The 105,352-nt window shown below is 49.8% G+C and overlaps 5 protein-coding genes across 7 annotated transcripts; 3 read left to right on the forward strand and 2 right to left on the reverse strand.

Annotated features, from left to right (window-relative positions):
- Window positions 1-12,618: 12,618 nt before the first annotated feature.
- Window positions 12,619-39,226, reverse strand: PLEKHO2 (pleckstrin homology domain containing O2). Its single transcript, XM_063412386.1, has 6 exons — window positions 38,968-39,226; window positions 34,354-34,506; window positions 28,042-28,158; window positions 21,118-21,222; window positions 19,127-19,225; window positions 12,619-16,844 (listed from the first exon to the last, which is right to left on the reverse strand). The coding sequence occupies exons 1-6, from the start codon at window positions 38,974-38,976 to the stop codon at window positions 15,624-15,626; spliced, it is 1,704 nt and encodes a 567-aa protein (XP_063268456.1). The 5' UTR covers window positions 38,977-39,226; the 3' UTR covers window positions 12,619-15,623.
- A 7,717-nt stretch (window positions 39,227-46,943) lies between these two features.
- Window positions 46,944-56,520, reverse strand: LOC134558461 (basic proline-rich protein-like). Of its 3 annotated transcripts, XR_010082357.1 has the most exons (4): window positions 55,696-56,294; window positions 51,064-51,165; window positions 50,621-50,885; window positions 46,944-48,780 (listed from the first exon to the last, which is right to left on the reverse strand). XR_010082357.1 is itself a non-coding variant. In XM_063412338.1 (2 exons), exons 1-2 carry the CDS (start codon window positions 56,404-56,406, stop codon window positions 48,772-48,774), a joined length of 720 nt encoding a protein of 239 aa, XP_063268408.1. In that variant the 5' UTR covers window positions 56,407-56,520; the 3' UTR covers window positions 46,944-48,771. The 3 variants fall into 3 exon arrangements, 1 of the variants encoding a protein (XP_063268408.1); XR_010082358.1 differs by having other exon boundaries at window positions 50,621-51,162; window positions 55,696-56,296; XM_063412338.1 differs by lacking the exons at window positions 50,621-50,885; window positions 51,064-51,165 and having other exon boundaries at window positions 55,696-56,520.
- On the forward strand, window positions 55,229-89,491 carry PCSK6 (proprotein convertase subtilisin/kexin type 6). Its single transcript, XM_063412337.1, has 21 exons — window positions 55,229-55,480; window positions 60,484-60,588; window positions 65,222-65,332; window positions 65,941-66,084; window positions 66,636-66,712; window positions 67,356-67,444; window positions 70,542-70,714; window positions 74,377-74,589; window positions 75,861-75,961; window positions 77,565-77,668; window positions 78,145-78,262; window positions 79,085-79,273; window positions 79,500-79,636; window positions 81,558-81,737; window positions 82,314-82,416; window positions 82,975-83,171; window positions 83,607-83,694; window positions 84,806-84,897; window positions 86,173-86,302; window positions 87,258-87,370; window positions 87,810-89,491. The coding sequence occupies exons 1-21, from the start codon at window positions 55,262-55,264 to the stop codon at window positions 87,905-87,907; spliced, it is 2,781 nt and encodes a 926-aa protein (XP_063268407.1). The 5' UTR covers window positions 55,229-55,261; the 3' UTR covers window positions 87,908-89,491.
- Window positions 89,492-92,704: 3,213 nt separating this feature from the next.
- SNRPA1 (small nuclear ribonucleoprotein polypeptide A') lies at window positions 92,705-98,449 on the forward strand. The gene is made up of 9 exons (XM_063412340.1): window positions 92,705-92,947; window positions 93,630-93,777; window positions 94,282-94,360; window positions 94,712-94,758; window positions 95,457-95,559; window positions 96,096-96,175; window positions 97,280-97,355; window positions 97,703-97,796; window positions 98,278-98,449. The coding sequence occupies exons 1-9, from the start codon at window positions 92,866-92,868 to the stop codon at window positions 98,334-98,336; spliced, it is 768 nt and encodes a 255-aa protein (XP_063268410.1). The 5' UTR covers window positions 92,705-92,865; the 3' UTR covers window positions 98,337-98,449.
- Window positions 98,450-98,688: 239 nt separating this feature from the next.
- Window positions 98,689-104,544, forward strand: SELENOS (selenoprotein S). The gene is made up of 6 exons (XM_063412341.1): window positions 98,689-98,848; window positions 98,979-99,113; window positions 100,576-100,682; window positions 101,513-101,602; window positions 101,693-101,768; window positions 103,731-104,544. The coding sequence occupies exons 1-6, from the start codon at window positions 98,767-98,769 to the stop codon at window positions 103,808-103,810; spliced, it is 570 nt and encodes a 189-aa protein (XP_063268411.1). The 5' UTR covers window positions 98,689-98,766; the 3' UTR covers window positions 103,811-104,544.
- Window positions 104,545-105,352: the final 808 nt, after the last annotated feature.

A 105,352-nucleotide genomic window follows, 5' to 3' on the forward strand; every position in this document is an offset into this window, starting at 1 on the left:
CCTGGAATGAGGTGCGCTTGTTACCACACGTCTCTCAGCAGGTGCAGGATGGGGCAAAAGGGCTTTTCCCTCAGAGTTTTAGTGAATTCTCCAGTTTCAGCGTCTGGGCTGGTTTTATCTTTTATTTTGTTTTCCATTTTGATAGTCTGATAAGGAAGAAACTAGGGTGAGCTGAGGTCGGGGGGCTAATCAGATCTGTTTCTGTGGGTCCCCCACAGTACTCCTCCCCTGTAATATTGCTTCCATCTCTGAGGGTCCCCAACATAAGAAGGACATGGAGCAGCTGGAGTGAGCCCAGAGGAGGCCACAGAAATTCTCCAAGGGTTGGAGCACCTCTGCTCTGGAGCCATACTGGGAGAGCTGGGGGTGTTCACCCTGGAGAAGAGACAGCTCCAGGGAGACTTTATATGAAGCCCCATCCCTGGAAGCATCCAAGGCCAGGTTGGATGGGGGTTGGAGCACCCTGGGGTAATGGAAGGTGTCCCTGCCCATGGAAGGTGGTGGAACTGGATGATCCTTAAGGCCCCTTCCAGCCCAGACCATTCAGCAATTCCTTGCTGCTGGTCTCAGGATAGGAGAGTGACATCAGGTTTGTATCCCCTAGACCATGCTGGCCCACAGATGTGGTCCTTGTCAGGACTCCCTGGAGAAGTCCCCTGGAGAAGTGTCTCTGTACCGCTGATTTTGGCTGAGAGCTCTCTCTGATGCCTGCCACCACATGAGGGTGCCAGTGCTGTTCACCTGCCGCGACTTCCTGCTCTAGCAATAAAGTCCAGGGTGCAGATGGGGCTGTTCCGTGGGCTTGGGACATTTTTGGGATACATCCTGATCTCGGGGACCCTTGTGTGGGGCCGTGCTGCTCCTGTGAGAGAGCGTGGGGCGTTTGGTGTGTTGGGAGATGGGGGGAGACGGGTGATGTCCTGGGGGTATGCAGATAAGAAGAGACCCTCTGCTTCTCCAAACATGACCCTCTGTGCACACAGCTACACCAGAACTATGTTCAGGGCAGGGAGGTGGTGGTTTCCATTTCATTGAAACCCATCACTGTGGGATTCAGTAGCCAAGTGCTTGCTGATGCAGTTGGACTACTGCAGCTTGGCCTGCCCAGCTGTAAAATGGGGAGGTGGACCCTAAGCTCTTGAGCAAATACAGAATGCGTGGGGCTTTATGGATAGTTGCTGCTCTCAGAGATCTGGATTTCTGTTTTGTTTGTCTTTTATTCAAATTTAAGTAAAAAGAAAAAAAGAAAAAAACTCACCACTCTCTCTGGTAAGAAAAGTGAACATAAGGTCTGTCTGGACAAAGGGGAAGCCCTTCTTTTGTACAAAAGCTTAGCGGGTAGAGCATCCTCCCCGAGGGAAGGTGAAAGCTGGGCTTGATCCTTGTTTCTGCCGGAGGGGAGATGCAAACCTCGGGCCACACAAGACCCCAGAGAGCACCGTAAACAACAGGCTACAAGCATGTCTAGTGCAGAGAATTTTTCTTGCTCTTTCCTGTTATTTTAAATAATTAATGATTTGATGGAGCGGGGAGTGGAGAAGGCAGGTGTCCCGTCTCCCTGGAGAGCAGTCTGTGCACCCGGCAAAACGGAGTCTTGCTCTTTCTCGATGAATATTTAAGTGTCTTCAGACAAACTGGAACGGCGCCAGCAGGAATGACTGAGAAGGGCTGAGCCCTTCCCACTGGGTATCCCAGTGCCTGGGGGCTGGGGAAACAGCCCTGAATAGGGCAGGCAATAATCCCCGCTTGCACGGACTGTGGAGGTACTGTGCATCCCAGCCTTAGGTGGGACCTCTGGCTCTTGCTAGCCTTTTATTATGCTGTAAGAGATCCTTGGATGGAAAGCTGTCTGGATTTAACCTGCCACTGTTAATGTCATTGTCTTCCAGAGCTTGAATCAGCCAGGACTCATCACCCACGCCTCTCCTGCGGGTTGATGCTGATCTCGGAGGAGGAATAGCGCAGATGCACTGAGAGTTCGCATCTGTTTGTGAGCTCGGATATTTCCAGCAGGCAGAAAAAAAGGCAATGTAGGCAGTTCCTTCTGTCCTTCCCAAAGTGGTATGTGTTCAGGGGTGGAAGGGACCAAGACTTTCTGCTGATACTAAATACAGAATGCTGCGACGATTTATTAACGACACTGAACATTTGCCTAGAGATCCATTTATTAGTTAACCTAAAAGAGCTCTCGGATTTTTCCACTAATGTTGTAGCATAAAGAATGACAGGGGGAGGTGGTAATTTGAGCCCTTTTTGCAATATATTCCAGACATTGACCCCATCTTCAAAATGGTGTTAAAATCTTTGACTTTATTTCACTTGAAGAATAATTTTAGCTGAGCCAGCTTTGTGCTCTTTCTCACTTAGAAGTGAAGCTCTCTGTCAGAGAGCTCTTTTTGTGCTCTTATTTTGCATTCACAATTTTTATGTACTGCTTTAGAATAATCATTATTTTTGATCACATTCAAAAGTCATGATCCAGGCTGCTTAAATCCATGTAATTTTAAAATGTGCCTGTTAGCTGCCTGGTTTAGTTGTATACACTGTGATTTTCAAGCCAGTCAGATTTGCAGTTAGCCATGTAATACAGCCCACAAACCAGTATGTGTTTATGCAGAAACAGTTGCTTACCTAGAGGTTTAGCAAATTGGGCTTTAATTTATAATCTTCCTTTGGAAGCAAAACTGGAAGGTGACTCCTCCTGCCTGCAGCTGCGTGTAGTTTGGGAAGCCAAGCTTCTGCTTCTCTGGAGCTGCCCACAGCAGGGGAGCCTGGCTTGAGGAACCACCCTTGGAGGATTGTCTTTTCTGGTATATGCTGCCACAGACAGGAAATTGAGTATTGCATGGGAGAGGGGATGACCACGTTCCTCTTTCAGTGTCGATGGACTGTTGTTACGTGACAGGGTGTCAAACAGCCCAGTGTGCTGAGACATTAACCATGGGCTCTGCCTGGCAGCGCCTGAACCAGGTCTTTGGGCACTGTGGTACACAGCTGCCATTGATCAGGAACTGTATGTTTGGGCTTCTTTATGTCCCTGCTGTGGGTATTCAAAAAGGTCCAACCATGCCAGTTCTGTGCTCTTTCAGATATGTCCCATTAGAATGGGATACACGTTACAGCTCTGGCTACATGGCTTCATGTGTGGCTCCAGCTTATTTATTTTTTGTCTGGGTTTGGCTTTTAGTTGTTCTGTAGACTAGGTTATTTTTGGTGCTTTCTTTGATAACTCTGTTCCTGTGACATGCTGCGGAGCCAGAACTCCTCTGGGAACATCCCAGAAATGCACACAAACATCAGCCCTGTAGCTTCTAACACTCAACATATGGAGCTTTCAGAAGGCCTGGACACCTAACGGGACTCCACAAACCCACTCTGGAGCCTGAGAAGGGTTCCAGCAGTTTCCTCAAAGGCTGTATTCATTTCCTTGCAAGGCTTCCACAGAGAAACAGCTTGTTAGAGGGACCTGTGGAGCTTGGAAGCTTTGCCAATAATAATTCAGGCCCAATTCTGAAGTCAAATATTTAGCTAAACAGAGACCGTCTGATGACTGGATTAAACACAGACTGCATCTGAGTGAGCTCAACATTTCAGGTTTTTGTCAGTGTCCATTTCACGAGCCTATAATTCCATTTTTCCTGTCTTCCCAGACTCGGCTCACGCTGTGTAGTGTTTCAGGCAGCACAGAATGGGGTATTTCAGCAGAGCTGCTGCTCCTAGAGCAGCTCAGGGAGCAGCCTGAATCACAAAGTGATGTTCTTTGCTTAAGGCTTAGGAATAATCCAATATTATGGGATTGGGAGAAAAGCATGTTAGAGACACTGAAGGGTTTGTTTGTTTGTTTGTTGGTAAGAAAAAGAGAAAGGCAGAGATGTCAGAGAGGCTTGGTGAGTGAGCCTTGCCAGTGTGCTGCATGGTGCTGACACAGATAGCTCAGTCTGTATTACAGCAACTGGAAGTTTGAGCTGGTGATTTGGCACTTCCCTCTCCTGTCACTCTCACTTCCCAAAGCTGATAGGCCTTTAAATCCCTTGTAAAGATAAATGATCTTAAGCTTGTGTGTAGTTTGAAAGTGAAGCTTACATGTAATTAGCACTGTGGCTGGGGTTGTTCCTGACAGTCAGGCCACTCCTATTGATCCCTGACCTCCACATGGAGCTTGCTGACATGAGTCCACTACATCTTCCAACTCAATATATTCTCCTTCCAGCTGTGGAGAATTTGGCTCACATCTCTCCTGCAGGAATATGTGAGAGGCAACACAATACCTCTCTGATATCTTTTGCATCTGCATGATGCCTTAGAAGTTGCTGTAGGAGAAAAAAATCGTTATTTCTGGGATGATTGGCTGAGGGGGGTCTATGTGAGCCCATTGTGTTCAGACTTTCTTAGTGCCTGAGTACCAGGTTTGATCAGTAGCTGGGAGATTACTGGTTTGACAATCCCTATCTCATGGTGGTGATCAGGTCGCAGTGGTCATTCTGTCTGTGCTTTGAACTGTTTGCCTTACTGGAATCATGGAACCTGGTCTTTCAAAGCCAGGAATGTCACAGTAGTATGGTTTTAAAACATATACTATTGTGACCAAAATAAAATGTAGCAGGAAAGGATCTAAAGGCAGAATACTCCTTCTTGAATTTAAGAAGAAAAATGGTGTGAGAGAGCTGGAGTCACTGCCCTCCCTCGTCTGAATGTGATGGGTAACTGAGCAAGTGTTTGGTTATGGGAGGTGGGAACGGCTGCCGCTTATAAACCGAGCAATAATCGGGACACTGAATCCTAATCCCCTCACTGACATGCCTGCAGGCAATGTTTTTATTCTCACTTTAGTGGATGTGTAAAAAGAGGGAGGATCCTCTGCTTCCTCGGCCTCTGAGGATTGTCTGGCTCCTAAGGCAATCTCTCCCTGTTCTTTTCAAGACAAAAGTGCATCTGAAATGTAGGATCTTTTAACCATAAACCCAAAGTGCTGAAACCTACTACCAGAGGCAGAGCCCTGAGCTGCTCTTATGCCACACTGAAGGACTCAGTACAAAACTTGAAGTGAAACAGAAAATTGTGTTTGAGGATTTAATAAAAGCTAAGTGGAAGCAAAGGGTTGCTCAGTGATGCCATTGCTTCCTTTTAATCTGACCCCGTGGAAAACCATGGAGTCCAACAGGAGCAGGCAAGCGCAGTGCAGCTTTGGAAGTGTTTCATTTCTGTCTCTCAGCAATTTTCTTCCAGAGCCCAGAACATCTGTCTCTGCCTCCAGCCACATGCAAGTGCACCGAGAGCGTTTTGTTCCAAGCCTAATGAGTAATTTTATGGTCTTGGAATTGGAGGCAGGGGGAGGGGGCTGGGACAGCAGCTGGAGTCATGTGTTCTACAAGGAGCTCTGCTGATGTCAAATTGTAGCCTGATGATTTTTACTTTACTGCAGCCCACCAGGCTTCCCTTTAAAGTCCTCTGCTGGAGTTGCTGGTGATCAGTGCAGGAACAGCTCTGACATGGGCTTCTGCATTCCCAGGGCTTCTTCACTGCTGGGCTCAACGAGCAACATGGAAAATAATGACATCAGTGGAGAGAAGGTGGGGGAGCTCAGCTGGGCGTCAGCTCCACTCTGTGTGTGGAGAGAGCACACGTGAATGCAGAAAGCACACTTTGCCTATCCTGCCTCTGGCTTCAGTGCTCAGGAGGGATGAGGGAACAAACAACCCCAGGCAGATGGGTAATCACATCACTCAGGTGTCGAGCAGATGGTGCTGAGATGTGGTGATACACGTGGTCTGAGAAGAGGTACAGAATGAATTGATTCATACTGTCACTGGTCTCAGCAGCATTTTTAAACCACAATCCCAGGTTTCTCTTTGAGAAGTGCAGGGTTATCTGCAGAGAGATAATCTGTACATAGCACAGGAAACGGAAGGCAGATGTTGTCATATGTTTATCATATATTTCCACCATGGGGTTTTCCTTTGGGGCAGGCTTGCAGATCCTAAGCCCCAGAGCAGGACTTGCACATGGAGGGACCAGGCTGTGTTTATCCAGAGCACATTATACAGAGCTCTTCCTCCACCTGCCCAAGTTCTCTTGGTTTGAAAAGCAAGTTTATATTCACTCACTGTGACTCAGGCATACAGTCTGACTCATTTTCTTGCTGTTACTCATAGAAAGGAAAAACCAAATGGTAACCAGTCTGTGCCTGTAGCCACCTGCAATTCTCCAGCTTTCTGCTGTTATTCTCTGGATTAATTTCTGTTTATTAACACTAAAACACTTACCTTGCTGAAGCTTTTAATACTTAATACAGAGGAAGACTGATTAGAAAATAAAATTTTCTACCCCTAAAGTGAAGAAGAAGTGTGCTGAATGAAGAAGAAGTTCCTGAAATGGAAGTATTTCAAGTGGACACTTCAAAAAGGTAGCAACAGGATGAGACCAGATGGATCAACCACCAGGCAAAACTGAGAGCAGCTGCAGAATTGCTGCAGCTCCTGAGCTGACCTCTGTGGTCTGGAGGAGGTTGCTGGTGGTCTGTCTCTTAAAGGTGCTTAGTGCTAGCAGATCCTGCTTCCAGCAGCGGTGATGTGTTAGTCACCAGAAATGTGTCTCACCCACTGCTGGGCTGGACTCCCTACTGCAGTAGAAGGACTTGAGCTGCTTGGGGTTCTGTGGGCTGCCAGTTCTCAAAGAAAGGGGTGGTGTTTTACTCTGTGTAAGCCTCTGTTGCACTGCCAGCTCAGGAGTCTCTGCTCATTTCAGACCTGGCTGTTACTCACTTGCACATATTTTGTTCTCTCATCAGGGTGCAGGGAAGCACCAGGCCCCGGTTCCTTCTCTTGCAGTGTGATGGGTGGTGTATTCTGTGCTAGAAACTACAGGAGCATGAGTCAGAGTTGGAAACCTCACCCAGGAGAAGCTTTAGCTGTGAGGTGGGAATTGGTGCCTGCCACTACACCTGGGCAAAACCCAGCCTTTCCCATTTCAGCTTCATTCCATGTAAAAACTGCACAGGAGAGCACAGTGCAAAGCTCCAGGTGGGTGGGCTGTCCAGAGGACAAGGAGGTATCCTGGGTATGGAGCAGGCTGTGTTAGAGCTAAGGCAGTTTCCTCTTGGTTATGGGAAGCTGAGGTTCAAGTGAATAGGTGAAGTCTTCCAGAGGGGAATTGGCCTTAAACCTCGCTCTCCTTTCTCAGCAGCCTGCTTCTGGGTGGGAGGCCACCACAGGGTTCTGCTCTTTTATCATTCTCCTGGATCCCATCTTAAGAGTTTTGATAAGAATTGTTCCACAAGCTCTCAAACAAAAAGCTGGAATTTTGGTTATTTTCTGGTGGAAAAGTATTTAATTGGAAATATTCCTTGGCGTGCTTTCAGCAGGCACACTGCCTGCCCCCTCTGAAAATATTGCTCATTTTGAGTGCAAATGCTTCTTGTGAGGGTTTTTTTCTGATTGCAAGCCCGCACTTGGGTTTCTTTTTGCAGATGATGGGAATTGGCCTCTTGCTACATGGCACTGAGGTGACGTCCTGGGGCTGCCTGCATGTCTTACTGCCCTTCCTGGCAGAGGATGGCTGAGGGAGGCTGGAGCAGTTGAGTGGCAAGTAGGGAGCAGGCACTGCCCTGCTGCTCCTGGCTGTCTGCTCCTAACACCCGCCACCGCCCCCAGCTCTGGCAGCCGTGTTTGCAAAAAGCTCTGCGGGCAGTGGAAGTGAGCTGGTTTCTTCATGACAATGTAGTTATCCTTTTAAGGGAAAATTCCCTCTGGGAGCCAACCCTCAATTACCTCCTGCTCCAGTGCCTTCTTGCTGGAGATGGCTTGTAACACAGCTGACTTACAGCCACAGGAACTCAGCTGAGTGCCCAACTGCTTGGAGAAAAAAAATAATAATTAAACTGTTGGCCTCTGTTGTTTGCTGAATCTAGAAATTGGGGTCAGAACCCAATAGCTGGCTCTCCTCATCAGTGCATTTGTGCAGAACCAATCTGTGGATGCTACATCTTCAAACCCAGGTGCTATCTATTCCCACAGTATTTCTGGCATGTGCAGACCCTTGCGTGCTTGTTCTTCCCTAAAGCAGTTTGTTGCAATGTTTGGGAGCTCTAGGTAGGACAGCACTGGTGATAATTAGCCAATGCAAGTATCTGCTAAATGCCAGGGAACTGGGGTAGGCAGTGGGTGCATTTCAATTTGCTGTTATTCACTGTGGTGAATGGGAAGGGTCCTCCAAGGTCCTAATTTGGGGGCTGAAAAATTCCTTCTATTCTGCTGACATGTCTCACAGTCCACAGGAAGGATGTCTAACCACGATGGGACTGCTGTGGATGTTGCCCTCTGTCTCAATGAGCAGAACAGGAGGTGTAGAGAACAGCCTGTGCTCTTTCTATTCTATAGGAGTGGTGGCCTTGGCTGCAAGTCTCCAAATTTACATCTCTTGTGTTTAGTGCTGAAAATACTTTAATTCCAAACAAGCAGCTTACTAGAAGAACATGACATTGTTGAATGCAAACTTGTCACAGTAATGAGACCAGACTCCTTACAGACGTTCTAGGGATTCCTTTTGATGTCTGCAAATTTACTGGGATTTTCTCTCTTTTGAAAAACTAACCACCTGTCCAGCTACTGTTGTCTTGAGACAAAATAAATGGACCACAGCTCATGGCCTGACTGGATCATCTGAGAAAGAAACAATGCCCCTTGGAAGGAGCAGAGGAGCCAGGCTGGAACCTTGTGCCTAATTTTGAATGAAATGGACAGGAATCCTACTTTGTCTGGATCAAACTGAAGAAGATTTCACATCTTCTCAGCTTTCCCAAGGGCTTAGATTTTTTTCCCTTTATATAGAGCAAGGAAAAACATTTTAAAAAAATTAAAACTTTTGTGAGAAAACAAGAAGCAATCACATGTGCTCCATCAAAATATGTAATTTCATATTTTAAAAAATGCTTGGGATAGTTACTTAAGAAATTGTAAACCAAAGTGTTGAAATCATATTTTTGAACTGCAGAGCAAAATTGTCACCTTTTGAAATGTCAACTTCTCAAATTTATTTTTTGTGCAGTTTTTGAAACCAGCACACCTTTCCATATCTGCACTCCTCTGATAACAGCCTTGCATTGCTGTTTTGACCTGAAAATGTTTTGCCAGAAAATTTCTCGGCAGGAACTCCCACGAGGCCCTGATTCCACCCTTGAAGGTGGGTTGGTTTTGAACCCACCTGGATGGAAGAGCAGAAGTGTGGTTGTGAGCAGTCCTGCCCTTTGAATACCTGACTATTGTTTGCATTGCTGACCTTTCACAAGTTCATTAGCTCTTGGCCATGGAAAACAAGTGGAATATATTTGCCACGCTCAGGAAATTCAACCTATGCTGTTGAAAATTCAGTGTTGCTTCAGAGAAAGAGCCCATCAAAACCTCTGTGGCTGGACAGAAATTTCACCCATGGGCTGGGATATCTCCTGTGATCTCCCATATGACATCTGGCCGTGTTTTTTCCTTTGAGCTTCCCCTCACCACTGTCTCTTGCAAAGCTGCACAATACATGAAGAACTGGGCAATGCTTTGCTGTCATGGTGATGTGGTCTAAACAAACCCAGAAGACTTTGCCAGCATTTCAAAACTCACTTCTTGTTGCAAATGAAATAGCTGAGGAACTTGCAGTTTTGTTTGCACGGATCCTTGCCCAGTTAGTCATGCTGGCTTGCATGTCTGCTGAACTTCTTGAGATCTCATTTTTATCAGTTTCAGTGATAAACATCCCAGTGTGGCTTGTGTGCTAGATAACTTGTATCTAAAACAGATTATATTTGTCCTCTAAGAAACATTTCTTTCTGTGCAAGGCACTTTTCTCTGGAAGAAATATCTTTCCTCCAAAACTAGAGTTTTTGTGGAAAGGAAAAGGAAAAATATTAATATAGTTAAGAATTTCACAAGCGTCTGAAACTATTTAGAGACCAAGAGGGAATTAAATGTTTCAATAAAGGGTAAAGGAAAGTCAGTTATCAGCATTCAAATATCCTAATTTCTGGATATGCCCTGCTGTGTGGTTCTGTCGGAAGGAGATTTTGAATCTGTTTGCATTGCATAAATGTCATATCCTTACCCATGAATGACAACTAGTACTTGGCATTGCATTCCCATGTCTTGCCCTCTTTCTGCCTCTGACCTCTTCTCCTCATAGTTTCTGCTCCACATGACTTTTTCTTTTCACTCAGAACATCTCCAAAATATTTCAAGTTCTCATTTCTTGTTTTAAATGAACAATAGCTGAGATACAATAGATATATACAGTATTTTCATAGTATGTCTTATCCACTCATGGGCTGGGAATACAAGTTCTTTAACTGTCATATTGTCCAAAACAAGCAGGATTTGGAGGTCCATCCCACTCCATGCTAAAGATTAGAAAAGCCATCAAAGGACAAGTTCTCAGAATTGGCTTTGTTTGTTTGTTTGCTTTTTTCTGTTTTTAGAGGGACTTCATGTGGTCATCTGATATTCTGGTTACTCAGTGTTTATTGCAAAATGTCATTAGTTCACCAACTAAAAATAAAAGTATCTGCTGCAGCAGAATGGGTTTGGAGCCCACCTCTTCAATGCTCTATGCCTTTGCCTTCATTCTGCAGGGTGAGAAGCTCTGTCATCTCTCCTGGGTGCACCACAAGGCAAAATTAATTCAGGGATACAAAACACCTTTAGGTCTTTGTACCAGAAGACACTATAAAAGAACCACCAAGAGAGGCAGTTCTAGCTTTGAACATTTTGATGCCTGTAATTAATTTATTTCGAGCTAACAATTTTAAAATTCTCTTCAAGAATGCCCATGTTCTGAAGTACAAACGTCCTTCATGGCCATAGGGTGGAAATAGGAAATGTAAAAATGGGGATTGTAGATGCAGGGGATGTAGAAACTGGATTGTGAATGTGATGATGGTGGGAGTAAGGATTTTCTTGGCAGCAGCACAACTAAAACTTTTGGAAAGTTTCTGTCAACAAAGTTTTGAGCTTTCTAGAGTGCAGTTATTCTGGCAGAAAAGGGGCATGAGATGAAAAAGTAGGGAAAGATGAGAACTGAAATGTGGAGCAGAAGAAGAGGATTCATTTTGGGAGAGCAGTCCAGGCTGTGGAGGTGTGAGCAGGGTCTGCATCACCTCACAGCTCCTCAGTGAGAGGGAAGCCAGGGTTAAAGACCTGAATAGGCTGTGAGGTTTATCATTCCCTGAGTCTGTTAATGTTTTGTAACATCACCTACCAGTGGTTATCACGGGAATATGGTGGCTTGTAGCTGTGAGGTAAGGCTCTGAAACACAGTGACTAAGTTTCCTGGAATAAATTAACCACTGGATTTTTGAAGTGTGTGAATTTTCACAGTACAACAAAACAGGGATCTCCATTCTCTAAACACTGTGGGTACCTGTCATGTCTATGAATCTTCTGACTCTTAAACTGGAAAGGGGAAATGTTGGAGAGCTTCACTTGTGATGACTCATGGTTAAGCTAAAACACGCATTTTTTAATAGCAAGAATAATTAGTCATCAGTGTAGGCTAGCTCAGGCTGTAGTAAATCTTTTGGCCCCCTGGGACTGGAAGAGATCTTTCTGCTCCTTTTCAGTTGCAAATTATTGAGTTCTGTAGGATCACAGTAAGGAATTTAGGACCTGCATTGTGTATTTCAGAGTCTATTGCACAAGACGATCTCAAACCAGTAAACCATAACTATCCACTCAATTAAGAGCAAGTCAGACAAATTATTCATATGCCAATGCTACGCATATTTTCTTTTGCATTTTTTTACATTTTTTATTGTTTCACATAGTGCTAGATATTTCCCTTCCTTATCAACACAAATTTCAGGCCAAAATGTGATGAGTTGTGTGTTTTCTTAATGAGAGAAGAGAGTGCTTTTCTCTACAGAGTATCTGTAGAGATCACCCTGTGTTTTGGAGGTTCCTTTGAGGAAAAGCCCCCTTCCCAACAAGGGGTTTGAGGGTTTGCTAACCACATTTTTTTAGCCAAATGAATGTTCTTATTGTGCAACAGGATGGCATGTACACTTGCACTTTTCTCCCTGTTTCCTCGTAATGTTTGAACCTACTTCCTACCTACTTTTGACCAATTTCTGACCTGTTACTGCAGAAGGGAAGCTGTCACTGTGATACCAGCCCCTTCTCGTGCTGCAGCTTCCTGGCATCTGGGCAGAGGAACAAGGCTCTGGTGTGGTTCACCACCAAGGGAACGAGCACTGAGTGTGCTCCCCATTCTGTAGACACCAACGAGTCCACATGAAGGTGTTAAGAGCAGCCCAGCCAGCTCTGCTGGAGACTGCACTTGGTGAGGTGATGCTCCCCACTGCTTTCCAGAAGGGAATCCTGGCCTCAGCCATGCTTTCTGGCCAGGGCAGCCAAGCTGGCAGGCAGGGATGAGCCAGGAACTGCCCTGTGTACAGCAGCAGCTCCAGCTCTGTGCCAGCTACAGACCGAGTGTTTCTCCTTCTTCCTGTGGTTAGCACAGCACCAAGCTCACCTCAGCCTGACCACAGCCTGTGCAGCGTTCCCTTCTCCAGAGCAAAGCCTTAATGTGCTGCTTCTGGTGGCACTTCCTTGCTCCACTTTAGGACAAAACGACTCTCAAGCAGCAGATTTTTAAAAGGGGGTTTTATTGCCAAATCTCAAAGCTCTTTACAAGAAGAAGACAAAGTGCTGCCTTTCCACGGGCTGCAGCAGCTGCTTTTCAGATCGTCATCCACACTTGCTCACTTGCAAACTCACTTCCTTCCTGTCACAGACATGTAAACTGGTGGCACAGCCCAAAACACAGACTCACACTCCAGAACTCCAAGCCCAGAGGGTTTTCAGGCACAAAACTCCCAAGCCTTAGTGCAGCCAGGAATTAGATGCAAGTTTAAATGCATATTGAAAAGATTAAAAAAAAAAAGTGCATGGTGGCAGGATGTACGCTGAAGATGGGAGTTGCCATAGGAGGCTGGATGTTTTACGATGAAACTGCTAAACCTATTAGAAAAAATAGTTAAAACCAACAATCTCTAACATAGCATTTGCAGCAGTAAAGTTACTGGGTGATACAGGAATTCCACTTAAGTTATACCTATGTACAAGCCAATACAAATGACAAATCTTGTAAGATCTGTTAGTACAGCATATACAGTAATTGTATTACTGTAGGTTGTAAAATTATTTAATTTGCCCACTTCCTAACAGGTAGAGGGTATTTATCTTATTTATTTATGTTAGGATTCCTACTGATGGCTATTCAGTAAAATGTCAGATGTTTATTCATTAGAATATTGAGTATAATATAAAAATATACGGTAAAATATAAGCACATACTGTAGGTTTGGCTGTAACACCAGCATCACCAGATGAGTATCCACAGAACACACTGCCACAAGAAAACACTGGGGAGAGCAAAAGCATTTGTATATAAATTAGAGGACTAAGCTACCCCATAAGCTGTTGTCATTCTCCTGGATTTCAGTGCCAGGCTTTGATTTGCCTGTCCTGAAGTTTAGGATTGGCTTCAGTTTTGGGATATGAACCTGTACCCAGAGTTTGCCCAGGTTTGTGTATACTCCTGTTAGTGTGAACTGGGTTTTCCCCCATCTATCGTTATAGAATTGCACCTTGCAAAAGCCTGCCTGCTCTCTGGAGCTGATGTCCCTCGACTTCCAGTGCACACCAGGTTCTGACAGCTCACATTCATACCACACAGTGTTCGGTAAACAAAAGTGCACATGCAGAAAAATACATTTAGATAGCAGAGATAGGCACTGAATATTGTCTGTGTTCTTAGCCCTTGTCCTAAATGTGTCTGGAAAGGTGAATATGACCCATAGTTTACATTGAACCCACAGCAGCAAATTGCACAGGTCCAGTTTGCTTCAGGCTGTGTGCCTTGGGCTTAGGACGTTGGAAACTCCTTGTCTCAAAGCAAAGCTTTTCAGCACCTGAGTGTTTGACCATGTAGAACTTCGCATGTGACAGAACGACAAGTGAACTCTCATACAACATCTATGGCTTTCTTGAGAGGGGGACTCATTACCAAAACCAAGTCTACTTTAATCAGAAGAGGCAGAAGCATCAGTTATTACCTGTCTTGCTGGTTCCAGGTGGTAGAAACCAGGGTACTTGGAAGCCCAAAGCCAATCTTTCTGTGCTCAGACCTGAAGTACCTATGCCTAGCCTAAGAGGAGGCTCAGATGAAACTTCACTGCTGCTGTGGGTGGTGTTTGCAGCCCCCTGCAGACTTGCAGGACTTGGGAAATTAGGAGAAAAAGAAATGGATGAGCTAAGAACAAAGTGCTGGCAAATGAGAGAAAAGAGTTTAGGTAGCGTGTCACTTCTTAAAACCGGACTGGAGAGATTGCCGTTTTCCATGTTTCTAGAGCTTGGCTGAAGCAAAGGAGCCTCTGGGATGTCACACAACCTCCACAAAGCAACTATAGAGAATAGAAGAGCTCGGGTGTGGAGCTATACAGCCATTGGGACCAGCCCCAAAGTTTTGTGTGCAAAATGCCTTTCCCTCCATGTGTGTCAATTAGAGAGATCTGGGCCAGGCTTTCAGGCTGGCCACGACACAGCAGGTAGAGACGTGTTGAGTGGGAAGGGGGATCTCATCCAGACCCACTGCCTGATGTGCATGCTCCTGTCAGTTACATCCCAAGACAACACTAAGGGAACACACATCCCCAAAACTTCATTGTGACAGCTCTCCTAGGAAGCTCCTGGACACAAGTTCTCCAAATGCTTGGCTATTTGTTCCTAACAACGCTGAGCGGATTCAGAGTTGTCAGATGAGTATGATCCTCAATAATCAATGTGTTGTTCTGGTAGAAGACACTTTCACGGGCCAACTGTAATCTCAATTTCCCTATTAATGAAAGAGGAACAATCAATACTTGCCTGGCAATGATGCTTTGAGACTTGTGTCCACTCACACAGTGCTTAGCACACCTAAAGTGCTGCAGAGCCAGCCTCAAATTGCCTTCATACAGCTGCTCCACATCAGGGACACTACTTGGAGTCAGGAATTGGCCAGTTTGGTTTGCCTCTGTGTGAGGTCACTTTTAAACTCTGGATGTGGTTTTATGAGTATCTTTGGAGAAGATTAAATTGTTTATCTTTACATTCCTAGATGTCACTGGGCCAGGTGGTCTGGGAAACTGTGCCAGCAAGTGAACAAACACTGACTACATTTATCCTTAAATGCTTTAACTGGGAAAACCAGATAGGTGCCAGTGTAATCTGGTATTTGCTTGTCTGTAAATACAGAGAGACATAGGGGCTTTTGCTAGAATAGCCATTCTGCTCCTTTCAAAAAATCTGGCTTGGTCTGATTCCCAGTAATTTTTAAGGCCTAATCCATTGAAAGGACTTTGGACAGAATCACATTTTTGAAACTGTTCACTGTCCTGTAACCTTCTATTCTGCTAAGAGGATTAGAAACAAGACTGGTATGTACAACATGAAGAAAGAAAGATGCTATAACTGAAAGCTCAATTCTGTCCCACAAACATGATGTGTGCACAGCAAAACTCCATCTTTAAATACTGGCCTAGCAATGGTACAAATCATAAATGCAAATGTTTAGCTTTGACTTTGGGAAAGAAGTCTCTGCAGAGTGTGTCAGGGAGCACTTCTCCTATAAAGAGTCACTAGATCCTTTTGCTTTTCTTTCTGTTTCTGTGTTCCTTCTTTTTTCAGTTCTCCAAGACCTTTAATTTCTTGCAAAACTTGTGAAGCTTGCCGAAGCTGTTCTACTGCCTCATTGAGCAATGTCTCTGCCTTCACTGGGGGTCCATTCCCCTCCTGAGCCTGTTCCAACCCTTCACGTAAAACCTTCTGCAGAAGCTTTTCTGCTTTTTCCCTTTCATTAGCGACCTTCTCTTCCATTTTAGCTAAGCATTGATGGGAATCCTTTGGGAAACCTTGACCTGCAAGTGCTCTCTGTTTGTTTTTGGAATCGGAGAGCAAGTCTCCCACAGAAGAACAGCGAAGTTTGATACCTGAAGTGTTTTCTGTAGAATCTTTCTTCTCAACAGTTGCTTTTACACTCTCATGGTCTGTTTCTGTAGCTAAGGAAGTCTCTGTCTCTTCTGCTGAAGTTTGCTGTTCCTTCTCGGCTGCGATCCTCCCATTTCCTTCTTCTGTTTCAGCTGTCGGGGATGTGAACTCTGCTACCTCACTGGCTGTGATCCCATTCACTGGGGGCTTGGAGCTGCCAGACTCCTGCTCCTGGTCACCACAGCTGGAGTTCACTGGGGCAGGCATTTTCTCTGGCAAAACCTTAGGAGGAACAGGAGGCTTTGAAACATCTGCAGCAGCAATCTCAGCCAGGTTGTCTTTGCCATCATGTCCTGATGATTCCAAGTCTTCTGTCTTTATAGGTTCAATGGTTGGTTGATCCCAAGCTACTTTCAGCTTGTCTGGCACACTCTTAGGAAGTGGAATTGGAGCTTTTGATATAACTCTGTTGCTGACCTCATTGAGGTTCTCCTTGTTCTCCTCACTTGGTGCTTGGGATTCCTCCACATTCTCCTCTGGACTTAGAGAGTCTCCTTCCTTGGCATTTACACTGTCCTTTGACGTGATGCTTTCCTTAAGCTTCTTATCTGGAGGCAGTGGAGGAGACAGAGGTTTTTTATGTTCCTGGTCAGGAACATCGTTCTCTGCCTCCTGGTTTTCTTTTGTGCCAGTGGGTTTTGTAGGTGGCATAGGGGGCTTTGGAGTTTCTTTCTGAGGTGGTTCATTGTCATTTTCACTGATAGTGGAATCAATGGTTGGTGGTCCATTGTCTACTATATCCAGATCTAGTCGCAGGATACCATCTGATGTACGCTTGGCAGCCTGAAAAACAAGAGAGGAAGTTTTCAATATCTATCATTGATCCTGTGTTTCATCCTTTAACTTCAAGTTAAAGTGCAAAACTCTCACAACCAACATAGAAAGTGAGGGGTTGCTGCTTCAAGCTGAGAGAGCAGGGGCTGTTCAGCCAGGAGAAGAGAAGGCTTCAGGGAGACCTTAAAGCCCCATCCAGTGCTTAAAGGGGGCTTCCAAGAGAGCTGGAGAGGGATTTTTCACAAGGCCATGGAGTGACAGGACAAGGGAGAATGGCCTTAGGTTGAAAGAGGACAGGTTTAGGTTAGATATTCAGAAGAAATTCTTCACTATAAGGGTGGTGAGGCCCTGGCACAGGTAACCCAGAGAGACTGTGGACTCCCCATCCCTGGAGTGTTCAAGGCCAGGCTGGAAGGGGCTGAGTAACCTGGTCTGGTGAAAGGTTCTTTGCCCTCACAGATTATTTTTAAGGTCCCTTCCAACCCAGAGCAGCACTTGATTCTAAGAAAAGCACAGAACCTATTTTACTACTTCCTTTGGAAAGAACATCTTAAAGCCTGTTCCACAATAACCTAATTTCTTGGTTTTCCTGTGGGTGCTAGTGTTAAGCTCTGCCTTTTTATTCTTTGTCCTGTGGTAGTGGGATCCCTCTACTCTCTTCCTTTACAATGTGCAACCCCAAAGGCTCACTTTTCTGCTTTTGAGCTTGTTGATCTTTAGATCGTTGGCCAGGGATTGTAATCCTGTTGCCTTCTCCTTGCTTCCTCTAACCTGATGTCATCCCGGCCTGACCAGGGCCAAGCTTCAGCTGGTTAAACCTCCTTCACACCACAGGCTGTGTGCAAATCTCACTGATAGGGAGGTTTTCCTAAAAGGGGTGGACTTAACAAAGACATTGCAGTGTGTAAGCTCAGTGCCCCACAGGGAGAACTGCGCTGACAGTTCCTGTGTGAGAGAACCCAAAACCACACGAAGGCATAGCTGCAGCCAGGCACAGGCTCCTGTAGTGCAGAGAATTTAGTTAAAGCCTCTCTTTGCCTTTCCAGCCCATCAGAGAGACGGAGGCAAGCTCCATCCTGGCAGCTTGGCCCTAACCCATCCTCACATGGCCTGCTTTTAACTGAAAATCTATGTTCATGCCATTTCCTTCATGAATCTGCAGCCAGCAGCCATGATACACATCTTTCTGCAGGCTCTATCCCCTCATTCCTGCTGCTAGATTTGTAAGGCAGTTTCCCTTGATTTTGACTGAGAGTGAGAAGTCTCAGAGGTATTAACCTTGGAGGTATCTTGTGAAAATAGTGATCTGAGCAGGGAAGAGAGATGTTTTTAGTGCCTAGGGAAAGGCTCCCCACCTTACTGAACCCGTATTAGGCAACAGAATCCGCACTTCATTGTTGCTGTGACTTTTGTCATGTTTTCTTCTGCGGTTCTCTGGAGGATGGGAATCTATGATTCATTCTCATGCATTTCTCTGGGAGAGACGCTCTCCCTCCATTTCTATGCAAAGCAGAAAGTCTCAAGGTATCTCATTTTCTGCACAAGGGTCATCTGAGTATTGTGCAGGCACATAAGTCAGAGTCTTGGAAGTCTGAAGAAAGAAGGTTTGATTTAAAAACCTTCCTTGCTTGGGATTAATGCTCTGCTAAAATATCAATCTATCTGTAGAAACTTCTTCATAAATCACAGGAATCAAACATTAGTGAGAACCTCTCCCCTGGAAATGAAATGCAGATTTGTGGGGGTTTTTTTTTGGGTTTTTTTTTTCAGTGACAGACCCAGAAAATCAGTTAAAATAGACAGGTTAGTCTATAAAACTGCCTAGCAGAATAATGTATTCTGTTTCACACTTAGGGAAGGGCTTGTGAGCTTGAAAGCTCATCTGCTTTCTCCAGTTAGCTTAATAAAAATACAGCTTCTCCCTGTGGACCATGCAGTTCTTCTACCTTTAGACCACTGTGGCTACAAAATTATCACATCTTTGAAAATAAATATAGGAGCTTTGGTCTCTTCTTCTGATGAAAATAAAACTCTAATGGCTCTGAGATCCCAGATGTTGAAGCAGCTTATGAGTTATGAAAAGCTAAATATATGGTAATGTTCTGCAGCAGATAAAGATCTATGGGAACCTGGAGCTTCATTAGAGAGGTGCTGGCACAGTCTTTCCTGCAGGAAGTTGTTTCCCTTGTCAGCTTTCTCTGGGCTGTCCTGGGGTTTGGTACCTGAATGGAAGGAGTAGCTCTCAGTGATCCCAGCTGGTGGGGTGGCTCACTCCAACAGGGTGCACTTACCTCCTTCAGGTGACTCCTCGTGGGTGGCCGACGTCCGTGGGACACCTTCACCCTGTCCCGAGTCACATGGTCCAAGGAAAGGCTCTCATCTACTTTCACCTTTAACACAGGGAAGAGGAGGGAAACAAAAAAGGAAGATGGTCATTAGTTTCTCAAGATATGTCAATAAAGTTGTCACTGTCACACAGGAAATGTTGAAGCATTTGGAGAATATTTCACCTCTAATCTTTACCTCAGAGCTCAGTTGCAGCCTGCCTGCAAAGCCCTGCCATGTATGTGATGGATATTTAAGGTCTCAGAGGTTTGCAATGGCTAAACTTCTCTCCACCTAAGAGGCAGGGAAAAAAAGACACAAGGAGCTTTGTCCTCACTGCACCCTGTGCTTGTACCAGCTCCTGCATGTGGCAGAACACAGCACCAGAACTGCTGTTTTCATCTTAGAGGTGAAAGCTCATTAATAACTGTGACCTGACTGTGAACTGTATCAGCAGCACTTTGTTACAGCCCTTCCCTTCCTCAGCTCTAATGACCGCAGGATGCTGAGGAGAAGGTGTGAGCAGTGACCTGGATTAATTGCAGCTCCAGCTGAATTAACAAATTTATTCCCTGGGATCAGACAAGAAATCCACTGCCTCACACTCCTAAGGAGGGAGGTCCCAGTGCCCTGACAGGCATTTCTCTGTGCTGGCTGTATGACCATCCACCCACACATGATGGTCAAGGGCTGGAGTCTGCTCCCCATGGAGGGGCAGCACCAGTGACCAAGGACACTGAAACATCTGTGTGCCCTTGGTACCACAAGTTTGTACAATAGGAAAACTGGCGAGGTTGAAATAGGGATTTAAAGATAAAAATGGCCGGTATGGCAGAGTGGTTTTTACAGCTCCTTCAGGGGAGAACAGATAATCCAAGCCAGCTGAGGGCTTGACCTATTGGTCTGTGCCTGGCCTGTGTGGAAACACTTTAAATCTAAGGTTTGATCCTTACTGGAATGAATGAGAATTAGAGGCTGGCTCCTTCTTGTAAGGAGGATAACCCCACATCACAGGACAGGGAGGTGATCTGAGATCCCACCTTGCTGTGCTGCTGAAGGGTGTGCAGAGTTCTCTGCGCACTGTACCCAAATGCTTTTGGCCTCTGCTGAATAAGAAAAAGAAGCAAAGTCCAGCCTCTCAGAGTTTACACTGTATCTGCACCAGTTAGCCCTTTTCTCAAAACTTTTACTCGTTGCTTTGGTTTCCTTTGCTAAACAGAACTTGCTGATTGCTTTGTCCCTCCTTACCTTGCTCGTTTTTTCTTGTGTCATTCCCATGGTCGTGGTTTTGTTCATTTCCTTTCAGTTACTGAAGGAACTGCAGAAGAGATGCTGGCTCCTTTGGTTTAGCTCAGGGTTGATTTACAAACTAAGAGGGAGCAGGGCAAGGTTAAACAGGCTCTAGGTTGTGCAATTTTCATCCTTCACTCTGTGCAGCAGGATGGGAGGAGAATTTGAAAGTGCAGGTGTGCTGGGGCCAGCTGAGAGGCAGGCAGGTCTGGCCAGGGCCACGGAGTAACTTTCCACCAGACTTCTCTCCAGACTGCAGGTGGAATAGCTGGTGGACTGAGTCACTTCAGACTTTCCCAGTCCTGAAGACTGGGCTATATCCTAACCAAGTACCTCCACTTCCCTGCTGCTTGGTGCTGAGGATCATGGCAGCGTGGGGAAGATGAGTCCCTCCATCCTAGCTCTACACAACTCAGCGTTGCAGCTGCTTCTCAGCACCAGTCACTTCCACTGGGAAAGGGGAACTCCCAGAAATCCTCTGATCCCAAGCTCTGAAGGGAGGGAACCTGCCCTACCTTGCACACCATCTTTCTCTTTCCTTGCACAATGGCTGGCATGCAGGAGGGATGGGGAGAACAAGAGTTCAGGCAAGTTCTGCTTTTAGCTACAGGAGCTATGGATGAGAACAGACACAGAAACACAGGAGTTTGAAAACTGTTTCTCTTACCTCATCAAATACTTTATTTTTGCCTCTATTGATCCCTTCATTAAGAGCTTTTATCCACGATTCCTTTTCTTCCAAAGTTGGAGCTTGAAATTTGATATCATGAACCTGCAAGAGCAGAGAGAGAATTTTTGCCTGAGCATTCCTTGTCAGGACCAGAGGTATCCCTGAATCACTTCAGTTTCTATACAACATCCACTTCTAGCCTGTGTTTAAACTACAGATTCCTTTGTGCTTTGGCATAGCTCCCATGAACAGGATTTTGTTATGCTGGATAGCTTTTTGTTGTAGTTTTATTTTGGTAACTACTAAAGTAGCAAAATAGTAAGTTTATTCTTTCTGAAAAACACTTGGAATAGCTCTTGGAGCATCAGTGAATTGTATAGCAAATGGTCACACTGCATAGAGTCAGAATGAAAGTCCAAGTCACACTGGCTGCTTCAGATGGAGTAAAATACCTTCTCTCCCACTTCCCCCAGAATACAAGGAACAGGAAGGCTGCCTGCAGCAGGCTCTGCCTGCTTCCCTGTTCCTGTGGCTCTGCAGAACAGAACTGATACAGGAATGTGGGGCACTGACACTGGCTGCTCTAACCCTGACCCAGCTGGGAACAGAGATGATGAGCCATAAGACCAATGTAAGCTCAAAAATTCACTGTATCTTTATGTTTGCAAATTAAGTCCAGGAGAGAATGCTGCAGACAGACTCTCTCAGGCCTGAAGAGCTGCCCCAAGAAGAAGAGAAGAGCTGGCCATACAAGAGGGAACTGGCAAGAAGTATGGGTCACAAATGAGGAGGGAGGATGGGTGATTGCACAGCCTGTCCTCCAGCCAGCCAGCTCTTCTCTTCCTCCAGGACAGCCCCATGGTGTTGCTCAGTGTTTCCAATCTCTTGTCCACAGCAAGGGTGTTATTTAATTCACTGCTGTTTTCTCTGAGCACCTCACCAGTATTATGTAGCTTTGCCCAAGAGCACACTTCAGGTGAGAGAAATATCATCTTCACTTTACAGCTAGCTCCATGGCAGACCAGCTGGGGTCCAAACAGCTCCATGTGGTGCCCTAATCCACACTGCACAGGAATGCTCCTGTGCTAAAGGACATCAGCAACATTACAAAATGAAGCACTTAAAAGTTAGACACTCCCAGTGTTTCTGGGCTGTAGGGATGTCATCCTGCTGTGTGTGTTCCTCCTAGCACTGTTCCTAACAACAGGGTGGCACTTCTTACTGAGTTATTCCATCATATGTTTTATCCTCCTGGTCAATATGTCTTATTGATTTCATTCTGCTCTAGCCCTGCCCTGAAAACATAATTACTGATTCCCCTGACAGTCTTTTTTCTTTCCTGCTTATCACTACAATATCTGGGGGGCTTCACAAATTCCTTTTCAGAGCAACTGATATTATCCACCTCTTACAGGTGGAGAAGTGAGCTACAGAGAGGCTTGTTCAAAACACAGCCTCTGGGGGTTTTGCCTGGAACAGTTTTTTGGGGGCATTTAATATCCTATAGGTACTCTCCACTTTCCCATTGCCTTCAAGAGCAGTTGTAGCCTCAGCCTTTTTGTAAATGAGTCCCTACATTCCAAAATCACAGCACTGTCTATATAAAACAGGGAGTATATTAAATGAGGGGGACAAAGCTAATGGTGACTGACAGTCGAGTGCTCTTAGCAGCTCCCTGTTCATGGCACAACAAAGCAGCAACTGTTCTGGGTCTCAGCAACTTCTGAAGGGACCATCAGAAATTCTGCAGAACTAAAGCCTGATCTCCTTACACCCAATCTTGCTGTTAGAAACCAACTGTTCTTCCTTTCTGTATTTATTTCTCGTGTCAATGCCATGGATTTACGTCACAGCTGCCAAGTGCCAGACACTCACAACCAGTATGGCAAGCAGGGAGTTAAGGAGTAATTTGGGGAAGATTCTTTATTCGATTAGTTTGCATGTAAGGTGACAGGACCACTGCCTTCCTGAGAGCTCAGAGGGGAGGTTAGGGCCTGACCCACAGCCCTCTGGAAAAAGAGCCCTTTGTCTGGGATGCAGAAGGGCCACTCTAACCAGGGAATGTAAGGGAAGGCAAGGCTCCAAAGCAGAGCGACGGCCAGATTTTGTTTTAGTCCGAGCTGGCCTGGTTTTGCGTGTGCTTAAAAACTTTTTTTGTTTGGAAACGATTTTGCCCCAAAGCTTTGTGATTATAAAAGCTTATGAGAAAGCTCTACTTGTGAGCAGCTGAGCTGCTGCACTGCCTGGCAAAGACCTGGCAGCCTGCACCAAGGTTTAGAAATCTCCGTACATGTTGTTCAGGGGAAGGATTCCTGCCTCACTTCAAGCTTCCTCCTCCAATGCCACTTTCTGTGCCTCATTCCAAATAAAGTCTCCCAGACTGTGACTAAGCACTGGTGTCAGCAACTCTGTGGCAGAGCAGAGCGAACCTCAGGGGGATGGTTACTCGTTAATGAGAAGCTGAGATGTCCCTCTGGCATGCAACCCTTTGCCATCAAATACAGATCCAGTGGATGCTGAGAGAAAGGGACTCATGGTGGCAGCAGAAGGGAGCTGGGTGAGGAAGGATGAGCAGCACAGCGGGACCCATGGGACAGTGTGGGCAGTGCCAGCCTCGTGTTGCTGCAGCCCTGCTCCCTGCTTGCACAGCTCCCTGGGGCTGTGACACAGAGGGGCAGGTTCCTCCCAGTGCCCAGGTATCTTAGAAATTTTTTCTCTCTGTTTATAACACCCACAGGCACCAAGGCAGAGTCAGGCTGCTGAGGCTCCAAGGCTCGTGTGCAGGCTGCTGCCAGCCACAGCTTCTTTGCTGTCTTGCAGTCCCTGGTCTGTCTGCATCCATCTGTGGCTCCTGTGCTCGGCCAAAGCACTGGGGAGAGGAAGCTCACTCAAACTGGGATAGGAACTCTGTAAAGCAGGAAGCAGCAGAGGAGAGGCAGGAAGAAGCTGGTCTCAGTCCTGCCTGTCACTGGGACTCTGCACAGTACTCTGAGACTCCCAGGCTCTCAACAAACAAGGAACAAGTGAGTTTCTCTTGTCTGTATCTTTACTCATTTGGATATTTATAGATACCAGATGCATCTATAGATGGGTAGTTCCTACAAAACATTTAGCAGGGTCTGCTCTCCAGCAGGAGTTTCAGGCAGAGAGTGAGTGACACCAAAGTGAGAGGGCAGCGGGCAGGGTAACACATTTGCACTCCTTCTTGCTAAGCCAGCTGAGACTGAGTCATGCCATAAACAACAGGCTGGTGTGCCAGGAAAAGCTGTCATGGCCAAACCTAGTGACCATTGTAAGCCATGAATGCAGGCTACGCAATTTACTGACAGTTACTCAGAGCACAGCACAGGCGGTCAGCTCCTGCTGAATCACTGCTGAGATGTCAGGCAACGAGAGCTCCCACACGGATCACTGTCCGTGACAGCAGCGGGCACTGGCTCCCTCATTGCTCCTTGTCCTCCCTGAGACATCAGTCTTCTCCAGCACTGACAGTCTGATGGCAATGCTGAGCCTGCTTTCCAGGAAAGAGAAATCTTCCTGGGGTCAGCCTGCTGTCCCTGTGCTAAGTGATTTAACAGAAAAGTTCTGTGGAGAGCTGTGTAGCTGCAGTTTAAGACTGTTACCAACAGATCTTTGCCAAGCAGTTCTGCAGATCTGCTGCAGAGGTAGTGACGCAAACCTATCTTTATCTGTTTCTATCTGTTTCAGTGCAAAGCCTGGTGGGGCTGGGCTAAACTGGACTGTGAATTGCCTGTGAACTGCTGGGGATGTGTTCCCTTCTGCTGACTTTTGGTACAGGGTGGTCACCTCCAGCAGAAGCTGGAGCAGAGCTGAGTCAGTAACATCTTCAACTACCATGAGTGCAGCAGAGTCTATCCGCCAGATGGGAGGTCATTTCCTGCCTTGACTTCCCATGACTTTGTCAGGTTATATCATGAAGGGGAAAGGAGAAGAGAAGGAACTCCCTGCTTATGACAGGGAGGTTGTAACTAAGTGATCTTCAAGGTCTCTTTCAACTCAACCCATTCCGTGTTTCTATGAGATGATTGTCAGAGGATTCTGGTGGTTTTCTGTAGCTAAACCGGGAGCTACATCATCCCTGAGAACAATTCAGCGTCTCTGCCAGACTGGCAGACCCCAGGAGCAGACTCCCCCAGGCCTCACTGCATTCTGCTGCAGCTTCCAGGCTGGGGCCCTGGTGAACGCAGTTCCAGGTACCTCAGAAATTGATGGAGGGAAAAATAAGCAATGGAAGTTCCCATCCCTGACCACAGGTGCGAGGATCTGTGGGGAGCTGCAGGACTTCCTGGTAGACTCCTTACTTACTACCACCCTTTTCTCAATATTCATACTTTACTGAAGCTTTTCAGATCCACTGAACACCAGACTTGTGCCAATCTCGGTAATTTTCAGAGTTTACACCAAGCATCATTTACACTGCTTTTTTGCATTGTGAGTAGTACATTTTAAAGTCTCCGGGCCAAGGCTGCTGCCCTTTCTTAGAAGTCCAGCTCTCTGTATCCAAAAGTTTTCATTTAATTGCTGTGGATGGAATGAAGCATTTGAGATTTCTAAGCAGAACGGGGCTTTTGCACACTGCCAGCTTCCTTCACTGAAGAATTGAAGCTCTGCTTTCTTTCAGTTCCATACCAGTGCAGGCGTGTGACATGCTCGTATTGTCACAGCTTAACAAAAATGGCATCCTTGTGAACAGGCCAAGCAGAATCTGGGGTACATTCATCAACAACCAGTATTTAGCAGGACAACTTATTTATTCAGGTGCAACTTCAGCTGCAGAATAGTTTTAACTGACTGATTAATCTCTGCTCAAAAATATCCCATCCAAGATTTAAATTGGCATTCCCCTACAACTAAACTGGACTCCCTATATTCAAGATTTGTGCACTGAAACAGAAATGGCCTTTCCTAGCTTGTTCCTAAGTCCCTCAAACTCATTCCCCAGAATTATGCTCAGGAGAGAAAGTGAAAAAAAAAACCAAACCCTAGCAAGATGTGGCAGGGCTTGGCAAGCTGGCTCACAAGGCGATTTTTAACTGGGGATGGCAGCAAGCCTCTCAAATGGAAAATGTTTAACTGATATACATCGCCACAGCTGCAATTTCAAAACAGAAGAAGGACAGTTGTGTATGTTGGCCTCCTAATTGAAGCCTGTGCTAACATCTGCCAAAGTATGTTGTGTGTCAACACCCTCACCAGATTCCCAGCCAAAAGAAGGGCGGGAGGGGAGCTACAAACAGGGAACTTTTCATTTATAAAAGCCCTTCCTTTCATCAAAAGAGCCTTATAAAAAGTAGCCTCTATCTAGGTCTCCACTGAATCAGTGGCATGAAAAACAGGGTTAGCTGTAAACTTGCCAGCATGCCAAAAAGATGAAGTTACCCTTTTGGGCACAGTTTGGGCATATTTTTCTCATAGCAAGAAATGAAAGGTTTAGGAACAGGTCTCACACCCTGTATTGATTCATGGAGCAGTGCAGAGACATATGCAGCTATTACACAATTCTCTCTCAGTAACATACTTGCAGAGAATGCCTTTTTCTTCTGTGCTGCCCATCTCTGAGCACACAGGGTATTATTGGCCTCCCTGGGAATAGGTGTACACTTAGAATCACAGAATCCTAGAATCATGTGGGTTGCAAGAGACATCAAAAAACATCCAGCCCTCCTGCCATGGGCAGGGACACCTTCCACTATCCTGGGTTGCTCCAAGCCCTGTCCAGCCTGGCCTTGGACACTTCCAGGGATGGGGTAGCCACAGCTTCTCTGGGCACCCTGTGCCAGGGCCTCACCATCCTTGCAAGGAAGATTTCCTTTCCTAATGTGTTCTGGGCTCCAATGGTCTGCTGGAGGTCACTAGCCCAGAGTTTTGGGGCAGGAAAATCCTTATTCTGTTGTTTTGAATGAAGTTTAGCACCATGGTGCTCTGAACTCTACTGGGGTCTTATTATATGACTAAACACTAAGTGACTGGAGTGAAACAAGGACTAAACAATCTCCATCTATTTAAACAAAATGGAGATGGGGGAATGCAGCACGTTGGTATTTTTGCCTGTTCATGTTCTTATGGAAATTAATATGGTTTGTCCCTCACAACTTCTCAGATTTGCATGGGGAGATTTAGTAAAAACTCTGAGGCCAAAAAAATCATATTGAAATTAAAAGGCAAAGTATGATACCCCAAAGCAACAATGAAGTTTTCTAGCCCATTAAGATGCTGAAATGGACAGCATGCAAGTAGGAGCTAAGGAGAAAGTCCAAAGATGTGTAGTGATGATGAATATAAACAGGAAGTAAAGCGGGATGCCCTTGCATACACCAAGTGCTCAGATGGATGTAGTCTCTTTGCAATGCCAGCCTGGTTTTTAGCTTCTGGATCTAACCAGAGGCTATGCAGGAAGCTACAGATGTAAGGTTTCATGAATTCTGCAAAATAAATCTTTTCTCTTAGGAACTGTTTGGCTGCAAGTATCTTTGCACTGGAGGTTCTCAGATCAATGGTTCGAACTCTAGGAACTGTCTGAGTACATGGATTGGAATTATTGATTTCCCTGGAACCTGGGCAAAGCTGCAGTATCTAGAGGTGCTCAGAGGACATGGAGGAACCACAGGGAATGATCATTCTCCACTTCTTTTCTTTCTCCAAGAAAGAAAATGCTAAGGGAGGAAAAAAAAATCAAGAGGAGAAAGTCGAGCCTCTGGAAGACCCATTCCCCACAACAAGAAAGAAATCTACATGACAGTGGCTTTCCTTCTTACACACTGTAGACCTGCACAGTTACAGGTCAATTCTCCCAGCTGCCGAGGAGCTCAGCCTCAGAGCTTTTCATCTGCTCTGGGCACAGCTGGCTGGAACTTGCTTTGGAGTTAGCAGACTCGAGGGTGATGAGAAAGGCAATCCTACCTTCTTACCCGGGGAGCGGATTAAAATGAAACGATTTTTCCTTTTTAGTAGTGCACGCAGCTCCTGGCACTTGTCATAACTCTCCAGTTCTACCGTTTCTATGCACTTCTGTTCATCCTGCAGAGAGGGAATGAAACATTATTATGAATAGGAGGCACTGAAATCAATCATAAACCATCAAATTCTGCATTTTTTCCCTTTGCAACTGTCTAAAAGCTCTTCTGCCTTAAAAATAACCTGCATGCAGACAGAAAGCCCCATAAATCAGGCTGGCATCTCATTAAGAAAACACTCTGGTCTTTAAGCTACGGGCCTAGTGGTCCACAGTGGCTGAGCAAATAACAGGTTGGGGACAGTAACACCAGCTTCTGCCATTGCTGTTGGCCTCATGCAGGGATCTGCAGCCAGAAGTGACACTACCTCCATCCCACAATGAAAGGAGGAGATGTGATTCTGCTTTTTCACAGGGAAGATGACACAAGCATCATGATGGTCCAAGCAGCCCACTCAGGAAGCCTGAGCCAGAGCAGGGATAAGAGGAGAGCTCTGCTGCCACTCTGAGCTGGGGCAGACTGGTCCTGACATCACAGAGGTCAGCAGGAGCCATGTGTGATGGACACAGTCCTCTTACAGCCACGCTCTGAGCTGTCAAAACGCTTAGGATTGGAAATACAGCCCTGTACAGCCAGCAAAACTGTCTGGGCCAGCATCTCAGTGGGGAATATTTATCTCTGGAGTATCTCCACTGATGACTGCCGGCCGCGATCTTGGCTCATTTCTCCCAGTAACATAACTAGAATTCCACACGTGGTGCGTGGCTCAGTTCAGCTGCAGAGCACCATCCCTAATAGGAATCGCAGCGTAACGCTGGGCAGATAATATTCTTCATGTCTCAGTAGGCCAGCAGAGACCAAAGCTCCCTTTTGCTAAGCACAAATGAGCAGTGAGAATCTCAGAGCGGTTCTTGCCAGTGAAGTGCTACAGTCAGCATGGCTCGTGAACCTCTCCAGTACCATCCTGAATTAAAATCGCCGGCCATAACCACCCCCAGCTCAGGCTCTGCTCCCAAGGCAGCTCCTTGTGCCCATATGAGTTTGTATTTAGCAATTCCTGTAGCGGAGAAGGGGGTGTGGGATGAGGAAACATGTCGTAGCCAGGAAGCTGCTGTGTGGCTGGAGGCAGGGAATGGAGAGTTCAGAGGGAAGTGGGCTGCGGGGAATTTCCTCCCTTTACCACTTGACATTTAAGTCGCTGTGCAGAACTCAGCCTGCGTTTCAGTTTTTTTAACCCTTCTATCTGGGGATGGGGGCCCAGCAGAGCTGATGCCAGTACACAGAGCAAGTTCTGAGCCACCAAGGGACGTCTGGATCTAATTTAGGTTTATTATTTTAATGACATTACTGTTTATTTCATTTAACACTGAGTAGGTGAATGTGAACTGGGAAAACGCATACTAGGAGGAGGAGATTAATCCTGCCCAAACCTAAAACCCAGCTGATAAAATCCTGCTGACGCTACCGGGCCCTTTGAAGGTTCCTGCTGCAATCCTGGTATCGCAATGTCACTGCAAAAGGACAGGGATGGAAATAATAACCCCTCCGCAGCCAACAAATGACAGAGAAGGGTGAGGTCAGGAATACATGCCTCGGGGATGGGTGATCTCATCCTGGCCTTCGGAGGATGACCGCCCACGTTACAGCCCTGCCACACGGCCGGTGCAGCTCCCAGCTCCTTCCCTGGGCTCAGGATGCAGAGAGCTCAGCAGCGCCCTGAGCAGAGATCAGCCCCAAGCCTCCTGCCCACCCTCCCTGCTCTCAAGAGCAGCTCTGTCTCCAGCAGAGCCCCTGTCACCCTCCTTGTCCATGCCATCTGTCCTGCCTCTTGGACAGGAACTCTTCCTCTGATCCCGCGCAAGCCGCGCTCCACTTCCTAAAGGCTGTGGAACACCAAGCTGGGGAACAAGGGGACTTGGCAGGGTGGAGAGATGTGGTTTTGCTGTGAGATTCCCTCTTGCCTTCCAGCTGCCTGTCTGTTCTCCCTGGGGAGGTTTTGGGGACTGTGACCTAGCCAGGGAACAAGGGAAGAGAGGATGGGGACCTGCAGGATGTTGTTTCTCAGAGATACCTTCACTGTTCAAGCTATGGGTCCTTCATCTCAGGGACCCGAACTTCTCAAATGAGTTATCCTCTTCAGGGAACGCAGGGAAGAAAGCAGCCAGAGAATTATAAAAAAATCGATGCATGAGGCAAAGGAAAAGCATCTGAGTTCAGGGAGCACCAGAATGGGGCTTTTGTCTATGTTTTACCCTTGGCAAGCAGCCATCCCCTCTCTGTGAGCCTACCTGGGTCACAAAGAGATCCTTTATGTCTGTCCTGCACAACTAAGATAAAGAACGAAAGACCCAGCCCTGACACAGGTCCCCAGGTCCCTTCAGCCTCCTGGGACCTGGAGGACACTCAGCAGCATGCAGAGACAAGGTCACTTCCAGAGTCCTGCCCTGACACATGTTCTGGACAAGCTCAGTCCTGGTACAGAACCCTTACATTCACAATCTAATGCAGAAAACTATTCCATTAACCCTTCATGGAGCAGATCCTCTGACAAACATATCTGTGTCTGTTGGCTTGGCCCTTAGGAAGAAAGTTACTGAACACCTGGACATATTAATGCATGTGCTTAACCAAAGAATGACACTTTTCAAACAACTTCCTTAATGAAAAGTTTATTAAAAGGTGGGGGGAAAAAGACTCCCTGAAATTTTTATTTATATAAAGGTGTAATTCCCAGCAAAAACCTTTTCACTGACACATATTCAGGGGCTGAGACACTCCATTCCGTGTAAAATGCCTAGATCTGAAATAATAATTTATTTCTTCATTTGAGGCTCTCAAAGTGTTTTAACAAATCAGTTTTGGGTATGCCTTGCTATCACTTTACCGGGGCAAAATGCAGATGTTAAGTGTCCAACTGTTGAATGCCAAGTGGATCCTCTGGTCTCCAGAATCTAGTAGGATTTTTCCCTATCAAATAATACACTTACAAAGAAACCCTAAAAAACCAAGAAAACAGCTCTAAGCACTAGCTGCACTGTTTAGAGGTTAAAAAAATATCCAGACTCAAGACTGCTGCTTTCTAATCCATGAAGTGATGATATTGATCTGCCTAGTCACCCTACATAGGATTGCCTGGTCTTCAGATGCTCCCTGTAGGGTTTTTTTTTATTCTCTAGAAAATAACCTGCTTGGTTCTGTGCAGACCTGCACAGCAGTGTATTGGGAACTGAGCACCCTGTATTTGCATCAGTGCCTCCTTTCCTGACATTAGGATATGTAACAAACAAACACCTTGCTTAATTGCATCTTCATTTAGGTGAGGGCACAGATGCAGGGTGCTGTAGATGGAGGCACAGCAGAGAACAAGAAATCCATCTCCCTTCATTCCCCATCCGCTGAAAGAAACCTGAGGCCGTGTGGGGTGAGTTTCACTCCGTCTGCTCCAGGTAACACAATCGGCATTTGCCATTTGCCTTCAGGAGCTGGCTCTGCTTTAAACCAAACCCAAAGCCTGACCAGCAGATGCAGCTTGGGGAAAATGTTCCCAGGGCAGATGAGGAGCACATTACTGGAGATTGCTACTGATGATGATATACGGTTTTTGTGTGCTGCTCAGACTGTACTTTCCAGTAACACTGTACAATGTTCTTGTCTTTATCTCGTGTTGGCCATCCCCTCTGCTCTTGTTTTGCACCTAAACCTCAGCTACAAGTGCAGCCAGGCTCACGTAACTGCATCAACAAGGTGGCCCGCATAGGAAACAACTGCTAAAGACAACATTAGCACCTCTTTGTGAAGGACATGGGAGGAACTGAGAATAGCACACTGAGTCCAAGGCACTGCTCAGTTCCTGGAAATCTGATGGGCTCGGACCAGCTGAAATGCTCAGCCTCCAAACCTGCCTGCCCACATGGAATCTGACTCCTCGTTTAACCCATCTAATTCTAATTTAGGATACATATGGAGAGATGCCTTTTATTCCCGTTGCCTGAGGTTTTATCTCCTTTCTTTTTCAGCAAGCACTGAACAATCCCATTTGTAAATGTTTCAGCCTGAGGATGATCTAGAATGCTGTGTCCTTCTCCAGGGTCACACAGAGCAGATATCTGGAGAAGGTCCAGGGCGAAAAACGGCACCTTGAACTCCAGAAATGCAAACCACCATAGCACACTGCACCACAGACTCTGCTTAGACACCAACGCTTCCCATCTCAAAAACTTAGTTCCCCATTTGTAAGATAGCGACAGCCACACTGCCCTGACTCACATTAAAGGAAGATAAATACAGTAATAAACATGAACTGCCTCAATTCTGTTGCAACAAGACCCCTCCTGAGTGCAGAAAATTGCCATTTCCTTTGGTTTCCCTGTAGTAAGTCTACACAATCACATGTTATCCTATTGTGCTACCAGATAATTTTGCAGCAATTTCCTCTCCTAAGACATTTGACTTCACTGTAAGCCAGTTTAATAGCCTATAGATATTAACATGATCCCTTATTTACAATAATGGGACCTTGCAGCTACTGTAGCTTACAGATGCAATTTATTACAGGATGTTACCACAATCTGCAGGCTACCAGAAAACATTATGCCTGGTTGTTACAAATGCCATTTTCCTTGTTGAGATAATAAAATAATCCCTTAAATGATTGGGATTTTTCCTTCTTCTGAATGTCTGTGAAAATTAATCTTACTTTAAAAGCCTCCTTTTCCCTTGTGGTAATGAGAGCCTCCATGTATCTTGTTTTTAAAGGCATGCCCTTTAAAAAAAACCTACATCATTTTACAGATTTTGAATCTTCGAGTTCCCGAAGCTTCAGCTGGAGTCAACAGGTGCCCAGGGCACTGGAAAATGATCTACAGAGAGTCAACAGTTTGCAGGACCAGGCTGCATCCCTCTGGGTAAGAGAACTCCCCCTTGCTTTTCCTGCCTATTGAAATGCTCATCACCTGACATTGACTTCTCCTGTCATTATTCTTGCCATCTTCATGACACTTCACAGCTAAGAACAAATGACACCAGAAAGCTTTGGGATTTGGGAAGAGCGGGATTGTTAAGCATAAGGGAAGAGGTAGTACCCTTTAACCTAAAATGTTTATAAAAAATCTTCTTTATTAGGCAAGAGTATGTTTTTAAAAAAGAGAACTGAACTCACTGTCAGTCCTGTTGTTCCTGAAACCACAGCAGCAATGCAGCTGCTGAAACATTTCCCTATTCCTCTTCCCTTGACACACTGCACATGAAGCTTTACATGATTTTGCTTTTATATCGTCCTGATGCCCACACATGACCCAGATCCTCTTGGGCCAGACACCTCACAGGCACGTGGTCCTTGTGCAGACCACAGTCCCCCACCCTGCTGCACACACAAGCCACCACAGGGCTCAAACCTACCCAGCCCTCATCTCTTGGTTGTAGCTTGTGCTCTGCACTGTAATTTCTAACTTTTGGGGCAAACTCTGCTCTTGCAGAAGCTGCTTCCAGCCCAGGAACGAGGGCTTGACTCAGGATAAAGCCACCTTTGCATTCTGGCAGGACCAGCCCTGCACTTTTCATTCTGCTCGCCTGAAAATGCAGGACAGATTTGGCTTGGCTCTTATTCCTCATTTGTCTGGAAACAGCTCTAAGTGCGGCCATGAACTCAAGGCATGCAGTTTATCTAGGGAAGTCCAGGACAAGGCTCCCAGGGGTCCTTCACTCAGAACTGGCTCAAGTTAAGGGGAAAGATGAGCCAAATCCAGACTGTCCGTGCTTAAGGAGGACAGCAAGCACTCACAATCTCACTCTGCATCCTTCAGTGGCTGAAAGAAACCCTGAAGAGTCTGGCTGGCAACCATTTGAGCTGCTTGAGGGGTGCCAAACAGCTGCAGGGTTGCCTGCCATCCCATCAAGTGGCAGGTGGAAGTCAGCCTGCTACAATCACTTTTATCCCTCAAAAGCCAAAACCTCACTGCACACATCCTGCTTCCGCCCAAAGCTTTACTCCGTTCACCTTCTCACAGGATGTCCTGCCCCCCACTTTTTTATTTTGGCAACGGCTCTGTCAAAATATTCAGTGGCTAAAATATTTATAATATATAATATATTTAAAACGCAGCTGCTGTCTCTTTTATAGAGTTTACCCTTCCTGGAGAGATCTGGAGAAGCCCTTTCAAAAGGAATGGGCTGGAGGGAAGAATAAAAAACACAGGGACATGCATGTGTCCCCTGGGGCCTGCTCCTGCCCCTCATTCAAGGCCATTAGCTGTGACCATACCTCATCCTCGTAGACCACGAGCTGTGTTTTCCGTAGCTGGATGTAACGATCCTTCCACAGTCCCAGGAGCCCCCCGCTGCTTTTTTTAATCCAGCCATATTTCTCTGCAGTTGGAGCACACTTTGGTTTCTCTGAGCCCTCTTCCTTTGTATCCTGCAAGGACAGAAGGCACAAGGAGTTTCCATCATTAGAAAGCCACCACAGAGAAGATTTTAGCACCCACCAAATGTGGTCCCTCCCCACCACATCACAATGGGAGACTGGCATCTTCCAGAGGAAATCTCAACCAGCTCCCACAGGACTGGGAAGTGTGCACAGACCCCAGCCATCCCTGGAGACACTGCTGGAATGGCAACAAGTCCACTTTGCTCCTCTGCTCCTCCAGAGACTCTGCTTCCCTCTCTGGGGAGGTACTCCTTGCTCACTCGTGCACCAAGTGCACCTTGAAAAAGAGCAGCCTCCTCTCCTCTTTGCTCCTCCAGCTTTCTGATGAATCCCAGCATGATGGATTCTTCTGGCATCAGGAGCAACACTCATATTTTAGTCCAAGGCCACTTCTGCAAGCTTCTCTTCTAGGCATGTATGCTTGGTCACCATTCCCAAACCAACTTCTGTAGGAAAAACCATGGCATGAGGGACAGGACTAAAATGTTCCCAGCAGGTTAAAGATGAAAGCTTTCCTCCTCTCCAGTGCACTGGAAGAGCCTCTGCAAAGGCTGGATCCCTGTACCCCTCCCTTGGAGGACCTGCTGCTCCCCACACCCACGGACCCCTCAATAAGCCTCTTTCCCTGGAGCAAGGCATGGGGATTCCCTTGCTGAGCCAAATCCCCTTACACAATCACCTCAACAACCTTGTGATTTGTCAGGAGAGGCCATGCCCAAATCCTTCACCCTTCTCCCAGGGATCCCACTGTCCCTCAGACTCAGTTTTCTCCATGCCTCCATGTAATAGCAATCCAGCTGCAGAGAGCAGGCACACAAAAAGAGCATGTGTGACAAGAGAGCCCCAAACATCCCAAAATGGCCCTCATTGCACAAACTGGACTGGCTGGAGCTCAGATATCTTGTTTCATAACATGAGAAAATCCCAAGTGCATGGAACAGAGTCAGAGCTGGACACTCCCATAGCCAGGACAGAGCAAGTGTGTATGGACGAGCTTCAAAAATTTGGAGGAGAGCCTTGCTAACGAATGTTTTCATGCACCAAACCCCCACTGAACACTCCCTTAGACAGCAGCTTTCATCAGGATAAGCTCTTATTCCAAACTGGGAGCGCGCACCCATAAAAAGAACAAAAGCAGCTTAAACACCCCGTGCACCCACATTTATTCTAACCTCCACTAAGATCTGGAAGGGGCTGGGCTTTGCTGGTAGGTTCCGGTGCAGACTGGGAACAAGAAAATCAAATAAACTGTGTTTCACCTAAAAAAAAATGGCTGAAACCTGTAACAACACTGGTGCCTTTTGCAGAAGTTATTTCAGTTGTACTGAGCTGCATCTGAAATGGCCACAATACAGGATGACTGAGCATCAAAAAGTTTTCCGGGAAGTGGAGGGACTGCGTAGGGTGGGTTTTTTTTAAACTTGACTTTTTAGGTTGCCAGGAAGTTGTATTCAGTTGAGATCTGCAACTTCAGCAAACATCAATTCCTGCACAAATACAGACCTGCTGGTTTCCTGATCAAGAATCCTTTTGATGTCATTTTTAGATAATTGGGTATGGACTTTAACCTCCCTCATAGCACTTGTGCATGGATGTAGCTGTTTGAAGAGTTTATTCAAGTGAGTCCAGACAAACAACTGCTAAAATGTTTTTACTCTTTAAGGCCTTTTTTTGCTTGGCAGGTGAATTTTTGCTGGGTTTTTTTTTTTCCCACCTGGCAGAAAGGCTGAAGTCACATGGTAAATATGTCTCTCCATACTCTGCTCTGCAGAGCGAAAACTATTCTGGTTTTAAAATAACAGTACTCCCTGTGAAGACACAGCACCTAACATCTGCTGAAAAACAACCAGCCCCAGCAGAGCTAGGGCTCATGTTGGCACCTCTGCACAAGGCACAGCGAGGACAGACCTGGTTTGGGGTGTGGCTCTTCAGCCTTTCAGGGACTGCACCTCCCCTCCTTGGCATTGAAGGGTTGCCTTGGAGCTCCCCAGATCACTCAGGAGCCCTGTTTGGAACCCCTGCCTGAAAGGAGAGATGCATGGGGGAACCCTCCATACCAGGCACAACTTCCTGCTGTGCCATCACCTGGGAGCATCCACACAGCAGATCCATGACTCCAAGCCTCACCTGAGCAGCCCAGGAGAGAGAAGAGGAGGGAAGGGGCAGTGAGATGGAGAGTGCTGGGCTCAGCAGGTGACAACAGCCACAAGGGGAGGGCTCTACTCCTTGCACTGCACAGGAATCACCTGAGGCTCAGCTGCCTTCTCCAGTCCCTGCTACAAGGCAGATGTGAGGGGGGAGATCCAGCACTCAGAGGGATGCTGAGCTGCTGGGCTCTCTCAGCAGCTTCCCCCTCACATGTATGCAGCACATCCCATGAGGGTGGACAGGTGCTGTAATCCCTCTCCTACAGCTTAAGGACATAAAAACCAGATGATTTAAAAGTGGGATATTTGTTCCTGCAAAAGCAAGAAGAGTCTCAGAGATGGTGCCTGACATTTTTGCGGATTATTTTTACGCCAGCCCTGCCCCAAACTGGCAAGGGGAGGTTGGCCAGGGAAGGGCACTGGCAGCAGGGATTGTGTCCATGCTGTGCTCCCTGCCTGCAATTCCACAATGAAAATGGGAGCATGACAAAGACATGAGCTGCTGTTGTTAACTCGGCAAATATGAGCATTCTACAAGAAATATTAAGATATCCTTCCTGGGATGTTCTTGAGCTGGATTCACTCCTGTGGTAATTCCACGAGAAGAAGCCCCCTGACATCAGCCAAGTGAGCCAGTGTAAAAGAAGGAAGAACCAAGTTATCCCAATGCTGGCTCATGCCAAAGGCATCGCTCCCAAAAACAATCCATAGGAGCCATTTTTGCATTTTGTATCATGGTGGCATTAGAAGTGAAACACGAGTTCTGCTCCTTTAGCCTGGTTTAGCCTTACATTTTGCAGCTCAGCAGAGAACCCAAATCAGACAGGATGGCTTTTTGTTTAACAACTAGGCAGCTTTCTCCCCTCCCCTGCCCTGTATTTTAGGGGCCCACAAAGCCACACAGTTCTCATGTCTTCCAACAAAGCAAACCCCCAAGAGCTGAATCACAGTGGTGCTTTTAAAGTTACACAGGGCACAGAAGTGCCTTAGCCAGTTACATCAACTTCATTTCAATCAAGCATCTCACTTATCACACACTCCTTTCTACCAAAGTGCTGATGAACAACTCCCAGGAGACAACCTGCATCCCCACACGTCCACACTTTTTCTCCCTTCCCATGTTATCTCCCAAACCTTGCTGTTAGCACTTCCACTTCTCCCCAGCCTGCTGGAGCACAACAGTTTGTTTCACTGGAAACAAACTGCTCAGATGCACATGGAACTTGGGGGACTGCCTCTGACACCCCTTCTACAAGCAGTCCTTGGAGGATTCATGTATCACTAAAGAAGAGAAGCCCGTGGGACAATCAGTCAATGCTGGGGTAGGTGTGAAGCCCCTTTGGCCGGCGGCTGCCAGCTGGAAGCAGTTTCTGTACTGTGGATTAATTTCATGGATGCCAGCGGATAATAACAACTCTCAGTCACTACCAACTTGGGCTGCTTTGCTGTCTCCCTGCTGTTTTAAAAGAGCTTTCATTCTTGCCACAGAATGTTGGGAGCTGAAATAAGGGGGTGTGAGGGGGGAGAGACAAGCCACAGCTACAGGGATCGCATGTACCAGACAGAGCCTGAAGTCCTCCGGCAGTCCGTCCTACCGGGAGCTTTCTTTGTGCATGAGCAGCAAAACCTCATCCAAGGAAAGGAAGCAGGAATAATTGCGTGGCCAGACAAGGGGAGAAAGCGACCTGTTTAAATCGCTAACAAATTTGTGGCATCTTAATCGGTCCTCACAGGGATGGATTTTTGGGGTGTCTGATCTCACGGAAATGAAAACCGTCTGCAGAAGAAGCACCACTGCCCTTCTCTGAGTTAAGCCCGTCCCAAACAGAAAGGAGGAGCAGAACAGAAGTGGGGAACGCTGGAGGTGCGTAGACATGTCCAAGCTGGCGATCTGACCCAGGCTCGGCTGCCGCAGGGCAGGACAACACCCCAGCGGGAGTCACTCGGGGTGGCCCGAGCACGCGTGGAACCAGCCCGGCTCTGCCAGCGCCGGCCGAGCCCGGCAGCCCCTCCCGGCCGGGTCCAACATCCCGAGAGCTGCGGGAATGCGCTGCCGAGGCTCTGCCCGAGCCGCTCCGGGGGCTGCTGGCGATGGGGAAACCCCCGCCCCGCGGTCTCCTTCGCTGTCCCCCGGGCGCAGCGGAGCCGGGATGTCCCAGCGCCGGCGAAGAACCGAAAACACCCCGAAGTGGCCGCTGCGGTCCCCCTGCCCCGGCGGGCTCTTCTCCCGCCCGGCCCGGGGGTCCCCCCTCCCTGTCCCGGGGTCACCCTCGCTCCCCGTCCCGCTCCCGGCCGGACTCACTTGTTCCATGGCTCCCAGCCGCCCGCTCAGGGGCTCGGCCGCCGCCCCGCTGCCCCGCTGGGCTCCGGGCGGACGGTCATGCCGGGCGGGCCGGGGGTGCCGGCCCGGACCCCGCCGCTCTCTTTCCGCAACAACTTCTCGGGGAGCCGGAGCCGCGGCAGCAGCAGCACCGCCGGGTTTCCGGCGGCTCAGGCGCTGCCAGCGAGGAGGCGGGGATGCCCCCGCCGCCGGCCCCGGCCCCGCCGCCGCCTGGCCCGGCCCCCCCGCCTGGCCCGGCCCCGGCCCCCCCCGCCGCCGACGTGAGGCTGGGAGCCCCCGGGACGGGCTGGGACTGGGCCCGGGGGAGGGGGACGAACGGGGTCCCTGCGGTCAGACGGCGGCCATGGGGTGGGACGTGGACCCTGGGGTGGGCCAGGATAACCGGGGATGACAGGATAGCCGGAGCGGGACATGGAGCTTGGGGTGGAGCGATCGCCCCGGGGTCGGATAGGGTCACCAGGGATCAGGCAAAACTCCCGTGGTAGGACAATGTCCCTGAAATCGGAGGACCCCTGAAATCAGAAGGCCCCAGTGTCTGTTTGGGTCCCCAAGGTCCAATAGGATCCTCAGGGTTAGGCAGGGTCCTGGGGATCAGGTGGGGTCCCCAGGGATCAGGCTAGACCCCGTGGTAGGAGAGCCCCTGAAATCAGCAGGTCCCAAAGATCAGGGGGTTCCCCGGTGTCTCACACGGTCCTCTGGGATCAGAAAGGGTCCCATGAGATCAGGCCAGATCCCTGTAGTAAGACAGTGCCTGAAATCAGAGAGTCCTCAGGGTCAGGTGGGGTCCCGGGGGTGAGGGGTGTCCTCGGGGTCCAGGGTGGCACTGGGGCTGGGGTCAGGTCAGGCCCCAGGAGCAGCAGGACAGAGCACAGGGTGTAGAGAGGTGAGGGATGCTCCATGAAGCCAGCATGGAGCAGTGTCCAGGGCTCAGGTCCATGTAGCCACAGTGGCTCCCTCAGCCACAACGGTGGCTCCTGGCCATGAGGTGGTCTCTGGAGAGTGGATTTTGGCAGAGGGGTGATGCCACTCATTCACCCAAGGTAAACAGCTGGGGAATAGTCTTTGGTAGCAGAACTGGTTAACACTAGTCATGCTCAGAGCTATTGTTCTCCACTGGTATTCAGCTTTGCAGACTTCTGCAGCTATTTCAGGCCTGCTGGAGGGCTCATGTACCCAACAGCCTGCCTGGTTTTTCTTCTAATTATTTCAGTCAGTCTAAAAAAAGACATTACCTCCCTCTGCAAACCTTGCCTCCATTGTACTCGGCAGAGAAAATAAGAAGGAAAGGAGAATAAAAGTCTGACACCCTCTACCTCCAGGTTAAATGCTCTTCTGCATAGGTATGGCAAGTGCTGAGAGGAAAAACGGGAGGCAGCTTCTGCTAACCAGAGGTGGAAGGGATAGCAGAGTATCCATCAGGGCAGGCTACCCCCATCCTGCAGGGCCAGGGGTTAATGGAAGAGCTGGGAATCACCCTGGGGCACACCAGGACTTGAAATGAGAAATCCTGGTACTGTCAAGGCACGCTGACAGGAGAATGATTGCCGTGTCAGCAGAAAGACATCTCACATGGGAGGGAGCAGCTAATAGCTGCACTGTGATGAATCTGGGTTTTGACAAGAGGCTGAGGCTCCAAACACACTCTGAAAAGCCAAGGCAGGACAGACAGGGTCTAACTGGTTGGAACTGGTGTGAGCAGGAAGAGAACATCAAGAGGGAGGGTGCATTATGCTGACCACCATGGTCAGGGCATTGCCCAAGCACTGCACTTGCCCTCCCTCTCCTCTCACCTGCTGGATTTTGGGGTTGGACCCTCCTGTTTGCTCCATTTGACCCTCCTGCAAGAGCAGCAGGAGCTGAGCCAGGACTGGAGCTCCTAAGAGAAACTACACACAAATAATTATTAGTGATAATTAGCAAAAACCCACTGATGACATCTCCTTCCTATCAGCTTAGCTCAGTTTGGCAAAGGCTCTGGTCTCGCTGAGACAATCCCCATGTTGTATAAACAGCTTCTGTGGCCTCCCCTGCTCCTCCTCCATGGCCAAGTGCCAAATTAGGCAAAGAAAATGCTGCCACAAGCATCGGTGATGGCACAGAGGGGCCTGGCCAGTGGCCAGGGGTTTGACAGCATCCTTCAGGTTCCTTCTTTACCTGACACAACAGGCACCTCTGAAAGATACGACAAGAAAATCGTGACTGGCCATCAGCATGCAGAGCTGTCACTAAGCCAGCATTAGCTCTCTGCTGCCTAACACCAGGTGGGAGCTGGTTTTAAAACATATTTTCTTTGTTTAATTTCCTGAGCCATCAAAATGGGATTTTGGGTGGGAAGTGGGATCATCCCAGCTCACCCACAGCCTTCTCAGTGGGAGTATAAGAGCAAGACAGGGTGCCAAGTTTGGCTCCAGAATGGTGCCAGACATCACAAAATAAACTATTGAAAAAAGATTATATTTTAGCCAGGCTTTTAAAAGAACCAAAAACCCCCAAATTACCGGAACTGTTGTTCAGTATTCTCTGTTTTCCTGGCAGGGCTGGGGGAGGTGAGGGGAAGCCTCTGACTTTACAGATAGGGTGGGGGCTGTGGTTCCAACTCTCCTGGAAAATTTTAATCGGTCAAAAAGTGAAGAATATTTTTAGCATGCCGTCAATGTGCACGTGAGGACGTGTGTGCTGTGAGAGCATGTGGTGCAGAGGCCACATCCCTGTGATTTATCAGCTATCCTCACCCTTGCAGGCAGACCTGGAGAGACCCACTCTGACCCCCTCCAGCATTGCAGGGGAACCTGTTGTTTGCAAGAGGATGTTCAGTTCACAACAACAGGGAAGTTGGTCCAAAAATGCTGCAGAGAGAGGTGTTGGGCACATGTCTGCAGCCAGGACAGGCTGCCCTGTTGTCTTCTGCATTGATAAGAGATGGTGAAATGCTGCTACAGCAAAGTCAAATGGAGTCACGAGTGACACCAGGGAGGGTGGGATGGTGAGTCATGAACTGAGGAAGTGTCTTTGGGTGGGGACCCGTGAGTCCTGCTCTGTGCCTCAATGGCTGCATTTGGGGTTTTGCAAAGCTTGGGGTGCAGGATGTAGAGGAGCTCCACCAAGGTGGGTGTCAGGAGCTCTGGCTGCAGAGACACGGCTTCCCCAAAGCCACTCAGGGAAGAGACAGGACTGGGATGGGTGGGGATTCCCTCCTGCCCTCCCAAACGTGGACAAACCAGTCTCTCCAGCCACAGACACCTCATTAGAGAGCTGTGGTCACCCCCATGTCTACCTGCCCTCCTTTCCCTGCTCCAGGCAGGGAGCTGTGTCTCCTGCATCCAACCCAAGGTACCTTGTGACCAAGGTCAGCCACTCCACCCGCTCTCACCCTGCTTTTCCTCCACTTCAAATGGCAATAACCCATCTCCAGGGCGCTCTGAAGCCAAGTTCATTAGTGCCTGGCTTTGTTAATTGCTAGAGCAGGGCTGGACAGACAGAGACTCAGTATGGCAATTGCCCTTGTTATCTGCTCAGTGTTGGGGAGGGAGGAAGTGAACATGCCTGTGAGACTGGAAGCCAGTGCTGGGCTCATTGAGGCCACAGGGCTCCTGAGCTGGAGGAAAAATCCTCAACCCCTTTATATGCATGGCAAATTAATGGAGATGTTCTTAATTTCACCTGTTTGGCTGGGGCTGAAACAAAGAGGCCCAGAGAAAGTGCTGGATCTGAATGGATGCCCAAAGGTAGGGCTCAATTTAGAGTCTTGATGCCAAGTAGAGCCTGTGGCGCCTTCTCAAACTGCAGCATGGTTTTGGGACTAAATCAGTTCTCAGGTGGACTGCAGTCCTCCAAACTACCTGTGCTAGACAAGAAGTGTGGGGGTGATGCATGGGGAATTAGCAGCAGCAAAGCTGGAGGAGAGGGGAGACCACACATCTGGAGCTGGCAGGGAAGAAGGTCTCTCCTCACCTATCCACCAGCTTTCTGGGCTTAAATCTTGTGTTTTATGGACAAGACATGTGAAAGGATGGTGCTTCCAGCCACATCCCTGCTGCAGTGGAGAATAACTCAGGGTTATCACACCTGGTCTGAGGCTTGGCCAGTAACTTCTGACCTGCCAAAATCCTGGTTTTACCTGTTTTCCTCTTGGCTGATACTAATCCAAGCTTCTGCCCAAATCAAACCTGGGCTTTTCAGCTACTCATGCTCCCTATTTTAGTTACATGTCTGGAAGAGAAGACCCAGCTATTTGCCAAAGCCACCAGACTGCAAGGGCTCACAGGAACTCGTGTGCTCTCCATGCTGATCTTGCTGGTTTTGTAAGAAAAAGCAGTCCTGGCTGCAGAGGACGTCTGGTGCTCACAGGAGGGACAAAGCAGATCCAAAACTGTAGGTATGGAGGTTACTTGCTGGGGGAGAATGGGGGAGGTGAGTGGTTTAAATGATCTTAAAACCAGCAGTGGGTGGAAGGAATGTGGCCAAGCCCAGTGGCAAAATGGCAAGTGGGCAAAGAGTAATGCTTCTTTGTGCTCTCTTCTTCCTTTCTGTTTTGACTCAGCATGAGCAGTAAGCCCTGGTGAAAGACAGCAAGTGCAGGCTGGAAGAGGTGACTGGTGATGCCAGAACTTCACTGTTGGTGTCCAGGTGATGGCCACGGTCCGTGCACAGGCAGGAAAGGTGGGAAGGAGTGAAGCACCTGGTGGGTGAGGGCTCAGGATGGCACTCCTGCTCCATTGCTGCATAGGGTGAATGGGAGCAGTGTGGGGCTGGAATAGGGCTGGAATAGGATTGTCCATGCTGCTCTTAGTTCCCAGGTGTTTTGAAGCCAGGGCTGTGCCCCACATCCTGCAGGCAAAACCCAATCCCTGTGTAAATGGCTTGGAGCAGCTTCCCACATCCCTCATCTCATCATCCTGTGCCTGGGGCAGCTGCCTCTGGGCTTTCCCAGCAGCTCTGCACTGTTCCTGGCCTTCCCTGACATTTCCACCAATGACAAAATATGCCAAAAATAACCCCTGCTCTCCGGCAGGAAGGTGGGATATAAACACACTGACTGTTTGTTAGTGTTAGTGCTTGCCAGGCTTTCAAACCAGACTGACTTTGGGGGGGATCACTTCCTGCTCCACAGTCCTGACCTCCCACTGCCTCCCTACTCTGTCTAAGCATGGGAGCTCCCCAAAACACCTCTCCTCTGTGCATGCCACTTTGAGAAGGTGAAGCTGCAGCCCCAGAGGTGCTGGAGGGATTTTTCTGGGTGAGTTTAAGGTAAGGCAGCATCTCTGGGTGCATTGCAGCCACTGACTTTCCTGTATGCAATGTAGCATTGAAGTCCTCCTGGAGCTGCTGGGATATATAAAAATATTTTATATATGTATGATAATATCCTCAGAACCTGATTTTGTTTGCTGTGGCAAGAAACAAACCCTCAGAGAAGTGTAATCTGGTACCTGTAACACTGATGACCCCTGGTAATACGATCCTGCTTCGTGCAGTCTTGCTCTCAGGGCCATCCTGATTCTGATCCCTACCTGCCACCCTGCCTGGTTCCTGAGCACAAAGGGACCCGGGAGTTTTGGGGACTGATGGCTTGTACAGCAACCAACCATGGAGTTGGTCTGAAACTATGTTCTCTCTGATTTGGATGAGCATGTGAGGAACACAGAGAGGCAGCAGAAGGGGTTAAAACATTTAAATCAATATTCTGATTTCTGTCCCAGTGGTGCCGACTTCCTTTGCCCCCTGATGGGAGGGTGCAGACCTCAGTGGCGCATTCTGAGCCACCATTTCTGTGGTGAACATGGATTTTTACAGACATGCTGCAGGATTGGACTGGTTTGCTGTTTTTTTGTTGAGAAGAAGGGAAGCAAAAATTAAACAACTTGACCATGGCTGTGGTCTGTGCACTTAACCCACTGGTGAGGCCAGCTCCGCAAAATTTGGAGTAAAAATGTCTATCAACAGTTGTTTCTCACCTCTGGGTTTCCCTGTGGCTGCTGATGTCCGAATTCCTGCTGCTGGTGCTTGGGTCCTTGTAGGAGGAGGCTGGAAAAAATTTTGTCTCTTGGATCAGGACTTTGTGCTGATGTTTTCACTGCAGATGCCTTGTGCAGTGGATGTGGAAATGAGCTGAATCTCAGTGTGAGCAGGGAGTGGGTGAGATTTACAGCTGTGCCCTGGTTTTGGTGGTGATTCATGAGGTAGGATTGGATCAAGTGAATTCTGTAAAGATTTACAGCAAGTAAACCCTTTCACATGCAGGGCTTATTGCATTGGCCTGTTGTGTCTGAGACAGATTCTGGAGGTACTGCCCATGGCCAAGCAGCCAGTGGGAAACCCTTGCCTGTGAAGTTTTCCTCTTGACATGGATTCATTCCTCCTCAGCCTGGCAATGAGGTGGTACTGAGACCACTTTGCATCCCCCTCCCAGCCCTGTGGCCACCTCCCAGCTTTTCCAGTGAGGCCAAGAGCTTGGGGACCAACTGCCCAGTCCTCAGCTGTGCCAGTGTCCCACCATAGCACAGACCCATGGATAGAACAAGCTGTGGGATGCAGAAGGTCAGACTGAGAGCATGTGGGAAATACTCTCTAAAACTTCAAAATGTAATGGATGTCAGAAATAACCATTAATACCAGCCTGAGTGAAGCGAGGAGAGGGGCTCAGAGTGTCTGACAGCCACAGCCTTTGCAATAACGCCTGATTCGGCAGACTGAGTGGTACCGGGTCCTTGCTGCCTCCAACATCCCAGCTCCACTCTGCCTCCAGCATCCCAGTCATACACCAGCATCCCTGCCCCATCCCTCCCCTCAGCCTTCCCCTATAGCCCCTCTCAGCCCACCCCGTCAGTGCCCCGCAGCCCGAGCCCCCGCTGCTCCCCCGGCAGCAGCAGCAGCCCAGCCCGAGCCCCTCCTGCCCTTCCTGCTGCCCTTCCTTTCCTCCTCCCGCGGCGTGGTGCCATCCCCACCTAGTGCCGGCCCGGCGCACCGGCCGCGGGCAGCCGCGGCGCTCCCCGGGCTCCCCGGGCTCCGGGGACCGTGGCAGCTCCTCCGCGCCCCGGCTGCACCCGTGGCACGGCCCTGCGGGGGATTTTCGTGCCCCGGCCCCGAGGGATGCTCCGGGATAAAGGAACGGTGCGAGGAATGAGCTGATGATGTCTTTGCGCTGCTCCAGAGGCAGAGGCCACAATGGATCCCACGTCTGCTGGGGCTGTTGGCCTCCTCATGCCCCGTCCTGATGTTTTTTTCATATTTCCTGATGAAACAAGGAAAAAGCCCAACAGTGCCCCTATTTTTTCTTGGAAAACCCCTTGCAGTTCAGCCCTGAAAGCAGGATTCAGCAGCTTGGCACAACTCAAACTTTTCCTCTGCTGCTTTAAAGAAAATGTTGGAACAGAGAGGGCTTAAAGCCTGCTGAAGAGGCCCATTTATCTGGGAACTGAAAGAAAATATTGGGATAATATTTGGAAAAGCCTGTGAATGGGCATGGCTCAGCATGTGCTGGGTAGCAGCAACCTGCAAGCTGTGGGGGGAGAAGCCACCCTCTGCGTGTGGTTAATTTTCCCCTTTTCCCTCATTTCCTTCCCATTTCCTTCCCAGCTCTGAAAGGTTTTGCCATGCCTAGGTGAGTCCTTGAGATGTGTTTGCCCCAGGAGAGTGGTAGTGCTGGAAGAAAAAGGGATTTTTCATGAGCAGGATGGGCACAAACCCTGCCCAGTCTGAGTATCCAGGGGGGCTGATGGGGAGGTGTTTCTTTCCCCTGGTTAACAACTGAGACTGATCTGCAGGACGCACTTAATCAGGTATCACTAAAAACAGGGTTGATTCCTGACTAATTGGTCAGTAATAACCATTTAATTGGCAAAGCTGCAGTGAAGCTCCAGCCCTCCCTTCCCAGAGCCATTAGCAGCATCTATTTTAACATTTGGAGCCTGGCTGGGATTCAATAAATGGGGTTTTGTTGTTTTTTTTCATGTTTAAAAACATTAATGTGTGTTCAGAATTCAGCTGGACATCTCATTTGGCTTTGAAGCATAATTATGCTTGATGAGGACTAATAAGCAGCTTTCAAATCGAGACCAGGTTAGCATCTCTCCTGCTGTCTCCTGCAGGGAAGCTGATATTCCACAACAACTGATTTTTATGGGATTGATCCAGATATGTCCAGGCCTCTATAGAACCCTGCTTTGTCTTTGACTGGCTTTTTTTTTTTTAAGTTATTTTTCCACCTAAGATGAGTTTTTATTGTTGTGGAGTTTTGCTCTGTGCTCAGATTTCTATCCACTGTGGGTCTCAGGATGCTTTTGCAGGTTGCAAAGGGTGATTTGCTGAAAACAGCCTTTTTTACCCCCCAGCCTCATTAGGAAAGAAAATAAACATTGGAGGGGATTTTTTTCAGTGTGAATAAGGGAAACTCTAAATTCTCAGCCCCAAACTGATCCCAAGCCTTGAGATCCTGATGCTGGCTCGAAGCCTGGCTGCAGGCTGGAGCAGATGTTGCCAGTCCCTGGCACAGATGATGTCTAATGGGTGATGCCTGATGGTTGGATTGGTGTTGAGGTCGGCCCTGCTCCAGCACCAGCGCCTGCCCTAAGGTGGAGCTGCTTCTCTTTCAGCATCGTGGCTGCCCAGAGAACACTGGATCCAGTCTGGTCACCCAAATACCGCCTGCCTGCAGCTTCTGAGCAGGGCTCAGACGAAAGAAAACCCATCCAAACTGTGGGTTTATATTTGTTTTCCACGCTCCGCTGTTGAAATTCCATGTCAAAGGTAAGCTTGCCTGGAGATTAGGCTTTGGCAAGTCTTGCTATGCTGCTGAAATCTCCAGAAATGCCCTTGGTGAGCCCCAAGCATGCTCTGCCCTGGGATGGGGAGTGAGTCCTGGTCCTGGCTTGCTGGGGGATGCGGGGGCACAAACCCATTGGACACTCCCTTCTCCACCAAAATCTGTCCCTTCCCAATGGGGGCCTTTCTGTCCTTTCCCAGCAGAGCCCCTCCACTGTCCCAAAGGGCTGCTCTCACCCATCACTCCCACAGCTGTCTCTCTGGCAAACCCCAAAGGTGCTGCTCTAAACCCCCCAGATTCCCAGCTGAGTCAAAATACTCCCAAAATCTAAGGGTGGCAAAGAAGAAACCCCCTCCTGTCCTGTTCTGTCATGGCTCTGGGGGTTGGCAGGGGGGTTAATGGCCACCAGCCAAATGCTGTGGAGGAAAGACCTTCAGTTGTGAGCACTTGGTGCTTGGGCAGCTCTCCTGCATTTTTTTCTAAGACATTTCGCAGCATTTAAAAAGCTGCAGGTAAATGCCAAACCCCAAATCCTGGCAAAGGTGCCAGCTGCTCTGCAGTCAGGACAGACCCAGCCACTGACTCCGGGCTGACCATGTTCCAGCCTTAAATAGCTGCTTTTCAGGGACAGGTGTGTCACGGGAAACTTTATTTTTCTGGAAACAGCAAGCACATTGTGCAGGGCAGGCTTTCCAAGGATGCTCCCCACACCCTTTTCAGGAAATACCACGCAGCTCTCCTTCGTGCCATGCCAGATTTTTTTTTTTTTTTAATTGGCATAAATGATAGCCTCAGCAAGAACACACCATGTTTTCCCTGGGCTGTTGGATTTTATTTTGAAATCACTGCTGGTTTGATCTTTGCATCTCTCCACCTCCAGGCTCATCACTCTCCTCTTGTGTTTCTGCTCCTGGTGCTTGCTCCAGTGCAGTGGGGTTTGCTGGAAAGTGAAAATGCAGTGGGGAGGTTCATCCTGTGCCAGTCACAGCCGGGTCCTTGGTATATCATCCTACCTGGGGGTGAAATAGAAAAGCTGTGTTTGATCTGACAAAGCCACCACAGAGAGCAGACACATCTGTCCCTTCCTGGTGACCCCCAGCCCCTTCTAGGAGTCCAGCTTTTGATCCCAAGTCCAGCCCTGGAGCCATCATTCCAACAGCAACAGCCACCTTCCTTTGGGGAGCCTGAAATAGCCTCCCCTGCTTGGTGACAACACATGCCCCACGTGGCACCGGTGTAACCGGCTTTTCCAAGACCTGCTCTTCCAGGGGTGGGGTTGGGTTTGCTTGGTTTATTACCAGCACCCTCTTGACTCTGATGCCTCTCCCTGGTACAGTGCTCTCAGATGAAGTGGGATGGTGGGAACAACCAGGAGAGGTGGAAGAAGGATTCCTATTTCACCTGCGGGATGGGTGCCAGCAGGACACATCCCTGTGGTCCCCTCCCTGTCCCAGCACCCTCTCCAAATGAAGGATCTCCCCATTCTACTACCCCTTTCTTGGACATTTCCTTCCTTGCCCTAATTTCCAAAATGACAATAAACCCCCAAACTATTTGAGATGGGTGAAAAGGCTTTGGTTTGTTCCCTTTTAGTTCAAGACCAGCATGCAGTCAATTATCTTTGATTGATTTCCCCACCCTGTGAATGTGTGTGCTGGGCCCAGCAGTCCCCAGATCGCTCTTCGGCCACCGAGCTTCAATTGTTTCTAAACTTCAGGATCCATCTTTTGGATATTTTTTTCAGGCCTGAGTCCATAATGGGCCCTTTCTCCTTTTTTTTATTACTAGCATTTTTACTAGGATGACATTTGGACTAGGCAGGGAAATCTTCTTGCCTGCTACACCACTACCTGACAATCAAGATTTAATCTTTCTGGAGAGGAAGAGCGCATCAGATGGAAAAAAAAGAAAATTCTGATATCTGTGAAATTGCAGAAAAGCAGAGCAGGAGGAGCCTGTGGGAAATCTCCAACCCAGCCTGGAGCAACACAGCGACTGCGCAAGCCTCGACCATTGCTGGACAGATGTTGGTCTAATTACAGCTAAAACCTCTGGCGCTGGGGATGCTCTGCTCCCTGTACCCCAAGTGTATCATTGCAGCCAGGCAGCCTCTCTAATCCCAATTTAAATCCCTTTGGCTGCTGCCTTCAGTGCTTGGAAGAGTTGCTGAATGGCTGAAAAACATAGGCTCATCCTCCTTGGTGATCCCTGTGATTCTGAGCTCTTGCTCCCTGGCAGGAGCGCTTTTCCCCCTGTAATTTTCCCCAGTTCTCACTGAGAGATGCCAGGGATTAGAGACTGATAAAATGGGTGTTTCAAGAATTTGGAAATTAATTTCTCTGTTCCTGCAGTATTGTGTCCAGGTTTGGGCACCAACACAGAGCTCCTGCTTGTCCACAGCTCCTTGGGCCTTGCTCCACCTCATCCCCTCCTTCCTCTCCATCCCATTTGACTCTTCAGACTGGAAGCTTAATCCAGATTTAGAAAGGGAAGGAAAAAGGCAGGGACAGGATTTTTCCAGTGAGCATGAATCTCCTGGGAATTCACCCAGGGCTTTCCCAGCTGCAAAGCTGGTGGCTGCTGCACACTGACAGCAGCAGTGGCATTGCCAGAGCCCAAGTGCTGCTGTGACACATCAGCCGTGGGGATGAAGCTCCACGGAGGCCACAAATCTTATTTTCCACTGGCAGCTCACTTGTGTCCAGGATTTTACCAATAATATCCCCCAAAACATCTGGCCATTAGTGAGTCTGGGGTTATTTTAACACCTAAAAGGGCGAGCAGAGGAAAAAAAAAAGCGATTGAGTGAATATAAATGTGTCGTGATTTAACATAGTATAAAAGGAAGAATACCGATTTCTCCTGCAGATTTATAAGTCCCTGTAGGGGAGCAGGGACTGCAGCCGAGAGCCCGGTGCTTTGCCATCGCTGCTGTGTGCTGGAGTGAGCCGCGGCAGCTGCCGGAGGACGCTGGAGGCTTTGTGCTGCCGGACAGGTTTGAATGCTGGTGTTAATGAACTGGTGTTAATGGGCTGGTGTTAATGGGCACCCTGATGGTGAGAAGTCAGCACTGGAGCCGAGCCGTGCAGGGGCTGGAGCTGGGAGTCCTTCCACGTGGCTGTCACCGGAGAGGGAAGAGTCAAACTGCAGTAACTCCCCGGTGCAGACAGGATCCCGAACCGCACCGCTTTAATTACGCCAGCGCAAATTTCATTCATTTGGTTAAGCCTGGGAGCTACAGAAAGAGCTATTTCCAGGTGTGCTGGTTTAATTATTGCGTGCCCTGGATTACCCACCGTGCATAGGGCCGGGGTTTGTCGGGCTCTCCGGCAGAAAGGGACAAGTTCGTAGCCATCAGCACCCACTCACGCCTCTGCACATCCCGGCACACGGCTCTGCTTGGGTCAGATAAATGGGTTTTAACCTGATTTGTGCTGTAATCTCCCTGTCTACAGGCTCTCATCACGAACAGGATAAAACCCCAGCTCCTGTGGCCGGGGCCCTGTGGGGTTTCTCCAGGCAGCTCCTGGCAGCCAGGGTGGCCGGTGACTCCCAGGCAAGCAGCTTCCCTGTCCTGGCATCCGAGGGACACCTCTGCACCGTGGGTGTTCGCAAAACGCCTTTTGTTTGCTTAACTCCTTGCACTGGAGCAGGCAGAGGCACAACTCCCACTGTCCTGTCCCTCCTCCACAGGCAGGAACAGGGTGTCAATCCTGCTGCCCAGGGCAGGCAGCTCCGTGCCAGCCCTGCCATCCCACCCCTGGAAAAAATAGCACCTTCTGGGTGCGTTATTTGTACTTTCCTTTTCTGAACGTGCCTTAAAAAGAAGGGCTTGGTTTTCAAAGGAGCAGAATTTAAATTACATTCTTTCCTGTTCATCCAGCTCTTTGCTGTAATCTGTTGCTGTGCGGAGCAACAAGAGTGTCTAGGACGTGGTGGGATTTTAACTGTAATTCATGGACAGATATAAAATGCCAGGGTTATTATGAATTTTATTCAGGAGAGTTTAAATGTTACTGGTTCAGCAGTGCCTCTTTCCGTGCTTCCTTTGCAGCAGCTTCTGTTTAACCTCTCAGCTCACAAAATTTATTGTATTGTTGGTGGCTTGCTGTAATTCTTCAGCTTTTAAAATAATTCCAGGAAAAGAGTTAGCTGGAGCCTCTGCCTTAGCCTACATCCACTGCAAAGCAGGTGGAGCCAAAGTCTGTCTTTCCTGGCACCCCTGGTAAATCCCTTGGGTTCATCTGGGGAAACTGCCACTCTGAATTTCAAAATTCTGTCAGTGGGACATGAGTCAGGAGCCTGCAGGGACCAGGGAGCACCAAAACCTGGGTCACAGCGTTGCAGTCAGCATTTGCGCAAAGTTCTTACCCAGCTCACATGGTCTTGCAGGCTGTGCTGGCACCACTGGACCCACAGCAGGGCACAGGGTTTTACTGGTACCAGTAACTATTCCCCAGATACATCAGGAGTCCTGGTGAATGGCCTTGGGATGGAAGGTCTGTGATGTAGTTCGTAGCTAGGTTTTGATGGCCATGATGCTCACTGATGACCATTGCAGTGGGATGCAGAGCACTCCCAGATGTGGATTTAGCCTGATTCTCCTGGGATTTGCCCATTTTTCATCACTTAACACAGACACTATGAGGTTTTGCACACACATCCCCACAAAGGCAACCCCTTTCTTATCTTCACTCTCTTCTGAAGAGCTTCAGAAAGCTTTTCCCACTGCCACAACCTAAACCCTCCCTGCTGCTGCCAGAGTTCATTTGCCCTTCTCTGCTCCCTGTGGAGATACTTTGCCCCTCCTTCGCATCCCCTGCTGACATCCCTCAGACCTTCCCCAGCAGAGCGAGGTGGATGTTTGCCAACCAAAGGGTTTTCTTTCATCTATTCCCACCTCTCCTCTGGCTCTGCCCCGCTGCATCTCTCTGGACGTGCATCGCACACGTAGCACACCCAGCACCCGCCAGCCCTGCTCATCCATCTCACACACCTTAATCAATGGGAAACTTGAGGAAAAGCCCATAAACCGGATGGGAAGTGAGGATTGGATTTGCAATGTGCTGGTGCTAATGGAAACCATCCTTCACTGCATAATCAGAAGGAATGGCCACACACAACCCATCATTTCTACCCAGGGTGCTCACAGGGCAGCCCTGGGAGGACATGTGGGGTGATGAGCCCTGGACACTCCAGTGTCCCCACAGTGATAACCCGCAGTGATTTCCATAAGCAACATCCTATGGTGAGCTTACAGTCACCAAACTCCCCAGTGCCTGCAAATTGTGGCAGCAAATTGGCACATCCCTAATGCCAGCACAACACTGTTTGCACACAGAAAGCCTCCAAATCCCCATTTTGCTGATATTTGTAATTTCCCAGGATAAGCCTGCCTGTGGCACAGGGACTCACCTCCGTCTGGCCCCTCCATGTATTTGCTGCCTGCAAATGGGTCAAAGCCAGCCCAGCACAGGAGCTGCCAGAGGATTTTGGCCTTGTCTGATGCAGAACAGGCTCCCCATAAATTTCCCTTGGATTAATCTCATGGCTGAGCTGGGAGTACTTTCCTATTTCCTCAGGCTGTCACTAGCTCACCTGCACTGTGGCAGGGCTGGTACAAGTGGGTGGCACCAGACTGTTATTTTCCCCTCCAACTCCAGTGGTGGGTTGTACTTATTGCTCCTTGGATGCCCCCTCACCCTCCCACACCCAGGTGGGTTTTGCAAATCTGTTTGGGGCCTGGGAAGATGTTTGTATTCAGATGGATGGGGTGTGGGTCTCGTGCCCTAAATAGCAGTCAAATCTGGTCAGGGTCTGGAAAACAGACAACACCCACTCTGAGACTCACAGCCACCCTGAGACCATCTCTGCTGGAGCCTGTGGATGCAGATGCTCATTGTCAGGGCCCTGGGAGCCCTGGGCACATTTCTGAAGCTAGGATAAGATTTAGGTGAAGCTCTGGTGTGATGTGAGTGAATGCAATGCCACTGAAACATCCTTTCATTCCGGGCAGCCATCAGCTCCCTGCCAGCCTCGGTCTGCATTGGCAAGGAGGGCTGTGGAACAGAGCACCCCTGGCCCGCTCCTGAGCCCGGCCTTTGTACGTGCAGCCACCTTCTCCAAACAAAGCCCAGTTTCTAATATCCCACGAGGTCTCTGCTGTTCCCTGAATGGCATCCGTGGGAGGCAGAGTCAGCACTCCAGCCCGTCTGCCCAGCCTGTGGCTTATGGTGATGCCCCTGAGGTGTCCACAGCCAGGTTTATCCCCGGAGTCCTGTCCCCAAACCCTCCTCACCGGGCAGTTCTTCCTGGCCTTTCCCAAGCCCACGAGGGGCTGGCTGGGGTTCCCCTGGGGGTGCAGGTGGTGCCAGGGGTATGGGGGCAGGGGGTGCTGGGGGTGGAGGGGAGATGCCCAGGGAATGTGAGGGCAGTACTGGAGGGATGGGGGGCGGGAAGGTGCAGTGGGATGTGCTTGTGCGGGTGAGGGAGATGCCCGGGGGGATGCAGGGGGAATGGGGTAAGGGAGATGTGGGCAGTGCTGAAGCATTCCAAGGAGACAGAGGGGGAGGGGGGCTCAGACTGGCTGCTCTGGGGCATGCAGGGGCCAACTTCGTAGTGGAGCCAGGGAATGCATGATGGGCTGGCTGAGGGAATGCAGGGGGAATGTGGGGAGTCTCTCCGCGGGGTTCAGGGGGTACCTGGAGAGCAGATCTGGGAGGATGCACGGAGGGCTGCCCGGGGAGAATGCAGATGCACAAAAGAAGATGCAGTGCCAGGGCATGCAGGGGGATGCGGGGGCGACGCGGGGGCTCTCTCTGAAGGGTGCCATGGGTTACCTGAGGAGCAGAGCTGAGAGGATGCACGGGGGCTGTCTACGGGGGAAGGAGGTTTCGGGGAATCAGGAATCGGGAGCACAAAGGACCATGGAGTGGGGCGCAGGGGAAACCCGGAGGGCAGTGCTGGGGCATGCAGAGGGATGCGGGCGGACGCGGGGCAATGCAGGTTCACGGAGCAGCACCGGGGCGCGCAGGGGAGGATGCAGCGGGTGGAGGGGATTGTCCGGTCACATGCAGGGGGAGGCAGGGAGGGTTCCGGGGAACAGCACCGCGGCACGCGGGGGGACGCGGAGGGGCTGTTCGGGGGCCAGCACCGGGATGCGTACGGGGGATGCCGGGGGAAACTGAGTTGTCCGAAGACACGCGGGGAAGGGACACAGAGCCGTGCTCGGAGAGGTCCGGGGAGCTGCCCGGAGTCGGGCAGCGGGGCTGCAGAGGTGTGCGGGGGGGTTTCCGGGGAGCAGCGCCGGGCACGCAGCGGGGCTGCCCGGCGGCAGGCGGGGGGACGCGGGGGGGCAGTGCCGGGGGCCGCCCCGTCCGCCCGCTCTCCCGGGCCCTCCCCGCCCCCCCCGAGCATCCCCCCGCCCCCGCGGGCTGCGGGGCCGGTTAAAAGGCGCAGCGCCCCGCTCCGCCCAGCCCGGCCCGGCCCCGCACCATGCCCGCCGCCGGCCCCGGCGCGGGGAGCGCGGCCGCCCCGCTGCCCGCCCGCCTCTGCCTGCTGGCCCTGGCGCTGCCGCTGGCGCTGCCCGGGCGCGGGGCCGCCGCCGAGCCCGCCCGCACCGTCTACACCAACCACTGGGCCGTGCGGGTGCGGGGGGGCCCCGCCGAGGCCGCCCGCCTCGCCGCCGCCTACGGGTACATCAGCCTGGGGCAGGTAAGGGGCGGCGGGGGGCTCCGGGAGCGGGCAGGTGCTGGGGCCCCGGGAGCGGGGGATGCGGGGCTAGGGGGGTCGCACCGGGGACTGGCGGGTCGACCGGGGAGCTGCCGGCGGTTCTGGCACCGTGAGCCTGCGGGGGATCGGGGAGCTGCCGGGGGTCTCACGCCGGGGGTCCCGCAACCGGAGAGGAGCCGAGGGTTCCGGGAAGATACCGAGAGTCCCGGGATCGGAGAGGCGGAGCGGTCTCGGGAAACTGCCGGGGATTCCGGCGCTGGGAGCCTGCGGCAGATCCCTGGAGTGGGGAGCTCGGCGCCGGGGAGCTGCCCGGGGTCTCGCACTGGGACTCCCGGTACCGGGAAGCTGACGGATGGCCCCGGGACCGGGGAGGCGGCGGGGGTCCCGCGGAACTGCCGGCACTCCCGAGACCGGGGCAGGGTCCCAGGAGCGGGAGACGGACCCCGAGATCTCCCCGCTGGCGGAGGTCTCGCCGAGCTGCCCGGTCTCCCGGGGACCAAGCCGGTGCTGGGGGTCCCAGGAGCGGGAGAGGAGCCCCCCGGAGCGGTCGGGATGGGAATGGGGACCACGCGGGGATGCTGTCGGAGCGCTTTGGCCCGGGGGCGGGCTCCCCCTGGGTGGATGCCCCTCCTCGGGGTGCCCTCGCCCCGCACCGCTGGGGGGTTGCACAAGTTCCTCCCACCCCGGAAAGTTTTATTTGTGGGTTTAACAAACTTTGGACTCGCTGGCCCGGGTTTATCGGAGATCTTGGGAACACAGAGAACTTTTGCTTTCAAAGCCCCGCAGAACACTGGTGTCTTAAAAGCGATTTTCCTCACAGCAGCTCGTTTTCCTCTCGATTTCTTCATCCTCTGCAATCCCAGATGCAGGCTGATGTCCTCGGAGTTTGTTCCAGAGTTTATTGCCATGGCGTTGCCCGGTGCTTTTTTGGTTGGGTGGCACTTCAGGTTGTCCTCCTGCCCAAGGTGTCTCCCGGACTACAAATTATAACCTTGCTTTATATCGCAACCCTGCTTTTAACTATAATTAAAGTCACAGGGTGCTGCATAAACAATTTTTTGGGGGGAGGCTGAATTGGGCACATTGTCTCCTGCACCCATGTCTGTGACCTCTCGTGGAGGATAACCCCTCACATCCCACCCTCAGTCTCCTACCTGCGTGCTCAGCTCCCATCCCACCAAGGAGAAAATCTCATGTATTGTTCAATTGCCTCTATCACAGGGCTGGGCGACGGTGGTTGTGCAACCCAAAGGGCTTTTCAGTGTTTATCCCTCTTCAGCCAGAGAATATCTTGATTGAACTTCCCACTCTCCCAAGTTGCATCAGCCTAACGTCTGCTCCTGGTTTGGGGTTTTGCTGTGTCCCTTCCCTGCTGGAGCATCTGTCACCCCTCCCTCCTTCCCCAGCATCCCGGATATGTGAGCTCATCCCTATGATGCAGGAGGCATTTGGCCCATGGGCACAATGTGGCTCCACTGGAGCATCCATCCTTCCCCCCTGAGCCCTTTCCCCGGGGCAGCCCTGTGCAGACTGCAGAGCAAGGGAAATATTTCTGTGGTTGCATCAGGGTGTTCCTGGCTCCCGCCTTTCCCGTGGATACTGGGAGCTGCTGGATACTGGGAGCTCGTGCACCTCTGGGGCTTCTCCAGCTGCTCTCAACGCCCTGCCTTCAGGTCTCCATTTCTCTAAGCTCTTCCCACTGGCTTTTGAGCTTTTTCCACTGGGTCCCATCCAGGGTCAAACCTTGAGGAACTGCTTTCCCTGCACGTGTGCTGATGTGTGACATTTGCAGTGTTGTGCTCAGGGTTCATGGTATGCTGAGCCTCGTGGGGACCTGGGTGTCCCCCTCTTCTCCTCCTGCATCACCAGCTTGTGGAGCTGCTGGTGATGGCACTGTCCCCAGTGAGATGTGCCCTCCTGGGGGGCCTGATTCTGGACAAAACCTGCTGGAAAACTCTGCCAAGGGTGTTATCACCCTGGGAAGATGTTTGAGTGGAGTCCAAGGTGGTGAGGGAGGAGAGGTGATGGTCGCTGGAAGACCGCGCTGGGTGCAAGGAGGCTCAGCCTTGCCTTGGTGGCTGGTGACCTCTTTGCCTCTGCGATGTAATCCTGGAGGTTCCTGACGTGGTTCTGCCCGGGAAAGGCACTGCTGGGGTTGGCACACAGAGCTCTGAGCTCTCCCAGCATTTCCCCGTGCCCAAATCAAGAGCCAGGACACTCTAAACCCTTCTGGGTCATGGCAGAGTGACATTTCCCTTGGGGAATCACTTGCGTCAACTTCTATTTAAGTGAAGCAAACAACTAAACAAAAGAAACGGCTTTTACACCCTCGAACGCCTGCTCATTCCTCGCCGGCTCGTTCCTCCCCGCCGGGCTTTGTTCCCCGGCCGTGCCGGGGCGAGCCGGGACAGGCCCTGGCCGAGGGCGCTGTGGGGACGCTGCGGTGCTGGAGCCCCGGGCAGCGCCGCTGGCTCCAGGGTGATGGTTAGCCCCTTCCTATCCTGCTTGTAGGGTTTATATGAATTTTTCTATGTGTGGTGTCCAACACTTAAGTTTTGGAAGGGCTGGCACATCCTCAGTGGTCTCACCTGCAGTGCAGGAGAGGGATGGGATTAATTTGGGGCTGTATTTGGAGCTTTCCTGGATTCCTGTCGTCTCCCAGCTCTTGGCTTGATCCTCGCTGAGCTGAACACATTCGTGAGCCTTTGAGAATTACATTATTGAAGGCAGGAGCTCAGCGACTGGACCCCTTGTCCCTGATGGGGATGGGTGGTGTCCCCAGGAGGGGAGTGCTCACTGCCTTCCCAGTTGGATCCACCCTTCTGGAAGGCAGCAGTGCTGGTGTAGCTGTACTTTGCACAGATGAAATGGTTTGGGTGAGATGGGGTTGCATTGCAGAGCCCTTACTGTGCTGACTGACCACAAGGAGGACAACAAACCCTTTTTCATTTAAAAGAAAAATGACATTTACAAGTTTTTCTCCCTAGAATATATTAGGTAGAACAGGACATTTGGAGGTCTACCAGGTTGGTCCACTGGGATCAAGCTCTGCTCAGACTTGTAAGGTATTCCTAGCATGGGAAGGTTTTTCTTATTTTTCTGCCCATAAATCCCAGGAGAATAAAGAAGTGGGGCACAGAGTTCTTTTCCTGCTGCTCTGGCTATGCATCCCCAGAGCCTATCATGAGGTCATTACCTTCCCTGTGCTCTTGCTGCTTTGCATCGCGTGGTAATTTTGCATTTATTTGTGAAAATGAAGGAAGAAATTCTTCACCTAGGAAGGAATTGTTTACTGTGGGCATGGTGAGGCACTGGCACAGGTTGCTCAGAGAAGCTGTGGATGCTCCATCCCTATTTCAAGCTGGGCTGGATGAAGCTTGGAGCAAGCTGGTCTAGTGAAGGTGCCCCTGCCAGTGGCAGGGGGTTGGAACTAGATATCTTTAAGATCCCATCCCAACTCAAACCATTGCAGGATTTTATGGTAAGCCCTGTACTCCAATTTCCAGGCAGAGTGAGCAAGAGGCAGGGTGGTCTTGTCAAGGCTTCCCTAAAATATGGAGAGGTTGAAGCACCCTCCTTCTCTTTTTTAAATGCAAATGGATTTGAAGAATGGGTTTAAAAGGCAAATGCAGATTGCAATGAGCAACCTCTTTGTGGATGTTAAAGAAAATGCCCAGCTATGCTGTAATGTGAAGGGGAAAGAGGAAGGGTTTAAATGAATTTGAGTGGAAATAAATTATAAAAATCACACTAACAGCAGTAAAGTTGGTGAAATGACATCCTGGCATAAAAGGCAGAGCAAGACTAATTAAATATTTAATGCTCTTAAGAGACACTGACTGATCTCAAGGTATCAAGTGTGATAAAGATGTGAGTAGTTGTCATCTACTTTAGCATATGATCCAGACAAACCTGTTTGTCCCCCGCTGTTCCATTGCAACCAGCCCTGGTCTGGCCTCAGGAATGTCACCCTGGCCCCTGGGTCACACATGGTCTTAAAGATGTTGCCTCATGGGTTGCAGATGGATGCTTGGAGGATGGCCCTTTCTGGTGCTGTGAGCAAGGCACAGGGAATGTCATTGGCTCTCAACATCCAGCTCCTGACATGGAATGTGGGCTTTTTTTGGCAGGGAGAAAAAAAGGAAAACCAAACTCAGGCAAAAGTGAATTTATAGCAAAGTCCCAATTTGTACCCAAATTATGTGATCTGGGAGCCACATACCAGTGACTGCAGCTTTTGGGTCATTCCCATCCCTCTGGCTGTGAATCCCCGCGGGATGTTTCACATTTGGTGTCTGGCTGAGATCCCTCGATTCATTGCATAGCCCCAGGACTTTATCCTATCCGTGCTTTTGGGATTAAAAAAGAGGAATTGTGGTGTCTCCAGATGCCAGGATGAGAGGAGAGGGCCGGAGGCAAGCGCAGCCACCCCGGGGCTTGGCAGGGTGGTGTGGCTGGCACCGTGTTTTCCTGCAAGTGCTGCCATCCCTCACTCCAGGCTATGCACATTTATATCCCACGCTTCCCAGGAGCATCCCAGGGCGAGCAGGGATCGCATCACCTCTCCTTGTGTGCAGCCGGGGCGAAGCCGGAGCGTCGGGCGGAGAAGGCAGGAGGATGAGGCACAGCTCCCCTGGCTGTGCCGCAGCTGCTGAGCTCATTTTTAGCTCATTATTTCTGCTTGGGAGCTGATGAAAGGCAGTTTTCAAAGATGCATTTAATGGGTGAAAATTCATAAAAATGTTTTCCGGGCTCTGTTGTGCCAGTGCAGCGTCCGACCACCAAGGCTGTTTGTCACAGTGGTGGCACCGGGGCTGGTGCCAGCATCCTGCATCCTCCCGAGCCCCGGGAGCTCTGTGTGTCAGTGAGGGATTTGGGGTGCAGGGCACGGCTGCACCAGTGCTGCCAGTACAAAATGGGGGTGCAGCCACGGGAAAACAGACTTTAAAAAAAAAACCAACCCAAACAACCTTTTTTTTTTTCAGATTGGAAACTTGGAAAACTACTACCACTTTCACCACAGCAAGACATTTAAGCGCTCCACGCTGAGCAGCCGGGGACCGCACAACTTCCTCCGCATGGACCCCAAGGTACGGGGCTGGGCACCCTGGTGTTCCCCAGCCTCTGTGGGGTGGTGGCATGTCCTGTCTCCACCTGTCCTTGGGGGAGGTTGTTGGCTTGATCTGGGTCAAGTGTGAGCTGGAGCATCTTGGGATGACATGTTACCCTTGGGCCACAGCCCTGTGCACACGAGTGACTCATTGGACACGGGTACGGAGAGCGGTGGTGAAAAATACGTAAAAGTGACTAAACACTAACATCTGCCTGAAAGCCGGGAGGAAGAAAAGGGGGAAAAGCTTTCCAGGACAGAAAGGCTGTTGCATGCTCGGGGTGTTGATCCAGTTGCCACAACACTTGCTGCCTCAATGGTTGCTATGTGTGAAATCCTTGGCAATAGCTCTGCATTGCTTTTTTCCTAGAGCAAGCATCCAAAGGGATTTTCAGTGCAGCTGAATTGACAAAAGTAATGGGGAGTGGGGGGGAAAGAGGCAAGGAGGGACCTGGGCAAGCTGGGTTTGGGGTGGTGGGGAAGGGTTTGGGCTCCCCTTTGGCTTTCCTCCCCCAGCTCCCCTTGAGCACTGTGAGATGTAACTTGTGCAGAGCAGGGGAAGGGTTAATGATGGGGAGTTTTTTGGGGGGAGAGTGGGACATAAAAGCAGAAAAAGCCATTTTGGTGAAGGTACCCATGCTGTAGCAAGCTGCTGGTGCCTGCAGTGATTCCCGGCCATCCTGGGGGTGCTCAGACACCCTTGGGATGCTCTTTCCCAAGACATCTTCAACCCACTCTGCACTACACGTCCCATCCTATTCTCTCCAGACACACACAGCAGCCCTGCCCTCCCCAGGCTTTCCGGAGAGATTTGCTGTTAAATATTTGGACAAGGTCTGTAGCACATTTTGGAGGAGGAGGCGACGTACGCGTGGCTGCGTTGCCAGCGGGGAAACCTCAGCGAAGGGAGCCTGGTGCCCTGGAAATGTGCTGGGCTTTAATTAAAGCTGTTCGCCCTCAGGGGGGTGCATAGGCATCCCAGCAAACGACGAATTCTCTGCATTTGAAATACCCCCATTTAAATGAGTCTGGTTATAATGCAAACTAAATCAATTGGCTTTTAGTCTATTAACCTTTACCTTACCTTGCTCTGTGGGCTCCAAGCTAGAGCAATTAACTCCTGTTCTCTTAATCCTTCCTTATCAGTTTAAAACCTGTTGGCATGTCTTGTCTCTCCCCCTCTCCCATCTACATTTACAAATCGTTTAAGCGATGCATTTGGATGGCAGCAGCTTAGCATGCATGCAGGAAAACATCACCTCGAGGCAGGAGGACGGGAGCTGAAGTAGGGAAGATGGAAACAAATCTTGCAGAAATCCCGATGAACCAGCCAATCCGGTTGTTTGCAGATGTTGGGTGGTTCATGCCTTCCAGGGGCTATTGTTTCCAGTGCTGTTATTTGTTTGCTCTGGGGGTCGGTGGCATGGGCTGGGCAGGAGTACCATGGCCAAGCTCTTCTGGGAAAGGGGAGACTCCAGAACACACAGGGAAGCAGTCAGGGTCCTGGTCCTTGTGTGACCACGGTGCTGCTGAGCTGCTCTGTTGCCCCAAGAGACCCTGCAGCTGGCTGCTGTTCTGGGGCTGACATGAGCCAAGAGATGTGGAGGTGATGGAAAGGGAGGAAGAATGTGGCAAATCCAGCAATTTTGGGGACAGGTCATGGTGATGAGAGCTGGGGAGGGACAGTGGGATGCAGAGTGGGGTCACACCATACTATGCCACCCCTCTTAGGGCTCCATTTGCAGCTCTTATTGCCATAAACTTTTCCTTGCTCACTGGAATGCTCGTGTTGGTCCATGCAGTGCTTCAGCCTCCATCCTCGCTGCTCCAGTCTCTTAATCCTCATCAGGGGATGCCATGGCCTTGTCCCTGTGCCTCTGGCCATGCCCCACGGCAAAATCAATCCCATCTGAATCATTTGCTGTGCTTTATGGCAAACATGTGCTGGAACCATCTTGTTTATCCTGGCTCTCCACTTAAACTCCTGCACACCCACGGGGATAAGTCAGACTATCCCTCTTATGGAGCTGCAAAAGGAATTGCACCCTCACATGTGCTGGTTATTGTGTTTGGTGGAGCCTCCCAGGCCAGCCAGATCCAGGCCTCATCCACTGAAAATCTCAGAGTGAGGGGAAACATAAAAAGCTCCTGCTCTGTTTCCAGCAAGGGTGAAGGGTCCAGCCTGGGGCTGCCTGTGCTGCCTCCTCATGGGGTCCTTTGGTGCCACTCACAGTCACCTCCTTGTTGCTAATTGCTGCCAGTACCTAAAAGAAAAGTACCAGGAGAGCTGGAGAGGGACTTTGGATGAGGGCCTGGAGTGTCACAACAAGGGAAGATGGCTTCACACTGACAGAGGGCAGGGTAAGACAAGATACTAGGAAGAAATTCTTGGCTGCAAAGGCTGTGAGGCCCTGGCACAGGTTACCCAGAGAAGCTGTGGCTGTCCCATCCCTGGAAGTGTTCAAGGCCAGGTTGGATGGGGCTTGGAGCAACCTGGTCTGGTGGAAGGTGTCCCTATCCATGGCAGAAGTTTTGGAATGAGATTAGCTTTAAGGTCCCCCGCCGCAACCCAAACCAGTCTGATTCTGCAATAATTAGGGTTTGCAGGGGTAGGGCAGGGGCCCTGGGTCTCAGGACTACAACAGTTTGGGCCATTTCTAGTAATAAAAATCCTTTCTTTTCCTGTTCTTTTTACATTTCCAAGAAGCCTTTCCCCCACTCTGGATCAGCAATGGAAGTTGATCTGACTTTCATGAGCTGCAGGAGCTGTTGCAGGGATGTCCCAGACTCCTTCCTGCTTGCCTATTTTCCCATGCCAGCCACACTGATTTATCAACTCTTCCTTGAAATCGATGTCCTTAAACTGCTGATTTCTCTCTGTCCACACATGATGTCTCCATTGACTCCCGGCTGGCAGTGCTGGGGTCGATCAGGAGCCTGATTGAGATGAAGACATCCCTGTGAGGCAGCTCCTGGCAAACCCCCCCAAATCCCACACCTTGACATCATTCCTGCATCCTGCAAAGCAGCAGGGAATGGTGCTAGCTGTAGCTTGGGCAGTGAGACTCATGGAAATGCTGCCAGGGAGTGGTGCTTTAAGGAAAAAAGCCCATTATTTGGGCCATAACCTCTATCTATTGTATTTTTATTTTTTTTTAACTAGACCATGAAGTTATATTTTTGCTTCCAGTGTTTAAATCCATCACTGTGTAAGCAAAGTGGTGCGCTCTCGGCAGCCAAGGCAGCGTGGAAAATCATTTTTCTATGAAATACATTTTTTTCCCCTTTCAATGGTGTTTTTTTCTTTATTATATATACGTGTTTAAAACCTAAGCTGTAGGCTGGAAGCTGTCGGGTTTCTGACATCCACCTCCATCTGAGGCACAAAGCAATAAACTCTGTGAGAACTCAGTTCAGCTGACAGTTTTACATAAATGAGCTCAACAAAAGTTGCACTTTGTATTTTTATTCCTTTGTTAAAAAAAACCCTTAGTCACAACAATAGAGACATTCCCATGAGCAGCTCCCAAAAGACCCAGAGCCATCACAAAGAAAGTGTCCAGCAAGGAGGGATGTGCCACACAGCCCTCACAGTTCATTGGCTGGTGCCTCCTTTCTCCCCCAGCATGAACATCTGTAAAGATTTGGTCTATAAATTACTTTTATAACCTTTTTTCACTAAACTTGTGTTTTGCCTCCATGCTGAAGGCAGGAAAGCCCTTTGTGTGGCAATAAAGGGTCTGGGGGGTGGTTAATGTTGATAGGGATGGGATGTGACTGCTTCCAAAGCAGCACCTTAGGCAGCTCCAGCCACAGCACCGTGGGCAAACACCAGCATTTCCCAATCATGGCCTTTTCCAGATCATTTCCCGTTTGATCTCTCTGCGTGTCATGCCCTGCTGGAAAGCAAACAAATGTCACAGTGGTCAGCTCCAAGGCCACCTCACATGCAGCCACTGCCAAAGATACTTTTGTGGAGCTGGCCCTGTCCCCTGAGATCTGCCACAGCCACGTGTGGCCATCACGTATTTTTGAGAAAAGCGTGTTGTGCTCAGGTAAAGCCCCCAGCTTTTATTATTTTATCAGGAGGGAGGAGCTCGAAGAATGAGCAGCCCCGGAGCCAGGTGGAACAGCCTCAGGGCTGAGCTGCTGCCTCCCAGCCAGCAGGAAGGATCAGCCCAAAAACTAAGCCAAGCACCTGAGTGTTCTCCAGAACTTTGCCTAAACACTGAAATATGTGGTCTGTCTCCAGCGGGACTCCAGCGCGTGCTTCTGTGCTTTGCTGAGCCGGGGGGTTCAGGCACGCGCTCAGCAGCGATGTTATTTGTGCTTTGGGGTTTTGCTGCACCGGCAGAGGAATCTGGGCTGGCTGAGACAGCACAGTGAGCTGAGCTCACCCTGTCTGTCTGTCTGTCCATCCCGTCTCCTTCCAGATGGAGCTGCTGTCTCCACAGCAGCTCTGGCCATGGAGATGGGGGTTTGCCAGAGCGTGAGGTGATGCTGGGATGGGTTCAGGCTGAGGCTGGCATTGCTTCTGCATCCCACATCCCACTTCAGTGGCAATGCCAGGCTCAGTGCCCATGGGTGATGCTGACCCAGGTCTCTGCTTGCAGGTGGACTGGCTGCAGCAGCAGGAGGTGAAGAGGAGGGTGAAGAGGCAGGTCCGAGGGGAGCCACATGCCCTGCCCTTCAATGACCCGGTGTGGCCCAACATGTGGTACCTGGTGAGTGTCTCCCTGTCACTGCTTTATGGGGGATCATTTATTTCTAAGCAAACGCATCATCAATCTTTGCTGAGCCCAGCCAGTAATGAAATAATAGCATCAAATGTACTTGGCAGCAGGATTTTAAAATAGTGAATTAATACACCTGAGAGTCTGGTTTGAAGTGTTTCACCCTTGTTAGCAGCCCCTCATCGTGGTCTGCACAGCAAAGGCTTGGGAGCAGCACTGCTGTATTTTACCCATCCCAGAGCTGCAGCCATCTATTTGTAATATAATTTTTCTCCTGCCTGCTTCATCGATCTGTATTTGACAGGGAAATTCATTGAAAATTAAGGGCGGAAAGGAAGCGAGCACTTCAAAACCCAAGAGCCCATAGTACTTGAAATGGAAGAGGAAAAGAATAATAGGGAGATAGCAATGCCTGGATTAACTGCTGCTGGATGGGTTTGATCTGTGGAGTAAAGTTATAACAAATCTGCAAGTTATATGGCAGGGGGTGGGTTGTAAATATATTTTCTGGTTGATTAAACGGGCTCTCAGCCTGGCTGTTTGCTTAGATGGGCTGGAATGGGGTTGCAGCCCTTTTGCAGCTGTGTTTGTCCCCATAGCACTGCGGTGATAAAAACAGTCGGTGCAGGTCGGAGATGAACATCCTGGCAGCCTGGCAGAGGGGCTACACGGGCAAGAACGTGGTGGTCACCATCCTGGATGACGGCATAGAGAGGAACCACCCCGACCTCCTGCAAAACTATGTGAGCTGGGGGAGGGGTGGGATGGACCGGGGCTGATCCTCACCATGAACTGATTTATGGAGAATTTCAGTGTGTAAACACAGCTGAAGTCTGTGCATTGGCATATTTAGAGGAAAGGGTTTTCTTAAAAAAAAAATCTTGAGATGTTTTTAAGAAGGAAATGAGGTTTTTAGATAAGGAGGTTTGGGGGGAACTCCCTTTGCAGCTGTCTGGGAAGCAGCCTCCTCCCTGTGCTCACCAGGGCAGAGCCAAAAACCTTCATGAACTCGTTCAGCCCCAGCTCAAGCTCCCCATGGCCACAGTGGGAGGGAGGGGAGCACTGAACCCAGCAGGATTTGGGGTTCAGAGGAGCAGTTCCTAAGGAAGCAGGATATTTCGCCTGGGAAACACGCAGGACTGCAGCCTAAAACTATTTATGCTGAGCAAACAGTCAGAAACTAAGGGGAAAATGTAATTTTCTGCCCTGCTTGCCTGCACTGGCCATCACGGCAGCTGCTGGCCACCACAGCCACCTAGTAAGTTGAATCTAATGGTGAATCTAATATTTTCAGGACCCTCTTGCAAGCTACGATGTTAATGGGAATGACCATGACCCAACTCCACGCTACGATGCCAGCAATGAGAACAAGTATGTGATGATGATTGTAATGGAACAAGGGGTCTGGGGGTGTCCCTGAGGGTGGGTGTCCCCTCTGGAGGGTCTTCCAGGTCTCCTTCCCCATTCCCAGTGCTGTGGAGGAGGCTGTGTTAAGGGCTTTGCACAGAGTCCCTCTGTTTAATGCAAGTTCAGCCACTGCCAACCCCACCAATTGCTAATTAATCCTGCAGCACCCAATACAGCACCAGGGGGTTCCCTGCCCTGGCTGGGGATTGAACCACATGAGTCAGGATGGGTGACTGAGATGGCAAAGCTTGGGTGCATTTTTTGGGCTTTGGTTAAAGTGGGATGGTTACAGGTGGAAGAGAAACAGGAATGCAAAGAGCAGCCTGCACAGAGGTGCAAGATGCAAAGAGGAAGTCGCATTTAGGTGCAAAATGCAAAGAGGAAGTTGCATCAAGGTGTAAAATGCAAACAGCAGATTGGATTTAGGTGCAAAATGCAAACAGCAAATGGCTTTCAGCATTAGTTTCCTCCACCCGCTTGGTGTGGGATTTGGGAAGGGCAGATTCTTCCTCTGCTCCAGCCTTGGAGTCCGTTTTGGGAGCTGGGTGGGTGTGGCTGGGGGGATCCTTTGCCAGGGCCATCAGCTGATGGGGGTTCCTCCTTGCAGGCACGGCACTCGCTGCGCAGGGGAGGTGGCGGCGGCGGCGAACAACTCCTACTGCATCGTGGGCATCGCCTACAACGCCCGCATCGGAGGTGAGGCTGCTGCCTCCGTGGCTCCCCTGCCCTTCACCATGCCCCTGAGGGACCAGGGCCACCCTGCTCACACCTACAGGCTCCTGGGGGAGAGGTGGGATGCTCTCCCCCAGGAGAGAGTCTCCTCCTTGGTGCCTTGGCTGCAGGGAGCCCAGGGGTGTTGGGGGAGGATGGGTGATATGGCATGCAGGGGACTCCGGCTCCATTTATTTAGGGTGGAAACTTTCTTCTTGGGCTGCATTCTTGCCGTCAGGGTGCATGTGGATAGAGGATGTGGTGTTTTCACCAAAAGTCCATACCTGCTCTTGGGGGCTGTGTCCTTGCTGTGGGTGTGTTTGCTATGGTCAGTGGTGCTGGCTGAGGTTCAGAGCTGATGTCACTTGTTTGTGGTATCAGGGGATGCTGAGGAGCCACTCAGAGCAGGGGGCCTGGGGAGAGCCACAAAAATACCCACAGGGGGAAAAACACCAAGAAGGGCGGGGGGCAGAGATGCATATACAGGGGAATTTTCTGCACAGCCCCTCAAATAACATGATGTGTGGAGAGCAAACGAATCTCTATCACTAAATTGGATCCTAGTGCTAATTAGCATTGCTGAGTTAATTTGCATTAGCTGAGCTGGTTTGAGCTGGGGCAGTTCTGGCCAACCCAGGCAGCCCTGGGGAGTTGAGGGTCCTAGTTGGGGTGGGAGTGTGGTGTCCCACTTCCATGGCTGGTGGAAATGTGTAAGGGACAAATGCCTGGAGCTGGGTCCTTTCAGCCTTCAGCCCCATTCCTGGCATGGCTGGAACAGGAGAGGGGCTTTTCCTGCAGTCCCTCCTACCACCCCAGTGCTGGGAAAAGTGACCATCAGCAGCATGGACCCAAGTGCCCACAGGAGGATTTGGGGTTTAATTCCTTCTTTTGGCTTATTCATCCTGGCTGTGCAGGAAACAGCTTTTGTTAGGGTTGTGTCTGCATGGGAGCAGTGTCCACAGGGATCTTGCTCTTGGCCAAGTACCTCCCGTGGTTGTCTGTGCTGGGAAAATCCCCAGAGGGAAGAAAATAACCCCAGGGAGGGTGAAGAGTGGACTGGTAGGACTGTAAGGGCTATGGCACACCCATCCCATCTCTGTGCCCCCTACATGTGTGATGGCTTCTTGCTTCTTAGAGGCTTCTTGCCTCTAAAAACCCATCTCCAAGCACACAGCAAGCAGCAGCAGAGCAAGGCAAAGCCCATGGTGGGATTTATTGGATCCTGCAGGATCAGGCCATTCCCTTCATGCTCCTTTTTCTACAGCAGCTGTGGAGACGAGCGTTCCTTGTTGACTTTATGACGACCTCTGGGTCTCATTTTAATTTGCTCCCTTTAACGAGTGCCTTGCCTCAGGGGTGTGCTGGGGAGGTGTTGAGTGAGACAAGGCACCTGGCAGAGGGTTGGAGGCTGGGGGCTTCCCACAACGTGAGCAGGCAAAGGGGAAAAATAGAGTCTGAGCCGTATCAAGTTTGGGATCGTGGAGGAAAATACGTTATAGCTGCAGCGAGAGTGATTTTAGATGGATTACACAAATAAAGCAGCGATTAATGAGCACAACTTGTTGGGGAAGCCTATTTGTCACACTCAGAGAGCTCCCATCTAATTTTACTGGCTGCTCTTCAGTGCTCTTGCATTGCTTTTCATGTGCCCTGGGCAAAACACATCACTGCTCAAGGAAAGGGCTCCTGCCATTCCTCCTCCTCTTCTCTCTCCTCGAACTCTGGCTTTGGAGGTCGGTGTTGCTCCCTGTGTGACACAAAGCTCATTTATTTTGCAGCACCCACCCCTGCTCCCTCCTGCTCCCCGTTATTTGACCAGGGAGTTCCTCATTGTGGGTGGCTGTCTCTGGGCAGGCTTTGGGTTGACTTTAGGCTGATTTGGGGCTTGCTGATGAAAACAGCTACATACAGCAAGCACAAACGCCATTCCTCAGCTGGTTTTCCTTGCCGTGTCCAGCTCAGACAGTGGGCTTGGCTTTTCGCCCCTTCTCCTTGTGTTTTCTTGTTGACAAAGAGGAATTTTTTGGGAACAGCCCTGCTCCCTGACTTTACATTTCTAAGCTTGGTTTTGGCTGGTCAGGGACAACGTCAGAAGGAGATATTTGAGTTGACTGGTGTCCAGAGCACAGCTGCAGCTGGAATGACATCTGCCCACTTTTGTTTGCTTTAAGACAAAATACATGTGGAAGGGGAAATGCGTTTTTGTAAACCAGACTCTCCCTGGCTGACAAAATATGATGCTGAAATTTTCAGCATTGCTTTTCCTGCAAGGGCTGTTTCTGGGCAGCCTGTTGGGGTGCCTGGCACCCTCTACCCACTGTGTGGAGACAAAATCCAGGAGGGAAAGGGTGATGAGAGCGGAGGAGGTTGTGCTCTTATATTGCAGCAATTGGAGGCTGGGGGCATGCAGCAATCCCTCAGCCCATCCCACCGTGGCTGGTGGGCTCTGCCTGTGAGCATCCTGGCTGGCACCCTGGTTATCCCAGGTGGCATTGTTGTCCTATCATGTGTTGAGGTCCTGGCTCTGATTTTGACCATACAAACCACAGCCTGGTTTTTTTTCCTGGGGCTTCTCCCTCTCCAGGGAACTGCTGGCATCAGTTGGGCAATGATGGGATTTGGGGATGGTCACTGTCATCCCCACTCAAGGGAGAGGCTTCATCCCACCAGTGTGCCTAAAGCTGGGGGGCATGAGTGTTCAGGAAACACCAAAATCTTCCAGGTGGAGAAATATGCTAGCTAAGGAATCAAAAGGGGAGAAAAAAGGATTTTAGTGGCGGTTTGCTGCTGGGGAGTGCAATACCACTACCACCATCCATTCCCCACCAATGGAGGAGAAATGAGTTTTAACATCCCCTTCTCCATCACTTGCCATGAAGCCAAGCAACACAGAAAACTTCCCCCATAGCTCCCCAGCATCCTGCTGCCAGGCTCGTTGGCATGCGGGGCCACGGGCTGAAGCTATTCCAGGCGCGCCTGAGCCGTGTGGTTTCCGCCGCCGTTAACAAAGCCCTTTGATTGCAATCCTCACACTGTCATCCACGCCATGAAGCCCTAATGTCTGATGTTTTTGTGCTTTTAGGCATTCGTATGTTAGATGGAGATGTAACAGATGTTGTTGAAGCGAAGTCGCTTGGCATCAGACCCGATTACATTGACATTTACAGCGCGAGCTGGGGGCCAGATGATGATGGGAAGACAGTTGATGGACCTGGTCTATTGGCCAAACAGGCTTTTGAGCAAGGCATTAAAAAGGTGTGGATCCCACAGCGCCCAGACGCGCTCGCCCTCCTCCTCCTGTCCCGTGGGAAGGGCCACGGCCGGCCCGGGGTCTGGGGATGGGCAGCTCGGCCCCCTGAGGCAATGCCAGCACTAGGGCTGGGGCGGGGGGAGCCAATCATCTCTAATTTTTCCTAGTCTTCCCCAGCGTCCCTAAGAGCTCCGGTGGATTTGGCGGCTGAGGGTGGTGACAGCGGGAGGTGCCTGGTGATGGTGGGACCCCTCGACACGGCCAGCAGAGCCCTGGCAGAGCAGGGAGGCCCCAGGTTGTGTTGCAAAGCTCTGCTGGGATGAGAAACCCAAGGCAGTTCTTGGGGGGGTAACTTTGCACCCCAAAATGTCCCCTATATGCTGGTGTGGATAGAAACAGCAGTGTCCCAAACCCCAGTATGTCCAACCCTCTGCTCCGTGCTCCTTGGGCTCCTGGTGTCCTCTCCCAGGGGCCTCTGTCACCTCAAGCATTCCCCTGGTTTTCCACCCACAGCAAGTGGCTGTGTCATGGCTGGGGAGGGACATGGGTGTTGCCACCGGATCTGACAATGGATTGTTGTCCTTGAGATCCTCCAGTAAGAAAGTTCAGCTGACATCACATATGATTGACAGCTGTCAATCCTTGCTGGGGATGCCCTGGCTTTCCTGTGCCCCTTCCCTTTTTGGGTACTTTTAAAAAATGCCCAATATTGGCTAAAAGCATTGGGAAAAAGGCCTTTTTGGCAGCTTGGTGGGTACTGTGGGTAAGTGTTGCAGTGGCTCAGGGCTCCACAGTGGTTGTTCCCTGGGTGCTCCAGAGAAACTGTGGGGATGGGGTTCCATTGCCAGCAGCCCCGGGCTGGGCTGTGAACTCCCTCTTCAACCCCTGCCACCGCTCCTTTCTCTGCTGCCTCTTCCTGCAGCATGCCGGGGCTTGGGGTGGCCTCTTATCTAAAAATAGGGTGGGGCGTTTTTCCCACTGTTTACTTGATTTCCTGCTGGGGCGGTGCGCCTGCCCAGGAATCCATTGAAGTGCCGGGGAGTTCACGCCGTGTAAATACCGGGGAACAAGCTGCTTTTTAGACCTTATTTTTCCATGCAGGAGCAAACAGGCAGCAGCAGGGTACTCGCCTAGCACAACCCCACTATCTTAGGATGCTTGTTTTTGCTTCCCAGAGGACACCCCGCTCAGCCCACTGCCACCCCGTGTTTGCAGCACCCACTGTCCCACATGCACAGCTCGTTATTGCCAACTCCATCTCCTTAAATAACGAGGAAAGCTGCAAGCAGATAGTTAACCGCCACCTTTAGCCCGAGCAAACAGCTGTAACCGAGTTATAAATCCTTAAAATTGAGTTTTTAATGGAAACATTAAAATAACCTTTATCTATTAGCGATAGGACTGCGCTGGGGTAATTTATCATCTTGTTTCTTGTTCCTCCAGCCACACTTTATTAGTTCCCGAGCTAACGAGGGGATATTTATCCTGGTCATTCATGGAGTGCTGTTGGGCAAACACCCAGGCCCTGCAGTGCTGCGGAAGCAGGAGATGCTGTGCATCCCACAGCCAACCCATGAGCTGCTGGGGTGAGCTGGATCAGCCCCAGCTTGGCTGGGGAGGGATTCCCTGGTTTAAATGATGCCCAGATTCAGGTTTTATAGCAGCCAGGAGCTCCTCACTGCCATTGCATTGGCTTAGGAGGATGGCAAATTAAGAAGCTGGATGTTTGGGGTCTGCTTACAGAAATCTTGATTGTTCCTTGTTTGAGAGCAAAGGGAAAGAATGCATTTTTCCAATCTGAGGGAGCTGCAATATGTGGTGAGCTCTTGCTCTGCCAGGAAATGCTGTCAGGTGTTAGCTGTGCACTGTTGTAGTGATGTTCATGTACCTGTTCATGTCCTCATGTGACCGTGCTGTCTCCAAATCCCCTTTCCCCCAGTGCAGCCCTGCCTGGGCATCGTGGGGATGTGGGTTTGGAGCAGGTCTGAGCCTTTCTTGGGTCCCGTGGGTGCGGCGCTTGGGGTGAGGGATGAAAGGGAGGTCTGGACTCCCAGTCTTCTGATCCCAATCAAAATCATTGCTACATCTCCAGATGCTTGGCCGATTGCGTCTGGTTTTATTCCTCTGATTAGTGATTTGGGAAAGCTTGGGTTGCATGCTGTGGGACACATCCTTGGAGGTGTTTTGACTTTTTGGGCAAGCTGGACCGTCACTGTCTGCGCCGAGCATGTGGGCTGGGATGCTGCCTCCTTAGAGATCCTGGAAACCCTGGAAAGTGGGATGGGAGATGCCAGCAGCAGCTTGGTGGGCTGGCCAGCTGGGCTGAGCTCTCCGTGATGTGGAGCAGGGCAGTAATTCCCTTGGCAATTGCACTTTTTCTTGCAGAGCTCCAGACAGCTCTATTAATCTTTGCTAGGGAAATACCCACCCAGTTTGGCTGGGAGGCAGCCCAGATAATGAAAACTTTCATAAAGTGAGGAAAGAGCCTGACTTAGACTGTGTATCCAGAGGCAGGGTCAGCTCAGAGAGCCTCTGCCCCAGGAGGGGGGCGAGACAGGTAATAAACCATCCTGCTCCCCCCGGGCGCCTAAAGCCCACAATAAATCCCGGTGAATTCCTCCAGAGCAAAGCTGCTTTATTATTATTACTATTATTGTTATTATTATTTTTTGTGGAGGAAGCTGCCACAGAGCAGTGGGAGGGAGGTAAACACCAGATCTGCCCAGGCGAGCGCTGAAATGTCTCCGTGGCAGGAGCAGCCGCGGGGAGGATGGGGCTGCTCCGCTGCTTCCATCGCCTGCCAAGCCCGGCAGAGCTCCATCCTCCCTGGAGAGCCCTGCCTTTCGGGGCACGGAAGAGAACCAGCCACTTCATTTCCTGCCCCTAACCCTTTTGGATCACCAAAAATCCTCCTTTTTGGGATGTCGGCACCTTGCTTGTGAGCCCCCGCAGGGCTGGGTTATTCCTGGGTGTCTGGGCAGTAGGTTGGATGGAGGGTGAATGGGGCTCATTCCCGTGGTGGTGCCCTCTTTAGAGGCCCCTCGTTGGCACCATGGCTGCTGCTGCCAGGTGGGATTTTCCCCTGGCTCCAGGGAGGTCTGGGCAGCAGGCACACCCCTCCCACCCCACAATCCCCACAGCTTACCCAGTGGGGATGGCTCCATCAGATGTTCCAGCCAAGGGATGGGGAGGGGAGAAAAGGATGGGACTTAAAAAATAAAACACGAGCAAAAGAAATCTAAAGGATAGGCTGGGAGAAGGTTTCTGGTGGTTTGAGTGGTTCATGAGGGGCTTTGTGGGTTTGGGAGATTTGGGGTTTGGGGGTTCCCTGCCAGTTCCTCCTGCAGGGCCATCCCTAAAAGCACCATGCTGTGTGTTAGCACCTGGTCCAGGGACTTGGAGTACCCAGGATGTTTTTCCCCATGGGAAATGCCAAAATCTTGTCACTGGAGGCTCCCCCGTCCTTTTGGGGAGTCACTGCCTGTAAACTGGAACTGACTGAGCCGAGGGACACGAGCAGGGACTGAGTGCTGGGCAGGGTGGATCCCATCCTTCCACCTAAACAGAACACCCAAAAATCAGACTCACCCCCTCCTCCCTGTGCCGAGATGGCCTCTCATCCTGGGCAAACACCTCCTCTAACCCTCCATGCCCTCTGTGCCTGCAGGGTCGCAGGGGACTGGGCTCCATTTTTGTCTGGGCGTCGGGGAACGGCGGCAGAGAGGGCGATTACTGCTCCTGTGACGGCTACACCAACAGCATCTACACCATCTCCATCAGCAGCACCACCGAGAACGGCTACAAGCCCTGGTACCTGGAGGAATGTGCCTCCACCCTGGCCACCACCTACAGCAGCGGCGCCTTCTATGAGCGCAAAATTGTGAGTTTTACCCCAACATCGAGTGGGGCAGCATCCCCTGGGTGTTTTCTGTATGGCTGGGCTGGGTGATGGCTCAGCTGGAAGAGCTAGGCACTGTCCTTAGCTCTGCAGTGGGTTTTGCTCTGGTTTTTGCTCAGGGATCTCGTGTTTTCCCTGGTAAGTGGGTGAAAGGGCTGGAGGTTTGCAAAAATACCCGTGTAAATATTTACCTGTTCACCAAAGTACTTGCTTACTGTATCTTATTTTTTTAAAAAATGTGAATTTTGAGGATTTTTAGCCTGAGAGAGAAAAAAGAGGAAGGATGGAGGCACTTAACAGGGGTGTGGCAGCCCCAAACTCAGAGTTGCGACTTTCTGGAGACAAGGAGCTGCCTGAAAATGTGTGCACATGTGGATCAGTGCAGTTTTCCCTGCCACCCAGGCTATATTTGTCCTGTCCCAACAGCTGCTGTGGCCTGGTCACACCATGGCTGATCATTACTGACATCCCTGGGCATCATCCGAACCTTGGGAAGTAAAACATCTCCCACCAACGCAGCATCTTGCCCAGCTTGGGGAGGGAGTTTTCCACCCAAGTGAGGTCTTCTGACCAAAAATTGTGTGGAATTTTTTTTTTGCTGTTATTTCGTCTGTTTGTTTAACAAGTAAATTTTTTTTTTTTTTTTGGTATTGAGAAGTGATTTCTTTGACCCCCAAAAGATTTCCAGCCAGAAAACAGAAAGCAAGTGCCATTTTCATGGCACTCCAGGAGTGTTTGCATGGCTGAGGCCAGCCCCATGCCAGTGCTACTGGAGCATCATTGGGCAAAAACCCAAACCAGCTTCCTATCCAGAAATCAGCAGATTAACTCAAAACTTACGAGCCTTTTAAAATCAGAAAAAGCATCTCTTGGCCACCCACCTCCTCAAAGTTTTGGTACCCAAACATTGTGCTCTTAAAACTAAACAGCTGGAAATGGCTGCTTTTTTTTTCCCTATGCAAATGACATTTTTTTTCCAAGACCAGTAGCTGGAGGCTTCTTTTTCCCCTTTCAAATAGTTTTTGCACCTCTGAGCAAAGGAAAATGTAAGTCCAGGGGTGTTTTCTCATGCACCAGTGTATCTGCAGCCCGTTTTTGGGGCTCTGTGCCCCCAGTGGCATTGGAATCGTGGCAGGGGTTGGGTACCAGCAGGCTCATCTCCTCTCTGGCAGCATCCCAAGCAGATTTGGGTGCTGGATGGGGTAGTGCCCATGCTGGGAACATTCTGGGGGCTGCAGCTCCTCTCTCCACAGGTCACCACGGATCTCCGGCACCGCTGCACCGACGGCCACACCGGCACCTCCGTGTCCGCCCCGATGGTCGCGGGCATCATCGCCCTGGCCTTGGAGGCAAAGTAAGTGTAACCCTGTCAGGAGAAATGTTCCCACTTTAGCACCTGGTAAGCAAAACCTGAAAGAAACAAGGCCGTTTTGTTTCCTCTGGAGCAGCCAAAATGACACAAAGTTATTTTAAATCGCTCCTTTCTGGCAGTGTTGTTGTTTTGAATCTGATCTTCCCACAGGTGTTTTATTGATCTAATTCTTCACTTGTTGCCATCCGTTGAAAAGTTTGGGGTTGGTGACATCAGTCAGGCTTTTCACTAGATGCATGGAAACCGCTGACAGCCAGCTCCAATGGGAGTTTTATAAATACTTCCTGGAAAACAAAAAAAGTCAGAAAAATCACAGACATTGGGAAATGTCAGCAGAAGCGATGGGTTTCAGCAAGTGTTGCATTTCTGAGGCAAAAGGACTATTTTTTCATAATGTCAAAAACTCACAGGACTTGATTGTCAGCAACACCCCCCTGGTTCAAATCAGCTGCTTTTTTCCTCTTGTCCCCATCCCGGTCCCATCCTGGTTCCATCATGGTCCCCCAGCCAAGGAACAGCCCTTGGGCACTCCTGTGTTGCTTCATGGAGTGTCTTCTCATGAGCTGATTATTATTTTTATGGAGTGGAAATAAAATTAAGGCTGGGAATTAATAATAACTGGAAATAAAATTAAGGCTGAGCCTCAGGGCAGTGCTGCACTCTCATCCAGGGATGGTGATTGTGGCTCCACTCCTCCTCCTCTGGTTTAATCCCAACACCCAGGTCGGGTGAGAGCATTTCCGGAGATGCCGTTTTCATTACAAATATATTAAAAGCTTTAGATGTAATTTTTGAATTGTTTAGCTGAGGCATAAACCGCAACATTAACTACCAGAGCTTGGTGCTCAGGCATTCCATTGTGACAAGAGAGAATAAATTGAATTTCTTTTTTTAAATGTTGCTCGAGAGCAATATAAATCCCAGCTCGAAGTGCTGAACAACAGACTGTGAGTAAAGCAGGGAAAGTTCTCCAGCAATATCCCTGAGCTGGGGTCATGAGGGGGCTCAGAAGCACAGAGCACTCAGTGTCCAGCACTCTGAACACACAAACCCAGGTACCTCCGGGGAGGTACAGGCAATTTGGGTTTAATTTTTCTGTTTAATGAACAACCCAGGTTTTATTTCCAGCAATTTTTTGCTGTTATTCCTATAAAGGGAAGGTTTGCTCAGCATTGTGTATCAGTAAGCTGCCGAGCCCACTATCCTGCCTCAGGATGTGCTTAGCTCTCTGTCTTCTACAAAAATAATGGAGAAAACCTTCCTGTCTTGCTTCATTTCTACCTTAGAGACTGAGATCTAAATGGGTTTATACAGGAGTAATCAAATGCAATTCCCCTTGGCATGTGACATCCCTTCCTGGGGCACACCACTCTGCTGGGGCACCTCAAGTCATGGCAGGGTGTCAGCATCTAAATCATCAATTCTTGCTTTTTCTTTAGCAGAAAAAAGGGGTGGTTGCTGTGAAGGGGTGGTTGCTGTGACTTTTTGTTTTTTTGGGTTTTTTTTAACTCAATGGGGTACCTGCTGCTGCTGGGAGGACTGGGAACAGCAGAGCCACCCCATGAGCCACCACATGTCATTGCAGCCCCCTGCTCACCTGGAGGGACGTCCAACATCTGCTGGTCAAAACCTCTCGCCCGGGGCACCTGCGAGCGCCCGACTGGAAAACCAACGGGGCAGGGCATAAAGGTGAGAGGCTATGGGGATGGCAGGGCAAGAACAGCCAACCAAGGGAAAATAAAGTCTCCAGAGCTTCACTTATGGGGACAATTCACCGTGGATGGCCACTGTCAGGTTCATTGCGGCCTCCTACCTTCAGGCTGTTAAGTGGAGGGAGGAAAGGGCTATAATTCATGGGATGAGATGCTTGGAACTCTTGCTTGGTGGAGATTTGGAAAACTTGTTTGGTGGAGACTCTTGAGCTGCAGAGTTTCTTGCTATTTCCCTTGGGCTGCTCCCAGCAATGGGTTTTCCATGGTGCCAGTGTGGATTTGGGGTGTAACTTGGGCAGGGTGATGAGCTCCATGTGCTGAAACACCTCATACTCCATCGGAGTCAACTCCACATCTTCCCTGATGGTTGGAGGATGCTCCACCAAGCACTGAGGAGGAGCTGCTGATTCCTGCTGAGAAGGCTGAGGGTTTCTGAGTCTTCTCTCTTTCCAGTTAGCCATCTATATGGCTTTGGGCTGGTGGATGCTGACGCTATTGTGGTGGAAGCCAAGAAGTGGAAGATGGTTCCTCCCCAGCACGTCTGCGTGGGAAGCCTGGACAGGGTGCCCAAGTGAGTGTTGTGGGATCTGTGCCTGTGGCTTTGTGAAGTGCAGGGCCCATCAGGGCTCTCCAGGGCCAGCTTTGACAGTGAGTGATTTTTTTTTCCCTTTTGCAAGATTTTGTTTCCCAGATGAGTGATCAGCAGGGAATTTTTGAGGTCTGACAGAGACCAAACCCACCTTGCCTGGTGGGTCCTACATGAGCAGTGATGTGTTGGTCTCTCCACGCTTACACTGAACACTTTGTCTTGATGCAGGACACCAAAAACTGGTGATTTGTTGTAAAGATTATCAAATTTCCAGTGTCTTGGTTCTCTTTGAATTTGGCTTCATGTTCAATCCAGCTCAGGTTCACATCTCATCCTTTAGGTCAGTCCCTCCTACGTGAAAAGTGGGATCAGGGATCTGACCAAGTGGACAGTCCTCATTTACCAATGCCTGGCTGTAGAGCAAGAGAGCTGTTAATCAGAAAAGTCTTTTAGAGACTTGCATATGCAAAACAGGAATGAGTGCGGAGCCAATTGTGTTCATGAAGCTATTTATCTGATACAGACACTAATTACAGCCCAAAGAGGAGCACTGCACTCGTAATTATAATAAAGCAGCGCCCTTGCAGCCCATAAGGCATAGATCTTCGAAGCACTTCAAAAATCATCTCGTTACCATCCAGCAATTCAGCAAATTCCCATGCCAGCACTGGGAATTGCAGTGGCAGATAAGATAATTTTTGCTGCGAAGCAGCAGGAGACCAGGTTCAAATCTAACAGGGCGTGCATGCCTGGGAGCCAGGGGCACTCTGTCCCCATCGTGATGCTGTGCCCTGTCCCTGGCAGGTACATCCGAGCTGACCACGTGCTGCGGGCCAGCACCCTGAGCAGCGCCTGCGCCGAGCAGCGCGACCAGCACGTGCTGTACCTGGAACACGTCGTGGTGCGGCTCAGCATCGCCCACCCGCGCCGGGGCGACCTCCAGATCAGCCTCATCTCTCCGGCCGGGACACGGTCGCAGCTCCTCGCCAGGAGGTGAGAGCAGCCAGAGCCGGGGCGTGTCTGGGCTGGGCAGCATCCTCCTGTAGGGGGTTGCTGTAAGTCTCCTTGGGTTTTTCTGGGGGAAGGTGGGGACCATGTGCAGATTTCAGCTGCAGGAGACCTTGGTGCAAGGATCCCTAAAATCCTCAATTACCTATCTAACTTTTCTGATAAAATACGACATTCAAAGTCACATTTCTTGGTGGCATTATCAATGCAGGGTGTTTGACCACTCCAATGAAGGCTTCAAGGGCTGGGAGTTCATGACTGTCCACTGCTGGGGGGAGCGGGCGGCGGGGGAGTGGACCCTGGAGATCCACGACACGCCGTCCCAAGTGCGCAACCCCGCCGTGCAAGGTAAGGATCCCCCAGTGCCCACCAGGCCCTCTCACTCACAAAACCCTTTGTAGGCTGCTTCGCTTGGCTGTAAATTTTGCTGTGAGTTTTATGGTCTCCAGCAAAACTGTATTACCCAGATTTTCGAAAATGGGAATGAACTGTCAGTTCTGAATGCAGGAAGCTGCCGGTCTGGCTGAGCTGGAAGCTGGTTTTCTCCCAGTAGCAGCAATAAACTGGCTGCACCCGAGAGCCAGGTTTCCAAAATTAAACTCGTAATGAGTCAAAACGAGGAAACCCAAGAGCTGTAATTGTTGTTTGTTTGTTTAGCTTCACTGCTGGGACATCTGGCATGTGGGCTGATTGTGCAACGGCACAAGGGGACGATGCCCCTTGGGCTGCAGACGGATGGACATCCTCCCTGGACTACCACCATGCTGGTGGGGGGTGGCTGGGCTCAGCCCTGCATGTCCCCAGCCCTACTGTGTCCCCCCCTCCCCAGCTTGGCCCCCTGCTCCGTGTCCCCTTCCCAGCACAGGAGCCGTGTGGGCAGGATCTGACCCCGCCGGGAAGCGGCAGCCGCCTCGCTGGCCGGGGGCAGCAGGACGCGGAGCATCCTGCCTGGGGCTGGCGTGTGCTGTGGGGGTGTTAAATCCACACAACCATTGATAGGAAGCCAGGAGTATATTAAAAATTTCTCCCACGCTGCTTTCTGGCAGGAGGTGGGGGTGCATTGCACAGAAAGTGGTTCTGTTTGCTGCCTTCACCCCAGATCTTTTGAACTCGGAGAGCAGCAGCAAAGCGCCCACAGAGCTGCTTTTGCCCTCTGTATTTACAGTTTGTGGCTGGCGTTTCTGAGCCCCTCATGGGCATCAGGGCTTGGCAAAACAAAATGAAAATGAGTGCATTAAGTCATCCCCTCAAAAAGTCTGCACTGGGTTTGAAGCAGAGAGGGCATAGCAAGAGGAAACAGAGAGAAGATGCTCCCAGCTCGTAGCAGAAATGGGTATTAAATGTTAATTTAATACCACTAAATTGATTAATTTAATATCAATTAAATACTGTGAGTGTCATGTCTCTGGTACTGCTACACCCCCACATCAGCCCTGTGTAGCCTGGGCTTTCCTCACGCAAAATATTTTAGATTTAAAGTAAATACAATTCTTTTGGCAAAGGCGCTTCTCCTGCTGATGCTGCCAGGGCTTGACCTTTTGCAGGCTCCACACCAGCCCTGCTCGGTGCAGCAGGTGTGTCCTCTCATGCCTTTGGGAGAGCCAAGGGATTTTGGGTATTGCAAATTTTAAGCCCTTCCTGGAAACACAGGGATTAGGAGTTAAAGCCAAGCACGATGCAGGCATGAAGTGACTCGCATCGATGGGGAATTGGAAAAAAACAGTGTTGGAAAGTAACAGCAGCATTTTTGGACTCTCTCCCCAAAGCCACGTGGCTTGTGGAGGGTGTTGGTGTGGGTGTAAGGCCTTGTGGGGGGTCTCACCAGGTGCACTACAGTGTTTTGGGGGATGCCAAGCTCAGACCTCTGTTGTGTCAGGCAAAGAGATGGCTGGAGCAACAGCAGCAAGAAATAATCCAGTGTGTGCCGGGTGGCTTTTGTCAGACAGAAATAATCCTCTATTGTGGAGCTTTTAAAATTACTGGTTCTCTCCAGTGCTGGACTCGGAGACTATGGTGATGCTGCGGTTCCTCAGATGAGTTATGGAATTAAAAATCCCTTGTAAGTGCCTTAAACAGCTGCATTTGTGTGGGCTGGAAGCTCAGGGGCTCATGAACATTTCTGGATGTTCACTGTTTGCTTCTGCATTGCTGTGCCAGCGGTGACACCCTGATAGTCCAATCCATCCTCCTTCTGTTTCCCCCAAAACTGAGTCCCCCAGAGATGGGTGAGACAGGGAGAGGGATGGGTGATGTTGTGTCTGCCCCACAGGGAAGCTGAAGGAGTGGAGCCTCATCTTCTACGGGACAGGAGAGCACCCCTACACTGCACTGAGTGGGCCCCAGTCCCGGGGGAGGTCCCTGGAAGTGCCAACATCAGAGATGGAGCCATCGAGAGCTGCCTTCCTGCAGAGCCAGGTGGAGGTGGCGGAGGAGGAGGAGGAGTACGCAGGTAAGGACGTGGCTGCCTGCCACGTTGTTCCCCCCAGAGTACCCAGGGAAATGAAAACCCTGATAAAAACTGGGGGAGCCACGAGGCCTGATCCTGCCTGGGGCTGGGGCGGGCTGGGAGGAGCAGTGCCTGTGGCCAGCACAGGGCAGCAGGATGGTGAAATTAGAAGGTAGGAAAATGCCCCGTCCCAGCCACAAATTGGTGGTGCAGCTGTCTGAGGGGTAAAAAAAGCTCCTCTGCCCACCTTCCCTCCTCCAGCATGGGCAGGGGCGTGTGTCTCTGCTGCTCCCTGAGGAGCAGGTCCCTCTTTCAAAGCTGCTCCTGCAGCAGTGTTCAGCCAGAGGATGACTGGGTGGGATTCATTCTGGGAAGGATGAGCTGCAGGAAAGACAACCACTGAAGTTCCAGAAGACAGATAAATAAAATTTAAAATATCATAGATGCAGGATATAGAATAAGATGAGGGAAGGGTCCAGGTGTCCATCGGTCCAGGGAGGGTGTGCTCAGGGCATCCTGGCAGTGGTGCCTGGAGGGTGCTCAGCTTTTCCCACACTGAGCTGGTCTCTCCCTCCTCAGGTCCGTGCCACCCTGAGTGCGGTGACCAGGGCTGTGATGGCCCCAACGCCGACCAGTGCTTGAATTGCATCCACTACAGCCTGGGCAGCATGAAAACTGGCAGGTGAGGGGTGGTGGGGTGTCCCCATGGGGTCCTCGGGCAACAGCAGTACCTTTCCTCAGGTCTCACAGGTTAGTGTGGGTGATAGATGTTTGCATACAGAAAAAAGTGTATGAGAAATTAAATGGGTGGAGGAGGAGGTGTGAGGATCCCTGTCCTGAATTTGGGTACAGTGGGGTGGAGGAAATGGAGCTGGAGAGTCCTGGAGGATCTTGGCCACATAATCATGTTGGGGAAGAAGCTTTGGCTTCACTGGCTGGGGTCACCCACACCCAAGGGACACCCAGCTGAGCTGTCAAATCCCTTCAGGAACTGGGGCTTCCACTCCTCAGTCTCTTGGGATGGTACAGGGAAACTTTACCGACGGCTGGGACAAGAGTCCCTGTCTCTGTCTTAGAGCTGTGACTTTCAAGACACTGTAAATCACAAGAATAAGAAGTAAACGAGCTCAAATTGCTGCCAAGGCTGGGGGAGCCCTAAACGCTGCGGGTGAGGGAACAGTGGTGGGTGCCTGAGGCGGGAGGTGACCGGTGCTGGCACCAAAGCCGGTTCCCTCCCCAGGATGTGCGTGAGCTCGTGCCCCGCTGGGTTCTTCGGTGACAACGGCGCCCGGAGGTGCCGGCGGTGCCACAAGGGCTGCGAGCGCTGCGTCGGGAGGGGAGCGAGCCAGTGCACGGCCTGCAAGAGGAACCTCTACCACCACCCCGAGATGGGCACCTGCGTGGTGCTGTGTCCAGCCGGGTTCTACGCCGAGGAACGTAAGGATGTTATCACTTGCAAGCTGCAGCATGAGGATGGGCAGGGGTTGCTTCTATTTTAAGTGCTATGGGTGGAGAACGCACCTTGATTCTTGGGTATTGGTTTTGAATTTCCCTTTTGACACACTTTGTGTGGTGAAGGGAGGAGGGAAACCTCTGGGTGTTCAGAGGGTGGTGCAAAGCAGAGGTGCTCAACTCAAAGCTCTTAATTAGAAGACTGTAATTAATGATCCTGGCTGCTTGCAAAGCATATTTCTTTTCAGCCAGCGGTGACAGATAAGGTCACCTGCAGTAGCAGGGATCTGGTGGGGAGGGATGTGCCTTTCCCCTCTGGGAAGCTGCTGCTGGGGTGCAGTGGGGCTTTGCGGCTCCGACTGCTGCTTGCAAATCACCGTCCGGATTTTATTCCCCCTGCTTTGCTTTGTTTTCTGAAAGGTCAGAAACGTTGTCTGAAATGTCATCAAAGCTGTAAAAAATGTGTCGGCGAAGCAGACAAATGTACTGCATGCAAAGAGGGATTCAGGTAAAACACCAGCGCGGGAGGAGTTTATACCTGCAGCACTCATACCTGTGGTTTAAATTTGGGAAAACTGATGGGAAATTGGAGAGTGAATTAAGTTCAAGACCAGAGATCCTGCTTCCATGGTGCTGCAGCTGTGGTGCAGTGTGCTGGACGTCTGGGAATTTAAAGGTGGTGATTAGCATCCCTTTCTTAGCTGAAAAAATGTGATTTAAATTCAATTTCATTTCCCCCCACTCTTTCCAGGGTAGTGGGTAAGCGCTGTGTAGCGCTGGTACCAGCTTGAGCTGCTCCAAGCAGGCTGAGAATCCCCACTGCAAATGCAGAAACCCTTCCCTCAGATTCATCCATGCTGAAAATTTTATTTGATGTACCTGTTGAGTGGGTCTAGTACAGGACAGTGATTTTCCAGCACTGTAGGTGCAGGCAGGGCAGCCCTGATCCTGTAAGGACCACTGGGTGCCACTGCTGCTGGCCCCATGGCATCTGTGGGACACAGAGCCCAGTGTCAGCACTAGGGAGAAGCTGTTTTCCATCCCCAGTTGCCCATGGAGTACAACCCCACAGCAGTCTGCAGTGTTCAGGCACTGTAAGCGAGTCAGAGCCACGGTGTAGCAGTGGGGCTTGCTCAGACAAAGAAATTCCCGCTGCCAAAAGATTATCTACTCCCTCGGAAAAGCACAAGTGGAGGCACTTGTCAGACATAATCCACACGGCGCTTGTTTTTTATTGTCCAATATCCTTTTAAGCTGGGACTTCAAATCATCCCTGCCACGGTGAAGCAGCACCGGCCCAGCTGCGGCGCTGAACCAATTTCCTTTTATTTCGGGGAGCCTCGGTAGTGCAAAAGGTCTTCAGGAGAGCCTGGCTGGCTGCCCATGGGAAAAAAATAATTTTACTTCCTTCTGGATACTTAATTAAGGAACCCACAGCTGTCTCTTTGGTCGAGGCAGGATTTTAATTTCTCCTAAAATGCTGGCTGGCTTTCCAACACCTCCTGCGCTGCAGGCTGAGGATGCCACAGGACACTGGGGGTTGAGAAGATGGGAATGGGCTGTGTTGCGTCCCCATATCCCATAGCTTTGGGTGCAATTGTTCTCTGCTTTCCTGGCAGCCTGGCAGGGGAGACTTGTGTGCCAGAGTGCCAGCCTGCCATGTACCTCAGCCGGGAGCCCCGACGGTGTGAGACCTGCCCTGCCAGCACAGGTATGTCCCTGGCCCCACAGCATCCCACGCAAAACCCCAAACCCCTCGTGCATCAAACCCCAATCCCCACTGTACCCACCCTGAGCTGAGGCAGAGTGTGCTGGAGGGAAAGCAATCCCAAGTCTCCAGCACGTTCCGTGAGGTATATGTTCATGCTGGAAAGGTTTTTAGGGGAGTTTTTACATTTTTATTAGAGCCATTTTTTATTTCTCGATCTCCCCGAAGCCAGGTGCTTTCGTTTAATAAGGTTGTGGGGGAGGCTGTAAAACCCTCTCGGAGTGATGGAAGGTGGCTTTGCAGCGGATAAAAATGTCAGGCAGCTGAGGTGTGTTATCCCGTGTTATCCCATGTTATCCCGTGTTATCCCAGCTGCCCCACAGTGCCGGGCTGGCTGCTCCTGGCTTCCCCCAGCTGCCTCAAGTTGCTCAGCATTCCCTTTAAATCCTGCCTTTCTTGCTTCCTGCAAGTCCAATTATTTTCCATTGTTAATGTTTGCATCTGCCCTCGAAATCATCATAGATCTGATGATAATATGATCTCTAGACAATCCATGTTCAGTGGCATGAACCTCTTCTATCATACATGGGCAATTGCCTTAGTCTAAATCCAAAATATTTATTGATCTCATTGGCAAGCCTGGAAGGGAATGGGCTCTTAACCCCTGAAGAAAATTATTTCCCTTCTAATTCTTATTCCAGTCAGTGTGAACGTACTCCACCACAATTATTTTTCCAGCCTTTTCTCGTCTCCTTTTCCTGCATAACCATTTCTCAAGCTTGGTGCATGGAAGCCCTTTAATGATACCACCTCCATCACTGAGCTTTGCTGTCCAGCCACAACACACAGGCATCGGAGTGGGGCCCTCTGCTTTCCCAGCTCCTCTTTGGAGCACTTTCCTCCTCCAGCTCCACCTTGGCCCAGTTCAGCATCTTTTTTCCACCATAGGAAAATCCAAACCCTGGTTCATGCTTGGGAGTTGTGGCTGATGGTCCAGAGGGGATTTTGTTGTGCTGTTCCTCACCGAGCCCTAGTAGCCAGCTCTTTTCTCTGCAGAGGGACAGACACTGGGTCCCAGCTGAGTTTTTTGGGATGGGAGCTGAGTTTTTTGAGGTGGGAGCCAAGCACATATGTGGGAACCTGTGGCACAACAAGCATTTCATTCATGAGCACGACAAAGCCAGGCTGGTGCCACCATCACATGTGGGGCTGTGGCCACGCTTGCACTGTCTCCAAAACCACCCAGGTGCCTTTTTGCCCTTTTCCCTGTCCCCACAGGCCCAGGCGAGGAGGACTGCACCCCCTGCAGCCCCGAGGGCTCTGCAGCTCACTGGCGCTGTGTCCCCGCCTGCCGTGAGGGTTTCTACCCCGCCGACAGCCACGGGCTGCCCAACAGAGTCTGCAAGAGGTATGGAACCTCCAGAGCACTGCCAGCCATGGCAGGATAACTCTGGAAACAGCTCACAGCTTGATGGAAGTTAACAGAGGGGTGAGGGAGCCAGGGCAGCTGTGGGGCTGGACCCCCCACGCCCCTGCCCTGTGGATTTCAGAGCAGTGGAGCTGCACGCTCTCCCTGCCACAGCCAGCCAAGGTGTCTTAGGGCTACGGTGGAAGGGGCTCAGCCTCAGCCCCGGGCTCTCTGGAGGAGGTGTGGGAGGAGCAGCAATGTTTAGGTAAATATTCCAGCTTTCAATTAAACCTGCTCCGTTCGCCCTGTGGCCATGTTGGGGGAGTGCTCCCCACTCCCTGGCCCGGCACGGGGCTGTGTGCAGGAGACAGGGAGATGCCGGGAGGCAACAATTTGCTCCCACTCTCTCCGGAGCTCTGCGCTTTAAGTGGGGAGTGGGAGGGGATTCAGCCTCATGAAAGCAAACACAAAAGGCAAGGATTAAAGCTGACTTGGGAACACACAGTGCCATCCCTGCCTGCTGGGGTTTCACTCACCTGCACTGTTTCTTCAGCAGGGAGGAACAAGGGACCAGCATCCCTTCCCAGGGGTTTCAGGCACAGTCTCCACAAGACACTGTCCCCAGTGCTGGGCTCTTTACTCTTTACAAATGGATGGGAGCAGCACAGGTTCCCTTTGCAGCTCTTTTTCTAGCTGGGATGGCTGGGAGGTGAGGTGCATGTCCCACTAAATCTTCCCAGAGGGCAAGAGCTTTGGGATGTCACTGGGCATTGAGCTGGCCTCACCAAACTCAGGGCTTCAATAATGTGTCAAGCTTTGAATTTGCCATTTTGCACATCCTCTGGTTTGGTCTGTCAGAGTGCCCAGCAGATGTCTTTTGGCTGACAGCCCACTTAGGGTGGCCTGACCAGGGTGTTGGTGCTGGCTCAGGCCACAGCAAGGTCTCTGTCCCCAGGTGTGATGACCACTGCTCAGCCTGCGAGGGCTCCAGTGGAAACTGCCTCAGGTGTAAGGAAGGTTACAGCCTCCTCGGTGGCTCCTGTGTGACAAATGAAACCTGTACCAACGGTGAGTGGCAGAACTGCTGGCACAGTGGTGCTCTCCTGGTAGCAAAAATGGGAGGTTTGGGGGATTTCCTTCACCATTTAAAGCTAAAAATGCTGGAGCTCTTGGGCTTGCTGGGGCATGGCTGCAGCGGGCTGGGCTCTGGCTGTGGGGGGCAGGTGGCTCACCTGGCATTGCTTCTGGATATCTGCCTGTTGCTCAAACACATCCAAGCATTTGTATTTCGTTATAGTTTAGTCTTGGGGCTAATTCTCCCACTCACTGCAAAGCTCCTTTATTCCTTCATTAAAACCATGTGAAAGATGCCCTTACAAAGTGATTTCTTTTCAATTCTGTCTCCCCCAACACTGGCACAGTTGCTGCGCCTGTTACGTGCAGTGTTTGTTTATTTAAAATGTTAATCTGCTCTCATTTTCTCTTGTTCCTCACCCCTGCCTTCCAGCTGACAAGACTTTCTGTGAGATGGTGAAATCAAACAAGCTCTGTGAAAAGAAGCTGTTTGTGCAGTTCTGCTGTCAGACGTGTCTTATGGCCGGGTAAAGTTCAGCGGCTGCATCCATCCAGGACTTCCACTGACTGCCAGCCCAGTTTTGCCAAATGTTTAGGACAAAAGTTTATTTTTTCAGCTTTGGGAGAGTTTACATGGTGCTGTCAAGCATTCGCTCGTAAGTTTGATAGCTTTAATATCACTGTCGGCGCGTTTCTATAGCAATATGTTAAGCAGAGATCCGAGCGTACCCTGAGTGATCAAGGCCTGGAAGCAGCAGACAAGTGGTGATATTAACACTCTCAAACACTCCTGGTGAGCAGGGACCAATGCATGATCCATGTACACACGCTTGGTTCTTCGCAGAAATCCTACTGATCCGCCCGCTCCGAGCGGCCGGCGGGAGCCCTCGCCACAAGGGATGCAGGACTCCACAACCTGCGAGGAAAGAGCCCATGGTGGTTCATTTTTGGTACCCTTTTGTGCCAGGTGCTGATGTAAACCTGCATTGCCAGCGCCGTGCTCTGTACATAGGTAAAACGATGAACCAGGCGGCTCCGGGGCAGGGCCCACGCCCACTCCGGCACTCCTGTTCGGATTCGGTCGCTGCTTCCCTCTGGCCGTGGCAATAACTGGAGGTTTGAGGACCAAAGCCAGAGCTGCCCCACGTGGCTCTGCAGGTGTGTCAGCCCAGCAGGGCTTTGCCCTGCAGGTAACTGCAGCCAGGCAAAACCCGTGTGCCTACAAGGAGTCGTAGGGTGTTGTGGGGGGGGTTGTCCACGCAGACCAGCCTTACCACGAAATGTATTTCCCTCCTGGAACTGCTTGTACATTTCTGATCAAGTCAGTTCTGGAACAAGCTAGATCCTTCTTCTAAACAAGATGTTGTCCCAATTAATCTTTCTTGGCATTTTGCGTTACGATCCTCCCCCTGTTTCGCTGGGTACACCCCTTTCTCTCCCACAAAATCCTCCTGTTCATGGCAGTGATTTTTCTTGGGCATCCATTTCCCAAATGAGACATTCCAGGGATCCAGCCAGGAAACTTAATTCTACAAAACCCTTCCCTGAAACAAACCTTTTCATGCTCTCTCTTAATAGTAAGTCATGTGGTGTTTATATAATTGTGTTTAAAATATCCTTGGCTATGTTGTTTTACAGATTTTTAAAAAATAACTTATACAATCCTTGGTTTTTTTTTTTCTCTGTGGACTATTTTTTATATGGGAGTGGGGTATCTTCTTGTGTCTTATTCCTTCTCCTTTCCTCCTCTCTGACCCTGCAAAGCCACTCTTTGCACCAGACGTATGTAAACACTCTTTCCTACGCTGCATGTTCTGATTCTCATTGTTAATAGTTTTAATGAGTTAAACCTTTCACCAGTGAAATTCCCAGTACCAATTGTCACCAGTTCCATACGGAGCTGGGATAATCCCTGCTTGGTTTTGGCTGCAACGACACCTGCCCTGCCTGGGCTTGCCCACAAGAGCTCACCTCAGCCAGGTGAGGAGGGGAAAGCCACACTGTCTGCAGCCCTCACCTGCCTGGACCAAATCCAAGGAAAGATGGAGCTTTGGTGAACTGATCTCTAAGTTAATAAACTATTGATCTCCCCTGACAAATGAATCTGTGCTTCTTCCAAATTCATGCAGCCCTGACTGGAGGCACTGCACGTCCTCACTTTGCTGGACAAAGCAGCTCCCCTGGCTGGAGCTCCTGCTCAGCTCAGAGCACCTGTGGGAGAAATGCTCAGGAACTGATGAGCTGCATCTGCAAAAACCTCATTATTGTTGTTGTAAAGGTCTTTTACCTCCAGAAGAAACTCAAATCCTGAATACCTGCCCTGTGCCAGGCTAGGCTGGTGCACCCAGGGCCACCTACCTGGGGTTTGGGGCTGTGCTGGGGCACGGGTGGGTGTATTCTGAAGTGTGGGGGATCCTGGATGAGCTGGCAGAAGGGCTTGTCCCCTTTCCCACTCATACAGGGAGCATCCTGAGCCCCCCAGTTCCCCACTGCAGTTCCCAGGGAACCACTGGGCTCCTGTTCCCTGTTGGCTGTCTGGGAAGGAGAGGAGCTGCTGCTGTGGGTGGGGAATGGAGGGAGCTGTGGAACCCTTTGTTTGTCATGTTGGTTTTGCAACAACCGTGGGCCAAGTGCCCAGGGTAGTGCCTGGATATCTGGAACTGAGCTTTTCAAGCAGGGAAAAAAAGAATGGAGCCCTCCCATGAGGGAAGGTGCTTTCTCAGAGATGTGCAGCTGTGGGCTCCTGCATTTTGTTGGTCTTCATGTTCATCAGACGATAAATGTGAATTAATCACACACAGTGATTCCTTCTCTTGCTGCAGGATTTCCCTTTCAGTCTCAGGCCAAACCAGAGGTCAGAACTGGGCTGACACACTCCTGGCTTCTGCCCTTTTGGTTGGAAAATACCAAACTTCATTTCTCCTGCTGTGTTAGTGAAAAAACAGGAGCTGTGGATCAGGAGTACTGTGCCAGCCTTCCAGTTCTCTGGCTCACAGCAGCCTGCCTCTAAATACTGCTCCCTGATATATTTAGATGTACTGAAATGCTACAAAGAAAGGAAAATGCTTACTCTTACACCTCGACATAACTTAAAATACACACTGGGGAAGGCAATGCAATTTAAGATGACCAGTCCCCAGCAGTCCCAGCTCTGTCCTGCTTTTTACTGCCTTCCAGCCTGCCAGGGAAAGAAAAACAAATTCTGCACATTGAATTCATGCAACAACATCAGCTTCCAGCGTTTCCCTCAGAAATCATTCTTGTAAAGTAATAAAATTCAGATTATTTCTCCAAGCTGTTGCAATACTTGCTTGGAGCTATTAAAGTCTGACTGGTATGCTCAGAGGATCAAAGTGGCTGTGTCTTCAAGATAAATGCATATTTAGGCAATTTATTAAAGCTCATTTCTCAGTTGTCTCTTGGCACCAAAGCCAAATCTATAATAGCTGTTTTCTGGAAAATCTTAGCGCAGCCTGACTCCTCGTTTGCAGTTTGGCCGTGGGGTTGCAGCCACGGCCATCTGCCATTGTGCAGTTGGCAGGTGGGGAACACAGATCTTAAAAATCATTGCTCTGAGTTTCCATTGCAAAGAAAGGACTGTCGAGAGCTTGTGTGCAGCGTCTGAGACCCAGAATCCATCTGCTCGCAATTACAATTCTATTGTGGCTGTAGAGCTGAGGCAAACAGATGCATTGTGCTAAGGGAGACAGGTCCATGTTTTATTTGGCCTTGTCAGAGGCAGGACCTGCTTTCCAGGAGGCTGGAAAGAGTCTCCTCTTAAGAACTGCCTGAAATGACTAAAGTCTCTGTTGTCTTTAACGCTGCATGATGCCTGAGTCACGTACAACAGTGTTGCTAATTCTTGGGTTTTTCTTGTGACAGCTCCCTCTTGTTCTTGCTCCCTCCTATGTTATAAAACAAATGCAGCTGTTATAAAAACCTGACTTTGCTTTCCCATACAGCTCTGGTGAGGGAGTTTTCGCAGCAGGGAGCACAGGAGCTGCCTGAGCCCAGCTGATCCCTGGCAGGGCCAGCTCTGACGCTGCAGTCCTGGGGGCTGAGCCAGGCGTCGTGCCCGGGGCTGATGCCCTGAGAAGCTCCCAAAAGAGAAGCATGAGCCATCCCTGTGCAGTGCCAAGCGTGGCTGCAGTGTTTATCCTGTTGTCACATCCTCTGGGTTCACAGAAATGTCATGGCTCACAAAAAATATCCTTCCCTTGATAGCAGTGGAGACAGAAATCATCCTTCCTCATCCTGCTCTGCGGGCCTTGAAGGCTGGGGAAGGATTTCCCCAGAAGTAGTGGCTTGGTGACATTCAGCAGGTTTTGGGGGTCTGGGGGTGTCCCTTTACATGTCACTGTCAGTCCAGTCACCTGCACTGTGGTTCACCCACCAGCTCAGCCCTTCCCAGTGGTGCCAGGCAGTGCCCCAGCCTCAGACCAGGAACCTGGGAGGGAATTCCTGGCCAGACACAGCAGCCAGAGCCACCTCAGCTCCCCCAGAGCTACTCCCAGCTCTTTCTTGCTGTTCCCCAAATCCCAAAAGCCGGTTAGGGGGATGTAGTGACATTTGCAAGCACGTTTTATCTCACAGATAACGGGTGTGTGTCGTGCTGCAGTCTGTAGGGTGTTCCCAGCCCATCACAGCACCTCTGAGACCAGGAATGCACATGGAAATGACAGAGAAACTGCCCCAAATGCTACAGGGCAACACAATGTCCAGGAGCAAAGGCTGAGCTGCTGCTGGCATGGACAGAAAACACCAGGAGCTGTGGTTGTTGTAGAAGGTGCCCTGGCTCTGCAGCAGGAGCAGCAAGTGCTTGAACACGGCTCTGTCCGAAGGGAAGCACCAGCCGTGGTATGAAGTGTGTTCCTGCTCTGCCCGGATTTCTGCGGATAAATCTGTGCCTGGAAACACCAGAAGGCAGGAGGGAACCTCTGGTGGCATCTGTGCTGCTTTTAGGGCACTGCTGAGGGCAAAGCCAAGTCCCTTCTGAGCTTGTGACCCATGGCTCAGGCCTGCGGCTGGGAGCTGGCCCGGGGAGGAGCGGCATGCAGGGATGGGGTACTGGGGGGCTGTACGGATCCCTGAGGTGGGGAATGCAGGGATGGGGGTGTGTGGGGGGGCTGTATTAGCCCCTGAGGAGGGGAATGCAGGGATGGGGTGTTGGGGCTGTACCGCTCCCTGAGGCGGGCAATGCCCGGGATGCGGTGTTGGGGCTGTACCGCTCCCTGAGGCGGGCAATGCAGGCGCGGGGCGGGGCGGTCCCCGCCGTTCGCTGTGTCGGCGCTCGGCTGCCCGGCCCGGCCCGCGCGTGCTCGGCGCTCGGCGCGGCGCCCTGCGGCGGCGGCGCGGCCTGGCGGGCCTGGCGCGGTGTGTGCGCTGTGAACCGCTGTGTTCCCTGTGAACCGCTGTGAACCGCTGTGAACCGCTGTGTTCCCTGTGAACCGCTGTGTTCCCTGTGTCCCGGTTTGTCGCCGTTTGTCGCGATGGTGAAGCTCACGGCGGAGCTGATCGAGCAGGCGGCGCAGTACACCAACGCCGTCCGCGACCGGGAGCTCGACCTGCGCGGTGCGCGGCCCCGCGGGGCGAGAGGGGCTGTGCTGGGAGCGGGCGGGCGAGGGCGGGGGATGAGGGCTGAGGGCTGAGGGCCGGCGCTGTGTGTGTGGTAGGGCCTGGGGAGGCTGTGTTGGATCGCGGAGGAGAGGCTGTGATGGGACTTGGAGGGTCCGTGATGGGCCTTGCGGTGGGGCCTGGCGCCTTCCTTGGCCGGAGGTGCCGAAGCAGGACCGGGAGGTTGTTGGAGGGGCTGCACTGGCCGGGGCTTGGGGATGAGGAGCGCTTAAAGAGGCTCCAGTGGCTTCGGAACTTGCGGGGGTTGTGAGGGGGTGAATCACAGAGTGGTAGAATGGTTTAGGTCGGAAAGGAATCTAAAGATCATCTCGTCCCAACCACCAGGAAGGGGAAATGTGGGAGGAATTAGCTGTGGCGGGGGTGGGATGTGCCCCCAGCACGAGGGCTGTGCCAGAAAAGTGGATTTGCTGAGGAGGGGGAAGAAGGATTGAAAAAGCCGTGAGGGCTGTTGGGTTTGAGGGAGAGAGTTTGGTCTGGGACTGGGTGGAGGAGAGTCGACCCCGAGGTGTTTTGTCTGAGACTTATCAGCGTCTTCAGATTTGCCCCCACACGCTCTGCTTTGCTTTGGTCTGCGCTGCTGTGGGCACCGTCTCATCCCTGCCTTGCACTCTCTCTCCAGGCTATAAAATCCCGGTCATTGAGAACTTGGGTGCCACTCTAGACCAGTTTGATGCCATTGATTTCTCTGACAATGAGATCCGCAAACTGGACGGATTTCCCCTGCTGCGGAGGCTGAAAACGCTGCTCATGAATAACAACAGGATTTGGTAAGGGGCTGTGTTTTGGCCTGGTGGGACCCTGGGGCAGAGGAAAATGCTCTTGGGAGAGAGGTGTGTGTGTCTTTCCCTGCTGGTTGGGTGCAGGAGTGTTTGTTTCAGCCAATAAAGTCAACACTGAGCACTGTGTGGGCCCTATTTCAGTTTCCTTCCTCATTCTGTGCAAAAGCCACTGTTTGTTTCTCAGTCAGGACAGTGAGATGCAGAGTTTGGGATTTGGCCAGATCTTTGGATTTCAGTAATCAGCTCTGTAAAGACATGAAAAAAGGGATACCTGCAAGGGAATGGATTTAAATTTCATGCTGCATCTAATATTCTCACAGTGATTTATTGCCAGCTTTATTAGAAGAGTGTTTTGGATGCTCACCCAGACTTCTGCTAGTGTCAGACTGGGTTGTCCACAGGGAGATCCCCTGAGTTGTTGTGTTTCTCTGTGTATTTTCACCACTGCTAATTCCTGCCCTAAATTAAACCTTTGTTTTTGTTGTTCTTCAGTCGGATAGGTGAGAACCTGGAACAGGCTCTGCCCAGTCTCACGGAGCTCATTCTTACCAACAACAACATTGCTGAACTGGTAAGCTGTGATGCAGGATAAAGCTAAACAAGCTTAAAATTTGTGGTTTTCATCTCTCTAATTAGACATTTTCCTGAGAGTAATGCCATATGCTTTAGGTAATAGTTCTTTCTCTTCAGAGTAATATCCTACAGTTTTGGCAGTAGTTAATGATGTACATGCTTTAATGGACATGATTTACATCATGCAGTGGAACAGCAGACACAAAACTTAGTGGTTTTCCTATTAAAATAATTGCAGTAATTTAATTAATCTCTAAAATAGATATGAGTTTAGGAACTTTGTTTTCAAATATTTGATTTTTTTTTGCTAAAGGGGCTTAAAATTTCTTGCTGTGCTCCCTTTACCCAGGGTGAACTGGACCCGTTATCAACTATTAAATCATTGACTTACCTGAGGTATGTAAACCCAAAAAGAGGAGCTGCTCTTTCTCTGGTGTTTGAGCTGTGCTGCTGGCCCAGCCCTTTCCTTTGGTCTGGAATGCTGGGATTTTTATGAGCTGTGACAGATCCTTTATGTCTAAAAATTGAACTGACAAACAGCATTTCCTTTGCTCTTCATAAACATCTGGTAATTAATATCTGAGGTTTTATATCACTGACAGAATGTTGGGATAATGAGATGTAACATCTGTATAAACCAGGACACAAGTGCTGAAGTGAACTTAACCTTTAAAAACCTAAAACTGAAAGGTTTAATCTGTTGATTAAAAAAATAGTTTAAAATACATGTAAACAAGGACTTCTCAGCAATATTACATTTGGTGTGAGGGACAGAAAGAAACAGTTTGTCCTGTGATTCTTCAGTTGATCAGTGTCCAGATAAGAAAAGTTTCAGTTATTTTGGGAGGAGTATTATGATTATTTTGAAGCTGTTCTTTATGTCACCCTTCAGTTAAATCCACTGAATTGTGAAAGTGCAAGTTTTTACTGTAATTTCCATTTTATCAAAGAACTGTCACTAGGCTTATTTCACAGTGTTATTTGTTATCTGTTACAGCAGGAAGTACATTCAAGTATATTAATATATTTCAGTACAAATGTATTTAAAATATTTTGTATTAAGAGACTGTTCTTAACCTTTATTTACTTCACAGCGTTCTAAGGAATCCTGTAACAAATAAGAAACATTACAGATTATATCTAATTCATAAAGTTCCCCAGGTCAGAGTGCTGGATTTTCAAAAAGTGAAGCTCAAAGTAAGTCTGCTTGCTTTTGATTTAGCTTTGGGTGTTTGTTTTTGTTTTGTTTGGGGGTTTTTTGCATTCTTGAAAATTCACCACTAACAGGGATCTTGTTGCCATAATTGTAAATTTTATTGAAACTCTGTAAGTGGCTCTACAACACTCTCATTGTTTTCTTTTATGGTTTCATTCTGTTAAGGATATAATAATCTGTTTAATTATGTTTAATTAAGTTTTAATGCCTGTGTTTAGTGTTACTCTTTTCTGTCTCTCTGGTGTTGGTAGGAGGCACCTCTAGAGAAAGAAATGAGCAAACACCACTTGGCTCTGGGTGGGGGATGAGTGTGGGAAAGAGCTCTTAATTTAAAGAGCACAGGGTTGATACATCTGTGAGTGTTTGGGCAGTGTTTATCTGCTTGTTGTTTTGTCTGGTCTCCATGTACCAATTTCACTGATGCAGATGAGCCAAAGTGTCTTTCTTGGCCAAGACAGAAGCTTTGCAAACCGTGATGTTCTCAAATTAACTTTGTGTGTGTGTGGTATCGCTGTAGGAGCGACAGGAGGCAGAGAAAATGTTCAAGGGCAAACGGGGTGCACAGCTTGCAAAGGATATTGCCAGGAGAGCAAAAACGTAAGATAAAGCAAACAAATTTCCACTGGCATCCTCCTTCAGAAACACCACTCTCTTTGTGTGCAGTGTCAGGCAGAAAAGTGAAATATCAGCTGCTGGCAGGATGCCTCAAAAGCTTTGGGAGCCACAAGGGCCTTGTGCAAGCACCTCGAGTTTTGGGTGGTGGTGAATACATCTCAGAAATATTTCTGAAAAAGATAACTTGGTCAAGGTGGATTCACTGAAGTCAACAAGCAGGAAACCTTAATTTTATTTTTGTTATTTAACTGCAGAGAGGTGGCCATTATAGAATTTGTCTTTGGTGGGGTTTTTCTCCTAGATGATTGGTAACTTAATTCTTCTGTTTTCCAGGGAATAAATTGCAAAATCTGTTGTAGTTAAGAGAAGAGATACAAATGAAAATCTTTAATTAAGCTATTACAGTATTTGTTTATTTAGTTTAATTGTTAAGTGGTACAGCATATGTTTTGATCAACCTGTTTGGTAGTAAGAATTCACATCATGTGTGGCAACAGCATTTCCAAATTCTTGGTTAAACAGAAAAATGTGTTGAACTTATTTAGCATTTAAAGCTCTAATAGATGGATTTGAGCTGAAGTTTGTAAGTGGAAAGGGATTCAGGTCTCTGACAGTTTAAAATAAGCAGATGATTTTCTTAAAGCAGCAGATAACCTTTTTCTTTTGACTTCTGAGATGAATTCCAGTTTAGTGCAGGCTTTACTTTAGGCTGTTTTAATATCACTTTGGACACATGGGAACAGAAAACCCATTTTCAGTTATTCTTTATTTATCCACCTTGCTTTTGTAATGGCAACAGACCAGCTGAGTGTTCAACAACATCCAAATTGAAGAGCTTTTGTCAACTGCCTGATTAATAAAGTTCTGCCTCTGAGCAGATGAAAAGCTGGGGGGGAATGGGACAGTGAGGACAAGCTGCTGGTGTTTCTGAAGGAGGCAATTCTTGACTGTATCAGTTTGTTAACAAAGATAAGATACTACACTTGATGGAATGAAATGCTTTCAAACCTAGTTTGGAAGCATTTCAAGTTAAGAGAAGCAGCTACTCTTCAAAAAGTGTAACAGGTCTTTTTTTTCTTTTTGAAGCTTTAATCCAGGGGCTGGTCTGCCAACAGACAAAAAGAAAACTGGGCCCTCCCCAGGGGACGTGGAGGCAATTAAGGTAAATATGTCAGGAGAACACTGGAGGAGAAAAGCTGTCATGGATCCAAATGGAACAAACGTTTCCTTTGTGCTGTTCAGACAAATAGATCAACATGTCCTGACTCTAATTTAGGTTTTCTCTAAGTTTTCTTCTGACCTACCTGTATTTTGAAAACTTAAATGAAATGTTAACCTGAGCTTAGAGTTCTTCCAAGGGAGGGTGGAGGTAACAATTTGTCATTTGTAGAATTTTCTAGAACTAGAATTTAGTCGAACTTCCATAGGTGTTAAGTGTCACTTAAGTGATAGGAACCTGGGTTTAGTGTTTATTCTGAGCAGACTGACACTGAGTTCTCTGTTCCTCAGACTGCCATAGCCAACGCCTCGACCTTGGCAGAGGTGGAGCGGCTGAAGGGTTTGCTGCAGGCGGGACAGATCCCCGGCAGGGAGCGCAAATCAGGTCACTGCTTCTGCTGCCCTGCCCTCAGCAGAATCCACCTCTCTTCCTTGCTTTATGGGATCTCTGTAGGGAGCTGGGTGGAAAAAGTGTGAGTTTGTCATGTGTGGAGCACATCCCTGGCTCTGCTCTGCCTGGCCTTGAGTGCAGCTCGGGGCTGTCACTGCACTCCCTCCAGAGCCAGGTGCCAAACACTGGATGACTGCAGAGTTCATCCCAGTTATTTAACAAAATGAGATTAATTACAGAGTCTCTGCTGAGCGTCAGTGCCTTGGGTGTGGGTACAGCAGTGAGTCTGGGAGCTCTGCAGGGATGGATCTCAGCTGCAGGCTGGCCACAGCACCAGTTCTCTGTACATCGGGGCCACCTGGACTTTCCTCTCTGTAGAGTTTTTAAACGTTCCCATTATTACTTCTCTGCAGAGGGGTGGGAAAGGAACAGCAACGTCTGCAGCAGCTGCTCTAAAACTGACGTATCCTTTCAGGCCCTTCGGAGGACGGTGAAGAAGAAATGGAAGAGGACACAGTGCCAAACGGGTCGTAGCCCGGGCCGTGCCGCGCTCCGGCCCTCCCCCGGAGCCCTTTCGTGCCCCGTGCCGTGCCGGTGTTCCCGTCCCGCTGCATTTCGCCGTTCAATAAACGAGCGCTCCCTTTTTCTCCCGGTGGTGCCGCGTCCGCTTTCCGGGGGCGGGGCGGGTGGGCGGGGCTCCTGCGCGCCCTGATTGGCTGCCGTGCGCCTGACCCCCTTCTCTCATTGGCCGGTGTCACCCCCGGCCCTCTGCCAGCGGCGGCGCGGCGCTTCCTGGCGGCGGCGGACGGGGCGGTGATTGGCGGAGCGGGGCGGGCCCGGACGTGAGGCGGCGGCGGACGGGGCGGTGATTGGCGGAGCGGGGCGGGCCCGGACGTGAGGCGGCGGCGGACGGGGCGGTGATTGGCGGAGCGGGGCGGGCCCGGACGTGAGGCGGCGGCGGGCGATGGATCTCGGGGGCGGCGGTCCCGCGGCGGGGCCCGGGCCGGCGCTGGGCCAGGGCGGCCTGGAGGCCCTGCAGCACACGGGTGAGGGGCCGGGGGCCGGGGGTGAGGGCGGGGGGCGGCGGGGCCCAGGCGCGGAGCCGGGGCCGCTGCCCCGCCCGGGTGGGCCCCTTGCCGTGCGGCCCGCGCTCACCCCCGGCTGTCCCCGTCGCAGTGGGCTCGGTGCTGTCCAGCTATGGCTGGTACGTGCTCCTGGCCGCGGTCGCCGTGTATCTCGTGGTGCAGAAGGTGTCCCGCAGCCTGGCGGCGCGGCCCGGCGCCCGGCCCGGAGCAGCTGAGGCGGCGGAGGGTGAGTACAGAGCGCTGCGGCCTCCCCAGGGCCCGGCCCGAGGGCTGAGGGCCGCTCGCATCCGCACCGGGCCTGCCCGTGGGAACAGCACAAAGAGACCCGGTGGGGAGGGGGTGTGATGGAGAGGGAGGCTGGGGATGACTGTCAGCCCACAGATCTGAACTGGAGACATCACCGGGAAAGGCTGGGCCAAGGGAAGTGTTTTTAAAAGGAAAAGCTGCGTCCCAAAGTAGGGTGTTTGGGAATGAGGGAGCAGGACATCACAGAACAGGATATCTGCGCTGTGGAGCTGAGGGGATGGAGGCTAAAAGCACACGTGGTCTGTTACCAAATAACTTTTGCACTTAGCAAACAAAACCAAAGTGCCCAAATCTAAATCCTAGGGAAAATAATTCTATAAATACTCACTTTTTATTAATATTCACCATCCCCTTCCAGCTGTCCTTTCGCAGTTCCTGCTGTGGCAGGACTGTGTACATTTGGGGTGTGACGCTCGGTGTTATCTTTGGGACTGTGGCACAGGTTGTGAGTCTCACCCAGGCACGATCCTGCTGAAAAGCACAGGCTGTGCTCGTGGATCTGCCAAATCCATGAGTGCCTGGCACGGATCCCTTGGGCACATTGGCACGACAGGACACGGGGCCCCAGTAAAATCTTATTTGCGTGCCCTTTTCCTTCTGCTGTTCTTTTGTGATGATAATTAATGGCGTTTCTATTGCCCAAATTGCCTGCAAAATGAAATTACTGAAAGTACTGACATTTCTTTTTCATATTCATCACTGGATCGTAGCAAAAAATGAGGCAAACAAATGTGGAGATGCTTCAGCTGCTGGAAGAGAACAGAGCAACATTTGCCTTTTTTGGGGGGTATAATTTTCCTTTTGACCTTCAAAGGCCACTCATGAAGAGCAGTGGTGATTCAGTGTGGATTTTCTGAGACCTCCAGGTGTCTCTTGAGATGTGTGTCGTGTTTGTCAGTGATTTCTCTGCTGATGGAGGATGCTAAATCCACTGCTGCATTGACACCAGCAGGACACATTGCCAGAAGGAGTAGGAGTGAATGTGGGCTGGTTGCCTCATCCTTCTGCGTAAAAGAAGTTCTCTGGGTAAAAATGGTCCCTGCGAAGCCTGGGTGATATTTCTGAATTAATTTGTATCTAACAAATCCTTCAGAAATAGAAGGAAGTGTCCTTGAAGTGTGAGGTTTGAATTTTGTGGTTAGGTACACTTGTGTCCTTATTAAAATCCTGTTAAATTAATTGCTTTAAAACAGTAAAACATGATGAAATTTAATTCAGCATGTAAATTACTATAAAGGATTAGCTGGAAACTGAACTTGAGCTGTGATTTTCTGCAAAACAGCTGCAGGGAGAGATATGAGCCTCTCCTTATTACAATTCTTTGAGGAGACCATCTAGAATTTACTTTGAGTAGCTTCGCAAACTCTCTCCTGATTTCCTAGAACCTGATGTGGTGGTAAGAAGGCAGGAAGCTTTGGCAGCAGCTCGCCTCAGGATGCAAGAGGAATTAAATGCTCAAGCAGAAAGATACAAAGAAAAACAAAGACAGGTAAGCAGAGAGAATTTCTTCCTTTAACTCATAAATTTGTCATCTAGCACTTTGCTGCTGGAAAAGACAGCAGCAAATTGTAATTGTGTGCCAGGGTCACTGTGGGGCTGGTGTTCATTTTCTCACAGGTAAATCTGTACCTGCAGGAGCTGATTTGTGTGTGCAGTGAATGGCTGGAGGGGTTTTGCTGGCATTTCAATTAACTGTGCCACTGCCCATATGTGTTTTCTGGTTTTAATGGGAAATATAAGTTTTAGAAATGTAGCTTAGCACTGCTGCAGTTTAAGGGTCTGAATTACAGCTCAAGATCACGAGGAATAGCAAATTGCTGAGTGGGGCAGTGCAGAAAATGGGTGTGATCAGCATAGCAATAACACTGATCATCATCCCACCTCTTCTGGTTTTGCTTTTGCAGTCAGACACTCAGACCTCAGTTTATAGCTGATGCCTCCAGTAACACTGGCAGTTAAAAACAAAGGAAAACTCCTTTCTTTCTTCTGTAGAACCCCACGTGCATTAAGTTACTGTCATAGGCAATATTCTTTACTTAGTACTTTTTATAGATTCAGGGTTTAAACTTGCCACTTGGTTCTGTTTTACTTTCAAAATCTTTTAAAGCATCAAGTGGCCGAAAGAAGCTGCAGACTCAGTACATCCCCAGGAGGGGAAGAGATGTGGGTGCATAAGAAGAGTAAATTCTTCCATAATCTCACAGATACTGCATCAGATAAATACAGTTTGATGAGACTGTTGTAGCTGTTTCTGGCGGTTGTGGTAGCTCTGAAATCTTAGTTTTAGCATTAAGCCTGTGTCCTGGATTTGTTCTGCAGCTGGAGGAGGAGAGGCGAAGGCAGAAGATCGCGATGTGGGAGAGTATGCAGGAAGGAAAGAGCTACAAAGGAAACCTGAAACTGAATCAGGTACCAGCCACGTCAATCAGGTCACGGCTGTGTTCCTGTGATTAAGGGAGCTGAAATTTGTACTGAGTAACTTTTTGCTTTTCTGAACAGCAAGAAGTAGAATCTGGTGCCTCTGCCTCAGCAGTCCCGAAATCTAAACCAAACAAAAAGCCTTTGAGAGGAGGTGGTGAGTATGGAATCCCTCAGACACTCTGAGCTTGGAACAGGTCATTTATCCAGCTGTTTCTGCAGCCTCTGTACATACTTGTCTTTTTCAAGGAGGAAACAAAACGTTCCTTACAAATGAGCTCGTTATCTCTGATCAGCTGCTCTGCTCTGCCCTTTGTGCAAAAGCTGGCAGGAAGTTTTGGGAGGGCTTTTCCCTGGGAAAAGAATGTGTCAGGTGTTTTGCAAATATGTTTTGGCATAATTTACTGAGATTTTTGTCAGCCAGAATTACAGATTCTTTCAGTATTTCTGGGGTCTCTCCCCCATTATTCTGCAAGTTCAATAATTTAGTATCTGGTCTATCTTTAAAGTACCTGTAGTACTGACTAAATGCAGGAAGAGGGTATTTTACTTTGCATTATGTAGATTCATAAGATGAAAGAAATTATTGTGTAAAATGTGACCTGATTTTTCATATACCACAATGCTGACCTATTGAATATATAAATCCTGTGGATATATAAACTCTTACCAACTCTCACAAAGCACCAGAAGGTCTCAGTGTTAAACTAAGTCACCTGCTGGAATCACCTTGATGGATGAAGTGCTTTCTGTGGCCTCACAGTGCCCATGTCAGGCTCACTGGCCATGCAGGCACTCTGCTTCCTCTCCTCTCAGCCCAACAGCCCTTGCCATGCCTGCAGGTGCTAATTTGGGTGTATTTTAATGACAATTTTCCATAGTGGAGTGGATCATCCACACAGCCTCAGTCAGGCTGTAAAGGAGGCCCACTGAGGGTGCAGTGCTAAGTCACTTGATTAAATGTATGAAACCTGTGGATTAAACAAAAAACCTCTTGATTAAACATACTAAACCTCAGTAACAGTGCAGTGCTGGGATTTCTGCCTGAGTATTTTCCCTGACATTTGAAGGAATCAGCGATCGATTCATCTTAGGTTGTTTCATACGAGGGCAGGGTGATGTCTGATGTGCCAGGTATCTTTGATAGCTCCGTTATTCTGTTATTGGTATTTACCTCCCTGGGGGATGAGAAATGCAGGGGTCAGCTGTGCTGAGAACCAGGATCAGGGCAGCTGGGCTTGGGCACCCTTCCAGCTGCTACCTGTCCTAGTTTAATCCTCAGCAAGGTCTTTGCTTAAGTAACCACTTAGAGAATTAGAGGTCTCAGATCTTCTCCTGAGGTAGATCAGCGTGAAGTGAAAGAACCATCTGTGCTGCTCAGCTGCTCAATGGAGCTAGAAAGCAAAACTTGGCTGGTATGAGAAAAACAAATATCAAAGATGAAGGTGATGCTGGGAGTTTCAGTGGAACAGGTTGCTTTGAACCCCCCCCGGTTAACAGTGCTGCTAGGATTTGGGTTCTTTGCTTTGTGCAGAACAAATTGAGGATGTTTGCAAAGTTGTAACTTTCTGAGTGTGTTCTCCTGACATGAAGTTTCCCATGGTTACAGCATTAGGATGTTCAGCTGAAATTTATTTGCCTTACTGCCTATGCTTGCCTTTTCAAATGCTCTAAAAATTCTTTGCAATATTAATGAGTGGATTTACCTTTTGACCTTCAGAGTATTCCTTGCAGGACTGGAATAAAGGATTAAGTCCCTGACTGTTGGGGCTCTTGGAGAACAGATACACACTTAGAGAGTTTACTGTAAGAGCTGCTGCTGCTGCTCTGTTTATTCTGCAGAGCAGCACTGCAGCTTTAGGTAAATGGTAATTCATTTCAATTTCATTTAATCCAAACTGATCAAATTTAAACACAAGTGTTTTGCAATGGCTTTTAAAGAAAGAAACCCTCTCAAGTCTGGATGTTTTCTGTGCTTTCATTTTCCCTAAAACGCTGCGTGTGTAAAGCACGAGCAAGGTGTAAATATCACCAGATCCATTTTTGCTGCTCCTTGTGCGTTGGTGAGGGGCTGTGGAGGATGAACATTAACAGAGTGGATTTCTCCCCTGTGTTCCAGGCTATAACCCCCTGTCTGGAGAAGGAGGAGGGACGTGCTCCTGGAGGCCCGGCCGGCGCGGCCCGTCAGCGGGTGGATGAGGCTAACGTCCCTAGTGTCCCCTGGCACTAGCAGGCTTGATCTTACCCCATCTAGCTGCCTGCAGCTGGCCTGTCACAGGGACTCCTTGGGGGCTGTTTAGTGCACTTGTTAACTTAAAACAGGGTTTTTGTTTGTTTGATTGACACCGTTTCCAAATTGTGACGCATTGGCTGGTTCTGCACCAGAAAAATACCTGATCCTCTCAGAGAGGGCAAGGAGAGAAGCAATTTCAGTATAATCAGTAATTTTCACTCTTCTGTAGAGAGGGAGCTTAGTCTCCAGCCAAGGTGAATCACCTGGGATTGTGAGATCTGGGCTCTCTGGCAAATATAGTTATCTAAGCTCACTTTACCTCAGTAAGATGAGGGTATTTACCATCCTCAGACCTGTTACCAGATTTACCTTGCAGCTAAACACAGCCATTTAGAGAGGAAGGATATTATCTTTGGCAGACACCTTGAATTTAGGCAGAGGGACTTTCAGAAAAAGCACAGGTGATCTGACAAATGCCACGGATTTGCACCGAAGGCCAGTTATTGCAGAAGAGTCTCTGTGACAAGCCAGCTTGAATGATGTTTTCCTTATAAATGGTAAACAAACCAGTGAGGATTACTGATGCTAGACAGCAGACGGGGGGGTCTTGCTATTCCTTTTTTTTTTCTTTTTTTTAATTTCAACTGCTTTGTAAAAACAAAACACTATTAATATTAAATATAATTGCAAACATCATAAATCTAGTATTTACAGTCTCGTGGTTTTCACCAGCATCTTCTTTATGGAAGGCATTTGTTCTAGTGCAATAAATGTGTATAAAGGTGGGAGATGAAGTGACCCTGCTGCAGTCTGTGCAGCACCAAAGCTGAGGGTGGTGTGTGCTGAGGAGGGCTCTGGCCACTGGAAGTGTCCCACTGGCCAGTGAGGGGTGCAGGGAGTGGGTGATGTTCATCCTTCTGGTGTGTGTCCAGCACAGAGGACACAAAACAACTGATCATCATAACCAAACTTCCCAAGCATCCCATCCTCTTGATTTTCTCTCTAAAATGCAATGGGTAAATAAAATCCAGGTTGTCTTTGGAAAGGAGTGAAGTAATTCCTGTGAAGTGTCCCTGCGTCCAGCTGCTGTTCCTGAGCTGTGTGTGGGCATCAGGGTAAGGAGCAGTGGTTCTTTAGACCTCAGGGCTGCTGGAGCACTTGTTTCTGAATATTTACTCTTGGAATACTTGTGCTTATCAATAGAAACGAATGTCGACTTTGAATACACTGTTTATATGCATGTTGATATTTCTCTTGACTAGGAATGCAACAGGAGCATGTTACTAGAGAGTTTTAAAGTTGGTAATGAAATTGAAAGGCCAAGAACCTTTTGTTTTAGACACAACAAAGTGTGTGTGGAAGGTGAAGTGAGGCTGTTGATGTTCTTGTGGAAATTCATTCAGAGACCAGTGCATGTAACTTCAGGTTTAAATCCTTAATAAGGCAAAAAGAAATAGAGGTGGGGAAGGATATTTTCGAGACCTGAAGAGTCTTCCTCAGGAAAGAGG

The sequence above is a fragment of the Prinia subflava genome, chromosome 15 (genome assembly GCF_021018805.1).
Source record: "Prinia subflava isolate CZ2003 ecotype Zambia chromosome 15, Cam_Psub_1.2, whole genome shotgun sequence".
Classification (NCBI taxonomy): Eukaryota; Metazoa; Chordata; class Aves; order Passeriformes; family Cisticolidae; genus Prinia; species Prinia subflava.

Excerpts from the sequence above, each read along its gene's own strand:
- PLEKHO2 (XM_063412386.1), bottom strand. Across the intron at positions 28,159-34,353 it reads TCGTGGTCTACGAGGATGAG|GATGAACAGAAGTGCATAGA; the intron begins GTATGGTCACAG and ends CCCTCTCTGCAG. Across the intron at positions 21,223-28,041 it reads TCCGCTCCCCGGGTAAGAAG|GTTCATGATATCAAATTTCA; the intron begins GTAGGATTGCCT and ends CTGCTCTTGCAG.
- SNRPA1 (XM_063412340.1), top strand. The coding sequence starts at position 92,866 with ATGGTGAAGCTCACGGCGGAGCTGATCGAGCAGGCGGCGCAGTACACC. Across the intron at positions 92,948-93,629 it reads CCGGGAGCTCGACCTGCGCG|GCTATAAAATCCCGGTCATT; the intron begins GTGCGCGGCCCC and ends CTCTCTCTCCAG. Across the intron at positions 93,778-94,281 it reads ATGAATAACAACAGGATTTG|TCGGATAGGTGAGAACCTGG; the intron begins GTAAGGGGCTGT and ends GTTGTTCTTCAG.
- LOC134558461 (XM_063412338.1), bottom strand. The coding sequence starts at position 56,406 with ATGGCAATAAACTCTGGAACAAACTCCGAGGACATCAGCCTGCATCTG.
- PCSK6 (XM_063412337.1), top strand. The coding sequence starts at position 55,262 with ATGCCCGCCGCCGGCCCCGGCGCGGGGAGCGCGGCCGCCCCGCTGCCC. Across the intron at positions 79,274-79,499 it reads TCGCAGCTCCTCGCCAGGAG|GGTGTTTGACCACTCCAATG; the intron begins GTGAGAGCAGCC and ends TTATCAATGCAG. Across the intron at positions 87,371-87,809 it reads AAATGAAACCTGTACCAACG|CTGACAAGACTTTCTGTGAG; the intron begins GTGAGTGGCAGA and ends CCTGCCTTCCAG.
- SELENOS (XM_063412341.1), top strand. The coding sequence starts at position 98,767 with ATGGATCTCGGGGGCGGCGGTCCCGCGGCGGGGCCCGGGCCGGCGCTG. Across the intron at positions 100,683-101,512 it reads ACAAAGAAAAACAAAGACAG|CTGGAGGAGGAGAGGCGAAG; the intron begins GTAAGCAGAGAG and ends TTTGTTCTGCAG. Across the intron at positions 101,769-103,730 it reads AAAGCCTTTGAGAGGAGGTG|GCTATAACCCCCTGTCTGGA; the intron begins GTGAGTATGGAA and ends CCTGTGTTCCAG.